At 42.2% G+C, this 141,983-nt stretch overlaps 8 protein-coding genes across 10 annotated transcripts in view; 3 read left to right on the forward strand and 5 right to left on the reverse strand.

Annotated features, from left to right (window-relative positions):
• Positions 1–1,263: 1,263 nt before the first annotated feature.
• LOC135990566 (protein mono-ADP-ribosyltransferase PARP14-like) lies at positions 1,264–20,161 on the reverse strand. Its single transcript, XM_065638348.1, has 19 exons — positions 19,933–20,161; positions 19,720–19,826; positions 19,606–19,639; positions 18,632–18,703; positions 17,554–17,751; positions 16,256–16,543; positions 14,148–14,384; positions 11,236–13,472; positions 9,808–10,041; positions 9,318–9,539; positions 8,226–8,316; positions 7,106–7,255; positions 6,537–6,599; positions 5,332–5,499; positions 4,244–4,450; positions 3,551–4,144; positions 2,918–3,063; positions 2,195–2,369; positions 1,264–1,972 (listed from the first exon to the last, which is right to left on the reverse strand). The coding sequence occupies exons 1-19, from the start codon at positions 20,123–20,125 to the stop codon at positions 1,683–1,685; spliced, it is 5,706 nt and encodes a 1,901-aa protein (XP_065494420.1). The 5' UTR covers positions 20,126–20,161; the 3' UTR covers positions 1,264–1,682.
• A 1,460-nt stretch (positions 20,162–21,621) lies between these two features.
• On the reverse strand, positions 21,622–28,024 carry DTX3L (deltex E3 ubiquitin ligase 3L). Its single transcript, XM_065638351.1, has 5 exons — positions 27,646–28,024; positions 27,148–27,377; positions 24,019–25,557; positions 23,079–23,296; positions 21,622–22,376 (listed from the first exon to the last, which is right to left on the reverse strand). The coding sequence occupies exons 1-5, from the start codon at positions 27,818–27,820 to the stop codon at positions 22,307–22,309; spliced, it is 2,232 nt and encodes a 743-aa protein (XP_065494423.1). The 5' UTR covers positions 27,821–28,024; the 3' UTR covers positions 21,622–22,306.
• On the forward strand, positions 27,774–39,865 carry PARP9 (poly(ADP-ribose) polymerase family member 9). The gene is made up of 10 exons (XM_065638350.1): positions 27,774–27,964; positions 28,396–28,435; positions 30,159–30,991; positions 32,399–32,626; positions 32,706–32,924; positions 33,898–33,973; positions 34,442–34,816; positions 35,606–35,754; positions 37,128–37,302; positions 38,475–39,865. Exons 1-10 carry the CDS (start codon positions 27,950–27,952, stop codon positions 38,768–38,770), a joined length of 2,406 nt encoding a protein of 801 aa, XP_065494422.1. The 5' UTR covers positions 27,774–27,949; the 3' UTR covers positions 38,771–39,865.
• Positions 39,866–40,828: 963 nt separating this feature from the next.
• FAIM (Fas apoptotic inhibitory molecule) lies at positions 40,829–48,760 on the reverse strand. The gene is made up of 5 exons (XM_065637980.1): positions 48,702–48,760; positions 44,983–45,118; positions 44,386–44,614; positions 42,865–42,914; positions 40,829–41,415 (listed from the first exon to the last, which is right to left on the reverse strand). The coding sequence occupies exons 2-5, from the start codon at positions 45,091–45,093 to the stop codon at positions 41,266–41,268; spliced, it is 540 nt and encodes a 179-aa protein (XP_065494052.1). The 5' UTR covers positions 45,094–45,118; positions 48,702–48,760; the 3' UTR covers positions 40,829–41,265.
• An 87-nt stretch (positions 48,761–48,847) lies between these two features.
• Positions 48,848–59,972, forward strand: CEP70 (centrosomal protein 70). 3 transcript variants are annotated; one of them, XM_065637756.1, is made up of 16 exons: positions 48,848–49,024; positions 49,456–49,561; positions 49,724–49,847; positions 50,158–50,338; positions 50,648–50,817; positions 51,804–51,863; positions 52,547–52,646; positions 53,045–53,133; positions 53,474–53,548; positions 54,667–54,769; positions 55,464–55,634; positions 56,286–56,432; positions 56,953–57,121; positions 58,320–58,434; positions 59,378–59,457; positions 59,832–59,972. In XM_065637756.1, the coding sequence occupies exons 1-16, from the start codon at positions 49,016–49,018 to the stop codon at positions 59,891–59,893; spliced, it is 1,761 nt and encodes a 586-aa protein (XP_065493828.1). In that variant the 5' UTR covers positions 48,848–49,015; the 3' UTR covers positions 59,894–59,972. The 3 variants fall into 3 exon arrangements, with proteins under 3 accessions (XP_065493828.1, XP_065493830.1, XP_065493831.1); XM_065637758.1 differs by having other exon boundaries at positions 49,462–49,561; XM_065637759.1 differs by lacking the exon at positions 51,804–51,863.
• Positions 59,973–61,301: 1,329 nt separating this feature from the next.
• Positions 61,302–92,262, reverse strand: ESYT3 (extended synaptotagmin 3). The gene is made up of 23 exons (XM_065637874.1): positions 91,978–92,262; positions 85,905–85,946; positions 84,608–84,742; positions 83,995–84,071; positions 78,457–78,523; positions 77,739–77,828; positions 76,605–76,660; positions 73,766–73,886; positions 72,630–72,803; positions 72,031–72,113; positions 71,549–71,597; positions 70,806–70,895; positions 69,892–69,954; positions 69,721–69,789; positions 68,487–68,552; positions 66,905–66,991; positions 65,912–66,061; positions 64,933–65,375; positions 64,088–64,177; positions 63,558–63,689; positions 62,591–62,696; positions 62,275–62,324; positions 61,302–61,387 (listed from the first exon to the last, which is right to left on the reverse strand). The coding sequence occupies exons 1-23, from the start codon at positions 92,260–92,262 to the stop codon at positions 61,351–61,353; spliced, it is 2,562 nt and encodes an 853-aa protein (XP_065493946.1). The 3' UTR covers positions 61,302–61,350.
• Positions 92,263–111,994: 19,732 nt separating this feature from the next.
• CFAP221 (cilia and flagella associated protein 221) lies at positions 111,995–134,513 on the reverse strand. The gene is made up of 23 exons (XM_065638073.1): positions 134,375–134,513; positions 133,841–133,941; positions 132,687–132,773; positions 132,486–132,581; positions 131,897–131,997; positions 129,401–129,504; positions 127,107–127,266; positions 126,455–126,572; positions 126,251–126,362; positions 125,922–126,030; positions 125,256–125,343; positions 122,918–123,007; positions 121,315–121,410; positions 119,757–119,847; positions 118,902–119,029; positions 118,405–118,485; positions 117,268–117,375; positions 116,991–117,134; positions 115,405–115,563; positions 114,920–115,014; positions 114,300–114,389; positions 113,978–114,097; positions 111,995–112,118 (listed from the first exon to the last, which is right to left on the reverse strand). The coding sequence occupies exons 1-23, from the start codon at positions 134,511–134,513 to the stop codon at positions 111,995–111,997; spliced, it is 2,541 nt and encodes an 846-aa protein (XP_065494145.1).
• Positions 134,514–141,647: 7,134 nt separating this feature from the next.
• The window catches only part of SCTR (secretin receptor), a 19,388-nt gene continuing 19,052 nt past the window's right edge, over positions 141,648–141,983 (forward strand). The window contains 2 exon segments of the mRNA XM_065637665.1: positions 141,648–141,710; positions 141,712–141,861. Of these exon segments, the coding sequence (XP_065493737.1) occupies positions 141,648–141,710; positions 141,712–141,861 (213 nt within the window).

Consider the following 141,983-nt stretch of genomic DNA (forward strand, 5'->3'; position numbering starts at 1 on the left):
TGCCCATTGCAGGGGGTTGGACTAGATGAGCTTTGAAGGTCCCTTCCAACCCAAACTGTTCTATGATTCTAATAAACTCACTTGGAGAAGCAGCATCACCCACACAGACCCCAGTGATACAGGTTTCTGCTCTGTGCCTGATACCCAAAGCACCTGTAAGGCAAGCACTGGTGAAAAAACACCCTGGTGTTCTCCACAGCTCCTTGTGGCAACAGAGAAGCTGAGAACAGATGCGCTACTGTCCTCCTGGGGAGAAAGTTCAGACCAGTAGAGCTGCAGTGAAGCACTCCAAGCCATCACCTCTGACTCCTGTCATGCTGATGCATTTGTTACAGGGATCAATTAAGTTTATTCATTTTAAAAGCGAAACTTAAATACTTTTGGCCCCCACACCCGTCTCTTGATTTCAAGTTCTAGGAATTCATCAGTCAGCATTTTTTGGCAGTTAGAAAACTGACATAATCCAAAGCAATAAAGCCCAAAGCGAGTGGTTCCAGCCACTTGCAGAGGGAGTGAGGGGGTGAGGTGTGAATGAAGAGCCTGATCTGCAGGTTCATATTATTTCATACCACCTGCCCTAGAAAACATGTGCCCCGGCAATGTTTACCCTGCAATGATTATTGCTCACATAGCCACGCTGACCCACAGTAAAACTTTAAAGTGATAGCAACCTAACTAATTATGTAAAGCAAGTATTGGAATATTTTCTCTTAATCATCCAATCAAATAAGTCAAGCCCAGTACATTCAGAGGAGCCAAGGGTTTTCAGGATTTGGAAGTGCTGCATCACTCTGCTTTTTCACTGGAAAAAATTGTGATGGCTGCAAGAGGCATATTTTTTAACACTGTCAACCTGCTGCAAAGAAGATGATGTTGCTCTCCTTCCCCCTTCCAACCTGGAACTCTGAACTTTGGCTTGTTAATGATCACCTCATTGAAATAACCTATTTATTTAAGCCTTAGGACCCCCACCCTCCCACTTCCTCTGTCCTTTTCTTTGCTATTAATTTCTCCTTAAGATCACAGGGAGGTTGCTGCAGGTGGTATACGACAGAGATACCTTCTCAAAATTTACTTTCCTCTCTCTCAAGCTACATATAAGAAACTCAGGCAACTTCTATAAGCTTCTGTAGAACCTCTTATTAACCTGCCAGGAAGAGCTATTGTATTAACAAACAAATCCCTATCTGAGATGTCAAGTTCACTGGCTTTAAAACCAACACTACATGTTTGCAGAGGTTTAAATAAACACAAGCCATTAACTACAAGTAGTTCATTTATTGGAGAAAAAAAAAAATAAATCATACAATGCAGACTGTCAGAGTGTAAGAAGCCATCAGAAAGGCAACAATGAGCAGTTGGAGGCTGAAGGAAGATCCCTTCCACTCCCCCACCAGTGCTCCCCACTTACAAGTGCAACTAGGATGATCATAAGGCTACAGGGAAAGACTAAACATTCTATAAAGGCTTGATATGTAATCAAACACTGGTTTTCAGTAGAATATTTAGCTCAGGAGTTAAATATGCTCAGCTACTCTAAGTGTAAACGAGCAGTGCTATCAAAAATTACGAGAGGTTAAGGTGTAAACAAACTTTAAGAAATCAATTGGGCATTTTGGTATAAGTGTTTCTGCCCTACAGACAGGCTAAAAGACATGCAATCTCAGCTGCAATCAAAATGCTTATCTCATGAAAGTGATAAGGTATTCTGGGTAAGCTTGAATGTCATTAAATATAATAAACATGGATGGCTGGTTCACATTATCAGTTGAACTATCAAACCGATCTGTAGGGTCACTGGCATTTTTTGCTGCTGGAACAATTGATCCTTTTGTCCCCAGACCATATTCTCCCACCAGGACTCGAGCCAAGTACATGTGCTTCTTCCCATCCACATCTGGTCTAGAGTAGGTGTCTTGGGCAGAATAGTTGGCATTAACAGCAAAGTACGTTCCATTTCCAAAGTTTGCAGCTGTAGTCAGAAAAAACAGATGTTTGTGAATGTTTCAGTAGCAGCACTCACTCATCTGCCATCTTCAGAGCCTGTGAATTTCTTGACAATTTTGCTTATTTGCAATAGGGAGATTTAATGAAACAAATATTTTTGCATACAAGGCAGGACTATAGAGATGGCAAGGCAAATTAGTCCTAGCCCTAATCAGGAAAACAAGAGTTGTTTTGAAATTCACATTACCATGCATTCCAGCATAGCTCCGGTTAAATCCGTAGTTGTTAATCAAGTCTAATGACTCCTTATTTGTTCCGTGAAACAGAAGCCTCTCATTATTTCCGTTGCCATTTTTGTTATCCATTTCACTCTTTTTTATTTGGTAGGCCTTCCAAAAGAATGGGTTCTGTATCCTTTCAATCTGCAAAGTTTGAAAGTAAGACATTTCATTTTCTTTAGATTGCTGTCATGAAAAACATTAGTGTTATCAACAATTCAATCTACTTCCAAGATTCTCCTCCTAGCTCCAATGCACATATATACCAGATTATGAAACAAATTAGCCAAATCACTCCAAACTTTGGCATGACAGACAGCAGAACCCAACCCAAAACATGACAAAGACTCCATGGGAAACAATATGGGGCAGTTATCGCAGGTTTCTGGGGCATAGTGGACCTGCCTACCTGCAAAGCACACATGGCTTAAGTGAGAAAATGCTGTGCTCTACTATGGCAAAAGTGATTCCAAGGAAGAACACTCTCTCTGGGTGCTGAAGAAGCGATTGCTTAAGACTCACTCCAAATATGTTAAATGCAAATTAAACTGATGCAAATTAAAATTAGTGACAGCCATAAAGACTTGCCCAACTTCAGAAATCCCAGTGGAATCTATCTTTCCATTGTTATTAGTAATCTTCATCACTTGTTATCGAAGTATTTATGCTCAGGAATGATGACATGTTTTCACCTTTTCAATTCTGAAGGACAGACAGGTCTTCAGAAACTTTTCCTGCACATCTCTATACTCCCTTGTTTCTGGTTTTAGTTTCACTATTTTGAGTCGCTGGTTTTGCATATCGTCCCATGTTGCAGGGAGCACTGTTGACTCTTGATCTGCAGAAGAAAAATAAATCATATTTGCCCAGATCCTCTGCTTAAAATGAATATGCCCTGCTACAGACCCTTCTAAAAGCCCATACAACTAGCTTACCACTAGTGCCTACTGGTCTTTGTCAGCCAAGAGTGTTCCATGGGTCTTTTACCTGAGGATTCAGGCGCTGTAGTTTCTAGTTTGCCACTGCACTGACAACTGATGTGCCTGAATTGATAGTTACTAGAAAAATCTGTTCTTCACAGCTGAAGAGGGAACCTTTGCAACATCTTTTACCTCAGAACGCATTACCTACGTTTCCAAAATTTTAAAACAACAGCCAGATTCTTTCGTTTCCATTTCCCAATTCAGTTCCTTTCTACATTCTCCATAAATGGACCCACACAAAGCTCCTAAAAATATTTTGCATATTCTTGCAATTTCTTACCAAGCTGGATTCAACCTGGTTTTAACATGGAAACATCAGTCTGTCTAGGTGCTTTTACTTACCTTCAGATTTATCAATACGCGTAACAGGTATACGTTTTCCTTGGCCATCCACAGCGTATCTACCTTCTATATTCACTCTGTATTTTTTCTTATCAATGGTCACTAAAACATCTTTCTGCTCTGCTACGGAAGCATTTTCCAACTGCATATTTGTGAGACTGTCGAAGGGCACATAGGAATCCTTTTTCAAATATTTCCACTCAATTAAGTTTTGTAGAAGTTCCGCCCTGATCTCGTCCTGTTTAGCAGCTTTTACCCTGTGGATCATTTTTTGAATAGTTGAATAAGCAATCCAGACATCTTTCTCAACACCTGAAATTCGAATAGAGTTACCATCCAAACAAAGACATATTTTGAATGTCTTTTGTAGGTAACGCAGTTCCTCATTCTCTGCTTCACCAAAATTAAAGATAGATTCATCTTGGATTTCTGTGTTAAACTGTTCCTTTAAAATTGCAGTTTTCAACCAGTTTTCAGCTTCTTCCACTTTCTTTTTGTTTTCACCACAAATCTGCACAACAGCCACGTCGATTTTGTTTTCCAAAACTGCTTTGGGTTTTTCCTTTGGGGAACGTTTCTCAGGGCTCCAGAATGCTACATTGAAATACACAAATGTTGTCATTATCATTAACAGTTATCAGCTGGTGCTAAACAGATTGATCTATAACCTGTATTTAAGTGACATCTACTTACACGTTAACTTGGAAAGAATCATGCTGGCTGCTGTTCTAACAGGCCTTTCTCTTTTCTGCATGCTTGCATGGAACACACTCAGCAGATGTGGCTGAAAGATGACAACTTTAATAGTTTTCACAGATGGAGAAGAGTTACTTCTTGCAAAGTCTGTTACTGCATCTATCATGTCTTCAGCTACTGCTGCTGGATCACAGCCTGCCTCGCCTGGAACAAGTTATAAACATTTTGCCTTTAAAAAGGGTTAAGAATTGTTACAAATGGTTAAAACATCTTTAGAAGAACAGTTATGAACATACCCACAATCACTTGGATCACAAACAAGTCAGAAATAAATAAAAACCTTTCCTAACTGCCAGCCTGGAGTTATCAGGAGGTTTGAGACCAGCTTTCCAGCAAGGAAAATAATCAAATGGAAGTTTACTTTTGTTGACATGGCGACTGATCAGGTTATGATGTGGATGATACACCTTGGCTACCCAACAGGCCACAGGCCTGACGCTCAGTGGCCCAGTGACCAACTCTTTGCTCAAAAAGCAAGTCAAGTTGTATTCACGCAGGAGGTCCCTGCATGCACGGGGCCCAGCTCCAGGTTCTCTGACTCCAGAGACTTCTACTGGTCTAACTGGAGATAACAAGAGAAGAAAAAGGGACAATCTGGCCTTTCCGACACCTTCACCTTCCATCCGTATCAACCCTACTTGTGTGGCTGCGGGCCAGAGCTGCATCATCTACTGACTTCAGCAATGGAAAAGTAGCTCCCTGGGTCTTCTCCCATGAGCTGCTCACACGTATCAGGCTGCTGTGACAAACATTTATGGTTCTTCAGGAAGAACAGATGTACCTTCAAACCCCAGTTAGCAAGGAAGTGTCAGCTCTAGAGCATTCATACTCTCCACATACTAGCTGATGCAAGGAGTGAAGCTTTCTAGGTCTTCATAAGGTTCTAACAACAGTTTTAAAGTCTGCAGTTTCTGAATATATTTTCACCAAAGAATAACTCCTCCAGATAAATCAAACTCATCACTTGAACTCCGAGATCAGCAGAACCACATGCACTGAACCCATTTCAAAAGGGAGACGCAGACCTGTTCCAATTGCTGGGAAGGCGACAGAGCTGTACTGCTGTAATTCACACTCCTGAAGCACTTGGGAGACTTGTGACTTGATATCCTCTTGGGCAACAAAATGAATTATCTTTTTGCATGGCAGGTTTCCAGCTTGGGTGGTGATATAGAGCTGGTTGGATTGCAAGGCTGAAACATGAAGTAGGAGAATGTAATCAATCAACAGTTATCCACAAGATAGATGCGTATTAATTCTCATTAGGAGATAAGAAATGGTAACAAATATGCCTCAGGATAAGCTTCAAGTCTCCTTCCACAAACTGTGCAACCCCCTCTCTCTATTTTGACTTTCAAGACACAAGGATTCTATTTACGTTTGTAAAATATTTGCCTCATTTAGCAAATAAATTTTGTGGCCCTTTAGTTGTCAAGTTTGCTCTGCAGACTTGAAGAACTTCATGTAGACTAGTACCACACCCTGTTCTCATGCATGCATAAGCACGCTATCTCCCCTCAGGGCATCTAGTCTGAATTACCCTCTTGGCCTGCCCAGAGGTTTACCTCTAATCACTTCCACATAATTATTTTCCTTTGGTTGGTCTTCCAAGCTGACCTCCACACCCTGCTTCCCTTATTTTGTGGGGTTTTAAATCACATGCTTGTCCATCCCTACTCCCCTTTCATTGTATTTGCTGTTCACTAGCTGAATCTGGTCTACAAAAAAAAGCCTCTCCTGAGGCAGGAACCCAACATCACTGGTTTTCCCTCTTGTTCACACAGTGGATGTGGCAGCAAGTTGCTAGTTAAGTCAACAGCAAACACATCTTTTTCTCACTCGGGAATGACAAAAGGAACTGCAGGTAGACAGTTGCTTCCAGTGAGGTATGGCTTCTCTATTAACATTTCTGCCAAGATCATCCCTTGCTTATGGCTCTGTTCGAGGTAGATGTGATTAGTTTTTATCATGGAAAGCTTTATTAGAATAAGAGTATGCAATAACGAATAGATTTAGTTCTTTACATATGCTTAGAAGCCCTCTCTTCTTGAAGATTTTCCTTTTCCTTCCCTCATTAGATGTTTTACAAATATCACATTCACTGATTAAAAACAAGCTGATGTAACACAGCGCATAATACGGATGGATGTACAATATGCACTGAGAAAGTATTGCAACAGATTCCTTGCCATGCACACTTTCAGAAAGGATGTCAAATGTCATACCATACCTAGTCGAGCACATTCATCTTCAACTGCTTTTCCAGCGCCATTCAGAATTGCTCTAGAGACACCTTAAATAAGAAGAGGTATATGAATCCACTGTTACTGTTAATGCTGTTAAAGTCTCTTCTGAGGCAGAACTGTGTATCACGTAATATCTAAGATATCTCAATCCTGATAACAGTAAAGGTTATAATTGAAAAGCACTGTTGCCTAAATTTTAGGCTTATGCTTTTCAATTCAAAGTGATGTCTAAAGTACCTAACAACTTTCACTGAGGTCAAAACCTCACTGAGGTTTGTCTTCTCCTTTGGTCTAAGAGATGTTCTATAAAAAAAAAAAAAAATTATTAGTTTCCCTTTCTGCAAGTCTTAAAAAATGCCATCCTGTAGCACAGATTAACAAGAAAAAGAAAGTTTCAAATACTGCCTAATTGAACCTTCGTATCCTAAGAAGCAAAACAAACTACACTGTGAAATGAAAGTGTTTGAAACATTAGAAGAAATGCTTCCTGCTCTTCTCACCCAGCCTTTCCGACCACACATACTGTTTTCACACGTAATACCAAATAAAATACCTGATTTGAGGCTAAAGGTTTGGTTTGTTATGTTTACAATGACATCTCCATCTTCCTTGGTAATATCACCTTCCACCACTTGGAACACGACAGAGCCAATCTTCATTTCGCGTCCATCCTGTGCTGGGCTTGAAGAGGCACCAGATGAAGCTGCAGGAAAGAAATAACAGACACTGAGCAAAAGGGAGGAATGAGGTGAAAGATAAGGGACTTGTTCGTGGGTACAACACCTACGGAGACCCCAGTTTGGCTCCAGACTCAGCCAGTGCCTGCCACGTCAATTGAAAATCATTCCTTCTCACAGCAGTCTCCGATTAACCATCACCTATTCCCATTATCGCTATTTGTGCTGAGACGGCAGGAAAAAACCCCTTGTTTTGCTGCACACCTGGTATACAGACACTACTTTGCCGTGTTTTATTATACTACACAAGCCTTTGCAAAACTCCAAGGTAAAAGAGCTGCAAACTTTCCAAGTCTCACTCCCTTGGCTCCTCTGTCTCGCAGAGTTTTCAGGCAGGTTCTCTACTGTGTGACAGGAACTTTGTACCTACACTTTATTTGTAAAAAACTTGATTAAGTTTTCAACGTGTAACTCATTTTCTACACTCTGCATTTCCATTAGGCTGGATAACACCAAACATATTTCAGTTTGGTTTTGCTCTTCATCTGAACATGTAAAAGATTTAAGGTGGCCCCTTTGGAATAGCCTTAAGACATATAACCAGGATCTCACCTGCCTTCCCAGGATACAGGAAGACACCGACCTGTTCACAATCTAATAGAGTACTGTAGCGATAAAAGAAAAAGCCCTACTGTGCCCTCGGCACATGATAGCTTCTGCTGTCCTGATTTGTAGGGTCACTATCCAGATAAAGAATCACAGGTACATTTATTTTTTTCTTAGCATCTCCAACACTGTTTCAGACATTACAGACACTCAGCCTAAAAATACCATGTGCTGCCTTTACAGCAGCCCCTTTGACAGTTACTTGGACTTCAGGAATGACATGCTCACCAAGCAAATATCTAAACATCCATAATAAATGCGTTGCCTGGAATATTTAAAATAATTTAAAAGAAATCCACTAGGCACACAGCTGCTGTGGAACGAGCTTACCTGTGCCTTTGCTAGCCTTATTGGGAGTAGCCTTCTGCACTTTCGCATCTACAGCACTTCCACATCTGTTCTCAAGCTCACATGAAAATTCCTAGAGAAGGCAATCACAATCAATCCCTGTAGAAATTTTTAGATTACATAGTAGAAATAAAGGTTTGAAAAGCCAAGTAAAAAAAAAACAACACACCATCTAGAAAGAGCTTAACATGAATTACTTCATACCATCTGCCTTAATGCTGATGGCAAGTTCTGACACATGGTTGTTGTCGGACAGCAAGGTTATTCAGTGTGAGCAACAGGCAGGATTGATAAATAAGTGAAAACTCAAGCTACCATTCCAAGGGATACCGTAACATCATCCTTACACTGAGGGGCCAGTGTACACTCCAACTCAAGTCTTGCAGCTAATGCCACCCTTGTCTACACACAATAGCTCAGTCTTTGGCGCAGGAGCCTTCAAGTTTCACCTTTCAAAATGTATGGGCTACTGTGCAGTATAGCAGAAGTCAACAGATGCAGCAACACTTATTTGGACTTAATGCACAGCATGACTGCTCTCTTTCGAGAGATTAATGTGTGAAATGAATAACTTGAGCATGGATATAGAAAATTTGTGTTAACATAACACTGAAGAGAGGGGGATGCAGAATATTGATACACTTTCTACTGGAGAAGAAGTTTACCAGCACAGCAATGCTAGCGTAATTTTTCTTCCTAAAAGGGCATCAGCATTCCATTGAAGTAGTCCTTTTTCCAAGAGTGAAGACATCTATGCAGAATTGCAGCAATTTTATCTGTAGGCAAGTTTTATGTACTGAAGAATTACGTGAGATCATGAGATAAATAGTAATTACACTGTTGGCTGTATTATTGCCAGGGAACAGAAAGGGCTGTACAAGACAGGCAGGTGACCATGAGGGGCAGAACGAAAAGGAAAACTTTCAGTACGGACAAGAAACACTGTCAGCAAACTTCTTCAGTACAAGAACAAGAACCCTGTGGATTCTTTGGGGATGATCAGATAGCCAAGTATCATGAGATCGACCAAATTACGACAGCTTGTAATAGAGACAGAAAAACATGGTAACTCACCTGAATATTAGCTGTGTCTTTTGGGTGCAACAGAAAGTGAACTTCCTCAAGAGAATTTACTCCATTTTTACTGCTGAATTCAAATACTTTGTCAAACAATAATTTAGCAACGGCAAACCTTGGGAATCCTAAATTCCCTGTCCCAATCGCTGGGAAAGTAACTGACTTTAAAGACAGTTCCTCAGCAATCTCCAGGCATTTTGTGATGACATTGCCCAAGACCTGTAAAGCACAATTATTTTTTTCAATTACTGAAAGTATTTTTTTTCCAGTATGTGCAATGTAGCACTTTCCCTTCTAGCTGTCTCTTGGTATTAAAATACAATAATTGCATACATCACAAGGAATTAGTCAGTGAGGGATCAGACACACAGTTTAAAAAGATCAGGCCAAACTTATGACACCGTTGCCCATTTTGAAGGAAAAGTGGCATTAAACCCACTATAAAGCCCAGTCAAATTAGAATTCAGGCAAATAAAACCCCTTATACCTTTAGAGACGTCTGTTTCTGGGACCATGCAGGTACAACAGCATGAAGCACAACACTGCAACCAAGATTGTAACCTTTCGTTTTAAACACAGATCCTTCCTCAGCTGTTTTTCCCAGGCTTTCTTCTTTTAAGCCCAGCTGAAGCATTGGCCCTGCCTTGCTCAGCAGAGCTTTAGAGAGTGGTCCTTTGTCAAGCTGGAGATCTTTGGCAACACTGATGACAACAATGTCTGTCTGAAACACACGCAAGCAAAAACTCATGTAAGTATCAAGTTTAAATTTTGCACTGATTAATCAAATGCAGTCTGCTGATTTACAAAGTAAAGATTTGGGACAGCAATCTGAGAGGGAACAAAGTTTTGGAATAAATCGGAAAAGTTATGCTCAGTTCTAGTACTGTGAGCCTGCTCATAGCAACACAAAAGCTGAATTAACAGTGAAATTCATTTCAAGCCAATAGTAGAAAGATAAAATTCTGCATTCCTAGTCTAATCATGCTACCTCCATTTGAAAAATGTTTATGAAGTTTGTTCTCCAAGAGAAGTGCGCAGACCAAAAAATCTGCGTTCACTGAGGTAAGCAGGACCTTGCCATACATGACTGGTCTAGAGAAAAAGGAGGAGGTGGAAACTAACAAGACTGGAGGAAAGCCATGGAGAAAGAAACCCAGTAATTCAGAAGCGAGAGAAATACAAAGAGCTATGAACATTGTGTCGAGCAGTACGTCCAGCTCTTAAAGAGGGACCTCTATACACATTTTAATGTATATTCTGCCTTGGCCAACGGGAGGAGCCCCACACACAAGCTGTGGGAGGCATCCTCTCCTGAATGGATTTGCCAGTCACTGTGGAAAGGAGTTGCTTCCAGCATCGGTGACCCCAGTAAAGCAGCTGTCAGCCGTTCAATACAGGGGATCTGGACGCAGCTCAGCCACTCTCCTATGGTGGGGTACTCAGGCTAACCAGCACCAAACATCTTTTGCTTTTGTGCTAGTACCACTCTCTTGTAATCAGGATTTCTGGGAAGGTGAACGCTGCTTGCACGTGGTTTCTGCCCAACAAGGTAGGGCCAGGGGGGGTTTGAGCCCAGAACCATTCCTGCTGATCCCAGTTGCTTCTGCTAACCCGTAGCACACTGTGTTCCACGGGGACCTGCGTGCCTCTGTGTTACCGGATGACAAGATGCGGTGTGGCACAGCCACCTGCATCTATCGGGTACGGCAGCCACCTCACAGCAATTGTTATGATCAGCAGTGACAGCCAGTTTTGGTAACATACCAAACACGTAACTTTGCTAATTAGACATAATAGTCTGAAGTGGGTAGTTTTTTGTGTTTAAAAAACCAAAAACGAACAAACACCCCTTTTCCCCCCAAAATCCCCAACACCACGCTTGATATTTTACAAGCAGATCATTTTAAACACTTACTGTAGCATCTTCAATGCTTCCTTGTTTCAGCACGATGTCCAGGCCTTCCTCCGTTGTTAGCAATGGGAAGCTCTTACTGCTCTGAGAAGTTTTGCTTTTCTTATGCTGACGAACTGCAGTGGTCTGACCCAGCGGCCTGTAGGAAGATGAATCACCTGAAAACACTTCTTCCAGTGCCTTGCTGAAAGCCTGAATGTTATTCTGTGTAATATCCACAAGATGAATCTCCTTCAAGCTGCTGTCCCCCATGGATTCTTCCAGGGTCTCCTTGATGGAGGATACAATGGAACGCGTACACAGATCCAGCGGGAAGCCAAAAATCCCGCCACTTATAGCAGGCAGAGCTATGGAACGATGATTAAACGTGTCGGCTAGCTGTAGGCTCTTCTTCACTGTCTTTCTTAACAAGAACACGCACTTTTCTGCTTCCTCCTTCCTCCACCTGGGCCCAACAGCGTGAATGACGTTCTTGCAGGGCAGCTTCCCAGCGCCCGTGATCACGGCGCACCCGGGCTGCAAACTCCCGTTCCTCCTCGCCAGCTCGTCACACTCCCGCTGCAGCTCCGGACCAGCCGCTTTCAGCAGAGACTCGGCAAGGCCACCAATGTGTTTTAGGTCTTCATTAGATGCGTTCACCACAACATCAACAGGATGAGTGCACATGTCAGCTTTATAAACCGCTATTACAACTCCATCCATGGTCACCTGCCTACAGGGCTTGTCTACGTTACTGTGGTCTTGCTGTTCTTCTTCTTCATCCTCCAGCCTCATCAGACACTTAAATTCTCCTTTCACGCTGGCGGCAAAAAAGCGTTCTCGCTCTTTGAAATACGACTTGGCTCCCGGCTCTTTAATTACCACACGCTTATAATGCAGGTCAGACAGAATTTGCTCAACTAGGGTGACTCCCTTCAGCACTTCTCTTCTCGGCCCACTCAAGGATATAACTCTGTTTTTCTTCTGGGTGATAAAGTCAACTTTCACGCATTTATTCTGTAAATCACCCCAAACATCGGCCTTCACTTTCTCAAAAAACAGGATGACGGCCACAGGCTTTCCTCCTACAACCTTTTGTATTTGCGTGTTTTCATCTATAAAGTTTGAAAGGTCCACAAAGACTTTTGCTACTGCTTCAGAAAAACCAGCGATGATGACCTGACTCCCTGCCTGCGTGACTCTTACAGCTTCAGAGCAGTTTTGCTTGGTGAGCATCATCCATTCCTCCTTCTGGAGGACTGACTCATCCTCCAAGCTAATGCTTTTGTGGTCCAGTTCCTTCTTTATTTCTTCTTCTGCTTTTTGGAGATCTTCAGGAGCATTCCCTTTCAAGAAGATGGCTTCTGCATCAAGCTCATAAAAGGCATTAATTTGTTTTGACATAAACAAGCTCTGTGACAGGGTTTCATTATCAATATGCTCTAAAAACTGGAAAATATAAGGATGAATATTAACTGTTTTCTTTGCCATTTTGCGTATATTATCTAGTATTTCCCCTTTTACTTTATAAACTTCCTCACGCACTCCACAGAGGTTAATGATCTTCTGCAGAGGATCATAAGATATCTGCAGGGCTGGAAACTCTGTGTAAAATTTTTCAAGACTAGTACTCTGCAAAATTGCATATTCCCCTGGACCCATTACCATCATTTCTTCAGCTCTTTGCTTTTCTCTTTCAATTTCTATGGTGGCCTTTTCTACCAGAAACTTCAGTTCTTGTTCGACATTCTTCACAACATCTTTTTCACCCACTAGAACAAGTAAATCCTTGGAAACACATGGGATTATCAGAACGTCACTGTGGGTAAAGCTGCTTCTAACGGCTTCCCACACCTCTGCGCTTACTTTACATTTAATTGCTTTGTACTTCGATACACTGTGTGAAAATGCTGTGGAAACATCTTCATTCCACGTCTTGAACAATCGAGATACCAATCTCTTCTGCTCAGGCAAAGCAGCTGAAGGATGCAAAGTAACTTCTGGTTCTGCACAGTGGGGGTCAGGCCATGTTAGCTCACAATTGCATTTTGCCATTTCACAACTTATTGCCTCAATTAGCTTATTATTTTTCTGCAAGTAACACCAGATATACTGATCCAGAGGCACTGTAATTGGATCTGGCTGCTTTATTTGTGGCCCTTCCTTTCCATATAGAGCTGTTCCCAGCGAGACGTAGTAAGGATAGACAGAGATGGGCGTTTTGTTGAGCGAATGCTGCTTTGCCAATATATTGGTTACATCTAAAACAAACAAAAAAAAAGACCCAAACAATTAATGCTAGCCCTTAAAACCAAGTATCTTTTGGTTGTTGTTTTTTTGTTTTAACTTTGTTTTCTATTTTCTATATAATAATGTTTATTATGTCTAAGAGTAGTTTTACATTAATTTTCTCCCCTTCCCAGATAGAAATACGTCCAAATTATTGAAGAATTACTGGTTTTAAATGCCAAAAAACTAAGAGAGAGATAGTTAAGAACAAACACTGTCCACCTCCAGGAGGAGGCACGCACAGCACTGTCTCTGTCCCCTCTTGTGTTTCATGCTGTACTTGAAGTGCCCAACTCAGTAGTTGTCTGGGCTGTTACTCAGCAGTTTCAAATCACAGCTCCTCCATTCCCCCCAAAAAGAGCATCTATTTTCTTCAACTTTTCTTCTCTCTTGAACTCATGCTGTGACCTGAACTGTGTAAGGAACAAGGCCTGGGTAAAAAAACTGCATAAAAAGGAAAAAATTCTGTGCCTCGCGCTCAGCTGGTCCAAAAGTTAAGCTTGCACCCCAGCTAGCAGAGACCTGCTGACAAAGCACCAGATCTGCTGTTTTAGGGGGGCAAAGCAGTCATTTGTCTAGAAAATCCACATTTTGATCTTTAAGTGAAAGGATCTCAGAGAAATAAAGGCTTCATATTTCTGCATTACCTTCATGGTCACCGAACGTAACGATGGCTGCATCTTCATCAGGCAGCTGCTGAACATCCACCACTTGTGCACCTCCATTCTTCTTGTTTTCAAAGTACACAGTTATATAGTCACTGGGTGTGTTAGGTGGTATGTTTTCAGCCCTAACGCTTCTTGTTAGCTCAAGGCACCTTGCAGTAATATTTTGTTGCTTTGCTCTGTGGTTTTGATTAAACTTTTTAGCAAATTCCCCTATAGCTAGAAAGAGAAAACGAAACAAAAAACACCACGCAAGGTCAAACTAGTAGATAGCTTTTCTACTGTGATGTTAGCAGATTGTTGCTGTGTGCCTTGACCAAAGCACTGAATTACAAAGCATCTTTCAGTCCAGAGGTGCCCACAAAGCTACTTCTTTCCACATATTCGGTATCCATCACCCAGAACGTACCACATGGTTGACCACAGTTGTTGGCTACAACTACCGTAGCCAGAATTTGTCACTAGTTTTCCTACTGAGTAGCACTGTATCCTTTTAATCCCAAAAGAAAATAAGATCAGGTTCATTTTTGGGCTATGGCTTTATACACAACTAGTTAGACGTAAGTCAACAGTTCAAACTTGGATTCTTTCAGTTTTATGATTAACACATTCTATTTTTGGCTATTTCCCCTCCTATAATCATCACAGTAAAAGATAGTCTAGTGACTTTTACATCTGTCAGGCAAACACACATTTAAGTTTTTAAGAGATCTACTTATTTCCTAAAGGCTACACCAAAAATTTGGGACTGGACCATGATATGAGAGGTAAATAATTTCTGACTTCTAAAGCAGAAATACACCATACCTTCTCAGAGACTAAAAACTTCTTTGGTTTAGTTATACCACAGACTAATCCCTTCACAACTTCAAGATTTTGAACAACTTCATTCTTATATATTACCAGGATTACAACTATTCCCACGAAGTTGATTCCAAGTGGCATTTAGCATGTTTTCACCATGTTTGGCCTTCTAAAGAGATTTATGATTTTTCCACAGAGAAGACAGATTTCTCTCTTCTTTCCTGTCTGATCTCCTCATCCAGAATCAAACACACGTAAAACCACCTTGCCCCTAAAAGGACTCAAGCTCAGCAACACTCAAAGAATCCTGGAAACAGTTCACTGCTGTCAGTTTAATTGAGTTCTCCTGGTAACACTGGGCTGTTATGTCTACGAGATCAGCTACGCACTGGCTTACACTGCTTCTGAACCTGGTCTTATCACACCACTTACTGTTGCCCGTGTCCTGGGATGGAATTTTTTTAATAATATCAACAGGAACTCCCTCCAGCCTCTCACTGGTGAGAAGTGAGACATGTCTCTATCACCTGGAAGATGCCTTTGTCATCTGTCACTAATAAGACAGAAGTGTATGGTATCAAACACACCAAAAAAAAAAAAAAAAAAAATCACAGCGGACAGGCAGTAGCTTGACGAGTAGTTGGTACCACAGCATCAGGCAAAGTGTATGGTGGCAATTCCACACTCCACATAACTGAGAGCTGCCACTCCGCAGAAGGACAGCGGGTCTTGCCTCAGCATCCCAGGGTCCATCCAGCCCAGCATCCCATCTCCAACAACAGCCACAGCAGGTATCTAGAGAACAGCTGTGAGAAGATGCTGCTTCCCTCATCCTCTCCCAGCCTCCAATCTATTACAGTAGATTTCCCAAACCTGATGTGGTCTACTTAATAACCTTAAAAAGCTGTGTTTCACACACTTGTTCAATTTTCCCCTCAAATCCACACAAAATTACTACACACGCAGCACCTTTTGGCAGGGAGAGCCTTTATCATCAATCTGTTCTTAGCCCAACTACACCCTTCTGTTGCTTGTATAACTACAATTTATTTTTAGCCCTACCCATTCTGTGAACTGTCTCAATCAGAGCTCCTCCTCTTATGACTTATATTTTATCTGTAAGGTATAAAGGCCAGTGTATGTCATTAACTTTAATACAGTAAATCCTCATTTGAAATGACACAATATCAGATCAAACCTATGACAGAAAATAATCATCTCCTGTTTATACTCCATCACACGCAGAAGTAGCTAATAAAAGATTTGTAATTCTGACTCCTTCTTACCAGTATCTCCAGTAAAAGTAACTACAGCGGCACGTATTTCAGGTATCATTTCCACACTGAAGTCACCATCCTCCTCAGACAAGCCACTGATGTTCTCTACCAGCATAACTAACATGCAATCTTTTACTGTCTCCTGCACGTTTTCAAGTGCAACTGAATTGGAAGGCGGGGATTCTTCAGAGTCCTTCGCTTGGCACGGCTCCTCCAGAGTCTCCACTTGCCAGGGCTTCACAAACAGATCAATTTTCTTCACTGAGTGATGCCTCCTCTGCAAAACTTCTTGGGCATCTAGTTCCACAGGAAAAGAAACAAAGATGTAATCCTCCCTTCCCCTCCTGCCACAGCAAACCAACATGTTAAATTACACTCTACTTCAAACACTGCCCAGCCATATTTCTTGTATCACTGAAGAAAAAGAAACAAGGCAAAGCTACATCCAAAGTTAGGGTCAGGATAAAAGCTGCTTTATGATCTACATGTTCCCAGTCTGCACAAAGGGGAAAAAAAAAATAAAATTTAAAAAAAAAATTACTTTTTGAGGTAAGTGCTATCTCCTTTCTACTGCCCTCAAGTGCAAGAAACTGTTCTCCAGATTAGTAACATACAATAAATAGCAAATAAAGACAGGGTCTTCTATCCTGCTTATCTTGTGTATTTAACAAATATTTAACTATATTTAACTATTTTTCTTGTGTAAACAGTTTCCACTTTTTGCATACATCCTTCACACACTAAGAGAGCCAACAGCACTTCAGCGTAGAGGAAAACAGCAGAAAACTACAAGTAAATTGAGGCTATTTTAAAATAATTTTCTCCAGAGAGATGAGCATTCACATGTCTTATGAATACCTAATATATACTACCTCTTTTTCCTCCCACTCTCCAAAATCCTGGCAATTGAAATGAATACGGAAGAAAATACAAGAAAATAATATTTACCTGTGATCTGCAGGTAATACTGTACTATGCTTTATCCAGTCTCCTGAACTAGAATTAAAGGTTACTTATTCTGCAGTGCTCCTGACATCATTTCTCCTGCATTTTTTTCTGTGAGCCTTAATCAAGCATTTGGGACAGGTCTAAAGAACCACTTCTTTCCCTGTGGGTTATTATAAACACTGTCAGAAACCAACACCTGCACTGGACACACAGGCACGTTTTCTCCTTTTATATCCTGTCACTCTTCGGGAATATTATACTGTTTTTGCTGGAGCAATGTCCACAAAGAGATGCAGCACCAAAGGCTTATTTTTAAAAGAGAGCTTTAGTAATACAACACCCAAAACATACAATCATACCTTCCTCATCCTGAAAGGTGATGATCATTTCCCGATCCTTTTTTATGTAGGACTCGATGGTCCCCCCACCAGACTTCTTTTTATTTTCAAAGTACATCTCCACAATCTCATCTTCTATCTCCTCCCCAGAGGCAGTGGTTACTACTATGACAGATTTCCTAGGCATTGCTCTTTCTGCCTCCAATTTCTCACATGATTCTGAAATGAAAGATCACACCCTAATGCCTTAGACAAAAGTTAAGAAAAAGACGAGCCAAACAAGCTTATTATCTTCCAAGCTTTCGCACCGCTTTTTGATCAGATCACAGGTAAGATCAGGGAAAAGAACAGGCAAATAAACAGTAATTCAGGTTTGTTGTTTTTTTGTTTGCTTTGGGTTTTGTTGTTTGTTTAGTTTGGGTTTTTTGTTTGGGTTTTTTTCTGTGTTTTGTTTTGTTTTCCACAACAGCCTTTAAATCCCAAACAATCTGATCATATCACTGGTGTGAGTTGTCTTATCAATAGTTGAGGAGAAAAGGCTTCCATTCATTATCAGGCAAGGTCAGCAGAAGCAATGGCTATGAAAGCTTCTTCACAAATCCATGCTAAGGGGAACCATCACTCATCTGTCTATGCACTGTCTCCATTTATAGTTCCAGCCACTGATTTTGGTCATTAAGTGGTGACACTGCGGGTCACCGTGGGCCTACACACACTGGCTGCCACAGGGCTCAGGTGCAGCTGGGCTACCCAGTTTCTGCTGTTCCACCACAGGTCACCCCGGCGGGGCTGGCGGCAGCCGGGAGGTCTGGGTTGGGACAGCCTTACCCAGCACAACCTTCAGCATCCACCGCGTACTCTCCCTAAGGAACTGACCTGAGGCAGCCAGTGACGTGGGGACTCTCCTAAAGGGACCCATACAAAGACAAAACCCACATACTTATATATACTTAGTTCAGCCTGAGAACATGATTTCTGGACAACATTAGACAAATACCACAAGCCACCCCGATGACCAGGGCACTATTGCAGCATAAAGTTAATGAAAACCAATGAAGCAAGAATATGCTGGTCTCTGTTTGGTCAGTGGCTCATTTACCTGTCTTCTGCTGACTGCACACACAAGTCTCTGTATTCTGGCAGGTGAGAAGAGACACCTGGGGATCATTAACTAGAGACAAATGACAACACTTTATCAGTTACTGGGTACTTCAAGAAGAAAAAGGTCACACTCTGCAGATCCAGGAGCTAACACAGCTTGAAGTTAGTTTCATTTGACACTGCCGGAATCACAGACTTCCATATGTTCCTTCTTTTAAACCATATGTTGAATGTGGTTACAGAAACACTGTCTAAGCTCAAGAAGCCTCAGGCATAACACTGAAAAGCAAACTAGCACATAGTCATGTGTGAAGCACTGCGAGCGGGTCCCCCCATACACAGCAGCACAAAAAACTGCTGTTGAACCGGAGATCTGTCAGGGACATCGCTCCTCTGGAGGGAAGCGCCTTTGGAAGCCAGGCGTCTCTGTAAAAACGTCTGTCGTGGCGTGTTCTGATTCTGCACGACATCTCTACCTGCTAGTTTAAAACAAGGAACGCGGCTGAATTAGACAACAGAAAACAATCGTAATGTCTGCCAAGATGCTTTTCTAGTCTGTGCCCTCAGTCTTCACCTGTGTCCCACCCTTATTTGCACAAGTGAGTAACTTGCGTGTAGACATAAGCATGCGATGTACAATCAGCAACCTCCTGCCCGCGGGGAGAGCACACGCAACGTCAGCTGGAACCACAACAAAAACTGTATAGATAGTTCGTTCAGCTTTTACGCACACCTTCGAGTTTACTTAAGGGCTGTGCTTTACGAATCAAACTAATTTTACGGTTTAAAAAAATGAAGGCGAGTGCTGGAGGGAGGGAAGAAGGAAGCACAGCTCAAGGTCAGACCGCACAAGCCCCGGACGAGCGAAGTCGCCGGTTCCACCCACCCCGCGCTGCTCCCGTCCGGCCGCCGCGGCCCCGCCGGGCTGAGCGGCGCGTTCCCGGCCGGCACGGCGCCCCACGCAGCCCCTACCTGGCACCTCGGCCCCGCCGGCCCGGCCCGGCTCCTGGAAGCGGAACGAGAGCAGAGCGGTTACCGGCGGCCCCGCTCGCCCACCCCGGCCTCCCCGCCCGGCCCCCGCCTCACCTGAGCGGCGTGTCCGTTCGCGGGCAGCTCGGTGACGAGCAGCGCCAGCCGCCCTCTTTGGCCCCACTCGAGCTCATGGACCCGCCGGTCGAGCACCCGCTGCCTCACTGCAGACACGACAGGCACCGGTGAGGGGGGGGAGGCGGCCACCCCCGCCTCCCCAAAACGCGGGCACGGGTCATTAGCGCCCCGTCCCCCGCCCCGGCCGCTCACCCTCGGGCCGGGCGAAGCAGACCAGAAGGTCCCCGGTGGCGGTCCCGGCCCGCAGCTCGCACTCGCCGCCGCCCGAGCGCTTCTGGCTCTGGAAATAGCAGAGCAGCTTCTTCCTCAGGGCGGGGGGCGGCTCGGCGGCGCCCCAGTCTCCGCGCACCAGCAGCGGGAAGCCGCCCGGCCCCTGCCCCGCCATGGCCGCCTCTACGGCTCCCCCGACGCCGCCGCTTTCGGTTTCAGTTCCTCAGCGAGGAAACCAGCGGCGCCGGCTCCGCCCTGCGCCGGGCGGCCCCGCCGGGGCTCAGCCGAGGCCCCGGTGCCCGTCGCGCCGCCTCAGGGCGCGGAAAACACCGCGGGTTCCGCGGGTTCCGCAGCCCGCCCCGCTCGGGACATCGCGAACTGCGCTTCCCCAGGGGCGGACGAGAAGCCGATTTTACAAATACGACTGTTTTAAATGCCTGAGCTTATAATGATCAGGCACCGGATAATACGGACTTCGCTCTCGCTGCGTTATGCGTTCAAATCGAGTCGTGACACAAAGTAAAATCACCCGTTGCCATCGTTCTCCATGGGCAATACCTGTACGGCTGTGCAGGATTGCAACGTTAAGAGTTTTTTTCCCCAGGCCAACGTTGTCAGCTAGCTGGGACATGGCCAACTGAGTGCTCAGGTTGCAGAAGGTTAAAGTTTTCAGCTGCTTCTTGCTGTGTATTTTATTAATGTGCCCAAATAGGAGACACTGAAATAATAGGTAAATGAAAATTTTACCCCTAACTTCACTGAAAGTTGAGGAAATGGATAATAACCAAATGTCACTACATATAAGCACGAGTGGATGTCAGATAAATACAAGTGTCATCAGACACTGCTGAGCAGACCCATGGAGACGCCTTTTTTTCCTCAGGAGGCAATTCATTTTTTGTTGCCTAATACACTGTTCCCTTGAACAGTTACCCAGGTGCATGGTTTCCTCCTTTGCTGTAACCCAGGCAAAACACCTGACTTTGATTGCAAATCGGGTAGATTTGTTCCTAAACTGACCGTTTGAGATTACGAAGTAAAGGTCTGTAAGGCTGGTTACTGGGTGAAGGCTCGGGAGCTTTCAGTGACAGTTCACAGGACTCTGCTGCAAAACTCAGCCTGCAAAACTTTGCCACAGATGAAACTGGAGCTGGTGAATGGTCAGACAGGGGTCTGACATCGGTGAACTGGCTTTTTGGGACAGAAAGGGAAACAAGGGCTTGAAAGAAGTTGGGGAAATTTGACCTTCACAGCTTATTTAAGCATGCTGAAAAGCAAGGTCACTTGGAAACAACTGGAATGTTGGTATCTGACTGCACAGAAAAGGGAGGAAACTCAAAATAGTATAAAATGTGAAAACAAATACAGGAAAACAAAACCACAGTGGGAAAGTCATCCCAACACACACGGAAACCAATATGAAGAAAACTGAAAGCCAAGGTGGTAAAGCAGTACTGCCTGTTCACAATGCGGGATTCTTAAAAAAGAAAAAGGAGTTGCCATGGGCTCCAAATCACTCCAAATCATGGCGTTGCTGGGAAGCTTCTAAATTTAAAAATAATGTACAACTATACGTATCTAAAACAGGAGGAATAACCTGTACAGAAGAATGCAGAACTAAGCAGATGGTATTTTTATATTTCATTTATTAGTTATATTGAATAGCCAAACAAAAATGGTTTAATGCACTAACAATTATGGCTGCATTAAGTGAAAGCTATTTGTTTCACACCACCACAAAAGTAATTAGCAGGCTATTTAGTGCAGAGTAGTAACAATGTATCTTCATCATATTTAAACAACATATTGGAAGCAATGGAAATATCATTTCTATCCCGAGAAGGAAAAGAAGCAAAAGATCACAGCTGCAAACAGCTGATGCTCTAACAGCTGCATAAAAACCTTTCAGCAGATGGGTTACATGATGCTACGCGTGATGACGGAATAACACAAAGCTCAAGTAAGCGTTTGATTGAATAAAAGCCAGTAGTGGATCTATCGCTTTTGGTAGTCAGGCTGAAGACTTGTGGGAAAAAGTGCACATCAGATTCACTGGTAAAATATGATACACAATTTGATATTTGATAAGTGCAATAAGTACTGATGCTGGACTCGAAAAAAACAAATTCTGTAAAGGTTATACATATAGAGAAGCGTTATTCAAGGAAGTAAAGGATGTGTAAAAAGAACATTGTTTGATGAGAAAAGATCGTGTTTTTTAGCTGATGGGAAAATAACAAGTGATTTAAGTACAGTAGCTGAAAAAAGTAACTTCTTTCTGCTTAGTGTTTGAATAGCACATTAATTGCCACATGTTCAGTTATTACACTTAAGAGCTGGCAGTTGATAAATTTCTCTATTCAATTCCTCTTGCTTTCAATTCTGATCGAACCCGCTGCAGATAATCAGGATCAGGGTAGCCAAAACTAGAAGAAAAAGAAAATAGTTGTTTGGACTACTTCTGCAATGAAGCACTTGACAGTTCTACAGAACTTTCTTGTCGAAATCTCTTAAAACACTTTACAAATTGGATGCACTTAATTCTTACTCTATGGGGACAACAGAGCCTATTTTACAGGTCAGAGAGGTGGTACAGACAGGGTAAGGCCATAAACTTACAAAAAGCAGCTGCTGACACTAAGAACTTTATCTTCAAAGCTGCCTGCTGTTTCACTTGAAAATGGAAGGGTGCTTGGGTGTGCTTCTTTCTAAAAATCAAACCTACAGCATAACCAAGTGAGCATTCAAAACACAAATGTAATGCCCCCCCTGGATTTTAAGTAGCGTATCACCGAAAGTGTGCACGAAGCAAGTGATAAGTATAGAGAGCACTTGTGCAGAGGGGGGGATAAAGTAGAACTGATACTTTTTTCAGAGCAGTTACTGAGTAGGTGCTTTACACAACTCACTAGTGAACGAGTGTCCTGAGGGGCAACCGAAGACTTGGGTCACCCTTGTTCCAACTCTCCAAATTGGTGAATATGGATCCACATGTCTGGATCCATAGGGCATTCCACAATCACTTTGCCAGTGACAAAATCAGAAAGCTCTGATGCGGAAAATATTCAGGGTAGCCTTCCTGACACATCTGAGTAGCAATAAAATGACAGAAACAGAAGACTACTTACTTGGTAGGCCCTCCAGTTCTAGAAGTTTTGTGGTGAATATCATTCCATGTGATAACACCTTGTGCACCAGTAGTACGTGACTGCCCCACTGTGAAAATCAATTTTTGATCAAAGGCTCTTTTGAGGAGCTGCAGAATTTCTTGCCCTTCCTTATTGTTAGGTAAATATGCTGTTCGAATAGTTGAACTGTAAAGTCTCCCTGGGTTTGGATGGTTCTTCTGTTTTGTAGAAAACCAAAACAAAACCACATTGTATATCGTAAATGCTTTGAAAGTGTGAAAATTACACATTCCAGCTTTCACAATACTTTTTATCCTGTCTTTGATTCAGAAAGGACATAGCATGACTGATGACTGTTTTGAGGTTTTTTTTCTAATTGGATCGTATCTTTCATGTAAGTTTCACTCACATTTTCTTGTCATCACTCACGCATCCATTGTTATTTAAAATATTTTTTTCCTCTTTGCTATCCCAAATGCATGTCATCTCACCCCCAGCTTTTTCATTTATCGCATTTTCAGTGCTCATCATGACTCTAAGCACATAACATACGCTGATTTCTCACCTGGAAAGCTTACAAGCCAGCCCACTATTAACTTCTGTCCAATGCCTCAGAGAATCCTCATTATACTCACAAAATTTTGTTTACTTTATATCACTCCATAGATTTCAGTTCAGCTATTCCTAATGTACAAATTAGAGACAGGTAGCTCTCTCCTGGTGTGTATAAGATGGGAGGGCTACCATTTGACTATTTAATTCCTACTGTATTACTTAATTGCACCCCAAAATGCTGAATTCAGTACCTGCAGATTTGTACAGAACAAAGAAATGTCTCTCCTGGACATGCATTAGAATGATGGAAAAATAGTTAATTTTATATTCAATATCAGTTTTGTTGTGGGAGAAATATCTTTTATGAATCTTTAAATATACTTACAGTTTGAATACCACCGCGCATACTATATGTAATCTCAATAGTACCACAACTGGGATAACCAGGGAGAGAGGAAGGCATCATTCTAGTTGACATTGTTCCCTCTGGTTGGTCTCCTTCCACGAGTCCATAGACGGTGTTACAAATAGGACAAGCTTGCTTATAACTCATGGCCTGGTCAATGCAATTCTTACAAAATGCATGATTGCACTTTCTCAGTACTTCTTTATTATCGATTCTGTCCATGCAAATAGGACACACATCTTTGTCTTCTTCTGCCTTTGCCTTAGCCTGTCCTTCAGAAGAAAGATTCTTCTTCTGCCTGCTGTTGTATTTCTTCTCAGACACTCCTGTAGATTCTTGATGGCTGAGGTCAGAGAACGGTGCTGCCCTATTTTTAGTTTGTGTTAATTCTTCAATGTTAAGAAGATTCATAATGTGCTTTTCAGCAGCATGAAGTTGTTTTGGTAAACCACTTAAGATGAATTTGTCTTCCTTCTTCTTCAGTTTTACATGCAGATCTTCCAATTGTTTTCCATTAAGTAGCGTATTTAATATTTTCTTCTGATGTTCTGAAAGCTTTGAGCTGATGAGTTTTTCTCTTAACATTGCAGAGGCATTCTGAAATGCAGTGATGAAACTTTCAGTAGCATGTGAAGACATATCAGAAGTTTTGATTCTAGGAGTAAATCTTATGAGCATCTTCTGGCCACACGAACTGTCTTTCTTTTTTATTATGGTATCAAATTTGTCTTCAATGTCTTCAATTTCTTTGCTTAATATTGTTTCCAACAATTTAAACACAGAAGCATCAACTTCAATTCCATTCCTGTATTTGTACAGTTCAGATGATATTTTCATATTCTTTTCAGCTTGGCTGTTCTCACCTTCCTCTGCTAGAAATTTTTTGGCAGCTAAAATCTCATTGACTGGACCACGGAGTAGCAATTGTTTCCCTTCCTCTTTAGCAAGAAGATTACTAAACCTAGTATTTAATTCCATTACTGTCTTGTTTACTGTGTAAGTGTTTGTTATGGGAATTATTTCCTGTTTCAGATCTTCTACACTTTTCTGAAAAGCTCTGATAAAATAATTATTAGCTTCTTGTATTGACGCAGGACTTCTATCAGAAATCAAACATACTGATGTGGTTCCATTGTAACAATCTTTACTTCTTATACGTGCTCCAAATTTTTCACGTAGCTTTTGGATTTCTTTTTTGCAGGTATGACTGAAATATTCATAAAGAGCTGACTGAACTGTAAACTCATTCATTTCTTCAGTATTCAGACCATTTTGATCTTCCAAACCATTTTTACTTTCAGAATGTGAAAAATCATGGTTTGGGTCATTGCCTGCGAGGATATCCTTAAAGTAGTTATAAGCTTTTTCAATATCTGTAAAATCTCCCGTCAATTTCTCAGAGCCATCGATATCAGGATTTCCTTCTCTTTTTAAATTTGGGCATATAATGGTAATTTTTTCCCTTTGCTGCTCAGTGAACATACTGGTATTCAAAGTTGCAGATACCGTAAGAAATATCTAGAGAGAAGACAAGAAGTCAGTATTTGTTTTTTCTAAGGTTCTTTCCTTGCTGCTCGTGTATTTTGAGTAAGGAAAAGCTCTAAACGCCTCAGTAGGGCCAGACTACAATAGACATAGTGTTTCTTTTGTGTCATGTACACTGACATTACACATGTAAGTAAAGCAACCCACTTCTAAGTCAGCAGACAAAGCAAACAGATTTTTTTCTTCCCCTCCCTGTCATCCTCAAGGCTCCTGGGCGCGGGGCCCACTCCTCCCCTCCTTGCCGGCCTTGAAGGTCCCGGCACCCCACCAACCAGGTGGCAATGACCCCACCACAGAACCTGGAAGCGTAACAGCACACAGAGCGCTGTCTACAAAAAAAAAAAAGAAAAATAAAAAAGAGTCTACCAAAAAAAAAAAGTCTAGATTATAATTGTTACATCGATAGGGCAAGACAAGTGTTAAGATTTGACAGGACCCGCAGAGGGTCCAGGTGATTAAAACCCATAAGCTAAGCTGTGCTATAAGATTCTCTGCTCTGCTACTTATAAAATGGTACTACGCTGACTCTGCACGTAGAAATCCTGTGCTATTCTGATCATTAATTCTATGCTAACCATAAGATCCTGTTAAAAATAAAATAAAGTTTAATTGTAACTACAACTTAGTGCTGTCATCATTCTGCCAAGGAACTCCAAAAGACCCCGTCTGTCCCCTTAGTGCTGGGTGGCACAGACACAACATGTTTTAACAACATATGTAAGTTATATTACAGTGTTCTTTAATTGTGTAAGGCTTTATAGTTATCTCCACTATCTTTCCTTAAAAACTTCTCAAAAGTCGCATTTCAGTAACTCAGGGTTAAGGCAGAAAACAGGATTCTGAAAAATATTAACAAACATGTTCTCATTGCTACTTTGCATAGAAAGAAACTTGCAGTATACACATGTCAAATAACCACATAATGACATTAGCATACGCTATACCTCAAAAGCCATATCTGTGCTACTATGCAAAGCAGGGTAAACCTTCTGGGCCAGGTATCAGTGTCATGGCAGAGACACATTCACATCATATAAGATGTGGCCTGGCCCTGCTCCATGTCCCTAACGCACAGCTGATCTTTTCTGCATAACTTTTAGTTAAAAGTGTCTGAAACAATGTTATATCTCATTAGAGCAGATTTTTTAACACTGAGATAAGGGATGGAAGTAAATAGGGCTGTTTGAGGGTGCAAAACATGCTGAAATAGTGTTAGAGGTCTGCATAGCAGGAAGGGATCCAAATCTCATACGACCCTTCCAGCTTTTGGGAGCAGTCCTTGGTGCACGGTACCCCCGAAACCTGCCAGGGCTCTGCTCTGGGGAGCAGTGGTTGGCACAGGCCAAAGCCACGCTGGAAAACACCCTGCCAGGTAACGCGTGGATGACCTGTGGCCCAGCACCCAAAAGTCGCTCCTCACCCCCACTCTACTGACTCACATAATGCAGCTGACATTTGCTTGGCATCAAATATCGAAGCGCAACATACGGCAACGCAAAGGACTCGTGGAACTACAAGGGGGGCAGGTTGTGACATTGCTTGTTACTGCTCTTCCCCATGTACCTTGTTGGTAATGACTTCTCTTGCCGTGTCCCCGTGGCTTTTGGCTGCCTGCTGCTCCTCCGACCTCTGCGGCGGTGGGGAAGCGCTGGAAGGGTCTGAGGAGCTGGGGGACACCTGCTGTGTCAGCCGGCCCTTGCCCAGCCTCCCTTCTCCCGGCTGGATGACTATTTTCAAACACCTGGCACCGATTTCCAAGACGTGGTCTGCGCGGGATTCCACGCTCTTCTTATCTGCAGGAATTTGGGGACAGGCAGAAAAGGCTGCTGAAGCCACCTGACAGCCTGACGGCTCGAAGTGGCCACAGGGACCACCTGCCCCCTGCCCGGCGCCCTTTGCCCGCCCAGGGGTGCAGGATGGTCCCCCCGGCGGCCATTTCCTGCCCCCTCACACGGCTGCGGGACCTGCGGTGCGAACACCCCCCCGCCCCGGGCCGGCGGGGGCTCAACCGCCCCCTCGGTGCCGGCGGCGGGGGCACCCGAGCGGGGTCCCGCCCCGTACCTCGCTCCTGCTGGAAGTCCACCCAGTAGGTGCCGGGCTCGGGGCCCGCCCGCACGTCGCACTCGCCGCCCCCCGACCGCTTCCCGGACTGGAAGTAGCTCTGGAGCTTGAGCATCGGCTTCTCGCCGGCGTCGGGCGCGGGGCAGAGCCGCACCAGCAGGGGCGAGGCCGCCATGGTTCCCGTCGCTGCCCGGTTTCGCTTTCGTTTCCCTCTCCGGCGCTCGGGGCCGCGCTTCCCCGCCCCGGGCCCCGCTCCAGCTCCCGGCGCTGAGGGGGAGACGGCGGCGCCGCGCAGCGCCCGTCAATGGGGATCTTCCAGGTAACTCCGCGGGGCGGGGGGCCGGGGTGCTGCCTGCCCCCCGCGGGGCGGCCTCGGCTGGGCAGCCGCTCCCGCACCGGCCCGGGGAGCTGCGGCTGGAAGTGCCACGGGCCGGGGCGGCACCTCCGGGACTTAACGCGGCTGGCGGGTTTTAGGTACTGGGGAAAGAAAACAACAAAACAAAGCCGGCTGTTCTCTGGCCTGGTAAAATTTCCCGGAGGAGGCTGTGGGTAACTTCTCCCGCAGCGGCCCTGTCATCGGCATTTCACCTCTGAACGGCATTTTAAATACTAGGAAACTTAGTGCAAATTTTTGGGAAGGCGGTGCTGCCGGTTTCGCTTGCAGCAGAGCTGCTCGTGTAAGAACGCAGCCCATCAGGCAGTAACGTGACTTTTCTCTTTTTTTTTTTTTAATTTTTATTTTCATAACAGAGTTACAGTCCAGGGACCTCCAAAGAGAAGCCTGGTTTAGGTAAGCCTCTCATTTAGCCATCTGCCAAGTGTGTTCCTGTGTTGAAAATTGCCAGCTACAGCCAGCAAACAGGAGAACATCAATGTGGAATAGCCAAAATCAACCTGTATGTATGAATTAGACACGGTTATGAATCAATATATTATTCATTACATCAACAGGATTTGTTTGCATTTCTCTTTTAAAAGAAAGAGCTCACAGGTGTTTTGATGAATCAGTGTGTATACTTGATGAGTGCAAATCGTTAGACGCTTTTTACAAATAGATAGCAAACCCCAGAGAAAAGTTTGATTAAATTTGTACAAATTGATTTACGCTGGTTAACATAGCTACTGCATATAGTACTGCTGCCATCTGCCAGGAGAGGGCTGTATAGCCATAGTGATAAAATAAAAACTATAAAAAATATAAATACTCTTTACTGTTATTTTTGCTTCCTAAAAAAAGTGGTTTAGAAAGCACTTCTGAATTTTTAAGGTCCTTACAAAGAAGGAACTTGCTCATGTGCTTTAGGAAGAGCCACAGAATTAAAGACAAAACTCAGCGTGATATCTTGTGTCACGGGTTAAAGACTTTATCGGCAAGTGTTCCTCTGCTGTGAGTTACTGACTCTGCAGAGGCCTGGGGTACTCACCCTTGGACCTTGCCGGAAATTGATAACAAAATGCTATGAACGCCCTGGAGAGGGCAGAGTCAGGCTTCAGCCCTCTCAGCAAAACAAGCTCAGAGGGGAAAAAATAGTGTTTTCTGCTTTTACAAGCATTTTGAAGCCCTGATTACGGCGTGGCTTTTCACATTTGCTTTCTCAGCTGGAGTTTTAGTGGCAAATGCACCACAGTGTCACAGTGGCACTGTGGCCAGTTAACAAAGCCCTGTAACAGCATCTCTTTCAAAGATATACCTCTCCTAGTTGTCTGCTCCTTTTTTCTCCTCACCTTTTATTCTTAGCCCATTCAGTTGTGCTGCTGCATCAGTCTTTGAGGTTGGTGCTCTGAATCAAATTAAGTTTTGTGGTGTGGTGGTTTTTGTTTGTTGTGGGTTGTTTTTTTTTTACTTAAGATTATATCACTGATTCATTTAAGAATATGTCCCTGAAAATGGTTGTATCAGCCTAATGGTGGGGAGAATAAACAGTAGGAAAAAGAGAGGTCTGACATCTGCTGGGTCACAAGAAGATAATCTTGAAGACTGACTACTTCAGACGAGGGTGTGTGGTCTCTCTGAGGACACTGACCAGCAGCTGCCTTTGTTCAGTTACTAGCACGCAGCTGCTTGTTGATTTAGAAGATGAAACTGAAAGTATTCGCAGGCTTACAGGAAAGGGTGGACAGCATAATATACTGTTTGCTTCTCAGAATCCCGATAGGTTGAGCTGACAGAGCGCCCTTGAACTTTTCACTTTCCTGAAACTCATACTGCTGTGATTCATCAGGCATCGGAAGGAAAGAGGAGAAGGTCTTGAGGAAAGGTGGGAAGGGAGCCACTGTAATAGATGGGGAGGTTGATTTGAACAGAATAATGAACAGCACTTGAGGCCTTGATTTCTTTGCTTAGTTGGGCTTTCTAAGCCTATGAAAAGGGGAGAGAGAAGGTGCTATGCCAAAAATATTAGTAATTGATGACAATGGGATAAAATTGAGAGCTATAAACCACACTTCTATATAAAAAGCGATGTTTTGACAGCAGTATCTTGGATCTCACATTATATTATTCTGTATCCTAGAGCCAAACATCGTAATGGATGAGGACAGCTTGATGATCTCCATCAATAAAGATGCCTATGAAGTTCTTAAGAAAAGAGAGAACTGTCTAAGTAATCTCATTTACAAAAAGTTTGCTTGTACATTGACCTTCAAAAGTACAGGGTGCACTGTTGAAGTATACAGGAAAAAACTAAAGCAGGGAATTGACATTTGTGTTTGTAAGGATGATCTCACAAGGCACAAGGCCGATGCTTTGGTGAATGCAGCCAATGGATTCCTAGATCATAAAGGAGGCCTCGCTTTAGCCCTTGTGGAAGCTGGAGGGCCAGAAGTACAAGAGCAGAGCACTCTTCATATTGAAAAGCATGGAATACTCACAGCTGGCAAAATAGCAGTGACAGGTGGAGGGAAGCTTCCTTGTAAGAAAATTATTCATGCAGTTGGTCCAAGGTGGAACAGTTATGAAAAGGAAAGATGTTGTGACCTACTTCAGGAGGCTATTGTGAATGTTTTGAAGTATGTTACTGCTCCAGAAAATACTATAAGGTCTGTGGCTATCCCAGCAGTAAGTTCAGGTCTTTTTGGCTTCCCGATCAATTTGTGTGCTCAAGTGATTGTGATGGCTATCAAAGAATTTGTTGAGGCAAGTCCACCATGCTGTCTCAGGGAAATCCGCCTGGTGAACATTGCTGATCCTATGGTTGCAGAAATGAAGAAGGCCTGTGAAAAGTTTCTGGGTGATACCAGTTCACTTCAGGAAACTCTTCCAGCTTCACCAAGCCAGCCTTCAGCTTTCATCAAAGTTGGAGGCATTCGCCTGCGCGTCATAAAAGGATTAATTGAAGAACAGATGGTAAGTCTGTCCCATAACATGTTGAGCATGGAGTTGCCCCCAAGTCTTTGCAGGATTTGGAGCCCGAGTTCAGAACACATATCGTATCAGTCCACTAAATAGTTATCTTCTCATCCCGATGAGAATTTACAAATGGTAAATAAATTATAGTTGCAAGGAGTTAAGTGGGTTTTTTTCTGAATGGGTATTAAACATTAAAATGTGTTTCGTTTTGTTTTGGGTTTTTTTTGTACACATGCTGTTATGGGATTAGAGGAAGCAGCTGAAGATGGGATGATTAATGATAACATATCCTTATGTTAATGTTTATTTTATTATAACATCATGACAGTTCACATTTTAGTATGCATTCCCTAAAAGTCTACTCTTATTTTTTGCCTTGCTTTTTTTCCTATAATATATGTTCTGACAGGTGTCACTACTGGAGTTATTCAGCAAACACTGAAACAGCTGAAAATAACTTATACAAATGAGATGCACCTTACCTTTAAACAGTGCATCACTGAAATTGATTAATTTAACTTTTTAGCTAGAAAATCTGATGCAAAAGATGAGCTTAGTTGTAGTAATCCAGCAGAGCTCTTAGACTGGGAGCTACATCACAGGGATGGCATTTGCTTTTAGTAAATACTGTATCTTTAAAACATTCATAACTTTTATTTTAAAGAAGTATCTTAATTGAATAGGAAGTTCATTTTTTGAGGTGAGAGCAAAGGATCACAAAGTTGACACTGTGGGGAATTTGATTAACTATTGCTACAGCATTGAAAGATGCCACATGCCCTCAAGACTGAGGAAAATATGCTCCAAAGTCTTGTATCTTTAGATAGTCTTCAACTAAAGTTAGAACAATTCCTGCTGTTATCAGCGTTCTGTAAACAATTTTTTTGCCTTTTACATATTTAATTTGAAATGCAGAAGACCTGCTATGGGAATCTGCTGTTTCCATTGGGAATTGGAAGCAACCATAGCTTTGCAGTTCCCCTGCGTGCAATGACCCCGCTAGTTTGGTGACGGGTGCTTGCTGCCCTAATGTGGGTGGGGAGCATCTGCGTGGGCTGGGAATACAGACATAGCCATCCTTCTCTTCTGCTCGGTGATAGTTGCCTGCAGAATTGCATTTGATGAAGTGCCTATGGGTCACTTCTATAGCTGTGGAAATAATTCTGTTGAATATATTCTGATGACTTGGACAAGTCTCATGCACACCGTTGGCTTCCGAAGGTGTGTACTTGGATGTATTCCAGCGCTGCCCTTAGAAGTAGTAAGAGAACCTTTCAAACACCTGATGTGCTGCAGACAGGCTTTTTGAAAGGATTTGTTCCTAGAAAGAGTGCTGTCTATAGTAGCAAAGCTTGCAAACAGTAAACTTGAAGCATACTCAAACTTTTCACTCTTTTCTTCCAGACTACAGCTATTGTTAATTCCGTGACTGTGAGTGGCGAACCTAACTCTCCAGTTTCAAGAGGAGTGCTGCAAAAAGCAGGTTCAGCTCTTCAGGATGACCTTAAGAGTCAGCTTTTATATTCTTCATCTTATAAGGCACTCATACCAACAAAAGGATATAATCTGCCCTGCATGTTTGTACTGCACGTTGTATGGCCACAATACCACCACAGAGTGTTAGTGTGTGAGGTGATGATCAGTTAGATTGGATTTGAATTGACTTGCATGTTGAGTGATGTGAGGACTAAAACACTTGTTTTTCCTGCAGGAATTAAAAGCTGCTGTGACAAGATGCCTGTGTTACTTTCAGAACTATGAGTCTCCCTCAGTTTCTTTTCCAGCAAATGGGATTTGGTCATTAATGCTGCCTGTTGATATAGTGGCAGAGATCATGATTGAAGAGGTTTTCAATTTTGGCATGGCTCACCCTGAGAAAAAGATAGATGTGCAGTTTGTCCTTTGCCAAGATGACTACAATGGCTATCAGGTAACAAATTTGTTAACTACCAATAAGGAAAACCCCAAACTGTAAAAATATTCCCATAGATGACTACAAATTAAGATAATCTGAATTCTGTACTACTTATAACATTTGTGAGCGACAGGCTCCTTTATGAAACGATTTGTCTCATTAACAGCTATTATTAATCTTTTTTTTCTCTTCACTTAACCAGAAGTCTTCACCCTGTGATCTGATAACAAGGGGAGGGTGCTCTGAAATTCTCACAACTGTCAGAGAATTTATGAGAGTCTACTCCTAACTTATTAGTGGATAAACTTATTCCTCCTTTGGAATTTTTTTTAACCTTTTTTTTTTTTGTATAAAGTTCTTAGGGCAAAGCACTATCAGCACATTAGATGACCTAACTTGATAGAATGGATAATTTCAACTGCAGTGTGCCATTTTCCAGCTTTTGAATATTTGGCTGATGTGACTAATACACAACAATTTTAGATAGCTTAGCCATCTATTATAAAAGCACAGAGTTTGCTTTTGTTCCCATTTAACTTCAACCATCCATTCTTTCAACAGATGCAAGAACTAGGTGGGAGGGGCTTGGAACTAGATGATTTTTAATGTCCATTCCAACCCAAACCATTCTGATTCTACAGTCCCATAAACTCTAAAGGAAGCTGTACGACAGCAATGTGCTCATCACTTGATCCCTTTACAGTGGTTCCATGAGTTCCAGTTATGCCACAACCACAACGAGGTGGTAAAGGTGCCATTCAGTGTGTAAGGTGGCTTACCGTAGAAGATCAGGAAGGCATTTGATATTGTCAGGAATAACATTTTGAGAAAAGCTGACAAATGTCAGCTGTTAACATAATTACAGAATTTGGGGGCAGTAGGGTTATAACTACAGCTGAAAACTGCTTATCTAACAAAGTTCTGAAGACATAAATTGCATGTTTGACAACAGAGATTGCAAACTGCTCCTGAACTTTTCTCTTTCAAGGCTTTCCTGAGCAAATTTTCTTCAGCAGCAGACAAACTGGGGAAAAATCAACATCACAACAGAAACAATCATTCGAGTAAGTAATGCACAGAAGGGGCGTTTCAAGTAAAGAAGCACTCCGGATTTGAGAATCTGAAATCACATTCCTTTAAAAAAGAACTCAGTATTTGCAAATGAGTCTTGGGGAAAGGGAGAGGCAAAAATGTATGACTGCTTTGCATTTTTGCATGAATAGGAATGGAATTGGCCAGTCCCTTACAAGATTTTGAAACATAAAGATCATCACCAGTGCCTAACTTGTTGGAAGTCATTTAGTGGAAAGCAAACAAATTCTGTGTGTGTGTGTTTGCTTGTTTTTTTCCCTGGAAACTTTATTTCCTGGTATCTTCTAATATCTTTTTTTTTGAGCATACCAGAAGAGTAGGGTGCTTCTTGCACTGTACATCTGTGATTACGTATAGGAATTTGTGACAGCACTTGAAAGCTCTTTGCACTTCCAATGCACTTATATTAAAAAAAAAATTTTAAAAAATCTTTCTTCCAGGTCCAGAGTCAGGCAGTCAAAGCATAAAACAGACTGCAAATAATGAACCAGCCATTGAACTTACAGGGAACACACGTACAGCATTGGAAGCAGCAGAATCGTGGATCCAAAGCATGGTACAAATTCAGGAAAGGCACTGTGCTGTTATTGAAAACAACTACATTTTTAGCCTCGGTAAAAAAGAGTTTGCAGAACTCTCTCAAGAGCAGCACTCTGGTGTATGTGTATCAGAAGAAGTGAGAGATGGGAAAGCAAGACTGGAATTTCAGGGCCCTCCCAATGCTGTGATTGATGCAGTGCTCACAACTGAGAAACTACTCCTTCGTATGCAAGAGAAGACCACAGCCAAACAAGAGGAACTGCTGTACTTAATGGGTATGTAAATAAGTGACTCGTTAAGTAAATAAGTGCCTAAAGAAGGTCAAGTATGAAGCAACACGTACCTATGTTGCTGAGAGTGGACAGTGGTGCATTCAGTTCACACACATACTGAGTGTTGCTTTAAGTACTGACATTAGTGTGCTTCTATTAAATAAACCCGTGCAAGAGCGTTTGGTAGCTTGGGTTACTCAGTGGTATTCCCAGAAGGGCAGAGTTTATACAGAGGCTGGTGTTGCGGTACAGCCAGCTGTAACAGCAGCTTCCTCCGGGACAGCTTCGCTTCAAAGCCTGCTCACTGGAGACTTAGAAAATTTGCATTTAATTAACACATACCTTTGCTGAGCCCTTCTTCTAGCTACAGCTGGACCACTGTTGCAGGACCCACCAGTGGACTTGCTCTGCTGAATCCTTGACTTCCATTAACAGTTGATAGACCAGTGGCTTTACAAAAAGCTACTGAGTGATGCGTTTTTCCTCGTGTTTGTATAGTCATTCAATATAGATATCATTATATGAAAGTTGGGCTGTGGAAAGATGTAATAGAGAAGATAAATTGCTTTTCTTTGGTTCCCTCTCTCTCTGGTTTCTTTAATAAATGTAGAAAAAATGAATAAATTAGTATATATCTATCAGCCCTGCTCAATATTAGCCTCTGGCATTACTTTGGAGAATATTTAACATTCTTTGTTCTTAACTGAACTACCAAAATAAAGTATCAGATTACTTCTCCTTGCTTTTGCTTCAGATATTATACGAAAAATTTACTCCATTATTTGTATCCAGGCCAACCAGAAGCAGGTCAGCCTTCAGGAGGACACCTCCACAAGACGCATACTACTAAATGCATCCAGATTTCACTGGTGGAATCGCACCTTCAGGAATTTAAAGACAGACAGAAACAGTTTGAAAAAGCTGGGCTTCACGTTCTCAAGGTAAAGAGGGTATTCACGGAAAAACTAAATCTCAGCTAATATATTTGAACTAACATGTTTAACATATGCTTAAAGATTAACTATTTCCATATATTGCTTTTAAAAGTTAGATCAAATCAGCCTAATCCTTAAAATAGATATAGTCTTTACTCCTAATAAAACATGTTTTAAACATAATGTAAATAATCACTCAAAAAGTGTGGTTAAATTCTGAGATGTCCTTTTAACTGTACTGTATATTCTTTTGCTTATTTCATGCTGCAAATGTTCCTTTATAGGACTCTAGAGAAACATAAGATTGGTATGTTAGAATGAGTACAATACTTGAGGACACTAATGCAGTGTCTCTGCTTTGTTCTTGTGAGCTTGAAACCAAAAATAAGCAACTGAATTTGTCAGAGTTGTGATCTGACTAGTAGTGTGTCGTAGTTGGGATCTTGCTTGGGTAACAGGGCTTTACTGACAGCGAGGAGTAACACAGTAATACAGATGTTTGTACGCAGGGATTTGTGTGCCTAGTATTAACAGTGGGTAACTGGCAACCAGACTGCCGCATGCCCAACTGCCTTTTGTACAGGAAAGGTATTTAACATTGAAATAATGGCAAATACCGACTGGATGAGAGCAACTGCTTCTTGACCTGCAGAACTAAATACTTTGTGTCTCAACGCAAAAGCTACATCAGAATTTAGAACAGTGCTGCACTCGGGATTGCTCATAGCTCAGTTAAATGACTTTTAGGAGAGCAGAAGCTTGATGGTGCTACAGCACCTGTCTGTTTTTAGCTGAGCAGCCAGAGGTCTGGCATGAATGGGTTGCCAGAGAAGGGCCTTACAGGCCCCTGGTACTGACTTTTGCCTGTGGTGCTCAGGTGTGCCGGCGAGAGCTGCAGTGTGGCCAGTTCGCCTGGAGTTGTGTGTGGTGTTCCACTGCACCCAGCCATGCTTTCCACACACAACCTAACATAAAGGTCCTCTTATCTGTGGCACTTTCTCCCCCCGCCCCCCAAGAGCCCTAAAGTTTTGATCGAGAGCTGAGGTTCTCCACACCTCACAGGACACTTGCGGTTCTTTACAATAAGCACTCAGTTTATTCTGTCATATGGTTGATAATCTGTTCAGCACAGCTCAAGAACTGGAAATCAGTACACTAGGACATTCCCACAGATTTCAGTGAGAGGCATGTGACAGTGCCATGGTGCTTTTTCGGTCAATCAGCTGCACGCTTCACATACCTTATCTGCTGTGTGGTCAACGTATATAACCTAAAGCACATGTTCTTACATTGAAGAACGCAGCCTGAACAAGAGCACTCATGGATTTCATGGATATTGCTCTCTGTTTGCTTATGCTACACTATTATTTATGTTACAGATTGAAAAGATATATAATCCTCTATTATCTGCTGCATTCCAACAAATGAAAAAAAACATAGAAGAAAAACACGGTATGTCCAAAATAACCTCCAAGCTGTACCAGCATGTTCCTGCTCAGTTTTGCAGCTCGGTGTGCCAGACTGGCTTTCACAGGATGTATTCTCCACCAACAGGTAATAACTTGCTTTGGCATCTTTAATCAAAATGAACAGTGACTGACTACTAAAGTTGGATTAAAATCAGAAAAAATGGCATTCCTAAACAAGAACTGTTTCTTACCTGCATTTAGAGTCACATGAGTTTCCTTTTTTATCTACAGTAAGATTTCTCCTGTTTTTTCCTTCCTGATTCTGTAGTCAGTAAGGCCTTGGGAACATAAGCCTGGATTCTAGCCTAGTGCAGACACTGACAGAGTTGTTAATACACACATAATGCCATGTCCAAGTTTTATTTTGTTGCGTCACTATTTAAAGAAAGACAACATCCTTATTTACTTACTGCAAACATGCATTCAGCAGGTTAACACTTGTTCAAAGGAATCAGAGAACAACTGAGGCTGGAAGGTATTTGTAAAGGTTATTTAGTCTCTCCTTCTTCTCAGATCAGGTGCAATCAGAAACAGCAAATGATCTGACCGAGCAGACTGCCATTCAAACCGGAGCACGCTTAGGAAGAAAACTGTGGTGTCTATGAAATACTCTAGTAGACACAGGTTTTCAGAAGCAGAAGCTTCATCCTGCAATAAGTGAAGGGTGTGAATTGGGATTTCAGGCAATAAACTCTTCAAAAAGATTTGCCTTTCTTTGTCTGTGCAACGTACATGGCACGTTTTCACGCTTTCAAAGTAATGAATAGGGTGATGGTCGAATTTCCTTTCTTTGCACTTTTCCACATGATATGGTAATAGCATTTTTATGCAGCATTCTCCTTATAAATACTGAAGGATTTTTGGTGGTGTTTTTTTGTACTTTGCACTATTAAAATCCTACCTTCTCTAGTGCTTATCAGAGTCCTTAGTACCTGACGACAGAAGTGTTTATATAAATACATAATACCTTAATGTTTCTATCACTGGATTAACAGTTAAATCCAAGTGATCATCACTGGAGCAGCAATTAAACTGGAATGGCCATCAGCCATCATTGCTTATTATTTCAATGGGAGGGCAGTGCTAGCATCTTAATGCAGATTTACTTCCAAAAGGCTGGCACGCATTAAGCAGTAACATAAAATGTCATATTGAATCAAGAAGCAGTCTCTTAGTACTACCACCCCAAAAGAACCAATTGTTAAAGACTTCTTTTTATTTTTTTCCCTCTTCTGAAATTTTCTTTCTTTTTTCCAGAACAAAAATACGGTGCTGGCATCTACTTTAAAAGGAACCCAAAAGGCCTAATCGGGGGTAAAAACATGTGGGAAACAAACTCTAAAATGTACGTGTTTGAGGCTGATGTATTAACAGGCTTATACACTCAAGGCAAGCCGTCTTACATTATGCCACCGGCAGTGGAGGGCGATGCCATTCAGGTCTATGACAGCTTAGTAGATGATGTAAACAATCCTGAGACCTTTGTCATTTGCAACAGTGTTGGGGCCCTTCCACAATATTTGTTGATTTGTTCCCCAGTGAGGGAGGGGTAAATGACCTTCTGAGGAAACCAGCAGCATCCTGAGTAAGAATTAATTAGAACTGTAGCTATTGTGAAGACTTCCTCAGAACAAAGTCTAGTGTTTAGATTTTAAGAGGATGCTCTACCTAGTGACATGCTGTGGTCAAAGTGCCTCATGCAAAGTGCTCTGAAATGTCCGTGAACAAAAAAAGTAAGTCAATACCATAAGGAAATTAGAATAAAATTATTTGTGAATGGAAATGGAAAGGAAAGCATCACAAAATACAGCTTAACATTTATCTGGTCATTTACTTTATGCCTTAAAGTGCTCTGAGCATGCGGCGATACACTTGATGTTTGGGTAGGTTGTCATTCTTCCATTACATTTTCTTAATCTGAGATATCGTATGTGTTAGTGACACCCAAGAAATCTTGGTTGTGCCTTTGATTCTTAAATTTTCTTTTGACTTAAAGAGGTGAATGTATCAGGTGAAAGCTGTTTCCCACTTAGGGACATGCTATTAAATACACATAGTTATGACAAATGTGAGGCAATACTTCATGATTTCTAACAGTAGTTGCTGTTACAGTTTTCGTTAGTTAAGAGATTCTAAGCACTGTAGATAAATGTATTCGAAATAAAAATTATGAATGGCACTGTCAGCTAACCTGTTATTTTTCCACATAGTCTTTAAGAACGTGACTTGGACTGTATTTGAGCTTCAGATTATTCAGTCGTGTTCAATTTCTTTGAAAGGCTACAAAATAGTAGAGAACTGGTTCAAGTTACAGCTTGAAATTGCTCTTCAATTAACCTACTTTTACCAATATCTTTTAAAGCTTACAGTATCAACTGTAGATATCCTCGCATTGCTTCTGTAGTGACCTGAAGAAAAGCCTAAGAGCTCTTATACCCATTTCAACATAAACGGGGATTCAGTCCAGCTGTTGGGTACTTTGAGACCTTCTGTACTAAAGCCTGAAACTATTTGTGACGTTAGCAAGGTTTAAAACAAATCTGTTGCCTCAAACTAAGAGCTACTACCAGATTTGTCTAATATGAAGCATTTAAAACCACCAGTTATGGCCTAAACTGAACACCCAAATGGCTTATAACAGTGTTGTCACACAGAAATAAAGGCTTATCTGTCAATATCACGTCGTCTTCTGGATTGAAAAGTCATCCATGGTTAAAACTGTAATTATCTGGGGAGAAGAAAGTCTCACATAGAACTATTAAAAAACAAAGACATGGTCATATGAAAAACATTTCATCCACATGTAAAGCACTGTGCTAATGGAGAGCAGTCTGAACCCCAAAACATAGATGAAATAAGTATTTAAGAAAACTTTTCAAAATAATTTGTTAATGAATTCCCAGCACATTTGTGCTGCACCTGTGACTCCCAAGATAATAGTCATAGTGCTAGGAACCACTCGCGTATGCAAAAGAAATTGTTATAAAAGTCTAATTCTGAACTGTAAGAGAGGTTGCTAGTGGAAAATATTTTTGAACCATTGCAAAGCACAGTTTTAAATTACTATAATATTTTAAAATTATTGTTAAGATTAGCTATTGTTGCAAAAGGGTAGCTTTTATAGTGTGTAAGTGTATGCTCTTGTGTAATGTTAAACGAGGAAAAAAACCCACACCAACCAACCAAAACACCAAACAAAACCAAAACCCATGAACTTGTAAGAACCCTCTAACAGATGCAAGTCTAGTTCTCACACAAATCCCAAGGTTGCTTTTAGATAGTATGCTGGAAGTTTGAAAACAGAATTAGTCTATTTCTACTTTAACATTTCCATTTAAGCAACCAATTCTCCTCTGTTTCTGTCCCATTTTTCCTTGTGTTTCTTGATGCACACATTGCTGCCAGAAAAACACAGCTGCAACTAGCATCAGTTTTCAGAAGACCTCAAAGATTTTTTTTTTGGCACAACAAAACATTTTTTATCCTACTCAGAATAAAGAACAGTTTTCATAGCACCGTTTTCATAGCACCATATTATTTTAATACTGTGACACAAGTACTGGTAAAAATGTATTTCATTAATAACCTTTTTATTAACTTTGTAACTCTTCTTAACTGCATCAGTTTAATAGAAAAAAAATAATTACTGAGAAAATTTTAACAGCTTACATGAATGCCCAGTATGATTCCTCCTCCCTCCATGTGTACCTGCAGTTTAGAAGGATTCAGTCTTTCTGAATATTTATCTTGCATTTTATTATAGTGAGGATTTTTCTTCTAGTACATAGTTTCTACTTAAGTTCACCTGTGCTCTCTGCACTTAGTGATAATATATATTCTATATGTATATATAGTTTTTTAAAAACTGGTAATGTAAGAGGTTGTATATAATTATTTTCATGTAGTCCTCAAACAGAATAATTTCATATACAGAAACTAGAAAAGAAACCCAGCACAAACTAAATGTACCAAGTAGTACATATTAAATAATTACCACAGTAATTGGAAATTCCTCATCTTAGCCCTACACTAATCAGTTAACTAGGGGCTACTCCACAGCCTCCGGGATTTCTCTGTCATCCACAATTAGGGTATGAATAATCCCTTCCTTTCGTTTTCCACTGCTGACAGCCTTAATGCAGCAGCTGTGATTGCCAACACTGAAGTGAGTTTCAGTCCCATCTTCTACAAATTCACCCTGGGAGAAAGGAGACAAGAAAAAAAAAAAACAGACGTGCTATTTCAGTAAAATAAAAGCTTGAGTGCATCAAACTGTTTCCAAAGTCAAGATCCCTTGTAGTTCCCACAATTAGAACAGTGACAAATACAGCGCAAATGCTGAACAAAGCTGCAGGATCTCAGGTGGGGCTTTTCCAAGGCGTCCAGTTAAAGCTTTGTGGGTATTAGATGACAATCAAAATTCCACATAGTCAGAAATGGTAAAGTTAGAGTTTGTGAATTAATATCATTCATCCCTGTAAGTAAAACAAAACCAGAAAAGACAGTTTCCTTCAGAATTGTGCAGTACAGCCAATAAGTACCACACAAACCCCTGCTGAAGTGGCAGTAGAACGTGAAGTAGTTAGCGGTGCTTTGTATGGCAGGACAAAGAGATCCCTGAACAGTTGTGTATGTTGGATACCCAGCTCCTGCTGTGGTTATGTAATTTCCTGTTACAGATTTTCCCACACATGGCTGTGTTTTTGTCATCATCTTTGGGAGAGCAGAAAAATCTCTGTGCTGCTCTAATGCAAGCACAGTTTGACAACTAAGCCTGTACTCATAGGTTGCACAAGTATCTCGTAGTGCATTCATTACATTATAGAAAAGGCTGAGAACCATTAAGAGCAGAACTTCTGATTCAGAGAGAGGATATTTCTTCAACCAATTACCAAAGAAACACTTGGTGAATCTTTTCATCCTCTTCTCAAGCATAGCAAAACTGCTGGTTTTACAATTGGCACTCATCCGGGGCCTTACTTATGGCAGTATTAATCCCAGTGACAACTCTCTGGTGAGACAGCACATCCTGCAAGGATGAGGAAGCCTACATAGTATGCATAATTGAAAGCCATCATAATATAAAAAGACACCAAATAGATTAAGCCTTCTAGCTGTCAACCTGCTCTAAAAATTAATGCAGATGTGACAGAAAGACAAAAGATTTGATTCATTCCAATGAGACTCTTACGCTCCAAGTATTAGGGACCATCTGTAGGGGAAAAAAAAATTGTGAGTCCTACAGAGACTTCATGTGTTCATCTTTCAGGCACCACTAACACGAGCAGGTTTGGATGAGGTGGCTCTACACACTGCATCAAACTCAAGTCCTTCGCACTCCCCTGAAAGTTTTCTCACTAAAAACACTGCACAACTGACGCAGAAGGTTTATTTTGCTTGTCTAAAATGTGTAAACAAAATCACTCTTTATCCTTAAACAGACAGATGTTTGGCATCCTAACTGAAAGAGTGTCAGTTATAAAATACAGCGAAGGACATTTGGAACAGACTAACAGTGCCCTGGCTGTCTAGGTGTAGGCTCATACTCTGTGGTAAAGTGAGGTAACGTGCCTCTCTGGGGCTTATTTTGCTAAGCTTAGGTTATCTACACACAGTCTGTGAAAAGCCTTTGGAAATGATCACGTACCGCTGTTTCCATTTTTTGACCATTGCACCACACATCCATAGTGTCCTTTTCTGTGAAGGAAAAAGAAAACAAAAAGTAGAAAGAACAAGATACTTTTTTCCCCCCTACAGACAAGAAAATCTAGGAATTTTTAAAAAATATTGTTGGCTTTTACTTTCAGTTCCCAAAAGAATTTCCTAATTAGCCCTAGTACCTGGGTTACAGGGTTTGTTCTTATATTGGGGAGATGGGAGAACCTCTCATCAATGGGCAAACAGCTTTTGCTATGAACATACATTTTTACGTCTCCCTAGCCCTGGCTATTGACACTGTGTTGTTCTGAATATTGTCAGAGATATTCTGACATTCTTAAACTGAAAAACTTGAAGATAGAAAAATTAAATAATTTCTGCTAATTATCTGAGTGCTGTTTATTCAATGATGTTCTAACATTTTTTCCATGTCAGTTTAATTGAAAAGCAGCATTAGTCAACATGCATCAAACTATCTGTATTCTTAAAATCTCCTTGAAAACTCAAGTACCACTTTAAATATGAGTCTCAGATTTTTTTTCTGTTTGAAACAGAATATTCTTTTACTTCTCTCAGCACATCCTCCTTAAATTACTTTGCTCTGGAATTCACATTACTGACAGTGCCATCCACAGGACATCAGTAGAGAGCTTAGCACTGCTTGCCTTTTAAGTAAGCATAGGGAAGTTAAAAGTCTGAGGAAACTATTCTATTTCTGGCATTAAAATTGTCTTTCGTCCACATCCCCCCTCATCTTAGGGCAGTTATTCTGTCCTGAGGCTTAAGAAGAAATCACAGCTCACTGTCTCTTGTCTCCAGGTCTAACCATGCAGCAATACTTAAGTGGAAGTTTTCCCACTAGATGCCACAGACAAATTGCTCATAGCGTCGGTTCCTCCCATCTGCTTGTAACACATTTGGGAAAGCGGGGCATAGAGGATGAATGTACTGCCCTGCTATTAAGAAAGTGAAAAAAGCTGGAAGTTTTAGATTATATTTGTAGTTAAGGAGTGATGCAGAAAAAAAGGATGCTGATTAATCAAAAAAGTAGAATAACATTGTCACACTTCTTCAGTTAAAGACTCCTTGACTTCGGCTTATGATTTTTGGAAGGAAAGCCTGGTTACCTGGTTACGAAACTTACACACACAGCAGGTTTGATCACAACACGTACAACACTTCTACAGCATGCTTCACCTGGAGAACTGCCTTGCTAGCGCAGCTCTATGGGTATAGAAGCCATATTCCTTCCAATTTTTCCTTTAGATTTCTTTAATTTTTTTTAAATCTAGCCCATGCTGCTGTAGAACAGAACACTGACAGCAGGCTCACACACGTGTAACAAGATAATTATTTTTCAGACTGTCTTTGGCATCTAATTCCAAATTTCCAGACCACCCAGGATTTTACAGGCTAACCACTGAGCTGTGCTTTCTCTTAATTACCAGTTATTAAGCACACACAAGTCTATTCAAAGGCATCAACATGAACTCATTCAATGTTTACTTACCTAGAACAACTCTATAGTCCATACCACCCAAGCTCAATATCCAAGTGTTGGTTGTTTTCGACCTGTTTTCCATATACTTCTTGAGGCTCTTTCCATTGATCTCCAAGGTATATTCATATGCAAAGCCACTGACTGCATCAATGTTAATAGTAGCTTTTGTTTTGGATGCTCCAACAGTGAATGTTTCTTTACCCACTAATTTAAACATCCATTCTTTTCTTATTAGTTCCTGTAGAATAAAACAAAGACAATGGGTATTAATTTATAAACTTGAATGCACATTTTAGTATTAAAAAATTGAACTAGAACTCAGGAAATAGCTCAGCAGTTAACTATTATTTCAGCATGAATAAAGACACAATATTCTGTATGTCTAGAGTGCCCCTGCCCAAGGACAGCAAAGTACTTCATGAATACTCACACCTTAATAGTGACTGAAAAAAAATAATAATGCAGTTCATTAAATTAGATGAAGTTAATTAACTGAATATACCTCAATTGCATTTATTAGTCTTTTGTTTGTTCTGATGCCTGTTGCATGGAAGTGCACTTATACAATCTGTATCACAGTGAATTTTGAGCACATAGCAATTTCACCTTTCCATCAACATAGACAACACGTTTTCCTGAAGTGGTCCCATGTTCAAATTCAATCTTATGAACACCATCACTTAACGCTACTTCCCAAACAGCCACCAAATCTGTCATCTTCTCTAAGTGGCTGTACCGAGACCTATGGAAACACCAACAAAATAAATTAATTGCAATTGAAAGAGTTCAGCTCCTGATGTCTATAGTTCAAAGCTTTACTGCTTCAGGGCAAGTCGCTTTTTACAAATGAAAAATGAGACTTGAAAGAATATGCTTACAGAACTGCTTACATTTTTGTGTTTTTTAAACATTCAAATATGACAAAATATCACAAAATATAAACAGTTAAACAGGCTCACTTTGACAAACACCACACAAAGATATATATATAGAGAATATATATATATAATGACATATGTAACCTCTAAAATATCAATTTCAGGTGACAGTTACAAAATTATACTTAGAATTCAGATGCTCCTGGACAGTTCTGCGATTTCTTGGCAAGCGTTTAAATACGCTATTTTCATTGGTCTCCAAGAAAGCGTTTTAGCTTTTTAAACTTGAAAAATCGTCAAGGTAAGCACTTTAGCGATTATCTGTTTGAACAGATTTGTCTGCAATTTTTCTCCTAAACATTGCCAACATCATTCAGAAATGCAGCTCTACACACACAAACACCCACAGGAGAGCAGTTCTGGCAAGACATCCTTTCATTTAAGTAATCTTAAAAGTTTAGATACAGTCATAAGTGACCACGGAAGCTGTAGATATCTTTCCAAATCTGCTCATACCACTGTTAGGATTTTTTTACCTTACTTCATCTTCATAGACAGTAACCTCCTCACGGGATGCCATAGTAACCAAAATGGCTTTTAATCCAATGAGCAGCAAGAAAAAAAGAAAAGCAGAATAGCAGCAGAGAAGTGTTGAGGCCTAAATTTCCCTAGCTTTCTCCATTTAAGACAAAGGCCATTTTTAGAAGTGTCATGAACTATCATGCGCTACGGTATATATGATGAAATACAAACATTATTTTTCCGTTTTAACAAAAAGGCAAATTGAAGTATTCTTTTACAAAACTAATATGTGCAATTTATCCTAGCTTTATTAGCACATCATGCATTTGTCAGTAATTTGACGGAAAAATGGTTTGTCTAACTTGTGAGCAAAAGCTTAGAAACAAACAACTTGACCAAAGCAGGAACTAAATCCAGAGCTGCCCATCCCAGTCACAAACCGTAACAAACTGGGGACTGTTGCCACCTCAGGGAAAGTAAAATAGCACAGGCAGCAACAATTTAAATCTACTAGTTTTTCTAAACCACTGTAATAGTTTTCAAAGGTATTAGCAATTTGACCTGGCAATTCAGTCTAGTGTCTATGTGAATCACTTGCTTCTCAGGTTTGTAGGCCATGACTCTGTTTTACAACACTGCTGACTTATTTTCTATTTTTTTTCACTAACAAATTAATTTGTGGAGAGCTATCTACATTGTCTGTGCATATCATAAGCATAATTTAAGTGCAAATGAGTGAATTTTTGATAAATTGGACTTTTCAGTGAAAAAAGAATTAAGTTGTAAGTTCTAGGCTCTCATGTCAGCGTAACAGAGGAATGTGAGCATTTTAAAATTAAACTTCCTTCACTCTGACTTAAGGTTCTATTTTAAAAGATGCTCAAGTACACTGCTGTATTACTGTCCGTGGTTTTATCAGTAATGACACACATCCCTGTTCATAAACTGAAAAATAAGCTTTAAAAACACTGAAACCATTTTGGGAACATGAGGATTTATTTCTCACAGTAGTGAGCAGCGTACACCACCTAATAAATGCCAGGGAGGTTGGTCGCACAGTGACAGGTTGATTTCTGTGAGGGCTGGCGTCCTCTGGCACACAGGCGGGGTGTATTTCTATGCTTCCCCCTTACCCTCCTCCCCACAGGAGCGGGCACCAGGGGCTCAGGACAGACCCACGCTTGTCCCTGCCACCTAATCCACACAAGAAGTGGCCTCAGGCACAAAAAGAAATGCCAAAAGAGGTGGCAGCTGGCGCATGTCTACAGCCTAACCACAGAGATGGCATCACTCCTGGCAGCAAGCAGCCCTGCTGCAAAAATCTTAGCAGGTAATTTAGGATCAATGTTGAAAGGGTTAGGAAACATCTTTCTTATGGAGAAGCATCTTTCTTAGGAGGAGAGACTGAGAGAGCTAGGTCTGTTCAGCCTGGAGAAGAGAAGCTGACAGGGGATCTCATCAGTGTTTATAAATATCTCAAGGGTGGATGCCAAGAGGATGGACCAGACTCCTTTCAGTGGTGCCCAACAAAAGGATGAGGGACAATGGGCACAGACTGAAGCACAGGAGGTTCCATCTGAATATGAGGAGAAACTTCTTTACTTTGGGGGTGCCAGAGCCCTGGAACAGGCTGCCCAGAGAGGTTGTGGAGTCTCCTTCTCTGGAGACATTCAAACCCGCCTGGACACATTCCTGTGCAATCTGCTCTGGGTGAACCTGCTTTAGCAGGTGGGTCGGACTGAATGATCTCCAGAGGTGTCTTCCAACCCCAACTATTCTGTGATTCTGTGAAGCATCCCAGAACACGACGTTTCCTTTTTTAAAAACCAAACATTCTCATAATACACTTTTTTTTTTTTCTGAGCACAAAATCCAGACTCTAGGCCAGCTTTGTGTTCTGGAGGGCACTGGACATGCTGTGAGTGCGAAGGTCCTGCCGTGCCCGCTCCATCAGCAGATGCTGCCGTTTGCCCTCAGACATTCGCTCCCTGACTGGGACCCAAGGGAATGGATTTGCACTGACCGCCCAGCACCTCACTTCACCGCGTTTTGTGTTAATCAACTCAACAGCCCAAAATGAGATTTACTGCTTTATACACAAGGACTAGTCCTGACAACGAGGGCGGGATTACCGCTTTGCGGCCCCACGGCACCCCCAGCCCTCCCGCAGGCCAGGCCCGCCGCAACCGTCACAGAATCACAGAATGTTAGGGATTGGAAGGGACCTCAAAAGCTCATCTAGTCCAATCCCGCTGCCAGAGCAGGAACACCCAGATGAGGTTACACAGAAAGGTGTCCAGGCGGGCTGGAATGTCTGCAGAGAAGGAGACTCCACAACCTCCCTGGGCAGCCTGGGCCAGGCTCTGGCACCCTCACTGTGAAGAAGTTTCTTCTCATATTTAAGTGGAACCTCCTGCGTTCCAGTTTGTACCCATTGCCCCTTGTCTTATCGTTGGTTGTCACCGAGAAGAGCCTGGCTCCATCCTCGTGACACCCACCCTTTCCATATTTATAGACATTAATGAGGTCACCCCTCAGTCTCCTCTACTCCAAGCTCAAGAGCCCCAGCTCCCTCAGCCTTTCCTCACACGGGAGATGCTCCACTCCCTTCAGCATCTTCATCGCCCTGCGCTGGACTCTCTCCAGCAGTTCCCTGTCCTTCTGGAACTGAGGGGCCCAGAACTGGACACAACATTCCAGACGCGGGCAGGCGGCCACAGGCGCTCTGCCACCTCCTCCCGCAGCGGCCAGCCCGTCGCCAGGGAGCCCGGGGAGACGCTTTCCCCGGAAAGGCGCCGCGGTGCGAGCGGGCAGCTCCCAGGCGCCTGCCTCTGCCTCCCGCCCGGCCGCTGCAGCGCCTGAGGAGCGGTCAGGCTCCCGCGGGCCAGCCCGGCCGCGCCCTGCCGCTCCCGGCCCCGCTCCTACCTCCGCCGGCCTCGCCTCTCCTCGCCTCTCCTCCCCCTCGGCTCCCCGCGCCTCAAAATGGCGGCGTGCGGCCAGCGCCGCCCCGCGGCCGCCTGCTTGTCTTGCTCCCTTGCTCCCTCCCTCCCCTCACGGCCGTTAACCTCCGCCCCGGGCCGCCGCCCTCCCGGCCGGCTCCGCGCCTTCCCGCCGCGGGCAGCCCCGTACCAAGCGGTTCCCCGCTAGCGATCGGGATCTCCGGAGGGTCCGCGTCCCGGTAACCGACCCCTTTCCTCTCCCGCCTCCCGGGGCCCGGCCGGTCATGAGCGGCCCTCGCCATGGCGGAGGTACCGTGCTGGAGCTGAGGTGGCTGCTGGGACTGCGGGGTAGTTGAAAACAGAGCGAAAAGAAAACAAACAAACAATAAGTCCCTAAAGTCGGCACCCGAGGGCTTCTCTCGGGACTGGGGCAGGGGGTCGGGGGCCCATTGGGGTTTTTAAAAGGTACATTTTGGTCATTGCATGTGTTTGCCCTTCTAACAGGGATCAGGAAAACTGAGTATACTGTTAAGTACGCTTTATCCCCAGCATTTTTTTGCTGATCCTATTGGAAATTCTCGCAGGCTCTCCTATAAAGGCTGGGGCTTCTTGGGGGTTCGGGGTGGGTTTGTTTTTATGCGGGGCACTTGGTGTCCCCCAGTGCGGCGCGACCGGAGGGACAGGAGGCCGTGAGCTCATCTTGACAACTCAGGTTTCTGCCTTTTCTTCCCTTTCTCCAGCTGCAGCAGGAGAGGGCAGAGTGGGAAAACCTAAACAAGCTGTTAACGCGCCGTGGGTTGAAACCGGTGAGTCTTGCTGCCCCCCAGAGCTCCGGAAATATATCAGGTAAGGAAATGCCAATTTTACAAGTTTTTGTGTTTTAAAATATCAACCCTAAGTTCATAAGGCATCTCTAAAGCTGTCGCTTCCAGATGGTAGCAGAGATGTGATCTTCTTCAGCTGTTAAAAGCCTTTCACGATGACTTTATTTATTTTATGTATCTCCAGATATGATTGTCTTAGACAGCCGGTCTTCTCTAGGAGTAAGACTTGCATTAAAAACGCTGGTGGAAGACACTGACCGACACCAGAGAATGATGCAGGGACTTATGGAGACTAATCGCGCTCTTAGGTAAGACACCGTGGAAGGTACTTACTTGCTAATGCAAAGCAAAAGTATTATCAGTATCTATCTCCTAACAGGTGGAGCTCCTGTCACCCCTGAGGCCTAAGACTTTTGTCTTGAGATTTTTGTCCAATATGCAGCAATGTTGGTCTAGTTACTTTTTGGTTTTTATGTTATTTCATCTGCTGCTCTTACGTTATTTAATTCCTATACCAGTGTATTTCCTGTACCTGCTGCCACAGGCTAATATTGAGTGTCATTAGATAATGTTTGTCAGGCCTGTCCTTCCTTGACAGGATTTATTTATTTTTTTCAGAGATGAGATACGACAGGAACGAGGTCGGGCGTCTCGACAAGAACAACGGGCTAATGATTTGGAAAATGTGGTGAAAAACATTAAGTCCAAAATTTGTCAGCTGGAAGATGAGGCAATAGCTAAAGTTTGCCAGCAACAGAATCAAGTCAAAGAACTTCAAAAAGATCAACAGGTTTCACAGGTAAAATTCAGATAGTGCTGTCTGAGGATTCAAACTTTTGACTTGTTTTAAGAGCTCTAAAAATATTGATTAAAGTAAACATGCGTCATAGAGTTAGTACACTATTTATAGCTAGGATTTTTTGATCTATACAGAATTTTCTAGTGATAACGTGGAAAAATATCTGTATTCTACTTTCACTGCCTCTTCAGTATGGCTAAAAACCAAGTATTGAACTTCCTTGGGACCAGGTGCCTACTTGGGCATGTATAGCAGTCTCCAGCGTGTCAGTTAGAATAATTTCCTAACGATCCCGTTATCTCTTCAAAGGCAAAATATCAACAGCAGCAGGAAAAGCTGCAAGAACAGGAAAAGATTATTGCCCGTTTGCAGAAGGAGCTCTGCAAAGTGGGGATGGAGGAGCAGCAGCGTGTGCCAGCTCAAAACAAGATGTTCTGTCGGTTTTGCAAAAGAGTTCCCAAGTCTCTCCTAGATCAGCAGTAAGCAATTTTCTTACATTGGTGAATGATCTGTAACATTAAATGAAGAAGAGGATTTTGAAGTAATGCAATATTTATATGAAAAAAACCCTGGAGACCTTAGGAGTGTAAGCAGAAATATGAATTCTTGTAAAGGTACATCAGTGCGGTAATTTTTTCTTGTATAACAAATGCGAGCTGGATAAATCTATGGCAGAAAGTAAAAAATTATCAGTCCGTGTGTACACTAGGTGTCAGCAAAGAGAAAGGAACGATCCACTCTGCCCTGGAACTGCAGTGTCGGCTGGGGTGATCTCATCCTGGGGTTCTAATGTTTTAAATGTAAATTAAGAAAAACAGCAAACATCACCGCCCTCCCTTCCCCCCCTCCCCAACAAACAAACAACCCACCGACAACCCGTCCAGTTTGCAGTCAGTTCTGGTCACTTCTGATGTGCAACTGGTCTTTGCAGCTGCTGACTGCAGGTTTGCTGTAAGGCTTCCCAGGTCCTTTAGTGGCAGTTCTGAGGAAATATTCTGTGCCTGTCTCTTGCAGTACAGTCTCCATAGTTCTTCTATAATCGGAGATTTACCAGTTCTCAGGCGGCTGTCACTTTATTGTGCTGATGTTGCCTGGTTTTCCAGGCACTTTTAGTTTCTTTGGAGACAGATGTTCTTGCCTCCCGCAGTGGTCACTGAGCTTGGCGCTCTGCCCCATTGGTAAGATTGCTGGTAAAGGTCATCACAAGATGAGGCTGTCAGGAGGATTTAGCTTTTGTCTCCTCTTGAATAATTTTGCCACTTTTAGTCTAGTACAGAGTTAATGTCTCAACTTTTTTGGAAAACTGTGTGTTTGATATCAGAGAACCCACCATTCAATGCAGTCACTCTGAAGTGCAGTGCAGCTCTGTAAGTTGGCCTGGTCCTGTGGGGTGGTCACAATGTCTTTTGGGCATGATTTTTTTGAGAATATCTGAAATTCAAAATACCATTTTCCCTTTCTTCAGGTTCCTTTGTCTAATTGATTATTATGAATCTCAAATTAGTCAAATGAAAAAGGAGCTAAGGTAGGTCTCACCTAGTGCCTTATGGCCCTGCTGTTCAAAGTTTTTTTTACTCCCTACTGTTCTTAAAACTTGTAGTGGTAAATATTTAGTGTTCCAGACATCACTAGCATGTAAGAAACAGCTAAGGGTTGTAATGGTCTTGGAAATTTGGATTCATCCTCAAAATAGGTGTCAGTCAGGCTAAGCAGCTGCTCCATCAGGAGGCCAGTATATCTGGGAAACTGGGGGTATTAATACACTTGAGCTATAATTCTTTCATTTTTTTGTTTTTCCCCTTCCCCTTTTTCCATGGTTCACAGGGAATTACTGCATTAGCTGTGCTCAGTCGACTGATCACCCTAAACAAAAAGAAAACTAGCTTTTCAGCTCTATCACAGTGCCTGTGTGGTACAAAGCAACCAGCAGATACCTGAGACATTCCTATAATTTGAGACTATTATCTCAAAAACTGAAATGGGATTTGCTTGTACTGGAATTTATCTGGAGGAATAAGTGCTCTTAATTAGTATATGGAACAGCTTCCCAGAAATAATAAAGCTGTGGATCTTAGGGCTGATTTTCTATTCCATTTACTTTGCAGTTTATGGAAGCATTCTTATCATACATAACTACTAACTAAACCAGCTTGGATCTTTGAGGTAATCAAATGACAGTAAGCTGAAACAATTTGTTTTTCCTAATAGGCAATACAAAAAAGATGAAGACCAGGTACAGAGAGAAGTAAAAAGCAAGGAAGAATTCTTAAATCTAGATGCTACTCCTAATTACAGAGCACTGCTCACGGTATGGAACTGCTAAGAGTAAGTCAGTGCAGATCTCTAACTGGAAACCCTTCAAGAGCCACATAGAAACATATACGTGTTTTATTTCTATTCCATTGTTCTTATCGTGTCTTCTGAATTTGTAAACTCTGGGCAGGGTTTGCTGTCTTCATGCAAAGATTCAGTACGATGTTGTGAGCCATCGTTGTTGGGGACTGAACAGACCCTCCTTCATCACAGGTTCTCCACCTGTGGCCTAATGCAGCAGGCTCTGGATCTTAGCGAACTAATTCCTCATCCATGCTGTCTTGCTGTATAGGCACACGGGAACCCTTCTTAATCTATCCATACTTTAAAGTGTTCAAGCTTGTTGATTATGGAATGAGCGAAATAAAAGAAATAACACAGTCCATGTTGCAGTCTTTCCAGAAACAACTTACTGAAACAAAAGCCAGGAATGAACAGCTTTTGCTTGAAAATATAAATCTCAAGAAAGACTTGGAAATAAGGTAAGAAAAGACAAGTATCTTCCTTTGTAAGAGCACTCCAGTAGGCTTGACTTCACAAAGAAAGAAACTGAAAGCACCAGCAATTGTAAAAGTGTGTGAAATCTACCTTTAAAAGCAATTCATAGAAATAAGACATGGCAGCAACAGTCAGCCATCCTTCCCCACACTGTTAACAACTACTAGTGGTTATTTTGCTGCTGTCATGTGGAAATGTTGCAGAATTTCATTCCCAGAATGATGTTGCAGCACTGGCAAAGGTTTCTTTCTTTTTCTCTTGGCTAAGTTTTAAAGACACCTTGAAATGGAAGACATATAACATAGTACTTTTTCTTTCTAACAGACCAACTGTACAGGAATTAAAACTTTACAAGCACCAAGTGAAAAAACTAGAGAAAACTTTTAAAAAAACTATCCAGTAAGTATATTTCTTCAGTAATTTCACGAGTCCTCTGAACTTCTTAGGGCAAAGATCCTCTGCTACCAGTAATGTCGATAGCAGCTTATAAAGCGCGTACTTCATCACTGTTCCTCGGAGCCTGGCTATGGGCAGCAAATGCTGCTGTATCTCTGAAGACACCGTGTCAATCTCTGAATGGGTGGCGTGGTCCCCAAATGGGGGCACAGGAAGGGGGGTCTGTTTTTGTTTCGTTTTGTCTTTCTGGATTTGATTTGAGTGCTGTCACAGGCAGTATGGACAGGACCAAATTGTGGTGTTTGCTGCTTCCATGAGCTATAGAGAAAGCTACTGGTTACATTATGGGTTAAGAAAGGGAAAGTATGAGTTGGCAAAATGATGCAGCTACTCAAGTTATGTCCATATTATTCTTAGAAATGAACTTAGTTTTTTTCTGAAACATTGCTAAGAAAATACATTGAAGGTATTAGAGATCCAGTATTGACAAATTGTTTTTATCTACAATTTCACTTACTCATTTGTGCATATGTATACTGAATGCTGATATTTTAATAGCATAGAATGTAGCCTGAAAAATATATCACTTAAACTTTAAATGTTCAGTTCTTCATTTTACATTGTGTGTATTTAAATGATCTTTTCTCCTATGCAGTGGATATGATTTAGATGGTAAAGAAAATCATCTTAGATTCTGCAAGAAGGGTAGTGAGCTATACATACATAATAAGCCAGGATAGATGTTCAAGCAGAAGCAGATAAAGACTGTAAGGATGGAATTTGACTCTTTTGAGTAAAATTCTGAATTTCAACTCTTCAGCCGTAGTAGAATCTCTGGTAACAGAACAACTGTGCATCTGGTGGTGTCCCTTCTAAATTAGCATGCAGTCTGGAATAACCTCAACCTGGAGACTAGAGATAAATTAATTATATCTACAAACACTATTATATTCTTCATCTAGTCCAGTTAGATGGAATTCTATTTGCAGGCATCATAAAATGGAGACTTGACTTTGTAGGTGTAAGTGTATGTGCAATACACCTGGTTCTCTAATCAGGTTGAAAGTATTTATCTCCTGCTGAGGCTACTTGTGTAACCCCTGTGTGTATTTGGTGTGTAGATCTTCGGGGAGTAGTTCCAGAGAAAGAACAGAAGAAAAGAGAGAATCTGAGAGTATCGCAGGAGGAGACCAGCTGCAGGCAGTTTGCCAGCAATACTTACAGGTGTGCAGATTTTATCTGAACTACCTCTATCTAGCAATCTCATAATTCAATATAATATGTGAGTTTTGTTTCACTATGTAAACCGAAGCATGTGATTTTGAATCTAAGCGTTCAAATAAAGTTCTCTACACAAGATGCATAATGTTCTGCACTTGGCAGTTCATGTAGGCTTGTTCTCAATTGTTCTTGTGTATCTTGGTGTACCTTGTGTATCTTGGTGTAAAATACCTGAAAATACAGCCAAGAAGCAGAGACTATGTTGGCAAACATCAAATCAATGATTTAACTGAAGTCTTTCCAGGACAGGGGATTTGTTCAAAGTCTTGGGCAAAACAGCAGATCCTTACATTACAGTTTTAAATATGCCTGAGGAGATAGTAGCTTTTATTTTTCTTTGAATTAAAAAAAAAAAAAGCAAATCTAGTAAAACTTAGCAAAATATAAACTGTGGCAGTAACAATGCCGCACGTAGATAAATGTTAAATATCCCTCAAAGGCAAGCATATCTGCATTACTTTTACATATCTTCTAGCTACTATATTTTAAAATATTTGAATCTATTACTTACTGATAGTAACTTATTGGAGCTGTTTATGATTTAATGTTTAAACAATCATGACTGTAGTGGAGAGGGATTTTATAATAAAAATGTCATACGTATTTAAGCAATAACATTGGTTATTTGGTGTTGAAGGTTTTGTCCCATATTGATTCTGTTTTGCGAAGTCCAAGAGCTCCTCCACTGATATACAGGCGCAGTAAAGGGCTGGTGCAAAATTCTATTAAAGAAAATGGACAAGAATGTGGATTTGAGCACCTTCCGCTTACAATAGAAATGTGGGCAGATCAGCTAATGGCCCTAAAGGTAACACGTTATTGTACTTGGCTTTACGTTCCTCCTTTCATCTGCTGACCACACCTCCATCTCTCCCCACATGTAGGGTTTTCTTCTGTGTGTGTAGCTTTTGTTACTGCCTGGCTTGGTGTTAAATTTGAAAAATAATTCTGCTGTCCATTTATATACCGCTTTAAAACCATAGTAAAGTGAAAAATGTGCAGTGTGCCTACACACCAGAGATATTTCTCTGTGTACATTGTCTACATCTGTTTGTTCACTGGCTGAGTTCCTAAGAGGACACTTAAGCTTTAGAGTCTCTGTACATCACACATTAATGACGATGGATTCTCTTTCTTCATTTTGTCTTGCCAGAACAGTAACTTTTTGATCTAAATACAAGTGAAGAAATTTTACTCAAAAACCAACTCTGTGTGACCAACACTTCTTATTTAACTGAAACCATAATATGTGAAGTACTTTAATTTTTAGACTGTGTTATTTTTAAATCAAGAAATGTAAGCAAGATACTGTTCTTAAATTCCATGAAAACTAAAACCTTACTGTCTCCAGTACTAGAATGTTTTTGCATATAAGAAACAGAAAATCTGCCCGTTTCTCCGATAAAAACAACTTTTAGAAGTTACTAAATAAGTTGTGTCCCCTCCCTTCTTTGAAAAGGATTTGCATAAGTCCCTGAGAAAAGTGTCTCTGGAATTGGTGCCCTGGCACACTGCAGATCCACAGGATAACAGAGAATCCGTACGAGTTGAAGACCTCCAGTTCATGGTAGATGCAATTTTGGAAGAAATAGAAAATAAAGAAAAGGTAATTCTTACCAGGGGTTTATAACCACAAGTTACCGTGGAATTCTTAAATGCGTTTCTCCCATGGTGATTAGATTTGCATACTTGAAAGCCTTGCGGGGTTTAAACAATGGCTGTTTGAAGATATTCAATAGTCAAAGACTATTTTAACATAATGGATAAATTCACCTTGGGGAAGACTGCTTTACTCAGAGTCATTTGACCAGCGCTGAATTTGCATTGCCTTGTAGTCTCGGGTGTTATCCTGTTCTGTCTGTTCCTGAGTCAGCATTGAGGGCACAGAAACCTACTTACTGAGAAGAACACTTTCAAAAGAGTATTTTGGTTTGCTGGATATTTGTGTCTGAAATCTCTCTTTAAAATGCCTTCAGATTTAAGAATATTTGAAATGTTGTGATTTAATAAGGGAAGCTACACCTGTTTTTCTTCATAGACCAGTTTTAAGAATGTTTCACGGTTTAAAAGCCTCCTTGCTTTGTTAAGCAATAACATTGACAAGTTATTCTTTCTGCTTGCTACAGACCAGCCAGACACCGTCCTTGCCAACCCTGTTTGCAATAGTCGCTCACTTCCAGAAGCTGTTTGACGTGAATTCTCTGAATGGTGTTTATCCACGAATGAATGAGGTTTACACAAAGCTTGGGGAAATGACCAACGTGATGAGAAATCTCCACGAGCTCCTGGGACTAGGTAAAGACTGACCACCTAGCGTTTGTTCAGACCATTCCAAAAGGAAGAAGAAGACAAGTGAAAGGCTGATGTCTTCACAGAAAATATGTGGAGCTGCTGAGAAATTAGTAAACTAGGTATATTCTTCACTGCAAAGATAAAAAGAGGTTGCTGTCAATTAGGAGTTTAAATAGCAAAACTCTGTTATTTGTAAGTCTTTAGCAGTTGCTGAGGAATAGCAAGGAGGCAGAAGAATAGAATAACAGATGAAATTGATTTTTTTTTTTTCCCCACAAAGCTTTGTTTCTTGTGAGCTGATTTCATAATTCTTCTTTACCATCTTTCATTCTCTACTTGAAAGATGACAAGTTGAAGAAAAAATAACTCAACCTCTGCTGTAGATTTCTACTCAGTAATTCACTCCAGTGTAATTATGTCCAGTCCTCAGAAACTTCCATCTTACGGTGTTAAACTTGAAAAGCTGTTGAATGTCAGAAACCGAGTGGCATTACTTGGGGGCAGACTTGGTGACTGCCCAGTGCCCGTTCTCTCCTGGTTGGTACTTCTGGAGAGCAGCAGCTGCTGCTGCTCCTGGGTTTAAGGTCTGGCTGCGGTGCAGGGTGTTCGGTCAGAGAGCTCCTGAGCCCGGCTCAGAGAGGGGAGTGCTCTGCAGCCAGCGCCTGAGGTGACGGAGCCTTGTGCCTCCCTAATAATCACAAATCAGAGGATGTCATCTCCAAGCCTAGTTCTTCTGAAATTGAGGGAGAAAGGGACAAGTAGCCTGTTACCTTCAGTCACAGCAGCCAAAGCAGGTAACATCCAATGCCAAAACAAGTTCTGGCTGTTAACAAGGTACTTATTGAGCAGGTTCCTTGTTGGCCTAACCCTTCTGCTGTGCTTCTGCTGTGCTACAGCAAGCTAACCTCTCTCTCTCTATAGAATTTCAGTTGGCTACTTCCACTGACATTATAGAGTGCGCTTTAGAACCATCTCTGCTGTGAAAATATGCAGCCCCGACAAGTTTTTTAGCCACTAAAGGCTTAGTGAGAGATTCACCATTCCTATTAACGTTATTTCTGAGCACAGGCACGGTGTTTTCTGGATGCCTAGATGTGTAAAATAGAAATAAAATCTGTGCACCTGCAAAAATTGAATTGTGTCTGAAATAGTTTCCTCTTATCACTGTTATAAGAAACATGAAGTGTTTGTTTTTCCACAGACAGTTCAGCTCCACCCACTGTGGTAGTGGATACTGTTGGGAAACTGTGTGACATAATTAATGAGAACGTGACCGAGCAGGTACAACAGCTTCTGGGGACCCAAGACATCCACAGGTATGTGGGGCTGTTCCACTGGTGACCATTCTTCAAACATGCAATTCAGTAACTGAGACAAATGGCTAAAACCAATACTGAAAAACTTGAATAATTTGTTATAAAGTTGGTGACCAGTGACAGTAAAGGGTTGTTGCCATCCTACCTGAAAGGAATCTTGAATACTTTCAGAAGGATAAAACTGGCAAAGAGAAAAATTAAGGCCAGAATATTCCAAAACATGGTGTTGGTTTGCATGGATAAGGTGATCAAAGCAGCTTATTAAGGATGTGTGTTTCATAAGGAGACAAAGCAAACACTGCATGTGGGTGGGGAGGAGAAAGTGTTGCAAGGTTTCAGCTGTAATATTGAAGTGTATTAGTTGGTAAGAGAATGTATGCCTCAAACTGCCTACAAATATTTTGGGAACTGGACAAGTCTTGTTCTGTCCTCAACAGACTAGTAGCAGACAAAGAACTTGCGTTCAGCATGTGCTCTGCAAACACACTAAAGATGAATTGCAGCAGGCAGCAAGTCTGACACATGCTGAGTGAACCATGCGAACTCGCTCAACCTTTCTGTGCTCCTCACAGTTTAGTTTTAACTAGAGAACAGCTGCTTATAAAACATTCCTTGCTCCACCTTTGAGGCAGCTCTGTCAGCAACCCCTAAGCAGTATATTTAGTATGCACAGACTAATGTTCCAGTCCAAAAATTACCTAGTGCCATGTAAGGACAGAAAGGATGTATATAGGGCAGAAATAGTGACATTAGGGATCCTCTTTTGACGGCTAATGCTTTTGGGGCGGAGGTCTCAGAACACATTTTTGGTGTGGATGGTTTTATGTACTACTAAGTAGCAGTGTTTGCAGAAAGTCATGACATAGTATGGCAAAACAGCCAAGGAGATGGACTTAAAATACCCTTGCACCTCTTATCTGATGGTCTCTCTTGCACATTTCAGTATAATCAATAAGCTAGAAGAGCATGAGTGCTTCTTTCCACCATTTCAAGCTCTCATTCAAGATTTGCTCTGTCTTCTAGGTGAGTAATATTTGCAACAGCTGTAATTATCTTCCTGCCAATGCTTCCTCCTAAAACTTCAAATAGCTAACATGTGTTTTGTTTACTCACGATGTGCTAAAACACAAGGAGCATGTGAGGGAAGGTGCCAACTTTTGCCTTGCTCTCCTTTCCACCCTTCCTCAAGAAGTGACCAAAATACTTTATGTTGCATATATTCAATCATATAACTCCTAAGATAAGCTAAATTGAGTTTCTTCCAAAAGCATTAAATGTGTGAGGAGTTTAAATCATTCCCTAGCTGTATTTCTAACATTTAAGTTAGAATTTTGGCTGAATGTGAAGATTTTCTGAGTACATACACCTTACCTTTTATGCTTTTCATTCTGTTTCAGAGATCAGTAACCTGGATGATATTTTACCTACTGTACGAAATTTGAAATTGGTAGCTAGTTAAGAGTTACATCTTGCTAGGAAAGACCAGACTGTCTTACCCGTGGATGTACCTGTTGATGCAAGTGACATTACAGCTACCTCTGACCTCTGTTTTCCTAATGAACAGTTTCAAATTTTATACATAAATAAAAGAAACTGCATTTTAAAATTTTTCTTAGTTCTTGTTTCATGGTCAATTTAAGCAAAACACTCTAAGTGCTATCAACTGGTCTACTCAATCCCAGAGGGAGAACCACTACACTCTAAATCAGTCCAGGAAACTGAACCCAGCACAAAGCCACTGAGCGTCATGAACGCTGCTGACACAGCATGAGATAAGGGTGTTCTGACTCCCTCATAGCCATAACACTTTCATCATTTTCCTATCTTTGTTTTCTGGAGAGCCTATTTTAAAATGCTGTTTACATCTTCAGATGAGTTTGGGATGCGAGCAAGTTGTTATTCTGGTTACGGACAGAGTAGTCTAGATTACATTAATCTTGGCCAAAAATATTGGAAACTTGCTTCAGGTGGTGGTTTATGGGTTTCTGCCTAGCACAGATTTGAAGTTACCATGGTCATATTTCAAAAGTCAGTTTTAGAAATGCATAGATGGAGTTTCATGTGCAAGACAATCAGAAGTTTATTGTACAGAAACAAGTACACCAAGCTTCCAAAAATATTTTGGTATATTTTGCTCTGACACTAATAAAGCTTAGTTTGCAAGACTCTGCTGTTCTTCAGGCAGAGTGCTTTGCTCTCAAGATTTACAATATTTTTGAAATGTACTTTAACAAACAAAACATGTTAAGGCATCACAAAATAAAACCTTAATGACAACTTGGTAAACTAATCTCCCTGCTTTTGGAAGCTCATTATATACATACCTGCAGCCACAATCTGCTAAGATACCTTTGAACAGCAGAATACCAATTTTTTAGTTTCTCAAAAAACAACTCATATTAGAGTCTTAAACAGTTTCTTTCAACAGGTTCTATAGCCCTACAGATGAAAAATGCTGTTTAAAAAAATTATTCTTTTAAAAGTACAATGATTTCATGTTAAAACAACATGAGTAGAACCCTGGGGAAATGAGACTGCCAAGCAAAGTAATGACACTCAGGCGACAGTCTAAAATATCTCCAGGTTCAACAGGTCCTTAAGAGAGGATTCATACTTCAGAGTTCTTTGGGGAGATATGCCAGAAACAGCAAAAACAAGGACTTATTTTTTAGGGACAACTTACTCCTGTGTGGGTTTGTTTGTTGTTTTGTTTTGGTTTTTTTTGTTTGTTTTGTTTTGTTTGGTTTTTTTTACTTCAGTGAGAACAATTTTCTAAATAGGATCATTAAATTTACATGTCCTGAGCTGGAGACTGCTTCAAATTTGCAGTTATTGTTCAAAACACATTAATTACAAAAGAGATATATACATTCATATAAGGTTGAAAAATTAGTAACTTATGTACTTGAGGAGAAATCAGTTTTTCTTCCGTCTACTCCTTGTCAGTTCATACCTGCAAGACAGACACAATAAGTCATTATGGTAGTTTCAGACTTTCTTTAAAGTTTTAGCTGGCACAGAGAGAACTTGGGCTCCTCTACTGAGTGTGCTTCATAGGCAGCATGGCAAAGGAGGGTGCGGAGATAGCCTTGAACTCCAGGTCTTTACCAGGAAACTCCGGATGTGTCATTTTTCTCCTACTCCCATAATTGCTGCATCCTGACGTGGGGAAACTCGGGTTTCCCATCCTGCTGGCCAGGCCTGGCTCGCTGCCTGTGCAGAGGGCAAGCTCCTGGAGTACCCGCGCTGCATTCCTTCGCCTCCAGTGAAGGAGAGAGAAGGAAGAACTACAACTACTGCTATTAACTACAGACGTAGAAGGGGAAAAAAAACCCCCTTTGTTCTTAATCTTTGCCTCACACCAATGCTTAAGGTTTAACTCTGAACCACAATGAATATACGAGCAAAACTGTACGTGGCTTATTATAATGGTTTCTATAAATGCTTTGTAATTAAAGTTTTATCTTTTATATATATATATATTGCTGATCAGAGTATTAATTTAGTTAAGATCATTATCCAAGTTAGAATTTGTTGTAAGGTTGCTTTAATAAATATAATTCTTTTACTTACGTGTCCCAGTGGCTTTTATTGTAACTTAAAATATGCTGAAGACTATAATTGACACAGGTCTCTTATTAAAACTGTTTCACAGGGTGGGTGTTGCACTAGCGACTGGATTAACATACAACTTAGATAAAACTACCAGATTAGTTCAAATTACTCCTGTGTTTGCAGGTCAAATATTATTCTTGCTCATTTACCAGCACCCAATAGCAGCCATGCAAACTCCCAGCAAAGCAATTAGCAGGGTTTGAAAGCACAAACATGAAAACTTACCACTGTGCAAAACCTTTTATTAAGTCCTCCTGTGACAAGTCAATCCGCACCTGTAAAATGCAAATTTTATTTCTTTCCGTATTATTCAGCATACCAATGGGTTGGCTAAACTGGCTCTCCTCCCAAGGCAGACCCACTTTCAAGTCCGAGGGCTGTGGCTCAGGCTCAAGGGAAAACGAGCTTCTCCCGAAGAAGTTGTTTCCAGATTGTGAGTCCTGTTACTGAGACTTAGTTACTAGAACTGCATTTCAGGATTACAGGAGTCGCTGCGTGTCCAGCTCTTATTAAATCAGCTGTGGAGCTTCTTTAAACCTACCTTCCCCAGCTCCTTCCTCTCCTGTGAAATGAATGGCCTGCTGTTTTTCACTGCAATGTCCAGTGTCCTTTTCTTGACATCTTCCAAAGATTCAAAAAATTCAAACCTAGAAGTTGTGAAAGGAGAGACTTAAGTAAAAAATTAAAAGCCTGTAAGCATCAGTGGCCAGAATACAGTGACAGAACACAGCATTCATGGCCAGAACTGGAACAGAGTAGGAAGAGGCAGAACAGGAAATTCTATAGTTAGATTTTATTCTCATTGTAAGAAACCTCTTCCAGGCCTCATGAAAGATGACACTTGTTCTGGCTGTTCTCCGTGCCAGAGGGAAGGAGGAAAACACATATCAGTGATGAAACGCTATTTGCCATCATTTTCTTTCCCCTTCATGGAAGATCAGCATGTTTTCCATGCAACCTTTATTACTCAGAGGAAATAGCTGAGCCAGCCCCCCAGGTTTACAAAACAGGCTTATACCACGTTAAGGGAAGACAAAGGTTGAAACCCGTTGCAATTAAATTCTTAATGGCCCTGACTCATGCCTCCGGCACACATCATCTAGTGTCAAGTGAGCTCTGTCCAGGCTAAATCACTTAATTTCTGCCCACCTGAATAGCTTTTCCTCAAGTCAGAGCTGTAGAACAGGTAATGTGTTTTGGAGCTGAGCGTTGCTCAACCTATTGTACTTAATTGAGGATGTGCAGCACATGTCAATACCAAGGATGCGGAAAAAGGGATGCTGTTCCTAACAGCTGTGCTGGCACTAAATTGGCAGAGTACATGAGAACAGGCAGAAGCAAAATCCACAACTCTAGTGTTTTAAGTGTTAAAATGAAATATTTATAGCCTTTTCTCCATTTCCAACCTACGCTGACATACACAGAAAGGACCCAACACAGGAAAAAAGCCCTTTTGTTATCAGAGATCATAACTATTTCAGCAGCAGGCATAATTAACATTTTCTTACTTCTCATCATATTGGGGGTTCAGAGTTTTTTTCTTAACGGAAGTCTTCTTCCTGCTTGTCCATCTTCTATCTGGAAGCAGGTATATACGAACATACGGATCTACTCCACGATTGGAACAGGGTACTAAGTTTCTGTTAAAAGAAATACAGTGTTAACAAGCAAGGCAGGTTCTCCCACCGTGTGTTTTAATACCTTGTCTGCCTTAGAATCTCACCAACCCATCATCATTCATGGGCCAAAAACATTTATCTTGGCAGTTGGGAACATAAGCAAATAAAACTTTAAGGATGTAAAGTTAAAGAAAGTTTTCACTTCTGAGTGTATGGCCACTTACCTGGGCTCCTAAATTAACATTTACCAGTTCAGCCATAGTGAGGCTGCACATGCTGAAGTCACCAAGTGCTGAGGTGTCTCAGCTGGGCAGCTTATGCTGCACGTGGTCCTGCTCCAAGCTTTGCCAAAGGTTCGACACGAACTCAGAGAGCTCGATTCCCTTTCCTTTACAGATGTACGGAACCATCAGCCTTACCTGCAGCCGTTCACCAGCACGACGAGACTCTGCCGTATTGACGCGTACCGCACCGTCAGCTGGATCTCGCCCAGAGGCATTTCAGTCCCGCTGCAAGACAGTTGCACAGTCAGAGCTTTGCAATACAGATACCAAACAGACCACGCGCAGGCCTAGCAGTACAGAACAGGACACAAGCTTCAGAAGCTGGTGATGCATTTTCAACCAAAACCAACTTTTACAGCACTGTTCTTCTTTCTGGCATCCTGTTTGCTATCTAGAAAGCAGCTGAACGACAGAGGTTCTGCAGAAAGAGTGCTCCCATCAGCACCAGCACTGCCCAGCCTGCCTTCTGTACAGGTACCTGATTTGGGTCTCACAAATGGCCAAAAAAGCACGTACTTGGTCCGCTGCAGATGGAGCAGCAAAGTACAGCTTAGCACATTACACAGCTCCTTCAACAATGTCCATATATGCAAAATGGGACCTTTTTAATATTTCATTCTGCATGTTATTAAAGTGGTTTCAAATCCAAAACATTGCTTAAAAATTATTTAAGAATGGTTTATAAATGAAGGCCTGACCAGAGCTAGAGAATTTGCCAGTCCAGAAGTACCAGACTCAACAGCTGGAGCTGGGTTTGATGTTTAGGTTTATAACTGCTCTGATACTCAATTAATTGAGATGGACCTTCTTTGCTGCTTCAGTTCATTAAGGATTCTACCAGCTCTATTCTGCGCCCCAGGAGATTTGAGACCCAGGACTCCAAATGACTTACCAGTCTTGAATTCAACTGTATGCAACAGTGCCCTATAAAACCTAAACCTTCCCAAGAGAAGACTAATTCAACTGGAAGAACCACCTACTTATGAAGGTCCAGATTGCTGCTACTTAATTCAAAGCAAGAAGAAGGCAGAGAACCCAGCGAGACAACACTGGGCGCAAGCCTCATTTCTTGTACGATGGGCAACGTGGGCACTACCGCTGCTCTGGTGTGCAACGCTGACGACGGGTGCTGCTCTGGGTTTTGCTCACACTCTGTGTCATTAAGGCCAGCAACAGTTTCACTTGGTACAGGTGCTGCTGAACTGTCAGTTGTGTCCAGGTCTTCTCTACTGTCCATTTTTGGCAGGGATTCAGGTCCTGCAGAGTCTTTGCTCACTGAAGGTACTTTTGAGACTTCTGGTTTTGGTGGGGAGGGAAACTTCTGCTGGTTTCCACCCTTCTCCGTGACATGCACAGGACCTTGCTTCAAGGCACTGACACCAGCCTTGACTCTTTGTGGATCGGGTTCTTCAACATTCAAGGCCTAAAAATCACAAGGGAGATACATGAGTGCTGCTCCCAAAGCACTGGGGCTAATGGCAGCATTACCATCTAGGATGAAATTTCACCACAAAACTATGGCAGCAAGAATCTGCCATTAGAGATGAAAGAGGTCTAAGGGTTTAGCTTTGACATTCTCTTCCCCTGTCCTACTGTGTATATATTTAAGTGTCTAAATACTGATCAAGAGCACAGTGAGAAAACAATTCTTAAGCATCAGTCTCTCCTACTGTTTAGCAGCTTTGACTTCCCATCTTAGATTTTCCCAGTCCAACTCTTTATTGTCATGAGAAGATGTTCGGCAATGGCACAGCGCTAAGTTTTAGGTAGCCTCGGGGATACCTCTCAGCGCCACCATGCACTCTCAATTGTATTTAAAGATCTTGGCACACTTTTACTTTCTACTCCTCTATGAAGCAAAGCTGCATTTCCCCTCTCCCACCTTTCATCTCTTTTGCCTGGTGAGAATTGGATGCTTCCGCTGGGGAAGCCAAGTGAATATGGCAAAGAACAACTTACCCGCAACACAAGTTTCATCTTAATGAAGCTGTCTGAACTGGAATGATCCAGCTGAAATCTCTGATCCAGAGTCATGTTTGGGTCCTTAAGTAAGTGGGAGAGACACACCACTGACGTTCCCAGGGCACTATCCCGATCCTTGTCTTTTATCTGGGGGATGGAGGGAAAAGTTTTTATTAGACAGCAAACTGGAAAGCATACCACTGGGAATAGCAAAGCAAGAGGGTATTTCAGACAGATCAAAATTACCTTATTTACTTCAGGACACACTATCACATAAGGTTACTTCCAAATGGGTGATGCCAGTGTTTCAGGAGTGTAACAAATTATTACGTTTGGAGTGAAAATCCCATTTCTACCCATGCAGAGAAGAAACTGCCTCAGCAGAAATACTAGGGCCTGGGATTTACTTGACTTTCCTTACTTGCTCTGGGGAAAATGTCTCAGGCAGCTGGGATGACAACTGGTCTAAACCTTTACAAGCTTTTTAGGTAATATTTTGTTTAACCTATTTAATCTCAATAGACCTTCTAAGTTCAAATCCACTTCTGTAGCTGAGTAAACAGCCACAGAACTGTCTGGGACTGCAAGGGATGCTAGTGAGATACAGGAGTTCTTAACCAGCCAAAATAACAAGGTAAAGAGAGAGGACTCCGGTTGAAAATTATGAAGGCTGCAACATCTAACAGCAAAACATTCATGCCTTTGCTACGCAGAAACCTGAAAAAAACCTCCTTTACACTTTGCAGCCAGAAACGCCCCATGTTTTGAACTACAATATTATGTTTTACGTGATCCTAGAGCCAAGGTATATACCAGCATCACCTAACAGAGAATTGCCTGTACAACAACAGGTGCTTCTTCCACCTTTTAAGCAGGAGGGCCCTGGTACAAGCACACATAAACAACCAGCACTGAGTTTACATCCACCATAAAAGAGGTTTTTTCCTATGGATGTGCACTCAGTCTTCAAAGGAAAGGCTTTTCTCTCACCTCAACGTGGAGCGACTGGGAATGAGCACTGTGGACAAAGAAGGAGAACGCCTGGCCCCACGTGGGATCTTTGCTGAAGTTGCAGGTCTGCAACAAGAAGATCGCGGCACGTAAGTTAGCTTATTCTGTAAGCAGCAAAGAATACCATGATTCCGATCACCAGAGAGTGTCACGGTGACTGTCTCGTTTTATGCAGTGATGCTACACCCCAGCTGCATAGAGAGAGAGAGATTTCCAGGTCAGAAGCGTGCAGAAGCAAAGTCTCTGGCACAACCAGAACAAGTTCTGCGGGGCGTGGAAATGCTGAAGAACGAGTCCAGCGAGCTGCAGCTGGCACGGAGCAGCGCAGCCTGGACCAGCAGCCCGCCGCCTCTGCAGCCAGGCACCGCTCCCGCCCTCCCGCCTCTGCACCAGGGAGAACCAGTGCTGCTGCCAGCCTGCAGCACCCAAGGCCTGCAGCACCCAGAGCTGCAGTGAGCTGCTGGGGAAGAGTCGGAAGGGTAGGAAAGCTAGAGGGGCAGTTTGAGGGGTGCAGCGCTCCTGGGATGAGCTGGAGAGCAAGAGCTTCAGCGCCATCTGCTTCAAGGATGAAAAAGCATGGAAAGCACCCATGGGTGCTGAGGTTGAGGCTGCTCCATAAACCAGCTGCTTCCACCTGGGCACAAGCGCAAGGGGAAGGGAGCAGGGAAAGCTGAAGTCTGACCTAGCCTGGGAGAGGCAGGTGAGGTGGTGGAGAAAAGAGAAAGCCAAAAAGGGTAAAGCTGCAAGCAGAACCCACTTTCTGGAGAGAGAAGGCAGAAAAAACAAAGGAAAATAGGTGCCAGTCCCATATGCTCATGTGTAGCCAACAGGATTCATTCCTATTTGCTGGGAGTCCACAAGAACATAGGGCCACCCTCATCTGTATCCAGCTATGGAGCAATAAACTTGGCAGTTACTGGGGGAGCAGAACTCAGCTGTTGCTCATACTCATCAGGGAAAAGTAAATACTGAATAATGAAAAAAGGAACTGAAAGTAAAGTGCAGGAAATCGGGATACATCTTGTCCAGGTTTTGAAAGAAAAAAAAAATAAATGAATCATCAGTAAAACTGTGAAACAGAGGAGCCGGGAGACTCTGATGAGGGAAAGAATGCCACTTGGATGCAAATGACACTCTGCCCTGAGAAAGCATGAGCCAGCTTGGAGACCTACGATTTTCATTTTTCCGTCTTCAGCCCTCATAGAACTAGAGTATCTTGACCAACATGACTTCTTGGCCATGAGCACAAAACCACACGTGTGGACAGCAGCTGACCAGACAGCCACTAATAAAGCCCAAGTCGGTGACACAGTGCTTCCACGTGCTGGTTGACCCTCACCTCCTGGCCTCTGCAGCTCTCACCATAACTACAGGGCGTTTCAAAAAGATGGACCCAATTTCAAATTGAAATTATGTGGAAATTGGGTCCATCTTTTGGAAACACCCTGTACGGTTCTACACACCAGCTTCACTAGTCCTGCCCTTCCTAGGGGCTACTTGGAGACAGTCACTCACAAAACAGAAAGTATTTAAGGAAAGCAGAAGAGTCAAACAGTCTCACCTTGCTTTTCTGAGTCTTGTTTCCTACTGTGAGCAGGACAAATGAGGAAGGTTCTCGTTCCATCTTCTGCCATTTAATACAAGAAAGCGGGAAAAAAAAAAAAAGACATTTATAGTTTACAAGAAGCAATACCACTCTGAAGAGTGCAGTACACAGGAAAGAAAGACTCCAATCATAACACAGCACAGTCTTACCCTCTACCATCAAGAGTACATATTTAAGACAAAAGTTTTATGTATTTAGGTTTCAATAGGTGAGCAGTTAAAAGTTTTTCAGAAGCTGGGAGGAAACAGAGGAAAGAGCTGAAGGCTTAGTAGGAAGCCCTGAATGAAACAGGACTCTCAGAATTGGTTCCCAAGGCTCAGGACTTGCTGCAAAGCAGCTAGAAGTGATTCTTCGGCACCAAATAATTCCTTTCCAGAAGCAGTAATACTGAACCTCTTGCACTCTGCTTCTTTGCACTACCGCTATAGAAGTTAGGGCTGAGGAGCTGGTCTTGGCACAACATTGTACACAGAATGGATAAAAGTCCAGAATTAAGGATCAGCAAACGTGATGTGTATCACAGTGCGGGTAACTCGTCTAAATGGTAAAGATTCCATTTAGGAGGGGAGTTACTTAGAGAGAGGGGGAAGCTTTATGCATTGCTCAGAGCTGTGGTTGTGTGCAACTTCTTCAAGAAAAAAGGGAGATACATTCTTCCCTATACCCACCATTTACATCACAGTAGCAAAATGCAGTATTTGGAGAAAGAAACAAACAGAAGCAAAGAGAAGAGGCACGAATGACAGAGTGGCTTCTGAATCTCTCTAAAACTGAGGCGGAAGGAATCTGGTGGCCAGGTCTCCAATGGACAGAAAGGTTACCACAAACAGACATATTCCTCCCACCCCAATGCGGGAGGTCAAGCTGGAACAGCTCAGCACAGAAAGAACCCCTGCAGCAGCAGAAAGGATAACATGGACTCAGTCTGAGTCTGGAAGCCCTTTGTCCAAAATACAAAACAAAAATAAAGATGACCTCACACAATCAGATATTTCTGTGCTGCATTCCCCCTTGGACCTCCTAGACTTTCACTGGGGTGGGCTGTCAATCACTATTTTGAACCCCTGGTCACTTAGATTCCGACAGTGGCAAAATTCTTTCTTTTTAAACACAACTTGTTTCAGTTGCTATGATACCACATAATCCAGAATGTTGTTTTGCAAGCATGGGAGAAGAATATAAATTTTACCTTGAGGTACTTGTTATTTTTTATCTTCTTTGCTCCACATTCACCATTCGAATACTCAAAGTGGTTTTTCTGAATTAGTAAAAGAGTATTAAAAAACAATTAATTTGTGAGCTTTAAAAAAAAAAAAAAAAAGGTTAGGAGTGAAGGCTGCCTGCATGTGGTTGGACTTACTGGAAGGTTGAAGGCACTGTCCAAGTAGACTATCAGAATAGCTGTAGACAGACCCTTCTTATCCTGCGAAGGCCAGCAAAGATAAAACAAAACAAAGCACAAGGTAGGAATGATCACCCATCAAGGACAATGTAAAGCGCAACACAAATTCAAAGGACAGCTTCTGCAGGCTAAGCAGCTCTTCACCTTTCTCCTAAAACTTGCAATTTAGAGGAGCACAAGCCAATACAGCCTGACAGTTTTAAGCAGATCAGTGTGAAGAGGTGTAAATCTTTTCAATTCACTGGCCTTAATGCTCTTCAGTCTCTTTACTGCAGAACTGGTTGGATTCCCCAGAGCAGCACAACACCTAAAAATGTGCTCAACCACATACATCAACATCAGGAATCCGGTGCCACCAGAACAAAGGCTGGAAAAAATTTTATTCAGTTCAGTGGAACTTAAATGCTTTTGCTTGATTATGAAGAACCAGCATCCTTGGGAGATGGGCTTTATCCAAGCAATTCTGCTGGACAAGACAGGCACCATTTGGAACCACAGCCCTACCAAGCACCAGTGCTGGGTATTTGTCTGTAACTAGTACAGGTTACGAACGGGGGTCCTACACAGATCCTAGATGAAGAGGAAAGTGAAAAATTATCAAAGAAGGGAACCGTGAGAGGCCACTTTGCAGTGAGTCAAACAAAGCTTTGCTAATTCAAGCAAAAGGAGCTGCCAGATTTGAGTCACTCCTGAATTACCAAGGGACCTGGGGCAACAAATGCCTTTCTGGCAGAGGGGGAAACTGCATCAAAACTTTGTCAGACAAAAATAAACTCCCATGAGTTTGCCTGAGGTTCCTAATTTTACACACTCCTTTGTTGATCACTGGACAGGGATCAGAGTATCTGAATCCTTTAAACAAATATACTCACCTCATGTAGCTTTTCTTGGTCATTTACCAGTGAAAGCCACTCCAGTTTTAAATGCAAGTGTCCACTTGTTGTCTTACTTAAGGGAAACCACTAAATGGAGACAACAAAGAGTAACCTGAGAACCATGAGGCAGAATAACTTATATATATATGTTGCAATCTGAGACTTAGGTACAATAGACCATATGAACTGTACTTTGAGCACCTTAGCTTGCATTTTTGACATTTAGATTATAGCATGTCCATGTACTTAGAAACACAAGCCAGAAATAACAAAAATAAGATATCCACATACATGCAAAGCACATGGATATTTCCAGCCAGCAGCAGCAAAAGACAGGCACCCTGGCATTGTTTGCAGAGTGCTGGGTTGCAGGATGAACCACAAGAAGATCAGATCACTTCTTCCCTCAGTAATCAGGCTGCTTCACCAAACTTTATCTGTAGCCTTGTGCAGAACATTTGGTACATACAGGACATGAGATATCAACACAAGATACCCCACTGTCAGCTCAGCGTAACCTTGGGGCTGTCTGAGGTTGCCAGCTTGATTGTAAAAATTATTGTAATGGCTACTTTAAGTTTTCTGAGTAAAGGCATTTTCTTTTTGTGAAAAGACCACAGTGCAAGAGCGCAAGGAAGCTCCAAGCACACAGAAACAACGTAGTAGCAGAGGGAGAGCACAACTGAGTACCTGTAAGCATGCAACACCAACCACATTTAGAAATAAGCTGTGATCTTTACCTCATCAACAGTTCTGTCATTCATTACATCCACTAGGCTTATAATCAAGCTGAAAGACAAAAACCAAACATTTCAGTATATATTTAGGCATAGAGCATACAGCTGTTGGGGGGGAGAAGAAACCACCACCAAAAAAGTCCACGCTCAAATCTGTTTCAAATAACAGCTTCTCCACATTACCTGTGTGTGTGTGCACTGGAACGCACTTGCACTTCCAAAGTCTCCCCCTTGAAATACTTCCAAAACTAAAATAAATTTCAAATGTAGTAATTATCCCTTCTAATGGCTTCCTAGGATGCCCTGCAGGAGTCTGGGACCATTCTTTACCTTGTTCCAAGTTAGTTGCACTAGGAATTCCTAACTTGCTATCAATATCTGGACAAAGGGTATAGCTTTCTTCAATATTAAGTTTCCAGTATGAATGATCTGAGGGTCCCATTGCAGAGGTTACTGGACCCCAAGCAAGGGTCACATTAGTTTACCTGCCCATAAAGTCATCTTTATCTGGATCTTCATCGTACAAGTCCACTTCTAAGTCCTGACCAGGCACTTCATGAACAACAAACTGGAAGAGAAAGAGGTATTGATTAAAAATAAAAAGCATTCGCATACGTTCATATAGGCTCAGGCTGAGGACAAGAACATGACATTTCACAGCTGTATAACACATTAAGGACATTCCCTGCTATTTCGTGGCTAATCACATAACAAATACAATTGATTGTAGGTGAAAGTATTTCAAAACCAGTTTGCATGTTTTTGAATCACAAGTTAAACCCCTCAAACTGGTATCCCTAATAAGCACAGAAGAATCAGTGCTAGAGCAGACTATAACTGCACAGACTGCTGCACTGATTGATATTTAAAGCTTTGCACCTCCTCCAAAAGCCCACATATGTAAATCAGATCAACCTGAATGACATTGCAAGTTTGCAATGTAAATTTGAACTTATTTAATGCCTCAATCAAGTAACAAGGAAGTCCACCTGCTCCAGCGCAGTCAGCTAAGAGAAGGTCCTCCAAGCACAGGGATGTAAACGGCTGTGCATCCTATAGATGGAAAGATCAAAAGGTTCAGTACCTCAAATGTCTCATTCCAAATGGGATTAAGATCTCTGGAAACTGTCTTGCTTCGATACTGCACCGTGCCAAGGCGAAGAAGAGCATATGGGTCAGACTTCCCCCTGATGGCACCAAGGAAACTGTCTTTCTGGACAAGGTTTTCAGCTTCTAGTAAATGAACCCTTATTACTCCCTGAATAAAATAAGATAGAAAATTGGCCATGAAAATGCGATCTTTGGAAAATTATAATATGCTACCTCCTAAAACTAGTTATTTCAGGCAGCAAGGGTAGTCATCATGACAGGTTTGCAAAGACATGCATTTTGATGCAGTATATTTCCAGTGACAGCTGTATTGAAACACTTTTTCCAGCATTTACCTAGAGGAAAAACACCCCTTCAAACAGATATACAATCCAATCTAGATAATTGTATTGGGGATATTCTGCAATTTATTTTTAAATGAGAAACATACACATAGGATTACAGCCACAGTCAAATCCAGTGTAAAGATCAATTCTCACTGATTGAAGGAGGAACTAAGCACCCATTGGCAGGCTCTTATTTTATTTCGGGGTGGCCCTTCAATTTGGTGATGCAAGTTTGCAACAGGGAGCATCCCTTTGTCATTCATTTATATTTACCCTCATTAATAAGTCTATTAGGTATTTGATGGATGAAGGACATTGAAAACCTGGGTATGTCAGCCATTTAGGAGATTTGTTGTTGGGGTTTTTTTTACCCGATTTTTTTTTTCCTGTAACAAAGAGATGTCACCCTCTGAGCTCCCCATTTACACTTCTTCACAGCATAAGTGAGAAAATTAAGCAGCCTGACACTCATTGCTCACGTATCTTCTCTGACTGAAGATCTGTGGTATTCTCAAATGAGACTAGAGGTTTAAATTGGTAAATGAGCTCAGTATCCAGCCAGAATTATTATGCTATGTATAGACGGTAGGAATCCCCCCCAAATTATGAACTATCCAATGTTTGCTTTTATATTTCTGAAATATTACTCACAGAAAGCTTACAATCCAGGCTGAAACAGCTGATGCAGGAACCTGAGGTACTAAGCTTGCACGCATCCACAGTGCAGCAAATGCGCACTTGGATAGATTAACACTGTCACTGGAAAAAAAACCAAAACACTCACACGTGGGATAGGGAACCTCAAGTGGGCAATGTTCATGTTCTTCTTCAGAGGCACTGTGATCCGATTCGGTAGAACCAGCCGTGCAGCAATGAAGTCTTGAATTAGTGAGTCTGACATTACACTGCAGGTGGCGGGAAAAAAAACAACTTAAATCTCTACAATCAACCATAGTTTCCAGTTAGAATGAAAAAATAAGGCACAGTGCAAGAAACAGGCAGTGTGAAATGAGTGATAGTGCCTACCTTCTCCCAGCTGCACATGGGCAGAAGAAACTCATGCCTGTGACATTTATTTTAGAACAAGAGGAAACGGAGAGGACAGTTTAATGCCAGAACCAAATCACCAAGGATGGATGTGGATCCCGCTGGAAGGTTGGGCTGTCTCCTATCAATAATTCGTGTCCACTTGAGCTGCTGCAGAGCAGAAGATGAGCATGGGGCAGCCTCTCAAGATCCCTTTCATCTTGTTGCCTGTCATTCTGCATGTAATCACCATTGCCCTGTGGCAGACACAGTGCAGTGCCCACTCGCATGCAGGGATGTCCCAGTCCAGGGTTACTGGGGCTGGATGTCAATTCGGTTCCAGCAGGTTGTAAATGATGAATGGGAGCTTACACCATACAATGAGATTGTCACATACCAAATAAGTCATACAAACTCATGCGCTTTCTGGGTTTCCTTGGGAATGCTGACACAGACAGGGAAAGATGTGAATGTGGAATTTTCAGCATTTCACGGGAGGCTCAAGATCTGGAGGTGATTTGTTTTTAGACTCAGAACATGGCCCCAGCACACACTGCTGTCTGCTCTGGGCCACATGCCGAGACCTTACTATAAAATGGAAGGAGAAGCCAGCTACATTCAAAACAAAATCAGTTTGACTTTTTTTTTTTTTTAAAGAAAACCAAGCAAAAGATGAGATTCTGTATCCTGGAGTATTTTGCACTAAGAAGGAAAATCTTTTTTGAAGTAACTGGACCTTTAGCACACAGGAGATCACAGTGGCTGTACTGAAGGTACCATCTGTCTTGGAGTTTAGGGAACTTTCCAGTCAAATTAAAACTTATACATTTTTAGATCTTCAGTTTTACATCTATATATCTAATGTTGGGGTTTGTTTTGTTTTGTTTTTTAGAATTGTTCTATTTGTATGGCAGGGACAAATAATTTGACCTGTTTCTCCTGAGCAAGAAGTATATGGCTTTCACAGATGTCTGGTACTCCCCAGGTGATTAATGAGAGGATTTCAACATACTACTACAACTCAGCATGAGCAGAAGACAATATTAAGAGGAAAACCCAGGTGCACCAAACATCTGAAGGACTTTCATCCTCTTGATAAATTTAGTGCTTGTAAGGCAGCTTTCTCAGGGTAAGACTGTGCCAGAAAATTGTCACAGTTCCCAGATGAGGCTGGATTCACACAGAAGGAAAGTCCTCGCTTACTCCAAATGTAAAACCAGGAGCTTGAAAGCCCTTGGTCAGGCTGTTTGCTTTCCTGCCAAAAAAAATCCACAGGAAGGTCACAGAATTGTCCCTTCTCTCGAGTCTCGGGGTACACCCGACTAAACACAGCTTGTACGTGAGGACAGACAACTGCATCCAGTTTCTTCCCTCTCTTAAGTAAGCCCGACTCATTTGAAAGAGAGAGATCTTGTTCGACCTGCACTTCAGCCCGGTCGCGGTCAGGCATGTTGTGCTCCTGGCTTAAATGTGCAGTGCTGAGGAACAAGTGAGGGTTTGTGTTCAAATCCCTGGGAAAGAACCAGGGAGTGAAAATTTAGGACACCAAATTTGCACTTAATGATATGAGAGGCTGTAGGTTGGAACACCCACATACCTTCTCTCTGCAAGGATTGAGGAAACCACCTTAGAAAAGAACAGATTAATTACTCTGATAAAAACTGGAGCTCTCAGGGCAAACTTCAGGGCAAAAGGCCAGTCAGGCCTCTCATTAAGAAAAAAAGAAAGCTTCCTCTCACTCAACATCAAAGGACTTCAGAGGCCCTTTAATGCATAAACTGGCACCTAACGTAGCCAGTCACTTCCTGTGAGTCTGCAAACCAGGAGCTGCAGGGCTGGGGAGAGAGGGGAGCAGAAGTGTCTGCATTTGCATTTAAAGAGGGAAAGGCAATGGCTGAGTAACCCAATATATTTTGTTCTTGTATAAAAGATTTTCTCCTTACACTGAGGAGCAAGGAAAAAGCAAATCTCCAGTCTGGAGAAACTGTTAGAAACTTACAGTACTGAAAACTGCTAAGATTTTAATCCTTGCTGTGCAAGTTTTACATACAAAATCAACCCAAGAGGCATTGGGGAAGAGCTACGTTTTCTGAAGAATCTAAAGGGTGAGAAGATTACACAGAAAGAAAAGAACATCTATCTTTATAAATCTGGTGCGTTTTCCTTTATCATGGATTGTATTTCAGTTTGTCAGAGGGACAGCGACTCTACAATACCTTGCCATTTTCTTCTCTAAGGTAAATAAACATTAGCACAGATGCCAGTCGCCTATCTCTACCTCATCTACCTTTGCAAGTAACTGGCACAGGGGAAACAGAAGCGCTTGGGTTTTAGTTTACAGACCACTGTAGTTCTGGGGATTTACTATTTCCATCCTAAATCCCAAATGCAGTGAAGCGATCAAAACAATTTTGACAGAATGTAAAAAGCACCCTCCTCAGGTTTTGCAAACTCCACAGCCAGATACAATGGGATGAGTATCAGCACATCTTTTACACAACACTCTTGAGAATAGCTGTGATGATTACTGAAGAACACCATCCCAACTTCCAAAGGCTTTTTAAAGAAGAAGAAAGCCAAGCAGAGCAGACACTCACTTAATCCCTGGGACGTCCAGGAGGTTGCTCATGCCTGCCCAGTTGATTTCCAAGTGCTACACGATCAGGGAGAAAAAAATATACAGGACCATTAAAATTAATTTCAGAACAAATGTCGAATTTAAAAGGGAAGCAAATACTTCCAAAACAAAGCCAGTTATTTTAAAAAAGCAAAACCTGCACCAGTAAAGTGACTGCATCTGTACATTAAAACCAACACCTGGTATCAATTCCCTTATCTATTTTACCTGCCATACCCGAAATGAGGGTGTCACTGGGACCTACCCTGCAAGCACAAGGGAAAACAGCATTCAGCCCCTAGCAATGGCCACTGGCTGATGTCCTGGGGCTATGCACAGTAAATCTGACAGCTCTGCCTTGCCTTTGAAGTTACTTCCTCATCCTTTCACTCATGGCCTATGTCCTCAGGCAGGGGAATTTACAAACGCCACCTGACTTCAGGAGTCTGTATGTCTATTCACACAATAAATAAAAAGGTTTTTTTTCATGTGCTAAAATAATGCTACTACATCTAAACACAAAAACACCTAATTCAAGATCAAAAATGTATGACTTTCATGAACTCTAGCAGAACATAACCCACAAGCAAGCAAAGCCTTGTGCTTTAAGATAACTGGTTCTCACAAGACTAGGTGGTTTCTCATATTTTATTAAACCACGATTCAACTACAGTGCATGTGACCTTAAACAGGCAAGCTTTCAAAGCACAAACATGACTGAATGGTCTCCAAGATGACTGCATTTAAAAATCTGTGAATGGGAAAATCCATGAATGGGAAAATCCACCTGCCAGGAACCTTGCAGCAAAGGCCAAGAAATGGCTGCTGTGCTGTCACCATCAGAAAGTCCTCCCATTCTTACAGTGAAGCATTAACTTTTTAGGCACTATTACAAGAGAATAGGGCAAATTCACTCCCATTCTCTTGAGGTTCAAGGGCAGCCTTGAACAATCAGGATTTTGCTATTCAAACACCTGCACTGTGAGGCATTCACAGCCATACAGTTTGGGTTACCGGTGATGGACAGCTTGTGTCACTCACTGAAGACCTATCCAGGCATTAAGACAGACCAAGTACCAAGAAGGCTGCAGAGTGCAATTCACTACTGACTCACCGGTTTCTGCATAAAAAACAAGGTCACTGCTCCAATAAAAGGGGCATCGGTTAGAAGAGGTTCCAGTATCACCCGCAGTGTCCCATACAACTGGAAACAGAATAGACCAAGGAGAACTGAGTCTGAAGGTACTCTCAGGATGCAACTTCAGAACTGTGAGCTTCTCAGTGATGGAGAGATAACTTTAAAAATCCTACTTGAAATAATTTTACTAAAAATTATTAAACTTATTAAACAATAACTCCCTCCCCCAAACCATTGCTATTGGTATCAGGCAGCGTCTTCTGCATCGGTGGAATCTCCCTGCAACCCCAACTACCATACAATGGAGTCGTCTCCCTATTAGTTATCAGCATTGTATGAGCAGGTTGTTGGTCTAATCTAAACCAGTTTATGAATACTCCGACAGAACTGGCTCTTTTGAAGTTCTTTACCACCCTGCAGTTCCTTTGAACCCCAGTTGCAGAAGCTGGCCTACACAAGCTCAATGATCTAGTGCTGACCCTGTTTAAGAGTCACACTAAGCAGCTTAAAAGTGGTATTTAGGTGCTTTCCAGGGAAGGCATCGTTTCCCCAGCCAAAACAGAGGGAGAAAAAGCCAAGCATTCCAAGCCTGCTAGTTGGTGGTTTCCCACTTAAGTATCATGACCTCCCCACCGGGACACGCTACCTCCCACCACACACAGCCTTGAACAGACAACATTGGCACCTCACGCACCTGAACGCCTTTCACTCCGAGATTAAATTTCGATATGTTCATGTGAATCTCACAGTCCCCTACGTAACTGAAAGAAAATTCTTGTGTTATTCCACAGTTTGCAATAGTCCACTGAGAAATTTTGGGCTGTACAGAGTATAAAAGAAATTAGCGTAATGACTGACAATGTGACCCAACAGGCAGAGAGAGATTTTAAAGCAACTGAAAAGGGAAAGCTGAGCACATTGAGCAATGGTCAGGTCTTCACGAGAAAAAACCCTGCAGCCAGCTGGGATATTATCTACCTGCAAAATGTCAAAGCAACATCTATATGTCAAGGTTTCTTCTCTGTTCTTCAGACTGGCAGTTGGCTGAGGCAAGCTTGCTCCAAGGAGGGCATCAACAGGCTCATTCAAAATTCAAAGTAGCAAGAGGACCCCAGCCAAGTGCCCTCTTGCTCCTCTCTCTGCCAAAGGCCTGATCACACCCCACAACCTGGTGACCCAGCTCCCAAGCTGATGCAGAGCCATCCTACCATCACATATGGGGTTCTCCCCTTGCCTACAACCCAGAAGTCCACAGATCACACCTGCCCACAACCCAAAAGCCTATTTGAAGGACAAATTAATCACTAAAAATAACCTGGTTTCCTTGAGGCTGAATTAAAAGAGAACAACTCAGATCTGATTTTGGTCAGTTGCCATGGAGAACATCAGGCTTGAAATAAAATGAATGCCAAGTGTGGTACTTCCACAATTTGGAAACCACCTTAGACGTTAATAAAAGTGCAACCATCACCTTCTGCAAAAACCAATAGCCACTCCCCAGGGAGCAGGACCTAGCAGATTTGTTGATGCCTCTGGCAGAAAACAATTGAAGGGAGCTACCAGGTTCCCTTTCAGTGCTCCAAGAAGAGCTCTTTCTGGATGCAGACACACAAACACCCTGCAGGTAAAGCAAGGTGTAAAGGTACCGCAGCACAGTGAATGTGCTGTGCTTGCTGCCTGCGTGCGTAATTTCCCCGCATAATCAAAGCAAAAGAACAAGATTTTTGCTCTGACCACAGGTATATGGGCAAATAGTCCTGCAGTTGCCACTAATTCACACTGCAATTTGCACATAGGCAGATGCCCCCCCCCAAAAAAACCTGCCAAGAATGTGTAACCCTGTGACTTCATCTCCATTTTTACAAGCAAATTTCTGGAATATTTGTTTACAGAGTCACTTAGCAGAATTTAAAAAGTGCATAACACACAAATTAAAGCCTTCAATGTTAGAGGATGCTCATTTCTTAAATAACTTACCTCAGAGGCCATGCCAAAATTAACATAATCTTCCTTATAAACTAGTTACATAATTAAACAAACTTATTTTTACGTTTATTAAGTTCTACAATTTTGACATTATCTTACATCTCATTACACTGGGTGCTAATAGAGCTTTGTGACAATAAAAGTCTGAATGAGAAGCCAAAATTAGTTCCTCAGTTTGCAGTAATTAATCCAAGCGGATTTAATTCAGCTGTTTCCAGTGTCCAACGCAACAAATGATAGTTGCGGTATTTCAATTTGTAACTTTTATGCCTTTCTACACAGTCCAAAACTCTCCCCCACTCACTCCTAGATGTCTCTTTTCTCCAGTAACACCTCAATACATGCAATTGTGTTTTAAAGTGTGGATGTCAGAGGAGTCTTTACCCCTTTTATAGAATCACAGAATCATTTCAGTTGGAAGAGACCATCAGGATCATCAATTCCAACCAGACTGTCTTTCCAGAGTTGAAAATTTGCCAGTTAGGAACTCCAGAGATTCTAAGACCAAATTGCAGGGCATGCGTATTTTTTATTAATATATACATATTAATTATTACGCTATTCTTCTATGACATCTCATGTACTGTAAATGCCACAGAAGAGCATGGAAATGAAAATTCAGAACATTTCCTGTGAAAAATTATTATGAGTACTAAATTGGATTAACAAAATAGGAAGCAACTGGATTGCTAGATATTCTCTGGGAGGTAATAGTGCCTTCAAATACTTTGAAACTCTGGTGATTACAGCCAATTATTATATGGCTACACAGCAGCTCAGGCAACTGCAGAATTAGTGAGAAGAATAGCAGCTGTAGGTGGTCAAGTGGCTGCACTTGAAATGTTCCCATTTTGAAAAAATGTGCTTCTGGAGAATATTTCTGGAGTGCTTCGACATTAATTCATTTGGAGAACGCAACTGTCAGCTCCCTGTGCTCAGTGGACAGATTCATGACTTGGATCCAGGGCAAACTGTTTGGAGATCCCAGGGTATGGCCAGTTCATTTCCAGCTGGGATCTCATATTTCAGATTTGGAGCAGGGATCTCTTATTTCATTTAGCCACTGCAAGAACCCAAATATTTTCTTATGTATCATGTGAAAGCTGTAGAACAGGTATATTTGTGCAGAGAAGTGGACAGATGAGAAGAACACAGACACCAGGATCCTCAGACAGATAAATGACAAACTTTGTTTGTATGGAAGACCTGAGGGTAAGCAGTGATTATCTCAACATTTCTGCTCGGTCCTATAAGCCGTGACAAAATTTACACAGCTCAATTTACATCATCTCAGGGACCAAGCAAAAGATTTTGAAAGGAGACTTATGGCCTCCTTCCTTGCCCTTGCCAAAGGGTCTCTGTGCCTCATGAGTACTCTCTGAGCCTCAGTTTTCCTGTCAAAAACTCAAGTAATGGTCCTTTCACATGGGACAGTCAGGACTGTAATTAGACAGTGCTCTACAAAACCATTTCCAATGCTCTGATGCTATGGACATGTAAGTTGTTGTTAACAGATTTAATTAAAGCAGATTCTCAAGTTCCTTTTGGTAATTTCATGCAATACCAGATCTACCACATCACTGGTTCTGCTGACAGTTACTGCCCCTCCGAGTAAGGGACCACTAAGTGCTATTTTTCACACTTCCCAAGGAAATGATGCAAATTTAACACAGAGGAAAGGAAGCTCTTCACATGGCACAGACCTGAACCACCGTTCAGTGCCACATCATGTTATAGAGATCAGAAGCACAAATCAATTAAACAAAACACTTGACGTACCATATGTCTACAAGTGACTATTAAAACTACACAAATGATTCCATACAGACCACAAAAGAAGGCTAAGAGGGAAAGGTTTTATTTTCTACTCCTGCCCTTTTCCTGTGTTTTTCTTTGGCCAAATCAGAGAGTCTGGGCTTCAGAGACTAGTTGCCTCCTTGATAAAACTGGAGGGAAAAAAAAAAAAAAATCCCTCCTGTGCTGCTGTGAGACTGAAAGCATGAAGCATTTACAGAACATGCTGAGACTTCTGGATGCTGGCACTGCCTAACACAGAGGGTAACTCGGAGCAGAGCAGAGGTTCTGCCAAGGCAGGAGAGCTGCCCACCCTGCCTGAAGTGGCTGCTCAGCCTTCTCCGCTGCAGCCTCCCCAGCCAGCAGTGCGTGCAGCAGTGAGCCAGCCACCCGGCCACGCTCACGTGGGTTCCCCAGCAAGGGAACACCCACAAAATTACAGCTAGGAAGCACCGAGGCAAAGGCGTCATGTTCATAACATGCAGACACATTAATCCTTTAACGTCCACTGGAACATAGCTACGTTTCTCCGAAACCTAACCCAAGAGAGGGAAGCCAGTCACTGTGGTTTTGGCATTGCAGAGGGCACCACACTGCACCCACAGCACGTCCCTCTTCTCCAGAGCTGTGACGCCAGGACACAGCCCTGGGGACAGGTCCAGCCACTGAAGCCTCACTGGCAGGCAGTGACCGAGAGGCAGTGCAAAGGGCGGCAGCTCAAGTCCATCTCCTCTAGCCAGCTCTTCTCCCAACACCAGCTGCACTAGTGCAGACACTCGCTGCTGTTCACATACCTAAGAGAGGCTATTTGGTTACAGGGGTTTGCCTCACTCCGGAAAAGCAGAGATTGCCCATTTCTTTGACTAAAGAAAATTTTTTTTAAAAGTTCCTTTGGTAATCCAGAAAAAAAAGCATGTAAATAACACAACTGTTCATAGATGTGCTTCTCCCCATTCCTGGAAGTAATACACTGCCTCCTGCAGACACTCTACAATGCACAACACCCGGCTTCCTCCCATAAATTTATGTTAATTTATTAACTTAAGAGAAGCTGGATCCTTAATACAGCCCAGGAGAAGAGACCCCCACCAGAGAGACAAGGTAGTCTGAACACTCCTGTGTGAATACAGAAAATACTTGGGTTATCAGATGACAGTTCAGGTTAAGTTACTGTCAGGATGAGGAACAGAAGTGTTTGGCCAGTTTGGAGATGCTGATGGGTCTGCCAGAGGGACAGGAATGAGGAGGTGGGGGAATCCCTCTACAGAGGATTGTTAAAAACACCAAAAATGAGAATGTGGGAGAAGCAGCCTGGAGAAGCCGTTTAAGAGAGAACAGCAGCAACCTCCTGCAGAGTCTTAAAGGCATCAGATCCCTCGATCTCAATGGGGAAAGCACAAAAGATTTGCCAAAGGCCCTAAAACTGGTCTGGCTATTACACAGAGCACTTCGCTGACAGCACTAAAGCACAACGTGTTCTGGTGGAAAAAAATCACACACGTCACTTTGCAGGGAGCAGTGGTGCTCTGCCAGGGCTGGGGATGCTGCCATGCCATTGCCACATTAAGCAGCAGGCACAGTTCAGAGCAGCTCTGTGCTGTTGCCAAGACACTCCGTAATTTCCCACTGCTTTTTCCTGGCAATGCCATGAAGAAAAACCATTTAAATTAGGCAGCTCAGTTGCCCACTAAACTTACAGAGACATAGCAGCATGCAAGTCGTAATTCCCCCAGTAATTCCATTCTCGAGGCTGAACCAGGAGAGAGTTTAGCTCTGCAGCAGCTCTGATGTTAACAAAACACACAAGCTCATTCAAAACAGCCTGGGAGACAGCAAATGTTTTATCTAATTTTGTTGTTGTTAATAAAGCTAGAGGCAGTTTTCTGCTCAGAGAACAGCTGTAATCAAAAAAAGCAAATGTGTTGGGTGGCACATGGAAGAAATGGCGAGTAAAACAAGAGGATTAATCTAGGGGAAGGAATTAAAAAATAAATAGCACAAATAGTTGTGGAAGAACTGAGGAGGCTAGATTGAAGGGGAACCATAGTGGAGCAAGACAGAGCAATCACCTCCATGCCTGAGAGCGGTCAGAGCAGGAAATACAGCTGCAAAATCTGGGTTCTTACTGCCATGAATGGCAAAGGCAGGGGACACATTCCTACACACATGGCAGCAGTGATGGGTCAGAGTAGGTAACACCTAGACCTGTGCAGGTGACACTGCTTTCTGACTTAAAGGCTGATGCACAACATCTCACCTCTGTAAGTACTGAGGACATCCAGCTGGGGGACAGATTATCTCATACCATTCTAGGCTGACATAAGATAAGGACCGCTCCCCTTCATGCTGATCTTAGTGGACTACATGTCCAGCCCAGCATGACAACTCACATACAGGTGTCAAATGGGCCCCAAGTTAAGAACGATCTACATAATCAATGATGCGATGTTACCATATCTGCAGGTCTAGGATAACTCGTCTTCTATCAATTTCTTTGGTGTAGGCTTTTATTCCGTTGATTCTAGGGCACTGAAATAAAGACAAACAAGATACAAAATAATTAATACCTTTCAAGTTAAGCCCAAGTGAAAAGTCCTACTCACTTCAACCAATTTGAGTACAGATGCATTCATTAAAGACTTTGCACAACTGCATGCAAAGTAGGAGTAAACCACACAAGTTTTTCCCTTAAAGAGGTAGTGTCAACAGCCTTGGCAGTCCTCAAGTACAAAGGTGTTTGCAAGTAGTTTGTGCTGCAAACCTTAGGAAGCACTGATAAGTCCTATCACAGGTATAACAGAATGAAAAGTGGATCATGCCCCTTTTTCTATCTCCAGTCCCATGATACTGACAGTTGATGAGAAGGGATGTGTGTGTCTCCTCTATGAGACACCTCTTTGCTTCACGGTGAAGGCACTCAAGTCAAGATGAGGAGGAAAAAAAGGAGGCAGCAGTGTTGTGCCAATACCATTTTGTTAAACACTCAGAGCGATTAAAGAGCTCCTAGTGTATCTGAACCTTTCTGAAAAGACTGAACTGCAAGTGCTGCAAAGGATTCACACTACCTTCTCACCAAAGTGGATCTTGGTAAAGGTGCATGTTTTCAGATGTACATTCTTTGCTCTGATTTTTGGTTCAAGAACTTCTTTAAATGTTTTTTCCATGATTGTCCCAAAGTATGGCCAAGCCTGTACGAGGACCTAAAGAAGAGCAAAAGCAGAAACACACTGACAATTCTTTGTGTAAGATACCTTTTGTTGAGAAACCGACGCACACATTACAGAACATCTGGCTATTAATGTCTGTCCTTTTAAAATATCAAGTCACATTTGTGCACTTAAGTCATCCTTATAGAAGGATCCATCTCAGTTCCTCAGAAAGAAAATTTGTTTTAGGAACTGAAGGGTGAGTTTTCAGCACCATAGCATGAGAGGAAATGGCCTCAAGTTGCATGATGGGAGGTTTAGATTGGACATTAGGAAAAAATTCTTCATGGAAAGGGTTGTCAGGCATTGGAACAGGCTGCCCAGGGAAGTGGTGGAGTCACCATCCCTGGAGATGTTTAAAAGACGTGTAGATGAGGCTCTTAGGGACATGGTTTAGTGTCAGAGTTAGGTTATGGTTGGACACAACAATCTTAAGGGGCTCTTCCAACCAAAATGATTCTGTGATTCTATTGACGGATTCTAACCACAGAAGTTGAGCCAGCAAAGCCCAGGGTTAAAGTCTCTAAAGCAAAATTGTCCATAACTACTCTAAAGTGTGAACAAAGTTCCCTGGAGTCAGGTTTATTTAGAGAGAGATGAGCTTTTACATGAAAAAGAAAGTTTGCTAAAAAGAAAACCAGGATAGTTACTGGATGCTAATTTGCAAGTTCAGCTGTTTTGCTTTGAATTCCACTGAGTTCAGCTCCAGTGAGAGCTTGACTACACCTGCTGATGGGAGCACCTGCCTCAGAGCTCTCTGGGAACCTCTCTGGCAAGGGGAGATGCCACTATTTTCGCTAAAATAATAACAACACATACACACATATTATATACACATGCACACATATATATATACTTCTACGTATATACACAAACACACTTGCCTTTTTTTTTTTTTTTTTTAAAAAAAAATCTCAGAATGAACCGTTGTGGTCAAATTCATCAAACCTGTATCAACCAGACACACATTTGGCTCTCGCCAAAACCTCAGCGGCAACTTTATACTTAAGTGGCATCAAGACTTAAGTACAGACTCTGATAGGATTGAGACGTATTGTAGTGACTTGAAAACTTTCTCAGACTTGGCCTGCAGAGTTTGTGCTGCGATGCAGCTCGGAGCAGATGGCCTCAGAAGCTGGAGTTCAGAGCTCCTCACCTTGTTCAGCCACTCCGCTCGTTCAACGTCAGGGAAGTGAACCTGGATGCAAAGAAAAATCAAGTGAATGCCACATGCCATCTGTTTTGGCATACTGCAACACATGCAAAAGATACCACTGTGCCTGGAACAGGTTTTAGAGTAAGCCAAGATCCCTCTGCCCTCATACATGCATCCTTTATAATTTACTACCTCCTCAAAAAAATCATACAAGCAAGTAAAGTAGTAAAAAATAGTAAAACGCAAAAGAACACACGTGCACAGATGTACCAGTATGCCTCTGAGCACATTTATATGACTAAAGCAAGTGTCATATCCTGTTGGTGATGTAAAGCAGCATGAGATTTCTCATCCTCCTCTTGGTCATGACTTGGGAAGCCAAGAGAACCTGCTTCCCTTTGAGATCACGAGCTGTGCAGGGCCTTTATCCTGTACTGGCTCACATCAACCAGGACACCACACTTTGGAAAATAAGAACCTGCTTGGGAAACTCCATTTATTGGTTGCAGTAGCATTTCTCCACTAATACACAGTGCCAATGGCTTCAGGCAAAAGCAGCACTGTAAGAGTTCAAGCCTATCAGCATACACTACCATGGGTAACAGTCCAGTGTTTTCACCTCTCAGAGCTTACGATGCTATGGACAAATTAAAATGAAGCAGTCACTCATGTTTTCAAGTTGGACATATCGAATGCCAACAAGAAGTGCATCTATCCATTACAAAACCCCTCCAGTTCCCTGAAGTGACGACTGATTAATCACCGTCAGCACAGTCGGATATGAGGCCACTCTCACATAATTGACCTCTCAGCCCTCACCCAGAAGCTGCTGAGTGAAGAGCCACACTCCCCTTACTACAACCACACATTAAAGACCTACAGATGCAGTATTTTCAGCTGGTGCTACAAGCTGCTAGTAGGTTATTGCAGAGGGGAAGGATGGTGCAGCAGCTTCTCAGAATGGACATTTAGGCCCTGCTCAGCCCCATAAGAGCACCCCAATACAAAGGGACTCCTTCATCTATCATCTAGTCTGGTAATAGTAATTGGGTAGGACAATATATTATGTCTTTATACGAGAGCTGTGAATTACACTCTTCAGTCAAAGGCTTGCTGTTTAAGTCTGCAGCTTTCAGAGAGGTGCCCAGAGGTGTTCAGATGGAACAGACAGCATTGATTTTTATTCCAGCTTCATGTATCATTTCAGAGCCCATTTCCCTTGCTCAGATAATGCTTCAAATTATCTCCAATTATTACATTTAAAAACCCAAAGTGATATTACCATATTCTTTATAAGCAATTTCTTTTGATGCTCTAAGTAGCAACTTTTTGATTGAATAAGACGATGCAAGTTCACTGAAATGTCAGCCTACCCAGCTCTATCTGCATGACAAAGTGAGAACACAGCACCAGGAGGGACAAATAATACTGATAAACGGCTGCTGACATTTTACAGTAAGGCGGATTATGTGAATCTGGGGACCTCCACTTCACCTGCCAGCCTTTCATGTTTCACCAAAAGGTCCTCCCATCAGGACACATAAACCCTGGGTAGCCCGAAGGCAGCTGATTCCCTGCTCCAACGCAACCACCAAGCGCCAGTGTCCTGCAGCATTTGTCCCGCAGCCCCGGATCAGTCACAGGCAGGGTAGAGCAGGGATGGAAGTAGCGTGGTGAGCTGTCCTTCAAAAGATATCACAGCAAGGAGAGGAATGTGACCCAAAAGAATGGACAGACCAGGGCTCAGGGCAACAGTTAGGTCGTCACATCCCAAACAGAAACACAGCCCACGTGTGAGATCCACCAATGTTAATGGAAGAAATGTAGCACAGTATAAACCACCAAAGTTGGCTGGGATTATTCACTCGAGCAAAAGCTGCTAGAGATGCAACAGCAAGAGTCGTCCGAGAGGCAAGCTGGTGGCCAAGGAGACCTGGAACAGCACACGGGAGCATCAGGAAACAGGCAAAAACTGTGAGAAGGGGGCGCCAGCTAGACCCACCTCACAAAAAAGCAAAATCGAATTAACTGTTTGAGCCACAGACACCCAAACCAGACAGCCCAGGGCAAACTCCAAAAGCAACCGCAATGAATCACATATGACTGTCACACCTCAGATTGCTGTGATAGGATTAACAGCCACTGGTGGTACATTTCCATCCCGCTTGACACCTTCTTATTTATGTGTCTACAACACAGCTACTACCCAGACACTCCGTGCCTCCGTTTCCTTTGACAGTTGGAAGAAATACTAATATCACTGCTGTAGCTCAAAGGTACCAAAGGCCACCAGGAGCTCCTTGGCTACCACAACAGGGTTCTCACAGAGGCAAACTCCACAGAAATCGGTCGACTGCATGTCTCAGGTGAAAAACAGCTTTCCGCCTATTATAAAAGGCCAACCAAATTTCAGTGGGTTCCCAATACCAAAGGTCAGCTGCACTCAATGGTATGTATTCAATGAGCAATTCTGCAGAAGACACAATCCAAGTGTGTCTAGATTATCCACTGACTAGTAAGACACAAGGTCTGAGTAAAGCCTTTCCTAACCACAGGGTATACCCATAACGTGCATGCCCCACTAGCAGAAGATGAGTTCTGCTCTAGTTCAGCCCAGTGACACCACCAAGCTCTCTTCTTGACCCACCAGCTTACTCCCAGAACTTACAGTTTCCTAATACTTCTTGGAAAAAAAACCCCAAACATCTGCAGTTCCATACTTTTTAACCATGTGCTCTGGACTTCAAGAGTTACTTCTGACCCTTGTTACTGGTGAGAGCCCTGGCAGCAAGGTCTTGTCCTTGAGTTGTCATCAGTACAGCACAGGTAACAAAAGCTCAAAACCAGCCACCAAGAGCTGCCAAAGTTAACACCGTCTCAGAATAAGACTTAATCCTGTAGCCTTGGGCAAGTCACACTATCAAAATCAGTTTTCCCCACCTACAAAAGCAGGCACACTTCTTGCCAATATTTTAGGAATGCTGAAAAAATTACTTAGCATTTGAAAAGAGCTTTGAAGATAAAAACCACCAGGTAAGGGACAATTACTAGCAAGTAAAGTAAACATATAAGTTTCTGCATCACTCCACTTTGCCCTGGAGCAGGTCACACCAACGTTCATAGCAACAGCAAAACCCATGTCTGGTATACAACAGTGCCATTCTGTTCAAATTCAACACAGGAATCTATGCATCAGGGGTTTTTTTGTTTGTTTGGAGTTCTGTACAGGTTTGTTGTTTTGGGTTTTAAGGGACAGGTTTTTTAGCTCCCTGTGCTGGGAGGAAAAAAATCTAAACAAGTGTTTTGCATTAACAAGGAATTAACAGGCAAAGTTTTTTTAAAAGGACTTTTCTGTACCCAGTAATATCAATTTCTCTTGGTAAAAGTAACTTAACATCAGGAAGAAACCCAGCATACTTGGATGTTCTCACCTGCAACCTGCTAACTGCTTCAAAAGCAACATGGAGAGGTCACCACCACTGCCAGGAGCCAGAACAAAGATGGAATCCCAGGTACCTCTTCTCCAGGCACTGACTGGTTTTACACAAGGCAGGCTGAAGGCTGCACAGGCTCAAGTCAGAAGATCTCACCTCTCCGAGACACAGATCTGACTCTGCTCGACATGAGCAGGTTTCCAGCCTTAGCAAAAGGAAGCACAGCCTGCCCACGTAAGCTGTCTAGAACAGGAATGCCTCTATTCCAAACTCGCTGGCTGGTTTCAGCCAAGAAACTGCTGCTGCAAAATAACCCTGCAAATTCCCTGAAACAGATGGTGAAGTAGACGAGGGAAACCCTCCCAGCATCCCTCCCGAAGGAAAGGCTGCAATGGAATTACATCTCCTAACAACTGATATCAGGACTGAGCAAAGCCTGAGCCAGATTTGAAGGAGCCACTGCACTGCTCTTGGGGAAAACGGTTTTTAACCAACTAGCGCAACCAACGAGTGGTCTTAACCCTTCACTGGTCGGATCCTCCTCCTTTTACTACACGGCATGCAAAGAGACAACTATCTACCAGCCCCCTAAGATACTGCCATTGCTTCACACCTCCAGAACCTTTCCTAGAGTTATAACACTGCAAATCCAACCCGTGCTTCCCCCTTAGCCTGAATTGTATTTCTACCCCTATCTCAGCATGTCAGGAGAGAAGAACACAAGGGACGCTTTTATAGCTGTTTCAATTGAAGGCTCATGAACACTGAAAGGCAAAAATGAAAGATAAAAAAAGGTGACATCACAGAAAATAAACTGAATAGAGAGTAGGTGAGAATAGCCTCCAAGACTGACACAGGGGAGAAGGAGAAGATCAAATCGAAGAAGGGAATAGAAGTAAAATTAAAACTGAAGAGTTAAAAAAAAAATCAAGTACAGCGTGAAAGCAAACACCAACTGATGAAGAACAAAAGTTACCAACAGAGAAACAGAAAGGAAGAGAAAGGGCAATATGGATAAAAGCTAAAACTAAAAGCACACAGTGCAGCCCCTTTATCCTTAGGTCCTACATCCGACCTTCCAGCAGCCAGCTCCAGGAATTCACAAGTTGGGAGCGAGGCCTCTGGAGAGAATCTGATTCCATCTTCTCTGTGAAGATGCTCCAGGCAGTGGGCGACAGCGGTGAGATCCCTTAAGGGTCTCCTGAAGGGGGGCGAGCAGCCCCAGCTCCATCGGCCTCTCCTCAGGTGCTGCGGCCCTTGCCCATCTCAGTGGGCTCTGCTGGAGTCTCCCCATTTGTCAAATCCTCTCCTGCGCTTGGGGGACACAGCGCTCTCAGTGCAGCCTTGTGAGTGCCAAGTACAGGGCAACCAATAACACCTTCCATTGACCGCCTGCCCATACACTAATGAAGCCTGACACTTTCAACCACAAAAGCCAAGAACTTTTGAGATTGCATTTGTGTGTATTGTGGAGGGGTGATTCTGATTTTTCAGCTATGAGCAAGAGAGTCAATTTCTAGTTACCAAGACTGAGGGCACTTGAGGATAAAACACAACACTATGCTCACAGCATCAGGGAAAGAGCTGACAACACCACACTCATTAATGCTCCGAGTTGTTTTCAATGCTCTGTCAATAAAAACAAGCAGAAACCTCATTCAGAGACAGACTTCTGTGCCTGGCAGGAGGGAACATGCGCAGGGAGCTGCACCGGCTCTGCTAGGAGACCCTGGCCTCACTTCTCAGAGGTGCCGACTGCCTTTATTTCCCACAGACTTAAGGAGAGCCAAGTGCTGCAGGCTATATAAAACAGTTTGCTGACTATAAATGTTTCCATGCAACACTCCTTAGAAATACAGCTCTTTGATATTCTCTTTCTTACAAGGAGAGTATTTCCCTACCAGTTCCTGACATGTTTTTAAATGCTAAGCAAACGATGGTGAAGAAAAACAACCCCTCATCATCCTTTCCGTTAGCCAACCAAGGCTACCCAACAAATAACCAAAGACGTAGAATAAAATGTGCAGGTAGATTTTCGAGTTCCATCACTTTAAAACCTAGAATGGCTAAGAACAAATGTGAAGAGCAAACAGAGGTTGACTTCCCATACCATCAAGAGACAGGTCTTTAAAGTTAAACATTTGGGTTTTAGCAGGCAGAGAATGCTTATAGGTTTTGGTTTTTTGGGTTTTTTCATTTGTTTTTTTATTATTTATTTTTCAAATGACACTAACAAGAAGGGGAGAAAACTTTCTGGATGAGAAGGTCTAAAATAAGCATCCTCTACACCAAAATAGCTGCAACGCAACAGCACATATTTGAAAGATTTCTTCGGTGATACAGCAGCCTATTTTGTAAGCACAGTTACTGCAACAGGCACTAAAACAACTTCCAGTTTGGTCCTCACTTTACTGAGCGAGACTTCAAAATCAGAAACGTTATTACCGGTCCAAGGCATCACTGCCATCTCTCTTTTTTGGCCCTTCGGCCGCTCTCTATCCCGCTCCGGCCGCACCACCGGGCGCTCCCCAGCCCCGCCGCCCGCAGCGTCCCCGCGCCCAGGGGCTCCCGCCGCTGCCGCGGGGGATGCGCGGCGCGGCGCGGGCACCGCGCACCTGTGCGCCCCGGTTCTCACTCACCCAAGCCGGCAGGTGCCGGGCGGCCAGGCCCCGGCACACCGCCTCCCGCTCGTCCTCCAGCAGCGCGAAGGCGGCAGCCAGCCGGTCGCGCTTCCACTGCCGGTTGTGTCCCCAGCACAGCCACAGCGCCAGCCCCAGCAGCACCCAGCTGCCGCTCAGCCCCAGGTACCCCGCCAGGTACACGGGACCGAGCCACAGCAGCGCCCGCGCCGCGGACGAGAGCAGCAGCCGCGGCAGAGCGCCCGACCGCCGGGCGGCGGGGCGAGAGGCAGCCGCGGGATTCATGTTGTGCACCGGAGCCCCCGCCTCGACTCCGAGGGGTCCCCCTGCCGAGTGCTGCGTCCCACAGCGCCGCGGCTGCCGCCTCCGCCCGGCGGGAGACAAGACGCGCCCCGCACCGCCGGGACACCCGCCCGGGCGCGCCCCGCCCCCCGCGCTATGGCGCCCCCCGGCGAGGCGGCAGCAGCGGCGGCGAGCGGCCACCGAGCCGAGGGGCAGCGCCGCGGGCCGGGCTGCGCTGTGCCGGGCTGCGCTGTGCCGGGCTGCGCTGTGCCGGGCTGCGCTGTGCCGGGCTGCGCTGTGCCCGGCGCTCGCACGCAAGCGGCAGGCGGCCTTCCCGGCTGCCCCGAGGGTCACCTGGCACCCGTCTTACCGGTAGCCTGCTGGTGAGGGGTCGGTGTGAGAGCAAGGGAACTCATGACACACACGGCAGGGTGGGGACCAGCTGATGAGCAGCTGCTGAAAAGGGGTCGCTCCCACCTGCCCAGGGGTGGGTCTGCTTCAGGCTGCAAGTTGTGGGATCACCCACCCCTGCAAAGGAGGCTGCCCCGAGGGGCCTGGCTGGCTCCTGCCGTTTCTGTGCTCCACTTCTTTCAGTGGACCTGACCAGATCCCACCATGATTGCTTGCTGCTTAGAATCACAGGATCATTTTTGTTGGAAGAGACCCTCAAGATCACCAATTCCAGCCATAACCTAACTCTGGCACTAAACCATATCCCTAAGAACCTCATCTATACACCTTCTAAACCCCTCCAGGGATGGTGACTCAACCACCTCCCTGGGCAGCCTGTTCCACTGCTTCACAACCTTTTCCATGAAGAAATGTTTCCTAATATCCAATCTGAACCTTCCCTGGCACGACTTGAGGCCATTTCCTCTTGTCCTATCAATTGCTACCTGGGAGAAGAGACCAACGCCCTCCATGCTCCAACCTCCTTTCAGGCAGTTGCAGACAGTGATAAGGTCTCCCCTCAGCCTCCTGTTCTCCAGGCTGAACAGCCCCAGCTCCCTCAGCTGCTCCTCGTCAGACTTGTTCTTGCTTAATATAGAAGCATATGGGGCAGAAACAACCCATTTGTTCTGGACACTTGCTGCTTAGAAGAATAAGTGTACTTTTTTCTCCTCCTCTTTTGATTTTGATGGGGATATTGTGTGGGTTCAGATTTTGAAATACTGAGAATTATGCATTAGGGAATGCAGCATTGTTTGGGGACCATAAGACACTTTTTGAGATGCTTTTTTATTCCCAGCAATATTAATCTATACCTTTCTGCCTATATCTGCCTTAAGAGACAGGCTATAACTGTATGGTTCTACATTGTGTTTTCCACTGCTGTTTTCCCTGGATCAGGCAAATGCTATTCTTTGTTCAGTGGATAAGTCTGGAACATCAGCGAATGATGCCAGCTTTTATTGTGGCCTTTTTTTTGATATCTGCTGCACAAGATAACAAACGATGAGGCAGACACAAACATCCATGGAAAGGAAGTCGATCATGACTGGGGAGAACTAGGTTTGGCCTCCATTTTGCCATGGAATTGGTATTTAATTATGGGTCAGTCAATAAATCAAACAATACTGCAAGTGATCCTCATTTGTATGTTAATCATTGCGCATGACTGATCTGGGATAGAAATTTGTTCAGGCATCTGAAAAAATCAAGCCTCAAATGCCTCGTGTTAGACAAATGCATGCATGAGACATCTACTATTAACATGTACTTTTGGGAACAAACTCCCTAATGTTTCCCTTCTGTCAAAAGAGGATGAATATGCTCTTCTCCTAGGGGTGTTGCAAAGATAAATCATTATAAAACACACTTCAGAAAGTACTTCTTTACACAGTGGACAGTAAACCTATAGCACTCGGAGGAGGCTGCAAGGCAGATGGTATCAGCGGGTCCGAAAAGAGATTAGATAAATTCATAAACAAGTCCCATAAATGTAGACCCTGATGGCCTGGATGCAACAGTTGTGGGTACTGGGGGGAGGAAAGGACTTCAGAAAGTGACTGGGCTCGTGCTCTGTCCCTAAACAGCCACTCCTGTCACCACCGAGAGCAAGTGGAACAGTGGGCTGACCCCGGAGGGCATTTCTGTTCGTAAAGCTGGGAAGAAAGACCAGAAACTGATGGATCTAACAGCTGAAGGAGTATCTCGATATCATACATTAAAAACCACTGAATGGTTAGTTTGCACAATTACATATATCAGGCGATCTGTTTACATGCAAAAGCACACCTGGTTTTGTTCTGTGACCAAAGGCTGAGGCTGACTTTTTCTTTATTTTTCCCCACGGCCATTTAAAGCTCTGTAAAACATTTCCAGTAGGATATTTCAGCCACGGAGTGAAACTTCAGGTGGATAATCTCAGCCTCAAAGTCTGACCTTTCAGAAAAACAGAAGTTTCTGAAGGAAAAAAAAAAAAAGGTGGGCTCTGCTAGTGCTTTGAATACTTGGAATGTTGCTTTTTCTACCAGGAGAAGCTATTACATCATAAAAGGTAGATCCAGTGTTTTGCTCCTTCAAATTACTATTCTTACAGTGTTTGAGATATTTAGCTCAAACTCAGGCAGCTATGCAGTTTAGAAACATCAATATTGAGCAGGAAAAACAGTAGGGCTGCAGTGAAATACATACTGGCCCATTTCATAAATAAACTACAATTTTTTTTTTTTCTTATACTTCACTCAGCTGATCACGAAAACCTAGGTTCAGGTTAAAGGACAGTACGAGAGCTCTCTCTGTCCAAATTACCTTTCAGTCCTGCAGCACAGCCCACAGCTGCTGATTAGTGAAGGAGATGCTTCCACTAAAGCAGAACTCCATGTCCCATTGTGCAGTGTCCCCCAGGACCCTGAGCTCAGAAACATCCACCCTCTGGAGCATAGCTTGTTCCTTTGCTACCAACTCCTTGCCTTGTGAAGAGACAATTCTTTTACACATCTAAAGAGGTTCTAGGAACTTTAAGCAATTACAGGAATAATATAAAATTTCTTAAAACTTAACATCATACCACCTAAAATTTTAAAAGTTGAACAAAAGAAAACAAGGAGTAGAGGTGAAAAATTACTCCTGTTGCAACAGGTTACACGGAGAGCTGTTCTCAAACCAAAAACTGTGCTCATGAGAACAAGATCAATCAATAGCCTTTGAGACCCCTGTTAATTCTGTTTATGACAGATTGTAGTTACCCATCTTATTTCCAATTACAGGGAAATTCCACAACCTGTTTTTGCCAATATACACAAGACAGTCACTAAGGTAATGACCCAAGGCTATTGTTCTGCCTTGTGACAATCTATACCTCTGATTTAACTTGACTAGACTTCACCAGTGTAGCTTATTAACACTATGACAAAAGCATATGTTGTAGCTGATTGACACAGAGATTTTACAGAAACTGCAGGGCTCTGAAAATGTATTAGTACCAAATTTGCTGTCTCTCAAGCCAGCCATGGTAACTAAGGCAACCCACTTTAAAGGTGGGGAGTTAGGAAAAATCACTGCCAACGCTTTTTCTTTAAACTATAGAGAATGTGCAAAGGAATTAATCTGAAATATCCATTTAAGTGCATACCAATGTGATATCTGAAGATGACTTTCTAACTTTCTTGTGGCTTCAGGGTTTGTGACCAGTGTGAAATTCCCACATCGACGCTAGCAAATACTAGAGGTGCAATATGTTTTTTCTCTGTGCATCCACGGCAAAATAGAAAACACTTATGTAAGGATAAAATCTTACTCCTTGCGTCAACAGGATGACTTCTGTACCAAGACCCAATTAAAGCAGTTGCCCCTTTTGGCACTCTTTGTCACTTGACAAGGAATTATTGTTTAGTTTCCTTGGGGTTCATACTCTCCATCCATGCACTGTTCACCCTGTCAAGCAAAGCAATATCCAGACTCTGCTTCTCATAGAGCAAACCAACCCCTTGTATCTGCTCCTACTCTCTGCTCTCAAGCAAACACTCCCACCCAGCCTGGAGTGCCTTTCCCCAGGGAAAGCTGTGGCTCCTGCATTCTATCTGGTTCTGTCCTGGAATTAAATATGAGCTGGGCAGCTAAAATGAGCCCATGTTACATTTTTCAGCCGGGTATACTATTCTGGCTGGAGATGTGTAATTTGGTCATGAACAGAATTATATATGTCCTGTTTTGGGAATTATTCCATTGGCATAAAACAATACCAACCTCAAGCCTAGATGTGGGATACTGACTGGCTAAACCATGCCCAATCTAGGACCAACTGGTATTACCTATAAACCTGGTCTGGACTAGTAAAGCTAATGAAACTTCTCATGAGGAAAATAATCACATGTGGAAGACTGCAAGGCAAAGGCTTTAGCTGGGAAGCATGACCAGGGCTTTAGCTGGGAATACGTGCAAAGCTAGGCTGGGAGTACAGGACCCTTGCTTTTAAAGGCTCTGCTTTACTATGCTCACTCCCTCATACCATGGCTTGTGTCTGCCTTGTTCATGGCTTCTCACTGCTTTTCATGGGCAGTAGAGGCACTGAACAGCTGGTACTTTTGGCAATATAACAAACCCAGCAACAGCAATTTATTTCACACATCCACTTGTTCTTTCTACAGAGGGGCCATTAATGTGAGGGCAGTGCAGGAGGATGCAGAGTATCCAACAGAGCAGGTAACAGGGTGGTGTGGCCGAGTGCCCCTTGCCCAGCCTTGGCCTTCCTGCCAGCAAATCCCACACTGCTCTGACACGGCGAGTCGCAGTGGACATCTGGGTTAGCAGAGCACTGAGAAAAGCTGTATCTTATACACACAAATTATGTAACTGCACAGACGAGCCAGGAGAAAGTGCAACAAAACAAAGTGCAATCTATGAGAGAAAAAATAAACTTCCCTTGCGGTGAGGACAGCATTTTCCAGTGCTTTCGGAGATGGCCTGTGTATTGAAGTTCTCACTTTCCTGGCTCTGGCGACGACTCGGATTTTCTCACAAGACACATCAGCGCACCTTTGTGTCATCTCGCTGACCCATGAGCAGCTGGTGCCACCTGCTGAACACAACAGCTTTTACTTCAGGAAGGCAGGCTATGGAAAACAGAGCTAGAGCAGAGCTTATCTGAAAGTAGTTAAGACCTGTCTGCCTAGGACAGATCCCTGGATGCTGTTGCAAGGAGGTTCTGCATCCTGTCATCAATGTTATTAATAGTATGCAGACCAGATTTAGTAGGTAATTTATAATCTGGATTGAGGAAAAATTATTTCTCAATTGAAAAGTCAAATCTTGCTGAAATTAAACTGTATTTCACATATAACGGAATCAGCAGAGAACTGCAATGAACCGGGGAACTTCAGTTCATTTTAAAAAGTCTTTGCTGAGTACAACTTCTATTATTGTACTACACATTTTAAGCTAAGAAGCACAGCCTGTTAAATCAGTCGGTTTGAAATTTTGTCATTGTTATAACATGAATTTGTCTGTTTGAACGATTGTGTCTGCAACAGGATCTGTGAACACAAGATATAATGTCTTCAGTCTAAAAATAGCACAACACATTTCTTGGAGGATAAAATATTTTATAGATTATGTTATGTCAGTTAGTGAAAGACAAGCAAGAAAACCCTAGGAAAAAATTGTCTCTACATCTTTTTAAATCCTTTTATACTATGCTGAGTGAAAGAGCATGCTGGTACAGGCTGCTGACACATATTATACTGTAAAAATTGCCTTTCAAGTGCATGATGAAGTTTCAGAAAAAGCTTATTAATAATTTATAGCTTAGTCTGTAATCTGTACAATTTACGTCTTGCTGTATTTTAAGTGCTTAAAGGACTTGACTGAGCTCACAGAAACCTCTTCTTTACGGAATTTGAGTGCTCAGCCTTTGTGAAACACATTAAAAGTGTCAAGCAGTGGAGGAAGATAAGTGATGAACTACAGAACTGCTGTCCCAGCTGACATCTCCCTATCAACGGTGAAACCACAAAGGAGAAACTTTCCTGGTTAAGTTTCTTGGTTGGCTACATGTATCTTGTTTACCTGACACTTGCCATTTGAAGTGTCACAAAGCAAAGGGATTTCTTGATAAATTGTACCTGTTTTACCTAATAACACAATTTCTATGAAGCTAGTTTCTTTACACCCAGGCTTTGAAAAAGTAATGGATGCATTATCTGCTACACTTTCTCTCCCCAGAAGGATGGAGGCAAAACCTGACACTTTCTGCTCCTTTCTTTCTGCTGCAGGGCTCAGTCATAACTCCATCTTTATTAAAGTCCATTTAAAGTGCAGATTTCCTTGCACACTCTTCATGTCTGTGGTCTGTATTTGACACAGTATGGGATACAGATCAGATTCAGACCTTCAGAGTAACAACAGCAGCAACACACATGAAGCTGTGAGGAATGCTGTTTGCATTTTTGCCTGCTCAGACATCTCTTCATTGTAATGGATCCTGACACAGGAACGCCTGCCTGCCGTCTCCCACTTGGAGCGCGGCAGTTTGCAACGGCACAGCCAGGCTGGCACAGGGCTGGGAATTCAGTCAGTCAGAAGCCACTTTTGTTGAGCCAAGTTATTGCCAAAGAGCAATGACAGCGTCTTGCCTCTCTGCGAGCTGTGCCTCCCACTTCCTGCTGAGTTTCTCCGTGGTGTGCTTAAACTTTTCTTTGAGAAAGGAAAATATAGACAGCCTGACTGAAGAGCCCTCTCTAAAGAGCTCCTACCACCTGTTTTCAGGGTGTGCTTTCCGAAAAGAGCTGATGCTGTAAAATGAAGACCTGAATTTGGGAAGTGCTGCCTTCAAAGCTCCAGGAGGGTCAGTGAAAAGCCTGTTCACAGCAGAAGTAGTTCTGAATCCAATAGTGTCCTGAAACCTCTTTGAGCAGGCAGAACTGCTCTGTGTCAAGAGTTTTGCACTTGAAGACATGCACTGGGTGAATTTTCAAATGACTTTTCTTAGCTTGTCATGAGCAGCTGCAGCACACAAACAAGCTCAAGACTTAAAGGAATTGCACAGTACTGCGGAAGTAGGTTACTAAGCCAACTTGGTTTCTTTTACCCAATGCTTCTCCCTTCACAGCGATGTGTACCCTAGAACTGAATGAGTTTAGGCACAGAAGGATGAATTGTTTGAACTGGGGAAAGACATGATGGTATTAGGTGGGTTTTATAAAACCCAGAGAGACTGAGAAAAACTTGAGGAAAGAAGAGAACTTTGGAGTAAGCTAACACTGCTGCTTAGGAACACAAAATCCCCATCGAGTGGAACATGAGCTTACTAAACTCAGTTTACTAAAGTTTACTAAACTCGGAAGATTCAAAGCCCACTTCAGCCACTTCACTGCATCCCTGTGACACACACAGCTGGGCCCTATGGGCACCCGAGCTTTTACTAGTGTCCATCCAAAAGATATGACAGCTGACATCTCAACTTGACCATTAAACCCTGACACAAGCACGCTGACCGTCTGTCTTTGGCTAACCATACCAGACTGCACAGTGTGGATACAAAGTCCTCCCTAGCACTGTGCACAAGTAGAATAGTATCCTGGATCTCTTTTTATAAAGAGTTTTCCTTCTGCACCTGCTCCAGCTCATTGCTGGCAAGTACCAGCCCACTCAGAGTGCAGACCAGCAGCAAAAGCCATATTCATCCCAAGATTATTTTTAAAATCTTGGAAAGTTTGAAAATTCTCAGAAGATACCTTCTTTTTAGTAAAAGTCCTCATCCACAGCCCAGATGCTATTTCTCCAGCAGTGAGCATGCTGAAGGCAGCCTCCAGCCTTGTACAACAGCTCTTCCTATAATCTCTCAGTGGCCTCTGCTGGCCAGGACTGAGAACCTGGCGTCTGTTTAAGTGTTAGCAGTGCTGAATCCAGCTAAGATTTACACAGATATTTTATTGATGACAAGAGCAGAGACATCATCTACAGCACCTCATTAATCTGCATCCCACCTGATGCTGAGCATGTTGCTCAGGTCAGTCTCTGACAGCAGTATAATAGCAAGGACCTTCCAAAATAGCACAGATTTTCCAAGTCTTTCATACTTTACTTTTGTATATTGAGATCAGTACTCAGGGTAGATGTCCTTGGTTATAGATAAAAAGTGTAGACAAAAGTAAGCAAATGCTTCACACCAAGGAATATCACAATAAGTGATAAGAAACACATCATTGGCTGTTGCGAATTATTTTGGCTCCATTACATTTAGTGGAACCAAATGAATACAGAGCAGCTGGTTGTCTGACCTGCAGTCAACACACAGAACACTAGTGCTATCAAAGCCCATTTCCAAGAGTGGAAATTGGGGTAGAGAAGTTAAACAACTGGCTCCATAATACAATGAGCAGTCCCAGCTTATCTCTGGTTTCCAAGCCACTGTTTGAAGTGTACTCCTGGTCTCAGTCTTATTCAGAAAGCAGGAGAGATAGTGTTATTGAATCAGTGAAGCCAGTGCTACATCTGGGCTTGTGCTAGCTACAGTCATTGTTTACTGCTCTCATGATTAGACTTCTAAGGTTTAAAAAATGCCAAAACATACAATCTCCAAATGAAAATCATATTTTCTTTAGGAAAAAGGTAGCAGTTGATATAACCTTGCTCTTTCATGAGTTTTTTTTCCAATGGCAAATACTGTTCATTCTCAGGGTAAATTCAATTCTTGCATATTAAATGCTCACAAACAGGTTTTTAGGAAGTAGCATTTCAGTGTGACAACTTGGAGCTCTAGACATCAAATTCTTATATTTTCACTGTGTACTTGCACCAGAAAAACAATTTGTCTGGAAAATTAGCTAGCTTCTGCCACTCAGCTTCTAAAACTTCAGGCTCACTACCTTCACTTATAACCATCCTTTACCAGGTCAAATTTAATACACAGGAAATTTAAGGAAAAGAACTTTTTTTTTTTTCTGAGGAAGTATTTGTGAATGAGAGATTAAATTCTCCCCCTGCAGAGAGAAGGCACAAGTGTCTGCAGTTTCCCAAAAGCGGGGAAGGACGGACACTGTCACAAGCTGAGACAATTTCGTTAACCCAGACAGGGCATGTTATTAGCAGAAGGACTATACTAATTTTTGTATTCTTTACTTTTTGTACAATACTATCCTATCGTATGCTTTAGTACACTCAAAAGGGCTTGAGATTGGGAAAAAATCAATAAGAAATAAACTACCTGCTGCCCAGAAAATAAGAATTTGTGTCTTTGTGTTCCAGAGGAACCATGGGGGAAAGGACTTTGTGTCTCTTGGTGCTGGTGTCCTCAGTTTTGTGGCTGGGAGCTGGCGTTGTTCTCTACAGTCCCTTTTTTGGCACAACTACTGAGGTACCAGTGATGCTTTTTCTTATAGAAAATTTAAGTCAGATCAAAGTGCAGACAATACATCCACTGGAGGGCAGGCCTGAATCTGGCAGAATATGCTGAAAAGGCCCAGAAGGAAAGATAAAAAATTTATGTTCTGCTGAATGCAACCTGTCATGAGTCAATCAGGACTCAACTGTTAAGAAACAAGAAATGGTCTTTTTTCTGAATTAATAGTTTCATGACTTCAGATGTATAGCCTATGAAACGAAAGCTTTAATAAGAATGGCCTGATAAAGGTCCATGTGTAATAAGAAGGGTCCTAGACGAAGCCTCTGAACTTGACTATAATTAAAACAAACCTATCATGACAATTATTAGTTGAAGTCAGGAAATCCCAACAGGACTTCCAGCTGATCAGGCAACAACCAACTGAATTCAGTGGAATTGAATTCCAGGGCTGAACTGGGCCCAGCATGGGCACACAGGGCTTGTGGTCTGAGCTGGCGGGGGTGAAGGTGCGTCCCAGGAGGTGCTTTCTGTGCCTGTGCACACAGTCCAGAGGCACATCTGATGTGCACAAGCAGAACTGGTGTCTGGCTCCATCTCAGACTCACAGACGGACCAGAGCCTGGGGGTGCTCAGGAAAACCGTTCTGGGTGGGCACCTGATGTCCCACTCCCTGGATCTGCAATCTGTGCACTCTCTGCTGCCAGGTCCCCTGCTACCATAGAGATGGCTCTGCCTCAGAGTTAATTACATGTGACTGGACCAAATACTTGATACTGTACTTCTTTCTAGCAAGAACTGAGTTTAGCTCAGTGGTTTGAGATGCTAAACCTTTGGCAATCCAGATACCATGTTTTGCTTTGAGTGCCACCAAAATCAGAACAAAAGGAGAGTTCATTTCATGCGGCAGCTGAAGATCCCATATTTAATGCTGCCAGACTTTGTCAACACTCAGTTTTCTTTCAGAAAAACTGAAAACTCAATTTTGTCTTTGCAGTTTTCATGGGAGCATATTAAATGAACTTTGTCTGTTCATCAGTGACTCACTCGTGAAAGGCTATTTCACAAATAGTATCTCCATTCCAAAGGAAACAAGCTGTTCCCTCTTACATTACTCAAGTAGCTGCAGACAAACTAAAGTACATTAAGTCAAAAGATTTCCAAATGCATTAGATACACAGCTTGGAAACAGCTTTTTGTCAAATAGTGTTCTGATATGAACTGCTGCCTTTTAATGAAATCACTCAAGCCAATTCTAAAATTGACTAGAAATTCTGGGTGCCTGGTTGGAGACACCTTACAATTACATGGAGTCCATAAGTTCATACCCTTCTTGTGGGGTCTAATGTTGGTCACACAAAATATCACAGCCTTTTCTGGAAATCTTGCCCATACAGAATGCAGCTAACAGGGTTAGACAGAAAATAAATCAGTTCTATAGAAATTCTTTCAGCAATTGAAGGTTGGTCTAAATCAGAATCAGGATCTAAATCAGATCAAAATCAATGTGAGATTGCTAACAGCCATTGAGACGTCTGTTCAAGTCTAAAGCTGCAGATTTTACACAAATTAGTGTCTGTTTCCTGCAATGTGAACTTAACTGGAGATGTGAATAAGGTGATGATATTGGTACTTCCATTAGTAACAATTATCAAGGTGTTTTAGAGTAGAGCTGCTGCCGATAATGTTGTCAAATAACAGATGCTAAGAATTCCTCAAACAGTTAAGTCCCCAAATAAGCAGTTAGAAACAGATTATCTTGAGCATATGGGTCTGAAAAATAGGCCTTTCTTGCTGAAGAAAACCAGAAGTGTAATCATATCTATAAGCGCAGAGAAAAGAGAGAAAGACTTTTATAAGAAACGAAGTATCTCCCTGGCAGTGTCTAGTATAACGTAAGAAAATGCAAAACTCTCATGTTACATGTCGGTCACAGGAAAAATGTATTTGAAAAAGACTCTTCTGGGGAATATTTGTAAAAGGCAGTACTCCTTAAGGCGCTTGGTGGTTCAAGTCTTACAAGTGACCAGGAATCTTTCCAGCTGAAGGAGAGTCAAGTAGCTTTCTGAGATCTGGATACCATGAGTGAAGACAAAGGACAGTAACTCCAACATTACATTGAGTAATAAAATTAAAACATTATCAGGCTCTTCTCCATGGAACTCCAGGATTGTCCTACTGTTGGCAGTGTAAGAATTCGCCTCAGGTATATTATCTGTAAATAGGCCTTCCAGGAGTGCTCCATGCCAAGAAAGTGTTATTCCATTGCTGTCAGTGGGAAGCTTTGTGTTGTTGGATTTCTCCTGGGTGTTTATGGACATCGTTTCTGTTACACATAGCAAGTGCAGCAAATACTCAAAGGGAACGAGATAAGAGATAGGCAAATGTAGAAATTACAAAACCAAACAAGAGTCTGAACATGTGCAAGACTTTCTAGTGCTGAGCCGTGTATAAATGACTTTAAAGTGATCTGAGTTCTGCCTGCAGGTTAAACAAATAATTGCTGATGTAAATAGTTATTTTTGTCTCTGTGTCATCACGTCTGGATGTCTTTACTATCAGGGGCCTGAACTCAGGTTGTAAACAGCACTTCCTCATATTTGCATACTTTAACAGAGACAGACTAGTGTATTCACTTGTCTTGATGATAAGAGAGACTATCACAACCTCTTGCATGGTCAATGTGTTCACTTTCATCCAGTAACTTTCACTTAAAGCCAAAAAATCCAGCGATCAATCACAAGCACCTCTTTCCATCACAGATGCCTCCATTTGGTTTTTTTAATCAACATTTTATCAGACATGGGTTGCTCTGATTTGATGGAGAGGCCCCTCTGGAAAATATGTTTCAACTGCGCCACTCTCATGGACTTTATCTATTCTCAGTTCATCTTTTTGGGAAGCACTTTCTTCCACTGTCTATCCCTCCTACCTTGTATATTTATTTTAATCTAATACATGAAGTCCACGTTAGCAGTGACATTAAACTGTATATCAATCTCTGACTCCTGGAACAGGTGTTCTAGACACTCAAATAACAACCATAATCATGGTAATAATTCATCACTTCCTTCCCAAAAGTACATGAACAGAGTGGGAAACTTTGACATGTTTCAGGGTACTTACAAAGTTATGTCACCATGTTTCATTGAAAAGCAGCTTTTCACTGTGATCTGGTATGTTTACAGGGTTATGAGAGCAAATAGGATAGTTGTGCTTTTCCATTGCCTCCTCCCAGATATTTTTCCACAGCTTTTTGTTTATTTTTGGAGTGATTGTATAAATAAGTAATGTTGCTCTGTCCCTTTGGGAGTCTAACACACTCCAGAGCAATAGGCACAACCAACCTGTGGGGTCTGAGAGACTGAAAGGAGGACTGTCCACTATCAGCAACTTGCTGCAATGTCTGGGGTTAGAGATCCTTTGTTTGCACTCTGGCACAGCTCTTTGACTCAGACCTATGAAGATATTTAGATGCTTCACTGCCAGGGGCTCCAAAGAGAGTTAGATACTTGGATTCCTTGCCATCTGCACCCTCAGTGATTCGCAGCAGTGTCTGATGCCATTATAAACACACAGGATTTAACAGAGAACATTTAACAGCATTTAACAGCAGAACAAAGCAAAGGCTTTTCAAGGAAAGCAGGCTGCTGTCAGGCCCCTCCTGTGTAATCCCAGCCTAGCAGCATGAAGTGGTCTCTCAGGCACCAAGTTCTAATCTATCACCTTAAATACGGCATTATGTGAATGGTAAATGTTAAATGTAGCAAGAAACACCATAATGTAAAAGGGTTAATACTAATGTCATTGATGTCAGTGACAAAATGCCTTTTTTTTCAGCCAAGGCCGATCAGAGCCAAAACTCAAATCTTCTGAAGAAAAATCAGTATGTCACTTTTGCAAAACTAACTTTCCTTTTATCTGCCTATTGGTATAAACAGAGTCTTCTAAATAATACATGAGGATAATGAATCCAACAGTGGCTAGACATAGCCACAATTACCACACCCAGCCCAGAAGTGACCAGGAATTTCTTCTGACCAACTCAGTGCTTGATTCTCCAAGGGAAATGGCAGAAAAGTAGTTTTAATGTTAGCACAGACTCTGCTGTTTACAGTTCGATTCTTATAGAGGTATTCTGCTGATGTTTTCTCGAGTTCTGCTACTCCCTTATTGCACCTTCTTTGGACCAGAAAGCATCAAAGATGACAGCCAGTAATTTCAAACAACACTGACAGGCAGAAAGAATCAACTATATGTAAACATGGTGAGTTTTCAGAGACTCCATTATTCCTATACAAACAGGACCAGACCCTAAACCAGACTTCAGGTGGAGCTGGTTCATCTTTGTTGATACCAGGAGAGAAATTCCAGTTTTAGGACACCAGCAGTACCAGTCTGGAGTCTCACAGTGTCTGATGCTGTTACAAATATAACCTACAAGCATACAAGCAGCTGATGAGGTGCTTGCAGAAGGGATAAACGAGTGACCAAGGAGGGCATTACTGTCATAGCAAACAGCTGCTTTGTTCCTTTTTAGCTGTTCTACAGTGTTACCAAAACAGCTACTACAAATGATGCTGTGTTCCAGCAGCAGATGGAAGGACATAGCCATGCAAGGGTTATTAGCAGGAAGAGCTGAACTTCAGAAAGCTGAGATTCCCTGTTCTGTTGGCTACAAGGGGAATCAGAAGCTTTTCACCTACTAGCTCTGGTGGTGGACGTCGTGCATCAACACCACTTCTCAGCATCCTGAGCTGCATCTGGCTTTCCTGTACCAATATATAAAATAACTGTCCATGACCACTGACAGTATCCGCACAGGGACATCTGTACCTGCTGTGTCATCAGAAGTAGCAAGTTTGCAAACAGAAAAGGACTTGTGGGTGATGTGGTGGTTGAGGTTGTTTAGCCTGGAGAAAAGGAGGCTGAAGGGAGACCTTTTCACTCTCCACAACTACCTGAGAGGAGGCTGTAGTAAGGAAGATGTCGGTCTCTTTTCCCAAGTAACAAGCAATGGGATGAGAGGAAATGGCCTCAAGTTGCACCAGAGGAGGTTCAGATTGGATATCAGGAAAAATTTCTTCACTTGAAGGGGTTGTCAAGCACTGGAACAGGCTGCCCAGGGAAGTGGTGGAGTCGCCATCCCTGGAGGGGTTTAAAAGACATGCAGATGTGGCACTTCGGGACACAGTTTAGTGGTGCACTTGGCAGTGTTAGGTTGGGCACTATGATCTTAAAAGTCTTTTCCAAACTAAACAATTCTATGATTCTATGGTTCTAAGTTTGTTGAAACATGATGCTTCCTGCAGAGAAAGGTGCTTTAGAGGCAGGGAAGCAAAGAGAGAATTGTTTGAAAGAAATTATCTCTTGATACTTGATGTCCATTTTCAGGGTAACATACAGAGAACTAATCATGCAAATCCAACCTCAAGGGAAATAAGCCCCCGTTTCTTCATCTGGTGCTCTGAAACTCAGCCAACAATACATACAACCAATATCCCTGAGGTGATAAAGGGCATTGTTGATTTGTAGGCAATGCATATTGGATTACTGGAGACTCCACACTGTGAAATGTGTAATTAGATGGTGATGGAGGTATAATTTGGTTCAGAATTCTGAAGAGAGATAAAATAAACTGATTAAAAATAATGCACTGTTAACTCAGTCTCTAGTGCAATTAAAAACTCAGAGAACCTGACTGAAGTAGTTAGAAAGGCCTTCTAACAGCAGGAAAAAAAGTAACCATTTAAAAATGTGCTCAACTAACAGTAGGACTGGGTCCTGGAAATAGTATTTCTTTAAAGACAGAAGGACGTGCTATTGCTCTTCACCCTGGAGAGCCCTCAACCACTTAAATGCAGCTTAACCTCTGGCCATGAATGTGCTGGAACTAAACAGTGCCTGGCACAAGTGAGCAGCTCATCAGAAGATTTTTTTTGATGTACCAGTGCTTTGGAAAAATACTTCCTGCAGGTGTTCTGAAATCACCTGGAGTTTTTCAGGAGTCACTTTATTTAATTTTCAAGTCCCTGCTGTGGTCATACAGACATCACCTGGGAAGTCCCTCACAACCAATTAGCTTCTGCAGGTGTTAAGTGGCCCAAGATAGCCCTATCAGAGGTGTCTGGCTTTTTTTGGCCAAATCATGTGACTTCTGGATCTTTTTTGTGGCTGAAGTTATTGCCATGATATTGCACTCATTTTGGTTTTGATGAATTTAACTTTCTTAGAGGACACAGAGGGACAAATACTGCTCAGTACAGCAGTATTTATGGGAGGCTTATGACAAATTCCAGCTTCAGAGAAATTATATGTGTTACTGGAGATGTCCATAAAGATGAAGAATCACTAGATAGTTTTGACCAAGTCCTTCAGCGTGTGGGAGCAGTATGAACGGGACTCATTCCTGGGATGGCAGGAGATCTCTTCTGAACACACGCTGAGACTCTGCTACTGACAATACCCCACACCACAGGCTCAGAGAAGAACCGTATGTGACTGTGGCACTGTATCTCTGATGGCTCCCCAGGCCCTACGCCACAGCAGCGGCCACTGACCACCCTCTGGCAGCAGGCAGAGCTGGAGGAGTCCCAAGAGGTTGCTCAGGCTGGACGAGCTGATCCCTGTGCCACCAAACCAAACAGCTGTAGACACTGCTCACTGGTTTAAAAGTCCTCTCTGAAGGCTTTTTACATTTCAGAAAAAAACACAAAAACAAACAAAGATTTTGAGAAGGCTGTCTTATCACTGTGTACTGCCAGCTGCAGCTGCTTCAAGAAGAGGACTTATTCCAAGCAACCAGCACTTGGTGTACAGGCTGGGAGCAGGAGAAGCAGAAAACAGAGGAGGAAAAAGTTTTTGGACCAATTCTGCCTTAAAATAACTCCTATGCAAAACCTAGGTACATCAGTGTCAGCTGTGGTTTTCAGAGGTCATAGAAACCTTCAGATGTTTGGTGCCTCTGCAGGAACCACACGGATTATGCACCTACTGATTGCAGAGCAGCACTTCACAGTTACATTTACAAAGAAATTTACCCACACTAGTACACAGAGAAGTCCTTATTCTCTGCCTTTATCCAGCTTTCTAAGGAAACAACACTGTTTGGGTATATCTCAACTGATAAATTCTAACCCTGCTGGCTATTTCCAACCAAACTGAAGGAGCAGGAGAGGTCTCAGCAAGAGTTAAAATCCTCCATGGTTAAACAGCTGGAGAGAAGCCTTCACAGTGTTTCCATATGGCAAAGGATGCAGTTTGAGCATAGCTCTTAATAGACACAAGAAAACCTGTGTGGGAGAGACCAAAGAAATGCCCAGACCACAAGAAAAACCTAACCGGAGCTTGGAATAACTGAACCTTGCATTACAAACCCAAAGACAACAAGGTTTCTTTGTTTTGGAGTTCATGAAACTATTGTTATGAGCTGAAAATATAATTTCACCCACTTTACATCAGACACACACTGCTGTTTTTCTCCCAGCCTTCTTATAAAGTATAATTAATTTACATTTTAAAGACCTTGATGGATTTTCTATCATTGTGGAACAGTAAGTGAGATTAATAACCCAGTTACTGAGCACTTGAGTTCATAGATCATTTCCATATAAAAACATTAATATTTTCTTAATTTTTGAAATGCACCTTTTATTTGATTTAGAGGTTAATGCTCATTTCTTATGTAATAAAACTAAGAAACGCTAAAGCATAAGTCAGTGTTTATTAACCTTGCTAATAAGACAGCCTTTTTCAGGCAAGATGGATATATTTTAATTGGCAAAACTGTTGCATTGTGATTTAGCCAATTAATCCTTTCCAAACAAGGGAAGCAGCAGCAATTTTATTTGCAGTGAATGGAAATAAACTTGTCACATTCAGCATATCAATTTACACTTTCTTACTTACATTAGTAAGAATGCAGCCCTTTGATTACCAAAATAAGGCAATCCAGAAATTAACATTAGAATGTATGGAAATATGGCTATTATATAACATATTAAGTGATCTTAGTTTGCAATCTGTATGTGAACTTAATCTGTGCATTTCATAGGATTAATCTAGAACTGAATGCTACATTTTCTTCAAAAGACTGTGATTTGCATCCTTAGTAGAGGCATAAGAAAGCACATTAAAAGATGCCTTAATAAACTGTTTTCCTCTGTTTGTAAAAACATAGCCTTAAGGCTGAAGTTTGCACTAATGCTGTTTTAAATAGCACTGGTGTTGAATGTCAACATTTCACACAATTGCTATTGAATCCTGCTAGCTGATCCTTAAAAAAGACCCTGTAAAGTATCCAAGTGTTTATTAACAGGTATTAACAGTCTGTTAGAGACAACTGTATATATATCTTTCATACATAAAAATGCACTCCAAAATTTATGCACTGGTTCAGTACATTATAAATGATAATCCAGATAAAAACAACTGTCAGAAATATTCCAGTGCACTGGATAATGTTACAACAAAAGCACAATTTCCATTACATCATTCCTTTTTCTTCCTATTTATTTTCTGTAATACCTCAGTCCTTTTCATGAAATACTGAACAGGCACAGGACTGTGAATAACCAACTGCAGTTTATAATTCTTACAGTTTATACCCCATTTCTGAAAGTGTTCTGTAGTCAACCAGGAGAATACTTAAGTGGCCTCACATATTAAAACCTAAGACTACTAATTATTTAGCCAAATATCACATTCTTAGACACAGCTGGATCGCCTCTGACAGCTTATCGCCTTGAGAAGAGCTGGCCTCATACTATGAGGTATCCTGGAAGGAGACAATGCACAGAGGTCTGTGCATTACCAGCTGTCCCTTTGGATTTTAGGAACAATTTAGGGTAAGGTAATAGCTTTTTCTTACCTTCTCTGCACACTGAAACCTGGCCCATAAAAGCCTTAAAACACAGAAAGGAGGATCACTTAAACAGAAAGGAGGTTTATTTCTTTGAAGGCTGGTGCTTACTGCTGGAGAATGGAGAAGCATCACTAATTTCCATTGGGATGACCAGGAAACTCTGTGGAGGAGAAGGGAGGAAAGAGGCTACAGCCTCTTTTTACAGAAAAAGAGATCAACTTTGCTTAATCACCATTGTTTCTGAACACGTATTCCGTCTTTACTAGACATTGAAATTTAGCTGATGATTAACAGTTCCTAAGAATTACCTATGCTTGATTTGTGAATTATCAACTGTGAATGCTTTCACTGTAAACTGTGAGAATGTTTTTGTCACGGTCATGTTACTATAACAAAGATACTTAAGTCTTAGTGCACCTCTTAAAAGATCAGCTGCTTTCCTCAGGACTTACAGAAGAAAAAATCAATATGTACATATTTAAGCTGTTGTTTGTAATCAAAGAAACTCTGCAGATATCCAGACCTGCATTCTGAACAATCCCTTGACATTAGACAGTTAGCAGAAACTTAGCAGCTTTTTATTTCTTTGAAGTGAGCAGAGAGAGTGTGTAGCTAGCATCATACAGGCTATTCTGCAGCTTTATCTTCACTCTGCTTTCCCACTTTCTGTTTCTCTGGGCTTTTTACAGTTTGTCTACACTGACCTCCTCTCTCTGAAATGAACTTATTTTCTTAGGGGTTTTAAGTATGTCTGGAAAGAAGTATGGCTCCTAGGAATGCAGTCTGTATTGCTGCATTTTCCGTGCCTTTTAGTACAGAAGATATGTGCTTTTCAGTACAAATAGCCTGGACCACTCTTCAAAATGAACCATAAACTCATTACGGATAAAAGCAATTTTGTCTGATGTCTAGCTTGCCCACAAAACAGTAGGAGACATCTCAGCTGAAAAGTGATACGCTGAGAAATCTCCTTTCCTAGGGAATACACCTGAGCATTACAGGTCTCTCATGAGGCTCTGGAGTTCATTGCCCCAATCCATGCACCCATTTGCAAAGAGAGCTGTGCATCAAACTAAGCCCCTGAACAGTTAATGAGATCTGTTGGGACATTATCTTTGTGAACAGTAAGTGTTCAATTATTCCCTTTCATTAAAAATTTCAAGTATATGATTTTACAGTCAAGTCTGAGATTTAGTGACTTACCTGCAAAAATTCAAGGACAGGTCATAACTAAAAAACCCAAATCAGAACAATTTGGTCATGAGGACTTCTCACATTTTATTTGAAAACAGTGGGCTGTAAATTAATTACCAAACTATTTACATGGTAGTACTGTGGATTTCTGGTCCATCACACCAGGGCAAAACGAGCAGGTACACGGCTGAGGATTCTCATTGTAGCAACTACCATGTTTGGGGTAATGGTCACAGTGAGAGTCCTTGACAAAGGTGGCATTACTGGTGGTTCTCTTCTCTTTGCATAAGAAGTTGCTGACCTTACTAAACATAAGTACATGTTGCTGGGACATAGAAGGCCTCACACATTAACAGGATAAGCAGTGGCAAACCATGGGTTTTGTAAAATTACTCTTATCCCAGAATGAGGGTTTTATTAAGTGCTTTCTGCTTCATTTTCTCCACATGTTTTTGAACCTTCTCTCTGAGCTCGTTGTTTTGGGGTTGAAAATGTCCATCTGGATGCTTGTGCGGGTCTCTGCAAGAAGATTAAAACATGATTTGTGTTTATAATAGCCAGGGGAGCTACTTAGGAACGCTGACAAAAACAAAGAAAGAGACACTCACACATAATTTATCTTTTTTTTTTTTTTTTTTTAATAATGAACACAGAGGGTATTCCATTGCTTATGCAGAACTAGGAAGGGGATGAAACTGTGAAAAGAACACTCACTCTTGGCTAGGCCAGTTAGGAAAGCTAACCATCTGACAGGTAAACACACACTAGACTGAGTTTCACATTTTATCTATGAAGGAACATACGCCGTAATGGCCAGAACAAGAGCATCCACATGAAAAACTGATTTGCCTTAAGGATAAAATACTGAAACTGCAGTAGAGGAGCAATGCATTCTCTGCCATCTAGTGAAACACCACTCCATCAATAACAACAAAGAACCTTCCAGTGACAAAAGAAAGGATTGGGACTTCATTGTTTGCTAAAAAATTTTTGTTTCTCTCTTTACAAAGCCAATTAAATAGGGAAGTTTTCAACAAGTAAATATCAATACTCAGGGGTGTTTAATATAGAAAAGTATTTTCATTTTTGAAGAAAACCTCTAAAACTTCAAAAAGAAAGAACCTTATGGCTATAAAACTACTTATCCAGGAAAAGCACCATCCAACACTGTCTCCCTGTGGAGAAAAAGGTCAGTCTTTAGCTAAACGAACTATCCCAAATCCCCATGTTCCATCAAGTGGATTGTCATAAAACGTAAAAAAGCAGCACTGGGTCCAACACACCTGCATTTTTACAGCAAATTATTTTCAATCAGTGCTGTAGTAATGACAATAAAACAATCAGTGTTTTGTCAGAGAGCTCATAATACACAGCATTGTTTTAAATTCAATGGCTGACAGTTGCACAGGATTTGAATGTCAATCAAATAATTTCCCTCTAAAATTAAAGAAAATGAGACATTGAAATCTCTTGAGGGCTCTGAAAGTTTCAGCCTTTTATGCACATCCTGACATCTAAGCTGCATCATAACCATTTTTAAGAGGGGACAACTGTTGGACAGAAAGATTAATTTGCTTTCTCCAAGCCACACAAGACATCTGTGAAAACACAGGGTTAGAACTCAGCACGTTCTCCTGTGATGCTCTGCAATCACTTACCCTACCCACACCACCTGCTGCTCGAGCCCACTGCCCCCAGCGTCCCACTTACCAGCTCATACACCTCCTCACATCCTTCCTGCAACGTCACATACCCCAAGGTTTCACACAGTGCATCCACTTCTCCTTCCAGTCCCGCAGAACTGCTGGGCAGTTCTGAAATGCTGCTCTGAAACCATGGCAGTAATCATCAACCCCTTCAAAGACCCATTTGTCCCTCAGAGTTTTCCTTGTCATCAGGTTCCTCCTCAAGGTTTCTCTGCTGAGCTGCAAACTCAGGACACTGGCCTGACAACACTGGAGGCAAAAGGCAGAATTTGGCCCTTACAGTGGCCAGTTTACAACATTTCAGGCAGTAGGTGATTCTGTGTTTATGAATGCAAGTTATTTTTCATGCTGTGCTGTATGCCTAAACCACAGTGTGTGTTGGTGGAGTGTAAAGCTCAGACAGCAAAGCAAATGTGAGCCACTCCTAGGAAGAGCCTGAGAAAAAAACACCATGTCAGGGGGAAATTCTAAGGGGTCATTCCTCTGCCAGTATTAATAAATATCTAAAAAAAGCATCACTGAAAAGGAAAACTCACCAGTTTTCAGAACCATCTCTGAATATCAGAGTTTTCAGAATATCTCTGTGAAGGCATAATTCTGCATAATTCTGAAGGGGGTGCTTATCTTCACATTCCTTCCCATTCCTCTCCCTTAATTTCATATTAAACCTACCTTTCTTCTTTTGCTGATTTCTCTTTGCCTTCTTCTGAGAGTGCCTGCCCAATTTGTGGAAATTCAGCTCTCACCATCTCTGGAGTAAGAATCATTTTGAACTCAGTTTCATCTGTCTCACTAAAAATTAGTAAGACAAAGAACATTTGGGCTTTATCCTTTTAAAAGCATTTTTTAACCAACAAAAACAAAACTATGTTTTACACAAGAGAGACTTCGTGCTTTTACCTTTGAGGATCTTTTAGGACAGGTTTAGACACATCCATACAAGATCTTAAGACATAATCAATCACACTGGATACAAAACAGAGAAGAAACTTACTGGTCAATTATGTTCTCCCTGTCTACCTCAGGTAAGTCATGCAGCACTGGTGGTACATCTCTTGGAAGCATATCTAAACTGTAAGGATCCCTGTGGTGGAAATGGAATTAGTTTAATATAGGCAGAGAGTAACTGCACTGAATGCTTTAATTTTGAAGCTTCACAGTGGTTGTAGTTACAATGAAGATATTTACATATTTTAAATATTCTTGGAAAATGCAAGTACACCAGAAACTGCTGTGAGCCCGTGAGATGCTGACCACCAATAGGTGCAGGTGCCCATATGTTAAATTATGGTTCATACTTCTGCAGGACAGCCAGAGTTTGTACCTCCCAGGGTCTTCTAGCAGTGAATCCAAAAGCATTCAGGAGAATGTTATTGGAAGTCCAGGCTGGAACTCTCCTCCCAGGGCTAGGTATTTCATCTAATTATATTGTTCTTAACCCACCCTTCAAGAAGGACAGTAGGGGTTTTCCCCATTGGTTTTGGATTTCTGAGCAGCAATTAATTCCACCCGTATGCCCACATTTATCTGTGGAACTAGTTACTGGCCAATGTAGTCACAGACAGCAGAAACTGCTGCAGGGTAGAAGCGCTGTATATTCAGATTCTTTCTTACCTAGGTGTTATACTTGTCAGTGATGGAGTGTTTGAAAAAGTGGAATACACCACTGGTAAGAATCTTCTCCATTCCATTACTCCACAAATCACTTCCTGAAATGACAAGTGCTACAGTGATCAGACCTATAATCCATAATGCAGTGGGGAGAGAGGTTTGCAGGACAGAGCACCTCACTTCTTGGCTGGGAAGCTGCAGTTCTCCAGATTTAAAAGATGCTTCCTCCACGGCAAGGTAATGAAAATACAATAGTGAAAAGAAGGAAAGAGCAGAGAAATATTCAGAAATAAATAAGAGACATGGCTAAATCCTAAAAAGCACAAGTTATTCTTACCCATGTACTGACTATTTAGGTGCATGCATAATTTATATTTGAAAATATATTCTATCTAGGATGACTCTTCATCTTTCTTTTTGATTCCTTGAAGCAAATTCTCGGCAAGAACATACCCAGGTACTCATACAATAAACCCAAAAGGCCATACCTTGTGATGCAGAAATTTCTTTTGTGTGACTGGAATACTGGATCCTTTGGGGCATTCCTTGGTAAAAGTATATTTTGGATGAGGACAAAGATGATATTCAATATTTGTTTCAGAATAGGCCAAAGGAGGTAAAACTGGAATTAATCCTGGAGTGGGGTTCTAAAAACAAAGACGACGTTATTTTAAAAAATCACTCTGAGCATGATAAAGAATTAAATGGATGAAAATTCAGTTCTTACAATTAATGTAGTCTCCCCAGATTTACGCCTTTGTCTCACTGTGACTGTTCTGTTCGGTGTGACCCTTCATCTCCTGTTTCTTCCCCTCATCACAGGGCCTTAACCTGCCTGACTTATCCATGCTCTCTGCTAAAATACAGCAACTTAGGTGTTATTTCCAATTTTGGAAGAAACTCCAAAATTCATTGTTAATTTTCTGAACAGTTCTGAATCTAAGAGCAGGAACTGGCCTCACTGTGCTGGAAGCTAATGAGCATTTTACCATCTATTTCATGGCACTAGCATCTATTTCTGAATCAAGTCTAATGCTGGGTAGTGTGGGATCAGGCTGTGCCCGGCTCTCACACTGACATGACAGAAGGATGAAAGACACGCACAGAGGATCTCATCAGTAAGTCCACCCGAGTCCTGGCCGCACGCAGTGAGGACAAGTCTATACCGTATATGTTATGCCAAGACCACCAGACTAGCACACTGGGCTCTGAGCCACGGCAGCTAATGCTGAAAGACAGAGCCGCCCAAGTCGGGCACAGTGTCACGCTGCCTTGGAGACGCTGCCTGTGCCCACGCACAGCGTTTCACGGAGCTGCGCAGCTGTGTCTGCCTGCTCAGAGACTCCTCAGGGACCCCCAGCCTGTGCTGCGCTGTGTGGGAAATACCTTCTGCAGTTGGTGCCATGTGGCACAATCTACATGACAATTAAGTAACAGGATATCCTCCCATGCGCTTGGATTTTTTGAATCTCTGCACCTAATAATTTGGAAATGTGGGTTTGGGAAGCTATGGGAACTATTGGAAACTATAAGGCAGCAGGATACAAAGTGAGAAAATAGTTTGACTTCACTTTACTCAGTTTACCTAATGATCAGGCAGAACTGCAGTCCCCTGGCTGAACAGAAGGTAAAGTCTGCACCTGTCCTGCCTGGGCAAGAGCATGAGGCTGTAGAAGGACTGAGATGCCAAGATCATGTTTTTTCTTCTAACATCCAAATTGGGAACAAATGGAGAAGAAGGAAGGGGCCCCACGGTGTTCCAGGGAATGTTGGGATCAGTGACCATTTGTGGAGTGGGAAACTGGAAGGGTCTCCAGTTCTCTGCCACCACTGGCACCTTTGCTTTGTCATCCCTCCCATAAATCAAATTCTGCCTTAAAGTGAAATGGAGCCCGTCTCAATGCGATGAGCTCTGGGAGTCCTACCTACCAGGGCCTGCACCTTGAAGGATTACTCTCAATCTGGATAGTTTTATATGCCAATCCGCCCACCAATTCCACATCAGGTTTCTGATGAAACAAACACCTTTTCCCCTCCATTCTTAGGTTCTTTGTGGAAGTCGACTTCTACTTACAAAAATGCGAAGTGGGTTGGTCTCTGCAGGGTAGACTAAAGTTTGGGGAGGAACCAGTTTTAAGAGGCTGATATCCCTTTCTGCTGCTTCTTCTGGCGATGGTTTGTGAAAGTCCGTCCTCTGAGAGACCAGGTTAAGCTCATCCTTGAAAAGCACAGACATCGAAGGTTTTCAGAGTGCAGTAATCCGTTTGGTATAAAATGCTGAGACATTTTATTGCAGAAATGTAGGACTGGGAGTGACTTCAGCAAAGTTTGTATTTGAGATGACTTGTTACCTGGGCTCCCTGCCTCAGGGGTCGGGAAAGTTTTCGAGTTTTGTAACTTGTAGCTGCATAGTGTGTACAAAATGGCTGATACTTCATAATGCTGAAATGTTGAGGAACCTAAGTGTAAAGAAAAAAGAAGAGCTGTAGGAGATGATGACAATCACTTTTGATTAACTCATAGATGGAATGGAACATTCCAGCTTTATCACAGACACATCATATCTCTGTGGTAAAAGATATTTGGATCGCTATTCTGAAACATGGCATATGACCAAAATTTGGAGAAGCCATACTTCACCTGGACAAGCTGAATGAGTGCATAAAGGAATATTTCTATCGTTGCTTTTCTATGCAAGATCATGGATTTAACAGTTTCTTGATCAAATATACTGAACTTAATGGGGTAGAGAAAAGCTGTGTCAAGTAATATATGAAACACTGACGGATGAACCAATGCGTAATAAGGGGAAAAGATGCTACAAGAAAGCTTCTAGACTTTTTATGCCATCTGAAAAAAAGAAAGTGGACATTTTGCCAAAATCTGCATTGATTTGAACTCAAGGAAATATTTTTCTTTTAGACGGTGTAGAAATTGACCTTTTGCTATTCAAAAATTGAAGAGCAAAGGATTTGGAAGCCAGGAGAAAAAAATGTTTCTGCACTCATAAAGTTGAAAAAACACTATGTATTTTAAGAACGAGTCACTTGCATTTCCTATGCAGGAGTTAAGGAACAAGCATGAAGACCTGTATGCCAAATAAACATAAGACTTCCATCACTTTCTAAAAGGAAGGATAATTTTATAATGTTACTTCTATAAAACTCTAAAATCAAAGGAAAAACTGCGTGGTGTGCAGGGCTTGCAGTATCCTCATTCCTAGATGGATTTTGTGGTTTCAGATATAATAACTTCAGCTGAGGTGATTCATCTCTGTCTGAAGAGAGGGGACTGTTGCTGACTATAAGTTTGTTACTGATGGAAACAGGTGAGATTTGTTTTTAATAAAAACATTATAATCATACAGCCATATTAAGGCAACATTTCTGCTGGTTTGCACACTGTGGGCACTGATCAGGCAGAAAACATCTAACTGGACTGGTAAAAGAGAGAAACATGGTACAGCTACGGGAGCTGCACTGATTTACCTTCAAGTCGTAAAAAGGAAGAATGTGTCTGACTTTCACATCTACAGATCCAATAGGAACTGGGCCAAGAGCATCAGGTGCCTGCAAGAAAACAGTATTTAAAACCCAGGAATATGGTGGGCATTTTGTTTTGTATTGGCAGCAATCCATCAGCACAGCCACTTGAAAACATATGGAAATAATTTTGCAAATATTTCACTTGATATTTCTCCTGTCCTTTCTTAGACTTTGGCATTTCAATTATTTTTTTTTCTTTTCTTCTGCAAAATCATGGATGTTAACTAACTCTGTTCACTAATGTATTATTCAGAATTTTAGAATGCTATTAAGAGAATGCAAAAATTTTTTACTGTTTTCAACAGCACCCTTAGGAAATCTGAAGTCTTGAATGAATTTGTTGGAACCCCAGAACACCAGTCACATCGTGAAATTTTAATAAAGGCAGCAGTGGGCCTGGGGCCAATGTCTTCAATGACCATTTCGGTTACTATACCTACCAAATCACGGTGCAATTCATGGGAACTGAAAAAGGGGAATTCAAAAGGCAATATACGATCTTCAGATATGCTGGAAGAAAAGCCCTTACATTCTTCACTCTTTTGTGGTTTGCTGAAACTCTTGCTGTCTGTCATGAATGGAAAGCAAATATTAAGATTTTGTAATATATGTTAATGCACTGTCTCAAAAATAGAATCAAGACACAAAATGTATTTAGCATCTTCCTAAGATAGGATGTGTCTAGTAATTTTAATATAAAAAGGTAATATTTTCTAAAGGCATTAAATGCCACATCTACAAGATAGCAGGCACAACAGTCTGACTAGCAGACAGATCTAATTTCCCCTTTTCTAAAAGGACATTACAGCCCACTTATTCTGGCATGGTCTTCTATTTCATTCCACCCAGCAAGGCCATTTCTACCTTTTAGTAGGGTCTGTTGTGATAGGACAAGGGGTACTGTTTTTAAACTGAAAGAGAGAAGATTCAGACTAGATATAAGGAAGAAATATTTTGCAATGAGGGTGGTGAGACACTGAAACAGGTTGCCCAGGGAGGTGGTCAATGCCCTGGAAACATTCAAGGCCAGGCTGGACGGGGCTCTGAGAAACCTGATCTAGTTGAAGATGTCCCTGCTCATTGCAGGTGGGTTGGACAAGATGACCTTTAAGGGTCCCTTCCAACCCAAACTATTATATGATTCTGTGATTCTACCTTGTCACACTTCTCTTTTTTGCTGGAAGACTCTGTTGTAAGGACTCTGTCTTTACATTTATGTGTAATGCGCTTGACACGCTGTAGTACAACCTGAATTATCATAATTCATGGCCAAAATATCAGCTTGTTCTCCTTACCAGACACAGATCCTTCCTCAAAACCTCTGGCTTCTCTGGTTAGGCCACGGAACAGAAGCAGCAAACGATTTAGCCAAATCTGAGTCACAATCTGAGAGAATGATTTTAAAGTTTAATATTAATCCCAACACTCTAAGATTTACAGCCACAGAAATACACATACATTACAACAGTATTTATTCTACAGAGCTCACTCAGACATCTCTATTTCAGAAGTTTTACTACAGTTTTCTGTTCAGGAGATGGAAAACGAGGAAGGAGACATGTAGAACGGATCTCAACTCTACAGTGACATTACACAACAAAACCAGTTCAAACCTTCATTTAGTCTTAGAGGTTAATCAGACTTTTTTTGGCTAGTTCCTAATCCTGCAGCTGTGTCTATTGGCATATACACATTTAACAATGGGTAAACAGTCAGTTGGTCAGGGCCGTATGAATACTTGTGGCTGTGTGAATGATGAAAATAAGCAGTAGCCTGCACTGTGCAATTTGCCTACTGCCATATATCACAGGGTAATGATGAAGAGCCCTAGGTTTCAATATCAGAAGAGGCCATTTAGCCACCTCCTTGTTCGTGCAATGCAGGAAAGAGCATTTCATTCCAGGACCTCTGTATCAAGCCTAATATTGTGAATGGATCAGAGAAGAATATCCCACTGGATACCAGGAGAGCAAGAAATTTCCACGTTGCTTGCCACATTTAAATTTACTGGGAAAAGAGCAGTGGAGATGCAAGGTAATATTTAAACCCGATGAGATGAGTGATTTTACTAATAAGTCTTTAGCTTCCAGGTAGGAAGGGATCTTAGGAGGTCCTAGTCCAACCTCCTGCTCCAAGCGAGGTCAGCGATGAGATCAGACTAGGTTGCTCAGGGCTTTATCCAGTCTGGTGTGGAAAATACCCAAGGATGTATATTGTACAATCTCTCTGGGCAACCTGCTGCAATGACTGGCTGTCTTCATGGTGAAAAAGGCTTTCCTCATACATGGTCTATACCTCTCTTATTTGAATTCATGCCCATTGTTTCCCCTGTTCCCTCCATGCACCATTGAAAGATTCTGGTTCCATCATCAAATCTCCTCAGAGGTGTTGGAAGGTGCTGTTCTCTCCTTCCATTTTCCCCCTCCAGGCTGAGTTATTGTCTCCTCACAGAGTGAGTGCTCCAGACCCTGGCATCTTGGTGGCCCTACACTGAACTCACTCCAGCTTATTGATGTCTTTCTTGTACTAGGGGCCCAAAACTGGGCACAGTATTCTATACACATTTTGAAATATTTTATTTGGGGGGGGCAAAAGTATTTTTTACTTTAAAAAAGCAATCTAAATTAATCTACACCTGTTTAGCATTGATTGCAATACTAAGCACAAGCAGAAGCACCAGCTGAAGCTGAAACTTACTCCAGATCCTTATTTCCTGGTGAAGTAGGGACATATTTATCAAATTATCAAATCCCTGGCTAGCTGTGAAGATTCCCTACATGCTAGTTTGCAGGTTCTTTTGTGCTATTTCCAAGGCGTCATGCCATCATACAACATGCTGGTTGTTCATGTTACCTTGTATGCTGCTTGTTGGAATTTCCTCAGCATCCTGTTTCTGCTGTCCCAAGGGTCATTATGGAGTAAGTTGAACGTGGGTTTGATACTTGGATACTGCATGGTATTAAAAAAAAAAAAAAAACCAACAAGAAACAAAAACCCCAAAAACCCCACAAAAAACCCCAACCAACCAAACCAAACCAAACAAACCCAATGAAACAAAACAAAACAAAAAACCAAACCAAAACAAAAACACAGAAAATAAAAGAAAAAGGACACTGCTTTTACAACTAGACAAAGGAGAAATTTCCTCTAGCCCGAGCCATGCCTTGGCCTGGATCCATGTGTTATTTCTAAACACTGAAGTTAACTGAAAACGTTTGCAGTATTGGCATTTAACCAGAGGCCTTCACTGCAGGGCTTAATGGGAGGTAATCACCAAATATTTGCAGATGCAGTATGGGGAATGCAGAGGTAATGTAGCATGGTCTGCATCCACACAAATGACAGCCACGTGCTACAACTTAAGTGCAATACATGGGCAGCCAGGCAGTGGAGAGAATGGACTAGGTCTCTACTGAACACACACTTTGTCTTGCACAGATACGAAGCTGGAATAGCTGTAAGGGCTCAAACCAGCACAGCAAAACCAGTATCCTGTCTCCAGGAATGGCTGATAGCACATACCTACAGAAGGGCAAAAGACTGGGGTCAAACTTAAGAGGGATAATCCCCCAGAATAACCTCCCCACAACTAGTGATCTCTGGCTCTGGACATATTTGAGGCAGAGATGATGTCTCTATATTTAATGCCTTAAATTGTTGAAATACTCTTTGAAGATCAGTAAATCTCTTTCTTGATGCATTAATCTCTTATCTGATTTTAAACTGATGTGACAGAAGAATGTGGCACTAGAAGAGACTCCAATGGCCCCAGAGTATAGTATCTCTCAACAGGAGGGCAGCGGCTCAACCAACTTTTAGATTAGGAAGGTCCTCAGAACACTAGCTCAACATAAGCCCACACCGTGCCTCACCAAACAACTTTCAGCACCTTGTAAAAGGTTTAAGAATACAGTAAAAGGCCAACTCCCATTGCTATTACGTTCCTCAAGAAGAAGGCAATTTGTGTTGCTAACACTCCAAGTTCCTTCAGGAGCAGGATATCTATTAAACAAAGCTCCCAATAATCCTAGGAAATGGATTGTAGGAAGTACCTCACACCATAGAGGACAAAAAAGGGAGAGTACCAGAAAGGTTCCTGTCAATCTGACCTGTAAGTAAAGGTTGCACATCTTGTGATATGCTTAACCTTATGTTTGGCCATGAGAAAGCTACTCCTGAGAGAACTTTCAGAAACAAGCAATATGAATCTCAGGTTAGGCCTGCAGATTGTTACTTGTCTCTCATATTCAATCAGGATGTCAGAAGATGAAGCATGTATGTATTACAGTGCTTGCTCTACTGTACCAAAACTCAAATGGGAAATCAGACACTGACGCAGAACTAGGAAAATTAGGAAAACCAGGAAAATTAAGTATTCAATGCTAAATATCTACGGCTGTTAGTTAGCTTAGTAGGTGATAATAACATATAGCAGGTGATAATAACATAAACAAACCTGGTCAACAGGCCGGATAACACGTCTGAAAGAAACTTCTGCTTTGTCCCTTTGAAACTCCTGTTCTATGATAGGATCTCCTCTTTGGATCTAATTTGTCACCAGGAAGAACAATCACATTAGTACAAAGCGTCCAGTGAATTCTTTCCTCTGTTACAATTCGTGGAACTCACTCACAACGTAACATTCTGGAGGTGCTTGACAAAACACAGATTTCATTCCCTTCTAGCAAGTGACTACTGCAACCCTTGAGCAAGTCAAACAAAGTAAAATAATTTATTTTTGGGTCTGAGTTTCAATCAGTGAAATACAGTTTGCATAGCCAGAATCAGCCAAAGAGGGGTTACAGAACAACACCATAAGTTAACACCTGAACAGATTTTCCCAGATGATGGTGCTACAGAAATTTCCTACAGGTTTCCCATGTTCTGTGAACATCTTGGTCGTGGTTTCCAATGGTGCCAGCTCTTTAATCTATGCATGTGGGAAACAGTTTACTATCAATATCACTTCACTTCTTTGAGACCTTCTCAAAGTCTTCTGGCATGCTGGATAAATACCAGTGCTTCTTTTCATCGTGCCTCTTCCATTTCTGTCCTACTTATCTAATATTCCATTTCCAGGATTTTTTTATATCTTAAACAAAGACCTTAGGGTTATTTGGCGGAGTGAAATTGCCATGATTTTCATGGACTGAGGTTTTAGTTAGAGCAGTTAAAGGTCTCCAGGACAGCCTCTCCCAGACTGTATAACATAGTGGCCACTTGAGCAAATGATGAAGGGATAATAAATAATTTGTGAGGCCTAATGGCACTTGTGGTTTAATCCCAGCCAGCAACTAAGCACCACGCAGCCGCATGCTCACTCCCCCCTGGTGGGATGGGGGAGGGGATCAGAAGAGTAAAAGTGAAAAAACTCATGGATTGAGATAAAGGCAGTTTAATAGGTAAAGCAAAAGCTGTGCACACAAGCAAAGCAAAAATAGGGATTCATTCACTGTTTCCCATCAGCAGGCAGGTGCCCAGGAAAGCCAGGCTCCATCACACATAATGGTTGCTTAGGAAGATAAATGTCATAACTCTGAACATGGCCCCCTTCCTTCTTCCTCCCCCAAAATATATACTGAGTGTGACGTTATATAGTATAGAATAACCCTTCGGCCAGTTGGGGTCAGCTCTCTGGGCTGTGCCACCTCCCAGCTTCTTGTGCACCTGGCACAGTGTGAGAGGCTGAGAAGTCCTTGGCTACTTAGCAACAACTAAAACATCAGTGTGTTATCAACATTATTCTCATTCTAAATGAAAAACATACCACTATACCAGCTATTAGGAGGAAAATTAACCCTATCCCAGCCGAAACCAGTACAGCACTCAAGGTGAACAGACTGACAGCACAAGCAGTCTCTCTGTCAGAAAGTCATGGGGGCAACTGTGAAACCAGCCAGAGATCCCCACAACCCCTGCAGTCAATAGGTAAGTAAATAAATGTTTCTATACAAAGTTAACATACATCTAATTCAGTGATACAACAATCTCACATTTTAGATCCTCTTTTTACTCATTTCCTTCTTTGTTGGTATTAAATATAATTTTGGAATTAATTCACAGTGCCTAATTCAGTATATAAATTAAGCCTTTGCCCTGTGTATAAATAATTTCACTTCCACAAACAGCTCCTTGGAAATCAGCGGGATGTCAGAAGCTACTTGAATATCCAAGAGGCAGGATTAGAGGGACAAGCCCCACCTGTCCCTGAGAGCTGTGCCACATGAGGAAAAATATTTCCTGCCACCAACTACGGCTGCTGTCACCTCCATGGAAGAAGATCTGCAGTCTGAGGTGACTGGAAAAAAACAAAGAGAGGGAGAGTGCAGGTGCAGAAGAACAACCTGATGAATTATCTCCCCATGGCTCTGCGTGAGAGTACTGACTGGGTTTAGCTCTTTGACTGTGAGCTATTCAGGATATCAGCTCTTCAGAGAGGCACAATATAAACTGAAGGCTGGATGCAGCCACAGTGCTGACAGGATTATGCTGCAATGTTTCCCTGTGATGTGGCTGGGTGCAAATCTGCTAGACTGGGCAAATATCTAGTTACATTTCCATCAATAACTTATCCTTCTCTCTGTCCATGTCTGAGACAAAACCACCTCAGAAACACTGATACACAAGCATAATAAAGATATAACTGCAGGAAGAAGTGCAGCTAGTACAGGTTTGCATTGAAGTATGAAGAAAAACTGAAGATGTAGAGAGCTTGACACAATTCACTAGTGCACTGCACAATCTGAAAGTATAAATTATATCTTAAATTTATAGAAAAAACAGCAAAGACTAACCTTGTATTGCTCTTCTTCCCTCTGTCGGTTTTCAATAATGTCTTTTTTAAATTCCACAGAGATTGGATCTTTGCCTTTATGAACTTGCCTGCATTTACAGTGGAGGCAAGAAAAATGCTTTACTTAATGCACAGTTTGCTTTATTTAAAGGCTATCAGACTGATTCTCCTCTTCCTGAGGTGTCTACAGGTCCATAACATTCAGCATAAGAGCAGATTTGTGGATTGCAAATGAAACCACAGTGTGCTTACACACATGACTGTGTTTTGCTTTACACCATTTGATGTACATGTGCAATTCCGTTTGCTCCATTATACATTTTAGCCTTGATTTATTGACAATCATGACAAAAGCTTCCTTTGCCTTAAGGGCACAAGATAGGATGCATGAGAACAAGGTTAGGTGAACAATGTTTTCAGTATGTTTCTTTTTGAATTGAACCACAACACAATCAAAGACCTCACTGGATACTACTACGGGTTACAACTGAGACTGTTCCTAGGCTGAAGAGAAAAAAAATGAAAGAAAACAACAGGAACTTAGCTGTAAAACAGATCTATCAGGACATGAAATGGCAGCATTATGCACTAGTGGATATTGAATAGATTCATAGAGGCCTTAGTTACGCAAACCTCAGTGTTGTTATTGTGGTTGACTAACGCTTACCAGCTCAGATGAGTTGCTTCCTCTTCCTGAATATTTTGTTTGACTTTTAGTTGAAATATGGCTTCCTTCATCTGTCTTGTTTTTATCCCTTCACTGCCTTGGCAAAGGGCTGCAGGAATAGCAGAAAGCCATATCACACCTCAAACTAGATTGAATTTTTAATTGGGAAATCCACCATTATGATAACTGAACTCATTAATACATAAAGCTAAGGTGAGATTTCTTACAGAAACCACAACCACATCACCTCAGCAATTCTGAAGCCAAGTTCCTCATCAGAAACCTATACATAATGATAAAACCAAGTTTATGCTGCTTAATTCTGTTACCTTCTTTCAAGTCCTTAATCTTCAATTTGCCTGGTTCCTGATTCAAAACAGTAGCTACAGCATATGGATTTGACAAGTCTGTGGGGAATCTGAGGTTCTGGTATTCGATTTCCTATAAAATACAAATTAACAGAAAGAAGTAGAAGCAAGAAGGATTTTCAGCCCAGAAAAGTACTTGTCATTATTATCTCTTCACACCTTTACTTTTTGAATAGGCCTGGATCGTGGTTGGCTGAATTTGTCTCTTCTCCACACCAGAGATTTTCCTGCAGATGCAGCTTTTTTCTCTGTATGACTTCGTTGATTTTCAAATTGTTCTTTTCTAGGTGTCAGAATGACAGATATTGCTCCTATAAGTACTCTATAAATGGCATATAGAACTAGTACACACATTTACATCCCCTTTAGACATACAATGAGACTGGAAATTTCTCTCCCATATTACAACTGGAACCAAACCTTCTAATCTGTGAGTTTCACAGCTCACAAAAAATTAGTTACAGCCCAAAAGACCTTATTGCTCAAAACACCCTATATATTGCAAGGCCTCAGCAAAAAGAATAACATAGAGCAGGCATGATAGAGGCTGAGGATGCTCAACACTTCTTTAAAGATGTGTAACTTCTTGTTATTTTTACTTTGGTACAGTTTCACTTCATACACATTAAGAGTATTCTGGGCAAATGAAGCAAGAGACCTCGTACAGGTATTAACAGTCGAAAGACATTAGTGCAATTTAAGTCTCCATAGATATAAATGCATGAAATGATTACAGCAAAATGGCATGAAATCTTATTACATAGGTACTTTTCTAGAACTGGGCAAAAATACTCAAAGATCAGTCAGCCACACATACATTAGACCCAGATGTGGTGTTGATGTTCCTGTGAATACACATACATAGGGTTTTGAGTGAAACTGTGAAATCCGTAACTGCATTGTCATTTGTGCTGTTCCATACTCAAGTGGTGAATATTTCACAGTTAATTCCACTTTCCCATTGCCTGGAATGATTCCTGTGATTAGAGGAGAAAAACAATAAGAGTCCATCTAACGTGAGCCTGCTTAAGTATGCTGAAATTGATTCTGGACTAATTTTTTTTTAAACAATATTAGTGTTTGAATAGATGGCAGCAGGCATGGAAAATATTTCAGGTCTCAAAGTGTCTTTCAAGAACTATCTGTTGCCAGATAATGGGAGGTATTTTGCAATAGCAGAGAGTTGACAGTAAGACTATAATATTTCCTGCTGTTATATGTAGAAATTCTTCACTTGCATCTGCTACCCTTAAGTCTCTGGCACTTCGGCTTTTATGAGCAAAGAATTCTAAACATGTTCCTCTGTGCTCTTCCAAGTTTGGGGAATCATCTGTATTTGATGCATCACCTGTCTCTGCTAGGTCTCGTTTCCTTATTACCTATTCCATTATTTTCTCAACCACTTTAACACCCTTCATATCCCTAAACATTCCGTGCAATCCCAGGATAAGGCCCTGATGCTCCTCAGCATTTCTGCAAAAAGGAGTTTATTCAGCTCATCAGAAATATTAATTTCTCACTTCTGCCTGGTTTTCTGCATCTTTTTGACTTAAGTACCAGTTAATTTCATTGTTTGTTTGTGTTTTTGTTGTTGCTGTTGTTGTTTGTGTGTAATTTGTTAAAGTATTTCATCATTACTGATCTCAGAGCACAATGGCTTGAGTAGGAGCTGAAACTTCTTAGTGCTTCTTAGACAGCCTTCAGCACCTCAGAGTTTCTAGCTACCAAAATTTCTGACTTAATTTTTACTAGGTCAATGTTTTTTTTCTGGGATATTTATGTTCCACTTTCTCCCAATAACTAAACCAACTCAGAAAGCAGGAAATAGTTTGGCTATGACCATGTAAAAAACCAAAAGCTTCCTGATGAATTTTACACCTTCTCCCTAGTTTTACTCAATTGTAATATTGTTCCTTTCCTTCCTTGATATATCAAAACTTCATTAAGCACAAAGAAAGACTATTATCCTGAATGACCCAAAACAAGGCAGCAGCCTAGTTCATCTTTTCAAACTACACATTTCATAGAATCCAACTACTACCTCTGAGGAATGAAAATCCATCTGACAAGACAGGGCAAATTCATCTCATTGTACATACAGGAACCACAGCAAGTTTTATGAAAGCACTTAAGTAATCAAACTTTAAATTCCAGTGTTACAAATCACATTAGGCACTGAATTTATGAAGGTTTTTGTTTATTTAGATCTTTCTGTATTTTCATGGAATTGACCAGACTGCCTAAGTGAATTGTGTGGCCAGGTCTCATTCACTTACACATTTTTGTCAGAACACCTGGGCACTTATATGCATCGAGTGGCACCTGGCAAATGTAACAACGAGTGCAACTGACCCACAAACAGATACGTCTGTCTCAAGACACAGCCTTCTCCAGCATTAGGCAAGAAAATAGCTGAGCATGCTGTAGCCAAAAGTCCCTGGCTCCTGTAAAGCCCATACACAGAGCTCTAGACTGAATCTAATACCCCCTGCCGTCCCACGGAACGCCTGCAGCAGTGTGCTTTGTGTCCATCACTCTAATGGCTCCTGAAGCAGCAGACTCAACCCTTTCAAATCATAGAATCATTTTGGTTGGAAGAGACCCTCAAGATCATCCTTCCAGACTGGTAGGGAAAAACAGGTATGAGGATATGTCTGACAGAGCAAAGGTCACCTTTTATTTTCTCTGTGCCCCCAATCAAGTAACATGACACATACCTGTTCCACAAGGACAGATATCTGTTCTTCTAATGCGGGTGAAGCCCGACAGTCCTTGGGGACAGGTGTGATAAAGAGGTGAATGCTGAGCTGCCTGCCCCTCTCCTTTCCAAAGGCCACACGGAAAAGAGAGAAGACAAAGGTCGGATGGGCTGTTTGGGGCATTCCATATTTTGCCAGAGGTCTGCAGCTGGGCACTGACAAAAGAAACCTACCAGTCACAGAGGGCTGTTTGCCATGAGGCTGCACATGACTAATATTCACCAGCCTGCATTCACCTGGAAACACTCTGAGACAAAGATTTTTTCTGTACAACATGGAATACACTGTCACAAGTAACTACACCTAATAAATATGGATTTAACATTTAGAATTTTAAATAAGTTCAATTTACCAAATGTTGGCTGGACAGTGAAGGCTCTGTGAGGCTGAATAAAATCAATGTGGAATTCAAAATCTATGGGACAGCTGCACTGCAACGGGATAACATACTCCTTGCTGAAAAGAGAGAAAGGAAAAAAGAAATTAATGAAACTACAGTTGATCACCAATTATGGGCTGGAAAATTATATTATACACAACATGCACTGAATTTATCTGTGTTCAGAGGGATGTGTTACTTATTAACATGAAAATATTAATTCTTCATTGTTCCAAAATAGCAAAATATTTCAGACCTTTCACTCAGTGAGGAAATGAGAGCTAAATTTTGATTTGAATGCTGGATATTTTACATCTTGACTTACTTTCTCCTACCCATAGAGAATCTGATTACAGAAAAATTTATAAAATTTACCTTTATAAGTTACTTATGTGTATCCTCATATTCTTACAAACTGCAACATCTAGCAAGTACAAACAATCCAAAGTGGAGCAACAATAACTACAGAACCAGAAACCAGCCCCCTCCCATGACCCTCTTTGTGGGAGACGATGAGAAAAGACTCTGTGCAGTTTTCAAAAGTGTTGAAGACTCCAGCACGTCGGAATGACTGGACTTCAACCACTGTGGAAATAATGATGCCATGGCCTGATTTTCATAAAAGCTCTTTATGTCTCATGCAGGTTATGTGAGGGGTACTAGCACACGTCTTTTCAAGCTGTTCTGCTTTTGTATGCATCTATTTTCACGTATCAAATTGAAACACAAAAGCATTAGCGTAGCACCATTCATCATCCTACAAATCAAGACCAGTTTACCCAGGCTTATTTCTGGTTTTTGTAAACTGTCTGACTGAAATCCTATCCTGCTGGTTAGCAAAGAATGAATGTTATTACACAGTGTTTCTTTGGAAAGCACATTTTGAACCCCCTAAGGAAATAAACAATAATAGCAAAGTCCTTTCTTCTCTGCTTTACTATGACATGTTCATGATGAAGGTGTAACGGCAGACTGGGGTGGCAATTTGTTTTAAGGTATAGTGCAGCTTCTATAGTAACCAAAGTGCATCAGAAACCATACAATTACACCATCTGTTGCCTTATGGATCTTCTGTACCTAATGAGAAAGCTGGGTTGTAGAACATGGGTCTCATCCTACACTAATAGAAGTAAAAGGAAGTTTTTTGATGGACCTCAATGGGGTATGGATTGAGCCCATAGACCCTTGGGTTCTGAACAGTACTAAGCATCTCAGAGAGCTTTCATTTTTAGGAAGGTTGTTAATAGCCTAATGATGAAAAGCCCTGGTAAAAATTCAGGTTTGAAACCACCAGTTTTCTCTTCAGGAACTCTTCCAAATTCCCTCGGGGGCCTCTCTGAGCATCCCTGCTGTGTTGAAAAATGTTCTCATTATTTAAAATTGGATTTTGTACTCTGTCTAATCTGTATTCTGAGAGTATGAAAATCCTGCCTACTTCAGCACTTGTTATAAAAATGAAGCAAATAAACAGAATCACATCACGCCCAGAGGCAGCCAGAAAGTCAGGAGTTATGTTCAGTCCTGTGAGAAAGCTGTAACGTCACTTCTGACAGATTCACTAGAGTTTAACAGATTAAGAGGGATCAGAAAAACAAACAAAAAGATGCAAGTGTTCATTCTACAATGCTGGGCTCATTTTTACTGCAGAATTTTGCATCTTCCTTGTATGTGCCTTGCCTGTTTGTATTTCTCTGCTTCAGTAAAATTTATGAGTTACTTCCAACTCATAGGCTAAGAAAAAACCTCCCTGCTAAGACCTGCAGTTCTGAGAATTCACTCAAATATTTACACTAACACAAATAACCATAATTACAACTAATATAGTCAACATACTATAGAACTAGACCCTAATCAACGGGATCGCTCTTCTCCTTTTCGCCTTCTTAGTTGCTATTGACAATTATTACCAATTACTTATGAGAACAGTCAGTGTTACATCTATGCAACAGAGTAAGATGCAGTCTATGCCATTTAGAGATGCACATCAAAAGATCACTTTAAATATTTTTAAATAGAAGAAGCAAAGCTAATCAATGTCTGGACGGAGGTTAGCTATTTGCTGTCACACCTACCATTACCAGCTCATACCTTCATTTCCAGAACCCTTCATCTTGAAATGAAGATCCATTCGATTAGTACTTATTAATGTTAAAACAACATAGCACTTGGGAGTGCACAGATTATGAACACAAGCCACACTGCTTCATCATACGATGAACTGAGTCAGCACCAATTTAGACCAGCTGAATCCCCACTTCCATCTATGTGTAAGTTTAGTTTGTGCAGCATTTGCTTTCTTGTGAATGTGTCCCTGAAACAGTTCATATATGGAATTATTTTGCAGGCCAGATGGTAGCTGACTTCCTTAAAGTTTCCAAGACATTAAGGTGTGCAAATAGGGGAAAATGAGATTTTCCAGATTTTGTACGTGTCTCATAAAATGTGGACAAATGCCTGTCCTTAACTCACCTCTGACCAACTGATACATCAGACAGGTTTATAAATGATGGAAATTCTACAACATTCACTGCAGGATAAGCATGCATAGGAACAAGTAATGTATCTTCTCCCTGAAAAAAAAAATAAAAAGGGGAGGGGGGCAAATATTTGTTTCTTACAATGATTAAATGTTAGAGAAAGAAAACATTTCTGTAGTAGCTGGCCAGTAAGTGGGTGCAAAACATCTTCAGGATCAACACTATTGCACCTCAGATATTGATCTTCTACCTGCTTTCAGTATCCATCTGTCTTTCCCTACTTCCACCAAATATCTAGAGCACCTCAAATTCTGTTCAGTTAAGACATTACATCAGTGTGGCACAAAGACTGATCTACTGGCAAAGAATAACAGAATAGGAAAGATATTCTACCCACAGCTCTGGGATCTTTACAGAGAGAAAAATTATAAATGCTTAAAATGAAATACTCTAAACCAGACTTACTTGGAATAAATCCATGTGGCTCTAAGAGATTAACTGTACCTTCATCATTATAATCATGTCCTAATAGTTGTTTCATTCCATTACAACTGTAAATGTATTTTATAATAAATCCTCACCTGACAGTGAATTCGGATACAGTCATAGTAATATCGCCACTCATCAGGACAAAAATCAACAGTAACCACATAAGACAAGCCAGGGACAAGCCGGTGCTAAAAAATGACCCAAAATAAGACAGAAGGCATGTAAAAGATGCTTATATGACACAAAACCAGTGCTGCATGCAAAGAGCAGTATGAAGGCTTTCTGACACTTACTGTTTTGTTGTATTTGATCTGAAAATATTTTGTCTGGGGTGGTATTATGTGAAGGTTTATTACATTGCCAGAAATATTTATCAGCTTCTGTAGAACAAAAGAAAACCAAAACCACAAAACACTTTACAATATAAAAGGTGAACTGAGAATGCCCACTGTACTTTTTGTCAGACTATCCACAGCAAAGAAGAAATAATTTTTACTTTAGTAGAAATAATTCTGAATATGTTCTGAATTTAAAAGAAAATTATGTAAACCTTGCATCCTGCATTTTTGTTCTTTGGAACCAAGTCACAATTCCTTACTACTACTGTTGAATCAAATTCTGGTCCTATTCTGCTTATGTGCAAAAGGAACGAAAAGTTAAACCACCTATTGACTTCACTTTTACAGAGGTCTGAAACAATGTAATATTCCATGGGTTTGTTTTGGATCACAAAGCAGCAAACCTTTGGATGGTGACAGTTCAGCCTGTAAAGCCTCTTGTTATACTTTTGTTATATCTGCAGGACATAGATCATAGAATCACAACCAGTTTGGGTTGGAAGGGACCTTCAAAGCTCATCTAGTCCAACTCCTTGCAACAAGCAGGGACATCTTCACCCAGCTCAGGTTGCTCAGAGCCCCGTCCAGCCTGGCCTGGGATGTCTCCAGGGATGGGGCATCAACCACCTCTCTGGGCAACCTGGGCCAGGGTTTCACCACCCTCATTGTAAAAAATTTCTTCCTTATCTCTAGTCTGATTCTCCTCTCTTTTAGTTTAAAAACATTAGCCCTTGTACTGTCACAACAGGCCCTGCTTAAAAGTTTGTTCCCATCTTTCTTACAAGTACTGAAAGGCCGCAATAAGTTCTCCCCAGAGCCTTCTCTTCTCCAGGCTGAACAACCCCAACTCTCTCAGCCTGTCCTCATAGCAGAGGTGTCCCAGCTCTCTGATCATTTTTGTGCCCCCCCTGAGACTATAAAGGACAGTGATGCAAACAGCACAGTACTCAAACAGCACAGTACTCATGTACACTACCGCAGGGCCACTGATTTTAAGTGCTGCTTTTTAGAGCACTCCGTAGGGCAAAAGGCCTCATGACCACAAGCAGTCTACTCGGCTTCTGTTATTCTTTTATGAGCCCCAAGAGGATCCCTGCTCTGACACTCACCAGCATCTGCTGGTGATGTTTTCCAAGTTCATACCCTCCATAGTGTAACACGGCCGGCTCAGCCTGTACAACTTTGCTCCTCTGAAGTTCTGAATAAATCTCTACAGAGATAGATCATAAAACAGGGAGAAAAGGAGACTAGGTGAAACACACATGATAATTGTTACATTGACAAAGTATATTTATGTTGCATCCAATGTATTAGTGAGGAAAAAAACAAACAGAGATTATTTCTCCTGTTAAGCAGGCATGACTCTTTAAATGGAAAGTTAAGGCAACATCAACAGAGCCATAATCCTGTCACCATTTTATCTCTTGGCATCAACAAGCCACCTCAAAACATTTACGGTCAGCCACGACCAGTACAGCCACTACTTCTTTTCTGATGACCTCTCCTATGATTTGTGCTCACAGGAAGATGCAATTTAAGCAACAAGATAGGAGCTTTGCCTTTGAGTTGCGAAAAAAAATAATAGAGAAGTGCTTCCTAGGGTTGCTCCAAGGTTGGGGAACAGTGAGAGAACAGAAACTTACTTGATTCCAGAAGGTGATTGGGGACAGCATGTCTTTTTTTAGGTTCTTCCACTAGGCTGTCCAGAAGGACACTGGGTATTTTCTTGAAGGATTGCTTAGCGATTGTGATTCCTGTGGCAGCTGATTGAACTACATCCATGTTAGGACCGAAATAGAGTCTGAATGGCACTAGAATTCCTCAGTGTCTGGGGTCAAATCAAAATAACACAATGATCAAAATGTCTTCCCTTGCACTGGTAACATTTGTTGCCTAAAACTGCCTAAAACATTTAGGAGAGAGAGTTACCTTTTTTTCCCTACTGAAGTAAATTACTGTATGTGTGTTAAGTACAAGGACAGAGGGATTCCAGGAAACTTTGCTCCCACCACAAGCTCTAGCACTTAGGGCATGTTCATCCGTTCTAAGGCTTATTGGGGTCATTTGGCATTTCTCTCTCTTCCTTCACATCCCCCAGCACGTACAGAAAGAGAAGGTTCTGCTGATAATTCCACTATCCAAACTGATTTCTGCAGAGACATTCTTCCAATCTCTCCTGAGTGTTTGGGTTGTTAACTTGCAGGTTCATTTTTAATTTTTAAATATTAATATGAGGGATAAGAAAATTGGCATTTGAATCTTTTGTTTGGATAGCATCATCTGGCTTATTAATTTGTGAAGATAACTGTAAACCCAGAAGGCCATGAGTATTATAGATCCTGCGTTAAATAAGCACAGATATCAGAACATAAACTTCTCTAACAACGAGTGAAAATATTACACAATAACGACACCAGACACAATCCATCCACAAGCAATTATCTTCATAATTATAGCACATAGCTCTTGGGTCTCCTACAAACCAGAGAACTGCATGGACAAAAAGACGAGATACTTGTGGAAAAAGTACGAAGTTCAAAAGCCGTGCTGAGATTTTCAACCCTCAGGAAGGGGACTGAAACCCCTTAATTTTGTATTTGTTCTTCATGAACAGGAAGGTAGGTGAGCAGCTCAGGATGGTGCCCTGTTAGTATCAATGTACACTTGAAACCACCAGTGCTGGATGATACAGACTGCTCCTGTCAGGTCATAAGGCTCCTTCCTGCTCCTGGAGCGGAGGCACAAAGTCTGATGAGCTGCTTGAACAACAAGGTTCAGTTGTATGATCCACACTATGACAGCACTTTAAGATTTAACAGTTCCAAAGCTGAATCATTAGTACCAGGAGCTGTATTGGTTTTGTTTTGTTAACACTCTCATATTGGCTTCAATGACCTTAAAGGGCCTCAACTTAAAATTAACACTGATCAATAAAAGTCTGAGGGAAGAAGGGCAAAGGGGAGCATCAAAGCGATGCTCAGCATACCTGGATCAGCACTTTTGAGGACTGAAGGGGTCCACCTCCCTCATTACATTTTATGGTCTCATCTCTGGTATTAGTTTGGTTTTCTAGTCTGCTTTAGATCTTTCAGGCAGATGTTGAGGGGTGCTTCAAGCTCATAAAGTGCTGGTTTGAGTTTTGGTCTTGTACCGTATTAAATAATAAATAAGCAAGGAGCTTAAAATAATGTGCTACCAGTACCCTGGCCTCAATAATAGTTTCCACTCCATGGCTCCAAGTACAAATTTTCCACTTGAAACAGAAAATCTGTAAGTGGAACTGTATTATTGTGCACTACAGTAGCTCTCTTCTGTGGTAGTGAGACGCACTAAACTCTGACAAAAAACATGCTAAAAAATTTCTAAACATAAGGCTTACATTCTTTCCACTCCTGTTGTTCAACTTGAATTTATACAACTGCCATCCTCCTTCTCTTGGTCAGCATTCCCCATCAGGAATACAAGTTCAAGTTTTGAAAAGCTGTGGACAGACTTACATTAGCAAAGCATTCCCAGTGCAACCTTCCCAGTAATGTGAAGTGACGTTACCATCGCCACTCACCAAATTTAATAACACACTGCAATATTCCTCAAAAGGCTAATACAGGACGAACGTTTATGTGCCAACGTCCAGGAATCTCTGACTGATACACTGATGTTAAGTTTTCCAGGACACCCGTGTCTATCCTTAACTTCTTTTTTTTTTTTTTTTTTTTTTGGTGCAAAGCCACCAACAGGAGAACTCTGGGGCTGTGAAATCCTGGTTCCCTTGGAGACAATGGCAAAACTCACCCCAAATCCCCTCAGACCAGGGCATCGCCCTTCTGTCAGCACCTGGTCTTTCTAACCCCTTTGTCTCACAGAGCTCCCAGACACCTCACCACCAGAAAGGGATGCAGCTCAACGCCATTTCACACCGCATGAGACTGGCAGGACGTGCTTTAGGAGCAATAGTAAACTTGCTCTTAAGGTCCACTCTGTATAATTAAGCCAGCAGAGTTTCTCAGCGGGCACAAGGGCTTATATCTTCACAACACCTACCCTTGCCGGTGCTACACCCTCCTCACCCTCCACCCGGCCGGAGAGGAGCTGGGCGTCCTGCCCCAGCCCCCTTGGGACTCTGAGAGCGACGCGACGCACGTAGAGAATCCCTCCCGTTCTCTGCCCCACGCGTCCTCCCGGCCCGGTGGGAGCCCCTGCTACCGCCGCTCCTCCCCTCCCAGCGGCTCCCGGGCGGTCCGGCAGCCGGACACCCCCGCCCCGGCCCGCCCCGGCCCGGCCCGGCCCGGCCCGGCCCGGCCCGGCCCGGCCCTCACCTCCGTGCCGCGGCGGGCCGCGCCGGTTGCTAGGAAACCAGGCAGCCCGGCTGGGCCGCACCACTCGCGGCTGGGGGCGGGGGGGGAGGGAGGGGAAGGATTTTTTCATTTTTAATTTTTTGTTTTCCAAAAACGCTCGTCTATTAACACGTAAATTGTGTTAATTTATAAGGCTCAAATAAAGGTTCTTTTCCGAGGTGAGGCTGGGCAAAGCCAGCCGGGAGCGTGTTGTGTCTGTCAAGGTCCTGCACTGCCTTAAAACAGGCTTCGAAAGTTTTATCACCATACTTTAAAAAAGAGACCATCTCTTTTACCACTACCTATAAATCCTCACTTTTCAGTATTAAAGAGCAGTCCCTTGAAACATCACCCTGAAACATTTTTCAGTGTATTGTTCTTACCACCAATTTTTTTTTTTTTTTTTTTTTTTTACTTTTACCTGTCTCTGTACAGGAGTGGAGGAAAAGCACAATTTTCTTCTTTTTTTTTTTCTTTCTTCTGACATACAATCTGGACAGATTGACAAGACTGAGAAATACTGAATTAAACACCGCAGCGTTCCTGCCTTGGTTAGACACAACCCCTGTTGCTGAGGACACCCTGGCATCCCTTGGCAGCGCTGTCCCAAACCTGTGAGCCCTCCGGACTCCCAACAGAGTCGGTGGAGGAGCCAAAGAGAAAGATTTAACACCAAAGAGATCTGCACTGATATCCTGCATTAGCTAACATCAAAAATACATTTGAGAGTATTGACCGCCCTGGCTCCTTCTCCCATGGACGCTTTACGCTTGTGCTGGGCATCGATGTGCATTTGGGACAAACCATATTCATGGCCCTGCTGCTTTTTTCACGATGTCTCACGGACATTTAATATAGAAAGCCAGAAATATTTCCAGAACTTTTTTTTCCTTACATATTCTAAGGATAAAATCCTTCTCTTTCTGCATTCCTAACTCAGAGGTAAAATGTGACTGGAAGCAATATGACGCTCAATTTGAATGAAAAGAAAGGAAGATAAACTTCAGCTCCCAGAATGTAGCTCCCATACTTAGTAAAATGTAATTGCTGTTGATTAGGAAAGAATGCTACCTACACCCTTGACGAGGCTGGGGAGAGATGCCCAGTGGTGAGAGTATTCGAGCTGGTTTTAGGAGAAAGTTCAGGACCAGCTTCTACACCGGCTTCATGTGAACTCCAGCAGATCACCACCCCACCACTTCACAGCACATCTTCTGTCAGACCTGGTCCTCACCTCACCTCTGAATGTGCCCCAGTGTGCTATATCACTCTCAAGCCATGTAACCCCTCAGAGCGGTCCCAAAGCCACCTCCTGCCTGCCAAACCTCCTGTCTCAGCCTTCCTCTCCTTGGTGCACACACCTTGTCCTCCTCATAGCTCTTCACATGCCGTTACCTGCCTTTGGTGGAGCTTTGACTGTTCCAAACATCATGCAAGCCAAACAATCCACTTGTCTCGGGTGAGTAAGCAGTCACGACTAAGGCAGACAGTTTATTCTCCACCCGACAAGCTGAGGAGGTGGTTAAAATTATTTTTCCTTGCAGAATAGATCTGCTGGTGAACTTTTGGAGGGGAACTGAGCTGCCCGAATCAGCTGCTGGGGACAATGTGCAAAATGCTATATTTTTTTGTGGCGAGCTTTGGCAGTGAAAATTGACTTTCCAGCTCCAGTGCTTAATCACAGCGTCCCACACTGAACTTGTTTAGGTCCGTGGGTTTGCTGGGGTTTTTTCCTGTTTCCAAGAAAATGACTGTGGGAATATAGTGCAGCAAATAGCATGTTCACATATTTATCGTCCCACAGAAACACAATTCACATGTACCTCTGTCTGTTTGCACAGTGATAGTCAAGTGTAAACAAGAATCCATCTCCGCTTCCACATCAGAAGAGCTGAATACGAGGCACCTCTGGAAAAGCACTCTGTAAGGTTTACTGAGAGGCAACAATTCAGTGGAAAATGTAGGTTAAAAGAGAGTATTATCAGCCGACAAATGTGCAGATTTCCTTTGGATGGCTAGTATAAATATTGTGAACTAAGATTTAAATATGTGATTTTCACCTTGGTTTTCTGTCTGTATTCCAAATATCAGTTGAAAAATGTATGGCCTGATTGTCAAGTTGTAATAGAGGCATTGCAAACAATTTAATTATTTAGCAAAGGAGGGAGAAAAATTACTTATTAGACTGAAGCATTAATGGAAATTTTAAGTATTAATAAATAAATATTTAACATCAAAGTTGGTCAGCGTGTGATAAGTAAACAATCCTACAATCAGAGTAATACAAAGCAAAGTAATTTCTTTTATTTACTCCTAGATTTATGATTAAAAGTTTTTCGAGATTGCATGAACAAATTCTCATGTTTAATTTCTGATTTAGAAAGAAATTCTGATTAGAAGGAAATTCCAGCTGTGACAAGTTTAAAATGGATACGCTGAGTAGGAATAAAGGTAGATGCACACACCAAGTGCAACACTACATTGTTTAATTAAACAAACACCTCATTTTAGGATATGTGAATTCTTGTTAATAATTCTCTGCAGTCTGCAGCTGCTCTTGGGTTTCCCAGCCTATAGTGTTTGTCCTGCTGAGCTGACAATATGCTGTGCTGCGAGTCAAGCAATGGTTTGCACAGGTGAGAATTTTTCAGGTTTTCTTTTGCATCCATCTTCTTCCAAATGCTCAGCCTGCGCAGGAGTACAATGGGAGAGTCACAAAATATTAGGGTCTTCCTTCAGACCCTTGGTGTTTAAATGCAACCTTGTTTCTCTGAAAATCCCAGGCAACCATCACCTATTTCAGAAAATGCTCCCCATTCAGAAGTACGTTCAGGAGCAAATCTCCCTCTATTACACAAACGCGAGAAAGAGTGGTGGCTTTCAGGGGAAACTGTTACAATATGAATGGAATAATAAAATAGACCTTCAGCCAAAGGAAGAGAGAGAATGACTTGGCGCCCCACCGAGATGATGCAGCATTGCCAATGTGGTTTCTTCAAACTCCCATAATGACATTGTCTGGTTGCCTCTCAGACCCCCCTTTAACAATTTATTTAACCATTTGACCAATTTCCACCCAACCCTATGGGAAAGCAGGGCTCTTCAAGAAATGAAAGTTTCTACAAGTTTAGTCTGGATGGGGGCAAGGAAGACTGGAACATTTGCCTTTTGCAAGGGAAAGGATGTTGTGTGGGTGCAGCAACAGATGCAAACCAGTCAGCTGGGCAAGACAGAGGTAGCGTGCAGGCAGAGCAAATCCTGCCCCTTGCCTGACACCTGCTCTCGGGATGTGGAGAGAGATGAGGGTGGTGTGTAGGGAAACAGAGAGCATTGCAATTCGACTGTCCTAAGGAGCATGTATAGAGATGAGCTGGAGTTACCGTGGTCAGAGTGGGCATGGGAAAAGGCAAGACTCTCTAGGAAGGCTGGTTTCCTTCATTGTGCTGCTTGATGAATGACTTGCTTAATCCAATGGCTGGATTTTCAGCAGACAGGTAATTAGCCAGATGTTTCATGGCCATAGTCATTGACGTTACTGGTAAATCTGGAGCACACCCTCAGTAGATCAGAGGACAGAACCTGCATTCTGGGCAGACCCTCATCACATTTGACCTGCCTGGGATGACAGGTGACAGTAAATTGGAAAAGATGGTAAAAGATGTTTCAAGACACTTTGCTTTGATAAAGGACACTAGTGCACAGTGCAAACTTTTTTGAGGCTGTATTCATTATTGTGCTACAAGTGCACTAGGCAAATAAGGGCTGGGAGCACCTGCCTTGACAGCTGGGAGCCCACACCCAGGGTGAGCACACAGCCGTTTACAATAGTTTTGCCACAGAAAGAAAACATGGGAAAACAATGAGCACTCTGCTGCCAGGCAAGGGGACTGCTGAGGAACTGCCTATGGGGACCCCAGGACGGCTTGAATCGACATCCCGCCACGAGGTACTGCAAGGATCCAACCACGATGGCATCTTGCAACGTATAGCATTAGGACAAAACACAGACTGACTGCTTCTCTGGATGTTGGATGAGAATGTGAAGTTCAGTGAGCATTTAGGGTCCTCTTTGGAAGGGGTGGGAAGAGCAGATCCCCTGTTTGCCCTTTCTCTGATTCCTAGCCCCGACTTGGGCTGGGTGGAGGCACGGGCAGCCGGCTCTCCTGCCGCAGCCTCCGCCAGCCTCCTGATTCCTGGCTCTCGGGGATGTGTGCTCGCTGCAGGAGGCATGTGCAGAGCTGTCAGGAGCAGAAGTAGTGCAGGCAGCCTGCATCACATTCCTCCAACCCTCTTTCTCAGCAGGGCTCTTATTCCAGGGCTGTGTTTCCCCTTGATTGATTACCTCTGCCATTGTGGGGCTGGCATTCTACACAGGAGTCCCACTTGGTCCCTTATCACGGGAGCATGAGGAATGATCATTCCCCAGTGACACTCGTTGATAGTAGCGAATAATAGCTGGGAAGGGAGGCAGATGATAGTAGGAACATGCTCAACAGAGGTGCTGCTATTCTTGGGACAGGAGGCTTCTGCAGAGGAGGAGGAGAACTTGGAGGGTGGATGAGGGGGGGTCCTGTCATTACTGATGCTCTTTAGGGCTCAGCAGCTGGAGAGAAACATTAGCTAAGGATGGTCAAAGCTGGGAAGGAAAAAAATCAAGGAAGGAAAGGAATAAAGTGAAAGGAGCTGAGAGCCACGCTGGAGGGCACACAGACTGATGCACAAGTGATGAAGGAAACAGACTGTGATTGACCATGTGGACTATCTGGGTGATCATCTTCTGGATTTCAATTGTCCTGGTAGGTGCTCAGAGCTATTTATTCCCAATTGCATGGAATCACATGTTGTTTGAGTAAGTGCACCTCTATTCTATGAAGTCGTGGTGTCTTTGTTTAAAAAGGTCTGTGTAGAGGCTGGGATT

The sequence above is a fragment of the Caloenas nicobarica genome, chromosome 6 (genome assembly GCF_036013445.1).
Source record: "Caloenas nicobarica isolate bCalNic1 chromosome 6, bCalNic1.hap1, whole genome shotgun sequence".
In the NCBI taxonomy this organism is placed as follows: Eukaryota; Metazoa; Chordata; class Aves; order Columbiformes; family Columbidae; genus Caloenas; species Caloenas nicobarica.

Excerpts from the sequence above, each read along its gene's own strand:
- CFAP221 (XM_065638073.1), bottom strand. The coding sequence starts at position 134,513 with ATGGATGTAGTTCAATCAGCTGCCACAGGAATCACAATCGCTAAGCAA. Across the intron at positions 121,411-122,917 it reads TTATCCGGCCTGTTGACCAG|TATCCAAGTATCAAACCCAC; the intron begins GTTTGTTTATGT and ends AATACCATGCAG. Across the intron at positions 117,135-117,267 it reads CCCTGAGGCAGGGAGCCCAG|GATGAGCTTAACCTGGTCTC; the intron begins GTAACAAGTCAT and ends GTGCTTTTCAAG.
- FAIM (XM_065637980.1), bottom strand. The coding sequence starts at position 45,093 with ATGACAGATTTGGTGGCTGTTTGGGAAGTAGCGTTAAGTGATGGTGTT. Across the intron at positions 44,615-44,982 it reads TTGTCTATGTTGATGGAAAG|GAACTAATAAGAAAAGAATG; the intron begins GTGAAATTGCTA and ends TTTATTCTACAG. Across the intron at positions 41,416-42,864 it reads GTCAAAAAATGGAAACAGCG|GGTGAATTTGTAGAAGATGG; the intron begins GTACGTGATCAT and ends CCTTTCTCCCAG.
- LOC135990566 (XM_065638348.1), bottom strand. The coding sequence starts at position 20,125 with ATGGCGGGGCAGGGGCCGGGCGGCTTCCCGCTGCTGGTGCGCGGAGAC. Across the intron at positions 5,500-6,536 it reads AGATGAATGTGCTCGACTAG|CCTTGCAATCCAACCAGCTC; the intron begins GTATGGTATGAC and ends TTCATGTTTCAG. Across the intron at positions 3,064-3,550 it reads GCGTATTGATAAATCTGAAG|ATCAAGAGTCAACAGTGCTC; the intron begins GTAAGTAAAAGC and ends TTTCTTCTGCAG.
- CEP70 (XM_065637756.1), top strand. Across the intron at positions 55,635-56,285 it reads ATCAGCTAATGGCCCTAAAG|GATTTGCATAAGTCCCTGAG; the intron begins GTAACACGTTAT and ends TTCTTTGAAAAG. Across the intron at positions 58,435-59,377 it reads GGGACCCAAGACATCCACAG|TATAATCAATAAGCTAGAAG; the intron begins GTATGTGGGGCT and ends TGCACATTTCAG.
- PARP9 (XM_065638350.1), top strand. Across the intron at positions 32,925-33,897 it reads ATGACTACAATGGCTATCAG|GCTTTCCTGAGCAAATTTTC; the intron begins GTAACAAATTTG and ends TTCTCTTTCAAG. Across the intron at positions 35,755-37,127 it reads CTGGGCTTCACGTTCTCAAG|ATTGAAAAGATATATAATCC; the intron begins GTAAAGAGGGTA and ends TTTATGTTACAG.
- DTX3L (XM_065638351.1), bottom strand. The coding sequence starts at position 27,820 with ATGGCGGCCTCGCCCCTGCTGGTGCGGCTCTGCCCCGCGCCCGACGCC. Across the intron at positions 27,378-27,645 it reads GGACTTCCAGCAGGAGCGAG|ATAAGAAGAGCGTGGAATCC; the intron begins GTACGGGGCGGG and ends AAATTCCTGCAG. Across the intron at positions 22,377-23,078 it reads AGAACTGGAGGGCCTACCAA|TTTTGGCTACCCTGATCCTG; the intron begins GTAAGTAGTCTT and ends TTTTTCTTCTAG.
- ESYT3 (XM_065637874.1), bottom strand. The coding sequence starts at position 92,262 with ATGAATCCCGCGGCTGCCTCTCGCCCCGCCGCCCGGCGGTCGGGCGCT. Across the intron at positions 68,553-69,720 it reads AAAATAACAAGTACCTCAAG|AAGATGGAACGAGAACCTTC; the intron begins GTAAAATTTATA and ends ATTAAATGGCAG. Across the intron at positions 62,325-62,590 it reads AGAGGAAGGAGCTGGGGAAG|GTGCGGATTGACTTGTCACA; the intron begins GTAGGTTTAAAG and ends TGCATTTTACAG.